Source organism: Erinaceus europaeus, chromosome 21 (assembly GCF_950295315.1).
Source record: "Erinaceus europaeus chromosome 21, mEriEur2.1, whole genome shotgun sequence".
In the NCBI taxonomy this organism is placed as follows: domain Eukaryota; kingdom Metazoa; phylum Chordata; class Mammalia; order Eulipotyphla; family Erinaceidae; genus Erinaceus; species Erinaceus europaeus.
Window position 1 is genome coordinate 40,961,157 of NC_080182.1, and position 144,179 is coordinate 41,105,335.

The following is a 144,179-nucleotide window of genomic DNA, read 5'->3' on the forward strand; positions in this document are numbered from 1 at the left end:
TGAGGTAAAGAAATTTATAAATTTTAATAGCTAAGTAGTGTGTATGGATTCCACTGTTTATGTATATCACAACTTTCTTAAACACTCATCTGTTGTTGGACCTGATAACTAACAATTTGTTCCTTCATATTGTGAGGTCAGCATCTATGGATTCAACTAACTGACATTTAGGCTGGTATGGGTTGTGAGTGTGGAGTTGATAGATAGGAAAACATTAACAGGGGCTGGGTTGTGACACACCTGGTTGAGCACACATATCACCATGTTCAAGGACCCTGGTTTAAACCTCTAGTTCCCACCTGCAAGGGGAAAGCTTCAGAAGTGGAGAAGCAGGGCTTTAGGTGTCTCTCCATCTCTTTACCTCTCTGCCTCCCCCTTCCCTGTCAATTTCTGTCTGTCTCTATCCAATGCATAAAGATTAGAAAAAGAAAAGAAAGAAAAAACATTGGCATGTAAATGTATCTGTGCAGTTCAAACCCATGTTGCACAATTATCAATTGTATACTGTAGAGTGTATGTATGTATGTATGTATGAAACAATTCACTATTAATTAATGTTATAGAGAAACTTTACTCTGGTGACTGTAGAAGGTTATATTTCACTGGGGAGAGATGTGAGGTGAATACCATAGTCAGAACAGAAATTGATGAAGGTTGAAATGATTTAGTAGCAGTGAGTAGGAGAGAGGAAATGGATTTTGTACAGAGGTAGAATTGGCAGGGTTCGGTTGAGCAAACTGCAGAAAGAAGAGAAATAAAAGAGCATTTTGAATTTCCTGTCTTGGATGTTTAGGTAAATAGCACATTGCTGACACTTGCAGGACTGTCCCTAACGCTTTGTTATGTATGACATTGTGGAAGACTTTGGATGTACATTTCAGTGTCAGTTTGAATTACTAAAAGTGTTCCTCATCATATAATTATCAACACATATTTCACACATATTCACACGATTTCAAGGAGACATTTAAACAAGCACCAGCATATTCATCTAGAAAGGGAAAGTTTAAAACAAGGATGGTAAAATGGAATATGTAAATGATAAAAAACAAACCTTTCATGGGCCAATGAGGACGGTGTGTATGAGCTAATTAGTATAATTACTCAACCCTCGACACCTGTGCCATGAACTAATTAGCATGATTACTCAACCTGCTTCACCTGAGGTCCAGGCAGGCGCATAAAGAAATTCATCTAGTATATTTAGTTTTGAACCAGGTGAACTCCAGTGCCTTATACCAAGTAGAGGATAATAAACAAAATACATGTTGACTAATGCCCAGAGTCTATATTCTATTTGTGTAACACAAAATCATGATTTTTAAGTTGTTGGTCTTCAAACATTTTAATCAAGATGATTATAGAAAATTAGTTGCTATACAACAATGTCATGAAAGTATCTATTACCTTAATTGCAAAAATTTTACTATATATATATTAATTATTTCAGTTTCCACAGAAGCCAATGGAATGATTATTAGTGGTTACCCCCATTTTAAAATGAGGAATTTGGGACACAGAGTGAATAAGCATTTTCTCCAGGGGTCAAATATCTAGAAGTCAGGGGAATGGATATCAGAATCTATGCTTTAAAACATTCCTCTATGACCTCTCATATTTTTTCCCATTCGTGTCTCCTCTCTTTTGATAGCATGTATTGATATGAATGAAAGAGGGGTTTGAATGATATAATAAAATCTTGGCAGTGAGCTCTTGACTATGAACTTTGTGTTAGGGACCCAAATTTCTCCATATCAGTAGAATGCTTGGTGAGTCCCTAGTGTCTGTTAAAGGAATCTGCTAGGAAGTACCACTCAGTGGTCCGGGAAATGGCACAGTGAATAAAGCACTGGATTCTCAAACATAGGTCACAAATTCAATCCCTGGCAGCATATGCACCAGAGTGATGCCCGGTTCTCTCTCGCTCTCTTCCTATCTTTCTCATTAATAAATAAAAAAAAAATCAAAAAAGGAAGTACCCCTCAGAAGTTTGCTAGCCTGGGTTCTCATTTGCTGATAGTATTGGCTAGATAGTCTGGACTAATTCTGATTCTGGAAATTGCCTCAAACTGTTGATAAACAACAAAAATAAAGAGTAGATGGAATGGATAAGATCATGGAAACTACAAGGTCAAAATTAAAGTAAACGATGAACCCAGAAAAGTAAAGTAATAGGACATGGGAACTTCTGTCATCTTGAGATTATATGCAGATTATAGGAAAGTGATCTACTTTTTAATCTTTGATGGGCTTATTGGATGAGAAATATAGAAATTAAACCCATAGATCTCACAGTGAGAGAAAACAAAAAGAGCTTATCCCATGTTAATGGAAACTGAAATCAAACATTCTCAGAGTAGGTCAATCCCTTACTACTGCAGCTTACATTAATATAGTCTGTCTGCATCTCAAAACCTACAAACTAGCCCCAATATATGATGTTTGCTAACTGACTACATTCATAAAATTTGCCATAATTGTTGACTTGCAAAGCAACTTCTTGTGACATATTTCAGGAAGGAACAAAATTATTCTTTTTAAAATTTTTAAAATTTATTTAAAAAGGGAGACATTAACAAAACCATAGGATAAGAGGGGTACAACTCCACATAGTTCCCAACACCAGAGCTCCGTATCCCATCCCCTCCCCTGATAGCTTTCCTATTCTTTATCCCTCTGGGAGCATGGGCCCAAGAAGGTTCAAGGTCTGGCTTCTGTAATTGCTTCCCCACTGAACATGGGTGTTGACAGGTGGATCCACACTCCCAGCCTGTCTCTCTCTTTCCCTAGTGGGGCAGGGCTCTGGGGAAGCAGAGCTCCAGGACACATTGGTGGGGTTGTCCATCCAGGGAAGTCCGGTCAGCATCCTGCTAGCATCTGGAACCTGGTGGCTGCAAAGAGAGTTAACATATAAAGTCAAACACATTGTTGACTAATCATGGACCTAAAGGCTGGAATAGTGCAGATGAAGAGTTGGGGGTCCTCTATTCTGTAGATAGCTAGTAGGCATATTTTAGTTATATTCCAAAGGGCCTGTGGCTATACTAGTTTGTTTTTCCCCTGAGCCTGAAATCTGATATGCAGGTGGATCCAAGTTACTGTCTGGGGAGATGATGTCATGGCTGGAAAAGGACCAGAAAGCTGGATCAGGGAAGAGAGTAGCTCCCTAATATGGGAAAGGTGTATAAATGTTGTTGACTATAAACCCCATCGATTTGATGTGGTCTGGGGCCCATACTCAGCTTAGAAGCCTGTGTGACCTCTGCATCCCTGTAGATCTGAGCTCACATTCTGTGGTCATGAGTAGGAACATTCCAAGCTGCCTTAGTATCAACCCATCTTCCTCAGGTGTAGCATAGAGTATATTGTCCAGCCTTCCTTCGGAGGATGGAACATTCTTTACCGTTGTTGATCCAAGTTGAGGGCAAGTTCCTCTGGATGGCCCACAAAGGGGTCTGTTTTGTTCCTGATAGAGATGACCAGTAACAATGGAGAGAGGGATTCATTTAAGGTCTAGTCCCATCATGTCTGTTTGGGAATCTCAGGACTCCCCGATTAGGGCCCCAGCTGATGGGGTGGCTTGATAGAGACTAAAGAGTCATCATTTTTAAAAAAAATTTCTTTTCTTTTATTTATTTATTTTCCCTTTTGTTGCCCTTGTTGTTTTTATTGTTGTTATAATTATTATTGATGTTGTTGTAGGATAGGACAGAGAGAAATGCAGAGAGATGGGGAAGACGGGAAGAGAAAGACAGACACCTGCAGACCTGCTTCACCACCTGTGAAGCAACTCCCCTGCAGGTGGGGAGCCCAGGGCTGGAACCCAGATTCTTATGCTGGTCCCTGTGCTTTGTGCCACGTGTGCTTAACCCGCTGCGCTACTGCCCAACTCCCAAGAGTCATCATTAAAGTATGCCAGTCTCTTGCCCTTACTCAGCTTTTGCAGTCCTTGCTTTGCTAAGGTTAGCTGTGGAACAAAATTATTCTTATTGAAGATCTGAAGTATGAGAAGAAACATATACAAAAATATAAGGGGCTTGTGGAGATATCTAGGTTTAGAGTGCTTATGCAAGAATGCTTCCAAATACACACACACACACACACACACACACACACACACACACTCTCTCTCTCTCTCTCTCTCTCACACACACACACACACACACACACACACACACACTCACACACACACACACACACTCACACACACACACATACACACACACACTCACACACACATACACACACATACACACATACACACACACACTCACACACACACATACACACACACTCACACTATCATAGCTTATAAGAGAACTTGAGAGAAGTATAGTGTTGTTGGATCATATGTTGTGTTGGAGCAAGTGGGACTTAATTGATTTACCTTACATTGTGATAAAATATGGAGGCATGCTGTACAAGCTGTTTACAATTTTCAAACTGACAGAGAAGAAAAAATAGGATAAAAGCACTTAAATAGTTGGAAAGGAAAGGAAAGCACAGCCAGAGAAAAGACGGTCAGCAGACCACACAAAGTTTCTAAGTTTAGGGCAGTATATGCCAGTAATTAACCTTAAAACAAAGTTTGCAGGGAAAGTTTGATTTTATGAATTGAAAAGTTAGGGATAGGTAATTAAAAGACTCATGTAAAAATATAAGGATTCATGCATTTCTAAAAGCTAGAGTAAGATACTGTGCAGTAACCTGGTAGGTGGCCCCTTGAATAAGGCTTTGGACTCTCAAGTGTGAGGCTCTGAGTCTGCTTCGAGGCATTGCATATGCCAAAGATGTGCTCCGGCTCCATCCACCCACTTCCTTCTCTCAATAAATAAATACACCAATCAAGTTTTAAAAGTAAGTGTCTGAGAAAAAGAAACTGTGAAAACACTAAACAAATAATGTTGTAGTAGAGATACTTTGCTTTATAAAAACTGTTACTAGCAAACAAAATAGTCCTCTAAGGCAATTCTTTCCCCTAGTGATAGTTACTTGCGAGGACCTCAGTAATTGAGAATGTTTCATCCTTAGAACATTTTCAGACATTTTTGTTATTTTAATGTCTGTTGAGCAAACTCAGTCCAGTAGTGTTTTGAGTATATGTTTACTCTATGCAAAAGGCTAGTGTCTTGAGTGCATTTCCCATTTTTAATAAAATACGGTTACACAGAGACCTCGTTGGCTGAAAGGTGTCTCTTTGCCAAACTGTGTTCCAAATAGTCCCAGTATAGGCGATAGAATAAAAATTAATTTTTTATTTGGTAAAATCTCATCATTTAATTGAGGTATTAATGGTTTGTGGTTTGGCTGTTGACACATTGGTCCAGCTTCCCACTTTCCCGCTTTCCCGCCTTCCCACCTTAGGCCTCTGCAGAAGTGTCACCTCCAGCTTGGCTCGTTTTCCCTCTCCTGCACCTGGATCACAATGTCCTCTCCATCCTCTCCTTTCCCCTCATTCCTCAGAGTCCTTTGCTTTGGATATACCACACCCACCCAGTCTTTTTAGAAACACATTTCACGATCAATTAAATTTTGAAAACTATCATATATCACTATGATTTTAGATATTTGTTATAATTCCATTAACTTCTTGAAGTGTTCTGAACAGTTCTGTAGTAAAACAACATTTTTGTTTTTGTTTGGACCTTCTCTTTGTAAATTTTTGTATTAAAAACTCCCTTATCATTGCTTAACTTTAATATCTCACAAAATTAGTATTCTATACCTTACTGTTTGAAAATGGTATTGAAGTACTTTGGAGTGACTTTCGAACACATAAAAATGCATGTAAAGCTATCATTGACCAATTAGCCTATTAGTGTCTCAATTATAATGCTGTTCTTCTTCCCCTGAAAAATTTAAAAGTCTTTACCTTTATCCACAGACCTTAAAATTCTTTTCAAAGTACTTTTTTCTTTCTGTTTTTGAAAGCAACATATCAAAATATCATACAATATTATATCAGATAAAATCACTTAGTGCTAAAGTATATTTTCAAGTGCTAAAATGTATGGACTCTTGTGGAATATCCATTCTACGATATCTTACTCTGTTGAAATCAGAGGCACAGTTGAAAGGTTCCATATTAGCACTGACTAGTGGAGCAATATTGATAATTTCACCAGGCATTCTGGTATAGTAATAATATAACCAAATGATTTCAAAAATCACCAACTATCTTAGGAAGAAATAGGAACAAAACCTTCTGAATATGTACCTTTATATAACGTCACGGTGAACATTTTAAGTTTGGGGAAAGGAATGGAGTGTTGGTTCTCATTTCACATCCTGTACAGAGTTCTACACGGAAGACAGGGACGTGTGTGTTTTCCTTTTTGCTCAGATTGAAACTGGTCTGTTGTTTGGAAGGCTGGATTCTACTTGATGTTCAACTGATGTCAGCTGTGACTGTGGTCATTTCTTTAACCAAAATTTTAAGATTTGGTGGTTTCTGTAGGTTCCCATCTGATGAAGTTTACCCTGGCCAGGGAACTTGATCATAAACACCAATGCTTATCATACTATGATGTATACATCACTCAAACATAAAATTGTTTAGTTATTCCAAAACTGACTTTTTTTTTTTTTCCCCTTCCAGGTTTATTTGTAGTGCTTGGTGCCAGCACTACAAATCCCCAGCTTCTGATGGGATGGCTACTTTTTTTATTGGATAGAACAGAGAAAAATTGAGAGGGGTGAGGGAAGATAGGGAGAGAGAAAGATAAACACCTACAGACCTGTTTCCTACGGGTGATAATCAGAGTGTGAACCCGGATCCTTGCACACAGTGATATATGCACTTAACCAAGTACACCAATGCTGGGCCCCCCAAGACTTAAGTTTTTCAGGTTGTTAAAGCAGCATGATTTTGGTTGCTTTTACAGATATTTTATTTCACTTTTGTCTGCTTGGTTGGTTAATTTCTGTATTCCTTACCACTACAGTTTATATTCGCTTTTTTAAGTTATTGAACGTACTGTCACTTGACAATAATGTCTGTGCATGAGGGTGCAATTACAGAATGTGGGCTACCATACCACACCCAAAATGCCAGTACCCCTCCGTCATGGCTCATCTGGGTCCCTCCACTTTGCCCTTGGCAACCTCGATTCTGTGATCAGAATTCAAGATTTTTGTTTTTGTTTGACTTTGTCTATTTACTTGCTTTTTTTCCTTACCTGTCGTGTCTGAATGATATAATTTTGGTGTTTGTCTTTATTCTTCTGATTTATTTCATTTAGCACATCCAGCTGCAGTTTCACCCAAATTGTAGCAAGAGGAAGATTCCATCTTCACTTAAAAATGGATAGTATATAGAACACATCTTCTTATCCACTCTTCAATCAACTAGGAGGATCCTATGTTGGCTCTTTTTGTCAATGCTTGGAGAAATCTCCATACTGTTTCCTATAGAAAATGAACCAGTTTATATGCCCACCAAGAGTATATAAGTTTTCCTCTATTTCCTCATTCTTGTTAATATTTGTTTCTGGTATTTTTGATGTAGTCCACTCTTACAGGTATGAACTAACATTTTTTAAATTTTAATTTAATATAAAAGACAATTAGATTCTTTGTCATTCCTTCCAGTTTTTAAATATTTCGGTTCCAGTTTTTAGGAGGATGACTGCTTCCTTATCTGAGAAGTCTAATGAAAGCACCAAATACACAAGAACATTGAATGCCTTTCTAACTCCTCACAGATTTCCTCTAACAGAATGAATCATATTTGCTCCATTAGGAGACCGTGATCTCACCAAGAGCAGGGGCTATACCACACTTATCTCTAACTTCTCAGTGCATCATCATGAATCCACTTCAACATTTTAAATTGACTCAAATCTGGGAAGATCTAAGCAGAAGTCTAACATAGTTATCCCTCTTTTAATTTTGGCATTAAACATGGAACACTAATTGAGACCAATGAAGATTAAAGGTTAAGCATTGATTCATTGGTTTGGGATTTTCTGTACTCTGCCCACTTAGACTAACACATACACCGTGACTAAATGGATGTGCTTCAGAGCACCAGGAAAGGCTGGCTAATTATTTTTGTGTTAAAAGAGAATGAAGAAATATAGGCACATTATAAACACTTACTTGATGAGTACCAATAATCAGAGTGTCTACTTGTATATTCTGATGTATGCATTCAAATATAGTGCAGCCCTAGCGACATCCTGCAGCTAAAGCCTAGTGGATCCTGAAGTGGTTCCACACTTAATCTTTCGCACATGTTCAGCTCTGTCATGAGAGTATCAAAAGTATCCTTTCAGATTTCATTTTATATTCTAATGACATTTTAAGAGAGGAATTCTGCAGTAGTTAGTAGTGTTTTGCACCTCTTAATCATTTTTTCACAGGGGAATTGCTCCCTAGGTTTAAACTGCACTATAGCTGTAACTTGGGCCATTCTTGTCATTTTTTTTTTTTTTTTTTTTTTGGTCGCAGTGCTGTTATTTCACGCATTTGGAGGCAACAAGTCAGTCAAGTTTAGAGTGTCTAGGCTGCCCCTAGTTATAAGTATACAGGACACTTTTTTTTTTCTTTTTAAAGGAGTTGTTTATTTATTGGGTTTAAAGAGACATGAAGATGGAACAGGAAGATAGAGAAAAAAGGGGATTTTGTGACATGACTTGAATGCTCATGAAGCTTCTCCACTGAAGATGAGATCTACGGTTTGAATCCAGCTCCCTGCTCACATCGACATGTGAGCTCAATTGAGTTCACCACCACCTGGTCCTTAGTGCAATGTTCTTTAATTAGTAGTTTCCTGTAATTTGTTTCTGAATACTGATAGAAGTCTAAATGGTGTGTAGTACTGAGATGAGGTCTGGTTTCTTAGTAATAAGACATATTGTGTATTTCTTGTCTTATGTGCAAAACGTATTTTATAAGTTAAAACAACTACATGTTACACACACACTTTTAGTAAAGACTCTTGTTTGGTAGTTAATCAACTTATGGTAAGAATGGCAATTTTTCCCACTACAATTCGTTGCTAGCTTGTTAGAAGAATGTCTTTGGTCACCCTCAAGGGATGATAACTTTAGTATTGTTAACAATAATGGCTTGAAAGGCAGAAGAAAACAATTTGCAGGTAAGCAAACCCTTCTCCCATGGTAAGAGGGGCTAATATTCCCAGAATTTGTACTAAGGGAGATGAAGAGGGTAAATGTTTAGCAATATAAGCTAGTTTAGACCTTGTTTTGAAGGTGCTGAGTTCTGACTAGAGATAACAGATCGGGTGAGATGTCAGGGAGTCGTGAACCTCATTATTGCTTATTCCTTTTTTAAATTTATCTATTTATTTAAAAAAGGAGACATTAACAAAACCGTAGGATAGGAGGGCTACAACTCCAATTACTGCCACCAGATCTCTATATCCCATCCCCTCCCCTGATAACTTTCCTATTCTTTATCCCTCTGGGAGCATGGACCCAGAGTCATTATGCGATGCAGAAGGTGGAAGGTCTGGCTTCTGTAATTGCTTCCCCACTGAACATGTGTTGACAGGTGGATCCGTACTCCCAGCCTGTCTCTCTCTTTCCCTAGTGGGGCAGGGCTCTGGGGAATCAAGCTCCAGGACACATTGGTGGGGTCCTCAGTCCAGGGCAGTCTGGTCAGCATCATGCTGGCATCCAGAACCTGGAGGCTGAAAAAAGCGTTAACATACAAAGCCAAACAAATTGTTGACCAATCATGGATCTAAAGGCTGGAATAGTGCAGATGAAGTGTCGGGGGGGGGGGGTGGGTGGAGGACGGACTCATGCAGAGTATTATGTACTTTTGCTTTCAGGTATATATTTTGCCCTAATTTATGGATACGTGTGAACATATGTTCTATCTCAGGGGACCTGGCCTATCTCTAGGTTTTGGGACTTCATTAGGAAGTGAACCGCCTGAAATGGAATTAGAGAATCCTATGAAAGGAGATAACTTACTAGTATATTCACCCTTTCTATGCCAAAGTGGAGGACATAGTTGTTGTTTTTTTTCATAAGGAAATTTAGAAACTGTTGGTATCAGATTCTTCTGGGCAAGAATTACTGATGAGTTGGAAATTATTTATTTATTTATTTTAATATTTATGTATTTATTTCCTTTTTGTTGCTCTTGTTTTTATCGTTGTAGTTATTATTGCTGTTGATGTTGTTGTTGTTGGGTAGGACAGAGAGAAATAGAGAGAGGAGGGGAAGACAGAGACGGAGGGGGAGAGAAAGAGAGGGAGGGGGAGAGAAATTCCCCTGCAGGTAGGGAGCCCGGGGCTGAAGCCGGGTCCTTGTGCTTTGTGCTACATGCGCTTAACCCGTTGTGCTACCGTCTGAGTCCCAGAAATTATTTATTTAAAGTAGTGTATTTTGAACATAAATATTTAGATTGTTTCTTTGTGGCTATTTTCATTTGGTGAAATAACACACTCCTTTCAAAAATGCTCTATACTCCTCTCTGCTGACTCTTTACTAAACTGAAAAAGTTTTGGAAAAAGAAAATCAGTGTTAGTGTTAATGCTGTGCTGACACCACCCCAGTACCAGGCAGACGTGAGCTGGCGACCTTGATCTAAAGGGCATTCGTTTCCCACATGTCACACCTGTGGATGGGTTTTCTACTTGCTGCCACACAGGTTTGGGACATTAAGTATAGAACTAGTCCAGATAACTTATCCTCTCACTGTGTCTTGCAGGAAAGAGATAATTCATGTCACATACTCTTCTGTGTTTCCATAGAAATTGATCTTTGATGGTTATTTCCTTCTGAATGCTGTTAAATCCACTTCAAGTTCAGTTTTTACCATATCATCTGCTTCAAATCCACAAAGCTTTATCCTAGCTTATGGTGGATTTCTGTTAGTAACTGTAACAACACAGAGACTGCCAACTTGCCCCCTTTATCAGTGTTGAATCACAGAGTTCTCTCAGCATCTGGAATTTTCTCAATCTGTTTTCTGAAATCAGCGGTTCAGTGTCAGCACATTCCTGCAGATTCTGCCTCCTATGTGAACACTGACTTGACCCATTACTCTCGGGTGTCAGGCAGTGGTTCACTCTCACTGCAGGTTTCTTCCATGTCTCTCACTGTTGCTTTTCTATCACTCTCTGACCATCGTGCCTGAAAACCCCTGGCTTTGGAAACCTTATCATGAAGCTATAAAACATCCATTGCTCCTCTTCATTGCTCTGTTCAGTTTCCTGGACTCCTCCTCCCTATTTTCCCATTTTACAATACCTGTGTTGTTAATTTTAAAAAAAATTTAATTTTATTTATAAGATAGAAATACTGGCAGGGCCATAGGATGAGAGGGGTACAGTTCCACACAGTTTCCACCCCCAGAACTCTGTATCCCATCCCCTCCCTTGAAAGCTTCCCTATTCTTTATCCCTCTGGGAGTATGGACCCAGGGTCATTGTGGGATGCAGAAGGTGGAAGGTCTGGCTTCTGTAATTGCTTCCCCGCTGAACATGGGCGTTGGCAAGTAGATCTTTTACTCCCAGCCTGTCTCTCTCTTTCCCTAGTGGGGCAGGGGCCTGGGGAGGTAGGGCTCCAGGACACATGGTGGGGTCATCTGCCCAGGGAAGTCAGGTTGGCATCATGGTGGCATCTGAATCTGGTGGCTGAAAAAGACTTAACATATAAAGCAGAACAAATTGTTGACTAATCATGAACCTAAAGGCAAGAATATTGCAGATGAAGATTTGGGGTCTCCATTTGGAAAAAGCTAGTAGGTCTATTTTAGGAATAGACTTTACTAGTTTTTGTCTGAGCCTAATATCTAATATGCAGGTGGACCCCAGTTATTGTCTAGGGAGATGGTGTCATAGTTGAAAAAAGGACTATAAATCTGGATCAGAGAAGAGAGTAGCTCCCAAATATGTGATAGGTGTATAAATATTATTAACTGTAACCCCATTGATTTGATGTGGGGCCTAAATTCAGCACAGGAGCCTGTGTGGCCTCTGCATCCCTGTAGGTCTGAGCTCACATTCTGTGGTCACGGCTAGGAACATTCCAGGCTGCAGTGATTTCAGGACCCATCTTCCTCGGGTAGTAGGTGGAGTGTGTTGTCCAACCTCCCGTCAGAGAATGGAACATTCCCTACCATTGTTGATCCACTGAGGGCAAGGTATTACTTAACTTTAGTACAGCTGATTTTGCTATAACCATTAGATAATCCTCCCCAAGCCTTGACTTGTTAATTCCCAAACTCTTCTCCTGTGCCCTTTTTCACTCATACTCGTGAGCATTTCTTGGATTTGTATTTCTGACAACTACTAGTTTTCTTCACTCATAGATCATAGCATTGAAACTTCCTTCAGTAGGTAGGGGCCAGGGTTGAACCTAGGTTGCACACATAGCAAAGCAACACATTATCTAAGAGACCTATTGCCTTCTTTTTTCTTTCTTTCTTTTTTTTTTTTGTAGAACACTGCTTAGCTGTGGTTGATGGTGGTGCTAGGGATTGAACCTGAGACTTTTGATGCTTTAGGCTTGGAAGTAATTTTGCATAACCATTATTTATCTATCCAGCCTGCAGATTTATTTATTATTTATTTCAATGTAAAACAATCAGCTTAACTCTATTGGAACTGACAATACCCACAGAGAAATGCTGGCACTCAGATGTTTATGTGAATAGCATATAGTACCAGGCTGTTTGGATGATGATGGCTTTATAATATAGTTTGATATCTGGGAGTGTGATGCCTCCATTTCTGTTTTCCTCAAGATTGTTTGGCAATTCTAGGTGTTTTCTGCTTCCAGATAAATGATTGTAACTTTTGTTCTATTCTCTTGAAGAAGCTTGGTGGAACTTTGATGGGGATCACATTAAATATTTATGTAGCCCTGGGAAGAATGATCATTGCCCAGGTACCGGAGTCTTCTAGTTCATTACAAAAATTGTGTTGGGAAATAATAAGTTATCAGTTTCTTGCGGGGGTATGTGGGAGAAGAGGAAAAAGGAAGCTCTCTGACACAATGGCGATTTCCGTTTTTCTCAAAGGTAAGTGGTGGTGGAGCTTGTTGCCAAACCAGCTACAGTAACCCACAGATGGAAGAGGTTCTCTAGATGAGGAGAAAGCAGTTGTGTATTTTTAATGTCCCACTGGAATACTCTGGGTTTTGAGGAAATGGAAACTTTAATTACTCACAGAACTCCCTTTTTTCAGCAAGTCTGATGTCAGATTGTTCTAAAACTCTCACCTCACCTGACAACTTCACTGCAATATCTATCACTTGAGAAATGTGAGAACAAAAATGGTGCCCTCTGTGTGGCAGTATTACAGTCAGGCGAATCACTTCATGTGTTTTATACTCCCCTTTGTTCTCATACACATAGTATATTAAAATTTCATTACCTAAGTGAAAGAAAGAGCCTGCCTTTAGCACAAATGAGAATTTTAGATTATAAATGTCCGTGTTTATTGCAAGGCATAATACATGTAAAGCTTTTGCAAGGTTGGTAAATGTATCCTGCGATAAATTTTGTAAATCATCTTTACTTCTTCACTTGAATCCAAAGTAAATGCTACATACAGAGCAAAGGAGAAAGGGGATCATGTCTTGTGGTGTGGTGTATTCCTTGAAGGCATACGGATTGTTTGAACTGTGTCAGTCTGTATGTATGTATGGATACATCACTTAGGGGATGCATTTTTTAAAAGGAGAGTTCCCTCTCTGAGTCAGGATGATGGGTTTGGTATGGAAGAGAAAACCCTTGTCTGCAGGTCTCCTAGCATCCAGAGTAACCAGAATTTTTAGCTTCAGAAGCTGCTTTTGAAGCAGTTTTAGGCACCAGATATCTCTTGGTGAGTCATTTTAAGGAATCATACCTACATTTAAGTGACTGGACAGTCACACTTTAGCAGTCTTTAGTTGAAACAAGTATCTGAGTTAACTTGAAGTCATTTATCAAGAATTTGACCTTGTTTTTCAACTTCTGCCTGAGAGTGAGGCGTATTGCACCAAAGTAAAGGACTCTGGGGTGGGTGGGTGTGGAGAATACAGGTCCAGGAAGGATTCAGAGGACCTAGTGGGGGTTGTATTGTTATATGGGAAACTGGGGAATGTTATGCATGTACAAACTATTGTATTTACTGTTGAATGTAAAACACTAATTCCCCAATTAAAAAAAAAGAATTTAAAATACTCTGATAAGAAATGGTTTTAAACTTGCAAGGTGCTTAATCAACTTCTGTAAACAAAATACAGAACCTGAAATTTGGGAGAAAATTATTTGGAATGAAGTGAAATCCAGTTTAAAAGTAACTTGAATTTACAACGTCAATGCCTGATTTTTGTCTGACTGGAATAATAATCTATGTTTAGCCATCCCAAGCTTTCTGTACCATAGTCTTTATCTCTAAATGGGAATATTCTCTTATTTCAGATAGCTAGAGTAACGATAACATAATTCAGCAAGTATAAAATTATCTTTGCATTAATAAAGCATTATGTACCTCCAGGAGGATTATGTAGTTTCATACTAGGATTTGAAATTTTGAATACAATTCTTCTATAAATTTGATTTGACTTTACCTGCCTTGAAATGGTACAAATATAACTGATTTTCAGCAAAGTTGAAATTATTTTATGGAAATTTTGTATTCATTTCTTTTTGTGTGTGTGTCTGCAGGTGCAATGACCTGAAATCTATCATAACTGTAATAGAATTTTTATTTGTTTCTAATATAGTTATACATGTTGTTCTAATTTTGATTGAAATATAAAATGAAGAAATGACACACACACACACACACACACCACAGACACACACACACCACAGACAACGCAGACAAGCATTGAAATAGCCTCCCAGTTCTATTAGTGTATACTTTCCTGTGTACGCAAATCATGCAGTTTTTATTTTCAGAAAATATTTTTGGGACTTTTAAGGAATTTACTGTCTACCTCAAACACTTTGCCAAGTCATGAACTATTTTTCTTTTATGTATTTTATGGCTGCTCACACTGTGTTAGATGACTGTACCATACTTTATTTTACCTATTCCCCATTGTCACATCTTTAGTTGGTTTCCAGTTTCATTATTATGATAAATAGTGTTGCAGTGAACACTTTTACAGCAGGTTGTTTGCCAGGAACTTGGCATGTTTCTGCATGTATTCAGATCATCATTTTCATATCTCAGGGAAATTTTATGACTTGCATAGGATTTAGATAGCATTTACTGTTTTGTTCACTTTGATTAAGTTCTTCTTAGTTATTATAACATACCATCCCTATCCCCCTAGAAATTATCGTTCTCTCAGAATGACATCTGTCTCTTTTTAATATATTAATTCTTTATTGTATTCATGCATATTTGCAGATCAGTGTGAATAGTGGTAATAGCAGACATTGCTACATAGTTTTTCCCCTTTAGCAATTATATCATTTGAAAATGTCAAGTGCTAGCTCGAGATTTATAATTTATTGTTTTAAAGGGGGGTAGCCATAGTTTGTTTTTGGAATAACTTTCCTAGTATGAAATATATGATGGAACTTACCAGATGCCTCTTTGAGCGCTATTGGGATCATTATATAGCTTTTGTCTCTGGATGTAATGATTCTTTTTATTTCTGGAGCTCACACCTTGCCCATGCCTGATCTCACAGCTCCTGGGTTGCCATTCTCCTTCAGGTAGAGGGGGACAGGGAGAGAAGCTATAGCTTTCCTTCATGCCACTTTTCTCCAAGGTAATGCCAGCGCTCAAGACTGCGCAACGCACGCAAATCACATGCCCTGTCATCATGTGAGCTGCCTCTCTGGCTGTGACTATGACTAGCTGTTACGAGGGCTTAGCAGAGGGCTGATGCACACTCATGACCATGCTCAAGGGTCCAGGTTTGAATCCCTGCCCCTCACTTGTTGTGGATACTCTTCAGGATGGAGAAGCAGGTTTGTAAATGTCTTACCTTTTCCTCTCCCTCTCTCTGTATTCCCCTCCCCTCTTAGTTTCTCTCCATCTATCAAATCTATCTATCTATATTGTATATATGAAAGAGAAGAAAGGTCTCCAGGAGCAGTGAATCCTTAGTGCTGAACCACCTCCCAGGCACTGGCATTTTCCTTTTTAACCTTGATAAGAGAAAACTGCCTTTTGGGAAGGAGAACAACATAGCTTAATTCACTTCATTTCCAGGGATTTTTTTTTTTTCTCAGAATGTGGCCTCCATAGACAGAAAATTGTGTAAGTAGGTCAGTTTTCAGGAAAATTGGCCAGTATACCTAGGAAGCCAGAATAAATCCGCTATAACACGCCTATGTCCCACCAAGTTAATATCTAGTTCCGACATTAAAATAAAGTCTTATTGTTATTGGGAAAAACAGACCCATGGTCCCATAATGACTGGCATAAAACTTACAAATTTCACCTTCCCCACAAAGGTCAAGTATATAAGGAAACATTGTTCTAAATGTGTCTCGTTTTCAAAAGATTTAAATATCATCCTAGCAGAGGAAACCCTATAGCTTCCTCCACTTAGTCTTTTTTCTTTCCTTTCACTACTGAGGAGTTAATAATCGCACACTAACACGTGCCCACAACAGAACTCCTGCCTCAACTTAGTTCTTTTTTCAACGTCATGCAACTTATTGAAACTGTCTTCCGGGTTGGGGGGCCAAGGGGCTGGGGAGCCGGGGCTCCAGAGACAGTCGATGAATTTCCCTGACTATGAGGTGCTCTATGGTCTTTTTCTTTTTCTTTTTCTTTTTCTTTTTCTTTCTTTCTTGGAATAGATAGTAAAGGCACAGATGTGAGCATGTGTGGGTGGGAAAAAAATCCTTGGTTATTACTTAAAATCATCTCATCATCATAGGGACAGGCAAGACCAAATTGTTATTCATGGGACGGTAGCGTAGAGATCCTGAACCAATGTGCTGAGAGGGAGATGATATTCTTTCCATTTTCTCTTTTCCTCAAGCCCCACCCACTAACGGGTGAATAATCAGGCTCATTTCCATTTAATGATGTGCTGCCTGGGAATAGATATGCATTTGAGGCGTGTCTAAAAGAGAAACTTGACACTTTGCTTCCAGAAAAATAATGCCTGAGGCCTTAACAAACAGAAACCAACAGTCGTGCCAAATTCAGTCTGGAACTTAAAAATCCTACTCTAGACCACACTCGCCCTGCTTTTAACCCACCTCGTTTGGTGATTTTAAATTCCTTGACCTATTTGATGGAAATTTTCCTAGGTGGAAAATTTCAGTTGCTTAGAAAATATGTGTTGGTTCAAAACACGGAATTCATGGGGTGCAATCTCAAATCAGACTCCAGACAGAAAGTGAAGAGAGGTCAAATAAAGAGACACGGCTTCAGATTGATAGGTGGCAGTTTTCAGTAAGTGAGAACTCTGCTATTTCCTGGGTCCAGTGTATCTCTATGTACGGTCTCTTCCAAACAGCGTGAAAGAGATGAGTGTGAATCCTGTCTGTCCTCGACTACGTAAGCCTAAGCACTTATTCCCATTTACGGGGTGCTAGGGGAATTAAGCCAGGACCTCATGCATGTAGGGCGCCACTGAGCGATGAATCTTGGGTCTAGGTGTTTGTTTGTCTGGAGATACAGGCAAAGGAAGCAAATGCACCAATCTCAAGAGCTCTGTTTACTTCTGTTGACTGTAGCACGATTTTTAGTTGCCTAATCATGGAAGCAACACAGATGTCCAACAGCATAGGAGTGAAGAAGGAAGTTGGAATATGTAAAACAAAGGTAAACCACCCAGCTATTCAAAATGATGAAGCTGTCGCTTTCCTCATCTCGGATGGAGCTGAAAGTGATCGTGCTAAGTGACACACACCAAAAAGAAAGGGGTGGATACCAGATGGTCTCATACACTGGCAAAACTTAAGAAACAAGGGCAGTGAGAAAAACACACAAATTCAGACCCTGACTGGATTTCTCGTTTGTTTTGTTTTGATGGAGTTGGGTTCTTGCATATAAGCAATTTCACAGCTCCCAGTCTGATTTCTTTTCATGAAAAGGAAGAGAAAAGGAAACAGAACTATAGCGCTGCAGCATACCTGGTGCCTGTAAGGGTACTTTCTGGGGCATTTTCTGTGAATCAGCACACACAGACATATGCCAGGTCATTGCTGGGGCCCCATGATAGCATGGATACTCTGCTCCCAGTAAGATTTCTTATTTCTCCCCTCCCCCCATCTCCGTCTGATAAAGGGTGAAAGGCAGAGACAAAGAGGCAGAAATGCAGACAGAGATCTGGTCCCATGCAGGAGCTCCTGTGTGGTGGCCAGGGAATTGAACCCAGGTCCTTTGTGAATCCCCTAGTGTGTGTGTGTGTGTGTGTGTGTGTGTGTGTGTGTGTGTGTGTGTGTGTGTGTGTGTGAAGGATCTGACCTTAAAAGGTTCCTTGTAGAGTTATAGTTTTCAGGAAGTGACTGTTGAATGTCCTGTCTACTGACTCCTGCACCCAGCTATAGCCAGTTTATTTCATGAATGCTGACTAAGAAGATGATCTGTATCCTACTCTTTTCTCCTTTTCTTCTACTCCTGACCTTTAGACAAGTGATCACTTTCTTATTCATAAGTGTGCATTACTCTCCTTTTATATGCCTAGCAATGTGTAAGTTATCATTGGGTCACAAAAAGGAATGTGACAGGGGCCGGGTGGTGGCACACCTGGTTGAATGCACATGTCACAGCGCACACGGACCAGGTTTGAGCCCCCGGCCCCCACCTGCAGGGGGAAAGCTTTGCCAGTGGTGAAGCAGGGCTGCAGGTGTCTCTCTGTCTCTCTCCCTCTCTATCACTGGATTTCATGTATTGCACAAAAGCAGAAGACTCTGGGGAAGAAGAGAAGGGAGAAGACTTGGAGAGCACTGGGTTCTGTTGCATGATGGTGGAAAGGGACCAGAGTGGGGAGTGAGAGTGTTGTGCAGACACTTACCACAGGGGGATGAGAAATGTGCCTCCTGTATCAGCACCGTTGTGCTGTGAACCATGAACCTCTCAACAAACTGATAAAGGGGAAAAAATGGCTCATTCTCCTAGAATTATTTCCGAATTGAAAGGAGAGTGCAAAATATTAAAGCGGGCGTCTGTGTAGATGCTGCCTATATTTATGTGTGTGAGTCCTGTAAGGTCTGTGTCTGCATGTGCACTGTTTGCATGCACAGAGAATATGAGCAGTGTACACAGACACGTTTAGGATACGACTGCTTGCAGGCATCCTTCAGAGGTGACACCTCTTTAGCTACAGTAGAAGTAACAGGCTCAAAGGGCTCAGATCAGGTCACATCTTTTACCCCAAATTCCAGCCTTACATGTACAGCTGATTTTAGTTCATTTCATTTCATTTCCTTTTTTTACATTCGATGAGCGCAAATATGTGGAATGTGGTGCATTTGGCAAGGGTTTCTTACTGTCCTGTAAGCTATCAACTTTTTAGGAATGCAAGCCTAGCATTCAATAAGAAGATATTTTTTGGATGAATTAACTTGGACAGTTCAGATAAGTGACATTTCTCTATTAGTCAGAGGTCATTTTGAGGACTGTAATGAATACCTAAAATGACTCCAGTGGAAGCAAGAGAGAAGTCACTCTTCCTCACACACACGTGTAAGTAGTCCAGGGCTGTATTTGCGGCCACATGCACGCACGTGTAAGTAGTCTAGGGCTCTTCCTCACACGCATGGGTAAGTAGTCCAGGGCTGTATTTGCGGCCACATGCACGCACGTGTAAGTAGTCTAGGGCTCTTCCTCACACGCACGGGTAAGTAGTCCAGGGCTGTATTTGCGGCCACATGCACGCACGTGTAAGTAGTCTAGGGCTCTTCCTCACACGCACGGGTAAGTAGTCCAGGGCTGTATTTGCGGCCACATGCACGCACGTGTAAGTAGTCTAGGGCTCTTCCTCACACACACGGGTAAGTAGTCCAGGGCTGTATTTGCGGTCACATGGCGGCCGGCTCTGAGGTGCTTTTTATTCTCTCACCGTGCATATGTATTTGCACCTACTTAATTTACTAAATCACCAAAAACCCCGCCAGCAAGAAGGAGGAAAGGGGAACTAAGAGCTTGCCTGTTCACTTTAAGACCACATCTTAGAAGCTCAACAAATCACCTCCACCCACCTCCTCTCGGTCACTATTTGTCTTGGAGCTGCAGCTGATGGAAAACCCAGCTCAGAAATGTAGGCATCAGTCAGGCAGCCGTATATGCCTCCGATGCTGAGACCCAGTCAGTAGGCTGTGCCTGCCAAGCCTCTCACACACGGTGCAAATGGCATGTCTGCTCCAATGTGAATGTACTACATGTTACAATTTCATTACAGAACCTGGCACATCCAATTTTGGAGTGTTCAAGAGAAAAGACCCTCAACTCATTCTCTGTTTTGTTTCGAGTTGAAAGGAGTAGTTTCTGATGTTCTCTGGACTATCAACATTGTTTGTGGTTATTACAGGAACTAACATCGGTTTAGAATTTCCATGGGGTTTCGCCAAGAGAACAGATCCTTCCATGATGGACTAACCCTCACCCTTCGCATTCAGGGCTGGAATCCAAATGGGATAGATCACTGTTTTCTTTTTATTTTAAGTAAGTGTTCCAGACTGTTTGTTGAGTCATTGTCCAATAGAAGTTGTGCCAGTTAGCTGAGGTCTGTTGAAGGCAAGGTTACACAGTTTTGGCTGAAAACAGAAATCAGGAATTTCTTTTGTATCCATCCTCTTTCATTTTAGTAACTCTCCTAACATATGGAAGATTAAAAAAAAAATAAAATTAGTAGCTTAATTTTGCAGCAAAAGAAGAAGCAGCAAAAGATAGTGCAGATTGCTAGACAGTTAAAGACAGATTTTGAACTGCAGGCTTGAGCACCTGAACTGAATTGCATTCCTTTCTCTCCGTATCATATTTATTTAAATGCCAGAAGATTAAGGGAGACATCTGGATTGTGTCATGTTCATGCCATGACTGTCCTGATTTGGAGCTATTTTGTGGTCACTCCGTGTAACGGGGAACAGAATTGAATTTCCCTTGTAGCTGCTCTGAACTTTAACCATTGCAACAAGTTTTCTCAGCAGGTGGCAACAACAGATGAACCTTACCTAGACCACACATAACTCTCTGTAGATGATGGCTTTATTCCTGGAGGTAAAAAAAAAAAAAAAAAGGATGTTGATCTCTAATGTGGGCTGACAGGAGTAGTAACTTCCCCCCAGTCTGCATAATTTAGTAAGTGTCACATCCTTACTGGTAATATGCACACTAAACCACAGTCCCTGAAGGATAAACATGGAATTGCAGACTCGATTTCTATAGTTCAGATGTTCCAAATAAATATTATCTTTCTCTCAAGCCTTCACTTTGTAACTGAAAGGAAAATTAATTTTAATACCCTTCACTTTATAGTTTAGTCTTATAGTTTTAGTCTTATATCTTAGGGGTTCAGTCTTCCTTAGGTAAAATTCCTTTGGTATCCAATCTTCTCCTCTGTTACTCTTCTTCCTCCTCATATGCTTCCTCCAGGCCGCTCTTTCTCTTCTATTTTTTAAAGGTTTTAAAAATATATTTGTTTATTTATTCCCTTTTGGTGCCCTTGTTGTAGTTATTATTGTTGTCATTGATGTCATCATTGTTGGATAGGACAGAGAGAAATGGAGAGAGGAGGGGAAGACAGAGGGGAGAGAAAGACAGACACTGGCAGACCAGCTTCACCGCCTGTGAAGTGACTCCCCTGCAGGTGGGGAGCCGGGGACTCGAACCGGGATCCTTACGCCGGTCCCTGCACTTTGCTCCACGTGCGTTTAAGCCGTTGCGCTACCGCCCGACTCCCCTCTTCTTCCACTTCTTCCCATCTTCCTCTTCCTTTTCCCTCTTCTTCCTCATCTTCTTAATTCTCTTTTCCTCAGTCTCCTCTCTTTCTCCACCCTCTGTTTTGGAAACTTTATTATAACAATTTTACAGAATACAAAATTCTAAGGTTTGGGGGTAGATGGCATAATGGTTATTCAAAGAGACTCTTCTACCTGAGGCTCCAAAATCTCAGGTTCAATTCCCTACAACACCACAAGCCACAGATGACCAGGGCTTTGGTTAAAAAAAAAAGAAAAAAATTATGGGGGGCCAGAAGGTAGCACAGCAGGTTAAGCGCACATGGCAAAGCACAAGGACTGTCCTAAGGATCTGGGTTTGAGCCCCCGGCTCCCCACCTGCAGGGGTAGGGGCCACTTCCCCTCTCTGTTTTTCCATCCTCTCTTGATTTCTCTCTTTCCTAGCCAACAACAATGACAATAATAACAACAACAACAGTGATAAACAACAAGGGCAGCAAAAGGGGAAACAGAGCCTCCAGGAGCAGTGGATTCGTGGTGCAGGCACCAAGCCCCAGCTGTAACCCTGGAGGCAAAATAAACAACAACAAAAAATTACAAGGTTCTAGTGATAGTATTATACCCATTCTCTCTCTTACTTTCTTTCCTTTCATCACTGGCATTTTTATGGTCCAAGCCAACTTTGCAGATAGAAACACAGAGATGGAGAGAAAGATAACACATTTCAGCTTCCTTCAGTGCAGTGGAAGCCAGTCCTTGTCCGAACTTGGGCCTTGTCCGTGACTATGTGCGAGCGCTGTCTGATTGAGTTCTCTCGCCAGCTAGCTTGTCTTCTTAAGATGGTGTCTGGAGGGAGTCGGGCGGTAGCGCAGCGGGTTAAGCGCAGGTGGCGCAAAGCACAAGGACCGGCATAAGGATCCCGGTTCGAGCCCCGGCTCCCCACCTGCAGGGGAGTCGCTTCACAGGCGGTGAAGCAGGTCTGCAGGTGTCTGTCTTTCTCTCCCCCTCTCTGTCTTCCCCTCCTCTCTCCATTTCTCTCTGTCCTATCCAACAACGACAACAACAATAAAAAACAACAAGGGCAACAAAAGGGAATAAATAAATTAAAAAAAAAAAGATGGCGTCTGGAAGGATGAAGACATTCATGCTTGGAGTGAAGACCGATCCTTGGCCTTCCTGCTAGATCTTCCCTGGGCACTGACTAGCATCTGTAGCCTCTTGACCCCCGAGATTGTCCTGGGCTGCCGTAGGTTTCGAGGTCTGAGTTCTCCTCTGTGACTCTCCCGGAGTCATTGGACTAGTCATATTGCTTCATTATTCCATGGACAGGTGCAAGTAACCAGGTCCAGGAAGACAGGAAGGGCTCGCTCGAGACAGCTCTCCCACAAGTGTTTCTCTGACTGGCCGCTTTGTATGTCTGCGCTCATCAGAGAACAAGGGACCTTGCCTTCCCTTTGCTGTGGGCACTGTGACTTCAGAAGAGAGTAAGCGTCTTCTGTAAAGGTTTGGAGAATACCATGACTTGAATTATTGGTCTAGTGAAGGGGAGGCAAACATTTGGTAAATCCCTCAGTGCTTAATTTTATTTGAACCATTCTCTAGCATTCTTTCTGTAACAACATCTAATAGCAATACACCATACATTTTGACAGAAGTAGCAGCACCAGAGAAACAAAAGAATTGCATGTCAGTGTTACACATTTATATCTCTGCTTCTCATAATTACTGTTTGCAATGGGATTCTTGCTTGATTTCAGTGCCTGCTTCATCCAGCTAACACACAGATCCTAGTTTCTTTGTTTTCTTTAGATCTACATGATAAATGAGTTATACCCAGCTGCCATTATAGCTATGGAAAGTTAAAATATATACATTTGGTTCAGTCTTTTTGCAACCATCTCCCTATGCCGCCTCCTTAGTCACCCGCCTTGCGGAAAAGGGAAGGTGACATTTTGTTGTTGTTTTCATCTGACTAGTTGTGGGTACAGAGAGAATATCCAGAGGCCCTTTGTTCTGTATACGTTTTAGGGAGACTCAGTAGGGCAAACGCTAGAAGAAGAAGGGAGACTCAGTGAAATGAAACACATTACAAACCAGTGACAAAAACCAGATAAATCTTTGTGAAAGAATGATGTACCTGTATGTAATCAACTTTTACAAATTGACCTCAGTACGTCAGTCTTGAGCTGTAATGTAGCCTACAGGAAGCAGGGCATGTACTCAATGATTTTGGAAAAATCTGTATTTCCTGCTTGGAAATAGTGATAATTTGTTACAGCCTCTCCTGAAGTTAAGAAAGTCCTAGTTTCTTTCATCCTGCTTAAAACACTAGTGTGCATGATAACTAAAGTAGAGGAATGTCAAACTTTTTTTTTTTAATTTTATAGCACACCCTCTAGCATGATACAAAAAATAAAATAAAGTGACTTCTGGAGTATATGTTAAGAATTGCTGATTTTGGTACTAATGCCCTCAAGATACTATTTTGCAAAAAGAGACCTCATTTTTATACTTGCAAATAACCATTGTATAATAGTATTACCCCTTAGCAGCAGAGAACGTGGGACCATGCAGACAGATCTATGTATAAATATATAGAAACATGCAGCTATGTATATACATGTGTATAAGCACACCCCAGAAATCATGCCACTTGCCCTATGGATTAACTATTTACTCAGCTATTTTGTCTATTATGACATTATACCAGTCTAATTCCACAAGCAGCACTTGAAGAAGTCGTTTATATTTTCTTTTGCAACAGTGAATGCTGCTACATTCTCCGAACCTTTCTAGTCTGACTTTGTAGTCTGACTCTTAACACATGAAGAAAATAACATACCTTGCAGGGCTGCTGGACTACTGTTAGTTCTCACGTAGGGATTCTTAACAGCTTGTTTGAAAGGTCAGTGAAAGAAGAAACCTTTCATTATTTTTCCATAGTACAAACAACTTCTGTAGTTTTGTCATGTTAATAAAACCAAACTGGAAAAGATCCTTAGGGAATCTAAGAAGATTGACTGTTTTCAAAAAAGCATCATTTTGTTTTGTTTTGTTTGTTTTTGCTGTCCAATATTGCTCACTATTCTGTTTCCTTTCCTTTAGTGGTCCATCAGCAAGCAGTGTTTGGTGTTTCTTTATTTTGCCAACCCTTACGCTGATTCATAGCTGTGGAGATGGGGTGAATTTTGAGGCAGGGACCCTTCTGAGGCTCCACCAGATGTGCGCGTTTAGCCCTTAGCAAAGCTGTATCGGACCTCCATCAGCATATGTCTTCTTGTCTGACACCAGATGACAGCTTGTAGCACAACTTGGATCCCAGTCATTTTCACTAAAAGCGGCAAATAATGGGTATTAAGCTCTTAATTAGACAGGGGACATTCCAGATTGGAAGCGATTCAACTACAACTTTGACAGAGCCAGTGTTTAGTTTGCCTCTCCAAAGGAAAAACACTATTAAGCGATCTTTCCATGGCTTGTTCCGAAAAGCTATTTAAATCCATAAAAAGATCTTTCAAGTACCAAATGTATAAGTGGATAGCCTCTAAGAATTAATGCTTTTGCCTGAAGAGAATGTACTGAATGAACACCACAGAATTTCCCTTTGTGTTAAAGATAGACGAATCACGTTTGGTTAAAATGGAAGTCTTGGTATAATAAAAGTGAAATTTCTTAAAGGAAAAAAAAAATCCAGTTCTGTACTAGCTTCAGTCAGTGTGCCACCTTGGACAGATCACATCTCTATATAGTAGTCTTTTCACATTTATGTTCAATGGTAGGGGAAAATAAAAAAACTTGTAATATTTTGGGATTTCAAGATAAGAAGACCTCACTCATCTTTTTGGAAGCTTCTGTGTTTTTTTCTCATTGTGCTACGTGTTGCCACAGCTCTTGCATGCAGAGCTCCATGATTTATGACAGATGCCAAATTAATGAAAAGAAAATCCACAGGGAATAAAGGCAACAGGTAAGCTCTGGGCTCAGAAACTTTGTCAAACATAGTTCAATCAAGTTAATCCTTTTCTAGGTAGCTGAAAATATTCTTCTCATTTATGGTACAAGTTTATCTGAACCTCTCCACAGACTCTTGCCCAAAGGAAAACGTGGTTCTAGTTCTAATTACTTCTTAGCAGCTGTGATGTTTCTAGGATCTTAACGCTGCTGAGTTAAACACCGACTGTTCAGGGCTGACTTTTCTCCTACAGCCAAAGCGTACAAAGCAAGTTGCCTTTGATCTCTTTCTAAAAGACTACACCTCTTTGTACGCTTGCTCCTTACTTTACAGATCTCACTCATTTTATTTCTAATAGCTGTGACATTTCTCTTCACTTGAATAATAAATTCACTGTGTCTCAAAACTCCCAACCTAATATTTTCCTGGGCTTTTGGATATATAGTGGCTCTTCAGAAGTATTTGATGATGAATGAAAATTCTTCGTGGTTTGCAAAGGTCTAAGAATAACGCAACTGAAAGTTTTTTTTAAAACAGCAGTAAATACAGTGGCGTAGTAAAGCCAGGGTAGTTTAGGAAAGACGTTTCAGATATAGGAGATTTATAAACTTTGCAAACAAAAACATAGATATTTCTCTATTATTGCTAATAAGGTCAGATTAGATCTGTTATCCTATTAAAGATTTCTATTAAGTGACACATGTTTACTAAATAGCTACATAAAGAGTCTCACACCTATTGTCATGTGTAATCTTTTAGGTTTAAGAAATTATTAGCATCATCATTATTTGATTGGAAATCCATTGGGGTTTCCCCCGCGCAGGTCGCTAGAAGAAGGGGATGCATTGGATCGACCTTCTCGTGGTGCATCCCGTGAGTACCCATTCATTGGGGAAACTGACGATCCTTCCTATCCGACTGAATCCACATGGATCCCAGTCACTTTCAAAGCCAGCAACAAGCAGACATCAGGCTCAACCTGACGCTGTTGACTGGCTACGGAAGAAGGGCAAACGCTAGAAGAAGAGGAAGATCATTATTTGACAACAGGGTCATCACTAGGGCTCAGGGCCTACAGTGCCACCTCTCCCAGTGGCCATCTTATTCTTTTTCTTTCTGTTTTGATATAGAGCAAGGCTCAGAGAGGGAAAGGGAGGCACAGAGAATACGAGACCCTGCGGCACTGCTCCTCTCCTTTTGAAGCTCTCTGCACGCAGAAAGCAGGGTCCTAAAGCCAGGTCTTCACGAGCAGTACCACGTGTGCCCTGCCAGCTGGCTACCCACCCAGCCCATCATTTGTAACCATGAGGAAGTGCATCTCTTACTTGACAGCAATCGCTCCAGCTCTTTCATCTGTTTGATTTGGCCTGAAACATCATCTATTTTAATAGCAGTAGTAACGCCTTACAGTGAGAATTCAGTCCTCCTCCTGGTTGGTGTCACCTTCGTTCTCATGCCATGGCCTTTCTGTTTTTGCATTTTCCCAGTGTCATAACTTTGACAAGATCAATATTGGGAGTGCTTGTCTTTGCATGGTGTAGGCACTTTTTTTTTTTTTTTTTTTTTTTTTTTTTTTTTAAAGCTGAGTCCCGGAGTATTATGAATGTTGTTTTCCTTTGCTTCACAAGGTTCAACATTGACTCCATTTTTCCTCTATTGGCTTTGAATTTCCATACTTGTCATTAATTCATCTTGAACTCTCCAAGCTGTCTAGAGAGCAAGACTCGAATGCTGCAGGAATTTGACTGAGCTCATTTTCTGGGAAATGTTTTCTAAAGTCCTTCGATCTACACTGATATTAATAGCTGTCCTTTGACTGGTAACCAACCACCTCTCATCTGGAAGATTTACTTTGTTTCTCTGTGGAAACTTTCTTTTCTGAGTTCTCCCTAGTCTATCTTGTTTCCCTTCTCTTTATTTCTCATCGAGCACAAAGACTTTCCAAGAAAAGAGCGAGAGGAGTCGTGGGTGACACACCCAGAAGAGCACAGCCGCTGTGCTGCAAAGACCCAAGTTCAAATCCAGGGTACCCACCTGCAGGGTTTTTTTTCACAAGTGGCAAGGGGGTGCCGCAGATACCTCTCTTTCTCTCTTACTTGCTTTTCCTTTCCCATTTCTCTCCATATTTATGAGCTAAAAAAAAAGACACTTGGAACAGTGGAATAGAGCCCCAGTGTTAAGTCCGATGGGGGGACTAAAAAGTGAACGGAAGGGAACATTTTGAAGAACTTGAAAGTTGAAATATTTATTTATATTTATTGACATTTTACACTTTTCTTGACTGTAGAATTTCTAATGGAAACATATATACTCAATAATTAGAAGACATGTGTCCTTTGCAAATTCCAAAATTATCTTGATCTCTGTTTGCTTTTGCTCTTATTTTTATTTTTGATTTCTTTCCACTGAGTATTTAATTTTTTATTGCTCCCAGGGTTATCACTGGGTCTTTATGCCCATGTTAAAAATCTAGTGTACTCCAGAAGCCTCTCTGTTTATTATTCTTTTCTTTTTTTGATAATGACATAAATTAAGAGGAAGTAGAGTGGGAGTGAGAAGGAGACTGTGGAGATTCTCCCCTCTAGGCTGGGAAAGGGAGCGTGTGCCTTCTTTTCTCGTTCTTTCTTCCCTTCTTTCTTCCTCTCTATTTCTTTCTTTTTTAATGTTATTTACTCATTTTCCCTTTTGTTGCCCTTGTTTTTTTTTTTAATTGTTGTAGTTATTATTGTTGTTATTGATGTCGCCATTGTTGGATAGGACAGAGAGAAATGGAGAGAGGAGGGGAAGACAGAGAGGAGGAGAGAAAGACAGACACCTGCAGACCTGCTTCACCGCCTGTGAAGCGACTCCCCTGCAGGTGGGGAGCCGGGGGCTCGAACCGGGATCCTTACGCCGGTCCCTGCGCTTTGCGCCACATGCGCTTAACTCACTGCGCCACCGCCCGACTCCGTCTCTCTTTTTCTTTTTGCCACCAAGGCTGTCACTGGGCTCATTTGCACAGCGCTATATGAATCCACCACCGCTCCCATTGGCCATATTTCTTCCTTGTTTAATCCCCCCCTTTTTTAGGACAGAGAGAAATTTGAGAGGGTAGGGAGATAAAAAGGGGGAGAGAAAGGCACTGCAGACCAGTTTTACCACTTGTGAAGCGTCCCCTGCAGGTGGGGAGCCTGTGCTCACACTTGGGTCCTTGAGTTTGGTCACATGTACACTCACCTGGTGCCACCAGCAGCCTTTTTTGCTTAGTTTTTATTGTTTTATTTTTCTTTAACTCTGAGTGATTGGCTGTTTACTCATTTTGTTGTTTTTCTGTGTTCCATCTCGATGTTTTTTGTTTAACCAACTTGAAAGTGTTATATTTACATCTGCCATACTGTCTTTGAAATTTCTTTAACATTTTAATACCCCGAGCTTTTTTTCACTAACATTTCTCATAAGTATGTGTTCTTATCTCTATTTTTTGGTTAAGTTATCTTTCTCTCTCTGCTCAGACTCACACAATTTTGTTATTTTGAGACTTGCTTGTTTGTGTCCTTCATTTAACCTTTTTTTTTCAAGTGTGAGAAGACTGGGCACTCATCAGGCGACGGGCACTAGGTCTGAGCCTTGAAGTGAACGGAAGTGCCAAGTCAAGATTTCCCCCCCAAAGTCTTGCATTCTGTGTTTTCCTTTATAGTTGAGACTCTGATCATAAAGTGTTTTTTTTAAAATATTTATTTATTTTCCCTTTTGTTGCCCTTGTTGTTTTATTGTTGTAGTTATTGCTGTTGTTACTGATGTCATCATTGCTGGACAGGACAGAGAGAAATGGAGAGAGGAGGGGAAGACAGAGAGGGGGAGAGAAAGACAGACACCTGCAGACCTGCTTCACCGCCTGTGAAGCGACTCCCCTGCAGGTGGGGAGGGGGTGGGGGGGGGGGTGGGGGTGGGCGGCTCGAACCAGGATCCTTACGCCGGTCCTTGTGCTCAACGCCACGTGTGCTTAACCCGCTGCGCTACCGCTAGACTCCCAAAGTGGTTTTTGTACATTTGCAGTGTTTGCAGCTCTGGGGAGCAGGGCCAGGCCAACTGTGAGCCGTTGGTGGTTCCTTGTGGTGAGTATCTGAGCAGTGTCTTCAGATCTTTGTCCTGCTTGCTCTTTATGTGTCAAAGATGAAACTCCCATCTCCGGTCCAGGGTATCATGAAGGCCCAGGCTTCAACATTCTGAGACTGAAATGAGGGAGACTGCTGTAATCGTCGACTCCCGTGAAAGCTTAGTCATCTAATGCTTAGTGTATGGTGTGAAACCGTCACCCTCCTCCTCAAGGTGTGACGTGTCTCCTAGACCAGATGCTCCCTGACTTCCTCTTCACTAGAGACCAACCTTGTTATTTCTGACAGTGTAGAGACTAGTTAGGGTTCAGTTACTGGGACAGAGGGAGAGATAATGGGAAACAAATGATCTCTAAAAGTGTGTATGACCAATCTTTATTTTAGTAACCAAAAACTACCACAGCTTCCAGAGGTCTATGTCACCACCACTTTCTGAATGTTTGGAAGATCCTTCAGTACAGATGGGTCTCACACACAGTTTCCCAGCTGAGTGGATAAAGCTGGGAAGTATATATTACTCTGTTTCTCATATTTTTGTTCAAGGATACTTTGTGACTCAAGAACATGATTTCAGAATGCTTGGTGGTATTCACCTGTCACAGTTTTCCTTACTGGCTAAAAATATGATGTACAAATCATCATTTGCCATATAGTTGCTTTTTTGTAATTTTTTAAAAATTCACATTTTTTGCAATGTGCCTTTTTCTTACTTTTATATCTTATATTTGCTTCATTCTTCAAACAATTTTATTAGATGGTTTATGATTCACAGCACAGCTGTTGACACATGGGGACAGTTTTTCATCTCCCTGTTGATAGGTATCTGCAAAACATTCTCACCCTAACTTAGCCCTCCCTGTATCCCCTCCCCCCCTTTTTTTTATCAGAGAATTGCCCTTATGGTGGTGTGGGGTACTGTACCTGGGACTTTGGAGCCTCAGTCACGAGAGTCTTTTTGCATAACCATTATGTTATCTACCTTCGCCTCTTAACCACCCCCCCCCTTTTTTTATCATTACCGCTAACATATCTTATTAAGCTGAAGCAAACCAGTTGCTTAAGAAAACATTTATAACAGAAAGTAACAATATTTACTTCTAACTTCTCTAATGAACTTTTAGATAGGCTTTGATTCATCTGAGATTTATAGCAGGATAGATGGGAACATGAATAACATTCTTCTAATGCCATTTATGGAATAGACTTCTTTCCCCACTGATTTGTAGTGGTACTTTAGTCCAAGTTCCCACAGAAATGCCAACTTTCATTTTTTCCACTGTGCTATCCCCTGGACCCCAACTTCCCTCCCCCCCCCCAGGGTTATTGCTGGGGCTCAGTGCCTGCACCATGAATCCACTGCTCCTGGAGGCCTCCCCCCCCCCATTTGTTGCCCTTGTTGTTGTAGCCCTGTTGTGGTTATTATTGTTGTTGATGATGTAATCATTGTTGGATAGGACAGAGAGAAATGGAGAGAGGAGGGGAAGACAGAGGGGGAGAGAGAGACACCTGCAGACATGCTTCACCATTTGTGAAGCGACTCCCCTGCAGGTGGGGAACGGGGTGCTCGAACTGGGATCCTTCCGCTGGTCCTTGTGCTTTGCGCCAAGTGCACTCAACTCGGTACACTACTGCCCGACCCCCGACTTTCATTTTTTAATGATTATTATCACACTGTCAGGGCCTCATGCATGCACGCACGACTCCATTCATCTTTTAATTTCATAGACATCTATGCATATATTTGTATATACATATGCATACATATGAAGTCAGAATTATTTTGTAGAATCTGATTCTTTGGTAAATATATACATGTACACATGCATATTTTCAAAAGAAACAGAAATAGAAGGTGAAGAACTTTTCCTAGAGCACTAGGACTTCACTCAGAGGTGTGATATTCCATGGGATGCCATGGCTCTAAGGCTGAGTGCATGGCAGGGCACACAACCGAATGAGTGAACTGTATCTCCTGGCCTCGACTTTCTCCTTATATGAACATTTTTTTCTTGTTTTATTGATCTGTTTGCTTATTTATCAACTAAAGTCATCCTATTGTGAAACTTCATTTAGAACTTCCCAGTATCTATTAGTACGATGGTTTTATACATTTTAATATATTAGTAAATATTATATATTAGTAGATATTCAGATTCAAACTATTTATAGTTTGGCACACTTCACTTTTCTGTTATTATTCATTGTTCTTATTTATGATTTATTTTAGATTTTTGCATCCATGTTTAGAAATGACATTGAACTGTAAATTTCCCTTATTGGAATGCTCTTGTCCAGCTAGTGTTTCTGTCATAGTTGAATATGGCATCTTTACGATTTTATGGGACAGTTTATTTACTGAGGAGTGTTTTTTTAATGAGTTCTCTAGGATAGTTTATTGAAAATGTTTCACAAAATATATTAATTTATATATAAATATTGGAAACCATGCCTTTGGAGAAATATCAACATTAATACATTGAATACTTTTCTTTTTTAATTTATTTTTTATTTAAGAAAGGATAAATTAACAAAACCATAGGGTAGGAGGGGTACAACTCCACACAATTCCCACCACCCAATCTCCATATCCCACCCCCTCCCCCGATAGCTGTCCCATTCTCTATCCTTCTGGGAGCATGGATCCAGGGTCATTGTGGGTTGCAGAAGGTGGAAGGTCTGGCTTCTGTAATTGCTTCCCCGCTGAACATGGGTGTTGACTGGTCAGTCCATACTCCCAGTCTGCCTCTCTCTTTCCCTAGTAGGGTGGGTCTCTGGGGAAGCAGAGCTCCAGGGCACATTGGTGGGGTCTTCAGTCCAGGGAAGCCTGGCCGGCATCCTGATGGCATCTGGAACCTGGTGGCGTTTCCAGTAGATGTGGAATTATTCCTAAAATAATTTAACTGATGAGAGGCTCAAAGTAAACCTTGTCACAGAAAAACAAACAACAAAAGGTCATTCTCTGAAGCTCTAACCTGTGAGCTGTAACTAGGAACTCATAACTGCTCTTGCCTGTGAAGGGGGAAGACGCTGAATTTTCATGATTCATGGGCTTAAGTTCAAAGTTGATACCTATTGTTACTGACTATGAATGATCTTAACTAATAAAATTCTGATCAGTAGTCTATATAAGAGAATGTTTATATGCTACTTTTTCCTTTTGTAGCCATTTGTAATCTCTAGTTACTATGCGACCACTTAGACTCATACGTAGGTTTCTCAAGACAGCTCATTTCATTTTGAAGTCGGCTCCTCATGTGTTTTATCTTCATATCTTTTCAGGACAGACTATGTTTTCCCAATGTGTCTGTACATCTTTTCACCCTTTGACGTTCTACATTGTCCTTACTCATTTAGTTATTCAGCATGTTTACTTTAGTCAAGACATATTCACATACAGGTACCTTAAACTGAAACATGTAAGACACTATGTACTATCCATAAATTTATCTGAGAATTATATCTGAGTATGTATCATACTTGATGTGTATTTTATTACCATGATCACGCGCTTATTTATTATTTATTTTTTTATCAGAGCACTGCTCAGCTCTGGCTTATGGTGTTGCGGGGGATTGAACCCGGGACTCTGGAGCCTCAGGCATGAGTCTCTTTCATAGCCATTATGCTATCTAGCCCCACCCACTACTTATTCTTTATTATATAATTTAAATTTATGTGCTACAGAGGAGGACCTAGTGGGGGTTGAATTGTTTTGTGGAAAACTGGGAAATGTTATACATGTACAAACTATTGTGCTTTATTGTCAACTGTAAGCCATAAATCCCCCAATAAAGAAATTTTTAAAAATTATGTAATAATTAGATTTTTCCATTTAAATTTGAGTCAATTTTACCAATAGTTTTTGGAGTCCACTTCTATATTGTGTAAGTCATCAAAATCATTTACAAAGTTCATAGTATTTGTTTTTAAAGTCTCAACTGCTGCTTTCCCTTCATGATACTTAATTTTTACTTATTTTTTATTCGACAGGACATTTAGAGTGACATTTAGAAGGGAAGGGGAGACAGAGCAGGAGAGAAAGATACCTGACGTTCTGCTTCACCTCTCATGAAACTGCCCCCTGCAGAGGGGACCAAGGGCTTCAACTTGGACTCTTTGCACTTGGTAACGTGTGCTCTCAACTGGGTGAGCCAGCACCCGGCCACTCATGGTATATACATTTATACCATGTCTGCTTTGCAGATCAAATGATAGATTATGAAATATTAAACAGTTAGGTAAGCCTTAAATTATTTTTATATTCCCAATTGTATTAGTTTAGTTCTATATATATATATATATATATATATAATCCCTTATTTATTTTCTTTTGCTTTTAAAAAAAATCTCGATTTTAAGCATTAGCTCATTTTAGTTAAAGGTATGACAAGTCAATGTTTTTGCTTTATTCTACACCATTTTGTACTTGGTTCTTCTAGTGTTTATTTCTAAATCGTTTAAGATTCATAGTGTCTTGTTTTCTCCTTTGACATAAGAGTCTTTGGAAGTGAGATGTTTCAGACACTAAGACGTTGTGGGTATAGGTGTCGGACCTCTTTTTATCAAGCATCTGATTTTAGAGGAGGCTCATGTTTACATGGAAGTTGCAGAGAGGGCCGGGCAGCGGCTTGCCCAGTTGAGCACAAGAGCCTGTGGTTCCCAGCTGCAAGGGGAAATGAGTGCAGATGTCTCTTTTCTCGCTCCCTGCCCCTTTGAGTTTCTCTCTACCCCATCAAATAAAAAATGACCACCAGGAGAGGTGGATCCATCATACAGACACCCAGCCCCAGTGATAACCCTGGTGGCAGTAAAAATAGTAACAATAAAGTCATGAAGATCATCCTGAGGCTGACAGTGTACTCCCATTCTGCTTTCACTCCCTAAACCTCTTCCATTAGTATAACATACTCATCACAGGTAAAAAAAAAAAAAAAAAAAAAAAAAGCAGTGAAAATAGTTACTAACTGAAGGCCATGCTTCATTCTAGCCAGAGAGCTGGCCGAGTCTTCCCACATCTAGATTCTCTCTCCAAATGGACTTGCCTAGAGGTATCTGCTCCAGGCTGACCTGGTTTGATGGGAGTGATTTCTTTTCCTGAGGTATGCCACTTCCTCCCACTGTGCGTTCCTGCGCCACATTGGGCATGGAATTATCTGGATGCTCCTTTACCTTTTTTTTCTTAATTTTTTTTAATCTTTATTTGTTGATTGGATAGAGACAGTCAGAAATCTAGAGGGAAGGGAGGGATAGAGAGGTTAAGAGACAGAGAGACACCTGCAGCACTGCTTCACCACTTGTGAAGCTTTCCCCCTGCAGGTGGGGACTGGGGGCTCAAACCCAGGTCCTTGCATGTTGTAACATGTGCATTCAACCAGGTGCACCACCACCTGTCCCCCTAATTTTTTTTTAAACAGTTGCCATAGGCTGTGACTTCCTTCAAAAGTAGATGTTTTTCTTTTCTATTTTCTATCTTCGAGAGTTCCCTGACTTACTGTGGGTCCCCTCTGCTTTTCAGCATAGTCAGTTAGGTGTGTGACAGTTCATTTTGCATGTGTGCTATCTGTCATTGTTAGTGATTTGAATTAGGAATGAGGAAATAAAACTATATTCCAATTTTACTTTCTTGAAACTACACACACTTTAAATATGTGTTTGCTACAATGCACCAGTATTTAAGAGTTCATTTGAAGGTTTTTCCATAGAAATGAGAAATGACATTACTAGGTTTCTAGATCACCTCTTAGAAATGCCACAATATTGCTGAGTGCAAGCTATAAGTACAATTTATATGAACCATTATAACTTTGCTTTTCTTAGAAATATATTTTCCACATTATGTGGTAATAGTTAGAATCATTTTTATTGTTTCACTTTCCTCATTTCTGTTATATTCCCATGTGACTACACATTATAATTTGCTTTCTTTTCCCCAAAATAAAACTTTTATAAAGGGCCCAAATGCTCCAGATTTCAGATGTCACAAGCCAGTAAAAATTCCAAAATAGTGCCAAGTAATCATTACAATTCCAAATAAGCGCAATTGTAGCAGACTGTCTAGCACCAGAGTTATTTTTATAAAGGAAGGACAATGTAGCACCAAATGTAGGACGGAAGAATCGAATTTTCTCCCAAAGGGCGTGATAGCCCAGCGTTGAGAAGAGGCTGCTGGGAATGGTCTTCATTTGGGAGCCCACCATTTCCTTTTGCATATTCTTTCTCTTTGGCTCCAACCTGGCTTTCCTGGAGCCAATAGTGGTATTTTATTCTGTTTCTTCTGAAACTGCCTTTCCATAAACATGTGATAGATCTCATTCAGATTTGTGCTTGAGGGATAGGAGGTGTTTTTGTAACTCTAGCTTGAACTCTACAGAGATGAGAAATACCATAATTAGGTTATGTGCCATGATAGTTCTGTATTCCTGGGCTTGTCTTCTTGATGGAGACAAGATGGTTATTGTGGTCTTTCAAGATATTATTCTTCCTTGTCACTTCTAAACGAGGTAGAAGTTTTCTCTTTCAGGTGGTTCAGGAGCACAGAGAGAGAGCAAAAACACAATCTGTCTTTTAATAAGGTTTGGCCAGTGTCAAGAGTAAATACAATATTTGAGATTAGTCTGTGTGGTCCTCCTTGTTATCAGATGGACAAAAGAAAGGCAATCAGATTCTGTTTTAAATCCAAAAAAATGAGCATAGCTGTGCTTTAAAGCTCCTAATTATTTAGTCTAGGATACATAAGTTCATCAAAATAAGGTAACAAACAAAACTGGACTTCGATGGTTTTTTGGAATGGGGAATTGAAGTGTTTTTTTTTTTTTTTAATTAGGAGGAATACTGATTTACAGTAAGTACAGTTGTTTAGGCATGTGTAAAATTTCTCAATTTTCTGTAGAACACTCTCATCCGTAGCCTTGGTCCTCCTCCACCATCAACACCAGGACCTGAAAGCCACCCCCACCTCCCAAGTCCTTTACTTGGGTTCAATACACCAAACCCTGTCCGAGTTCTACTTTGTGTTACCCTCTTCTGTTCTTATTTCTCAACTTCTGTCCATGAATATAATCATCCCATATTCATCCTTCTCTGTCTGGCTTATATCACTTGACATTATTCCTTCTAGTTCCTTCCAAGATGAGGTGAAGAAGGTGAATCTGTCATTCTTAATAGCTGAGAAGTATTCCATTGGAAATACATATATCACCGTTTTCTCAGCCACACACCTGTTGTTGGACAGCTAGGTTGCTTCTGGGTTTTGGCTACTACCTATGTATACACAGATCATTTAGGATGAGTGTGCTTGTTTCCACAGGACGTATCCCCAGGAAAGGAAATGCTATTATTGGACACTTAGGTTGCTTCCATGTTTGCGTGGTTACAAACTGTGCCGTACAAACACTGGTAAGCACAGATCTCTTTGGTGGAGTGTGCTTGTTTCCATAGGATACATCCCTAGGAGAGGAAATGCTGAGTTATAGGGTTGGTCCATATCTAGCCCTTTACGGGTTCTCCAGACCGCTCTTCACAGGGCTTGGATCGATGTGCATTCTTACCAGCAGTGAAGGAGTGTTCCTTTAGTTCCACGACTCTAACATTTGTTGTTACTATTCATTTTGATGTATGGCATCCTTCAGGTCCAGTCTTCTGGGGCAGGGAAGGGAGAAACCAATGGGTCAATTTTCATCCAGGTGCAAAATTAGTGAAATTACTATTATTTGACTCCTTCGTAGGAAGGATAGATGTCATTTTTTTTTCATGAAGAATTTTTGTTCACAGTATAGGTGCGCACACGTTAGATTGAGAACTGCAGAAACCTAGATAGGCACACAGGGGTTTGTGGTGCTTTGGATTACTGAGCCTCTCCCCAGAGAATTTAACAATGTGTCTGTTTTTCATTTCAAATATTGTATTTCTCTCACCCTTCCCAAAATAAATATGGTAAAGGAATGTTACTCAAAATATTCAAAGAGCTATTACACTTAACAGTAAGAAAACAACTTGAATGAGGCAATGTTCTTTCACTGGTAGCATGCAAAAGAATATAAATTCTAATATGCATACTAAAATATATCCCATAGCCTTTGTTATCAGAGATTTGAAAATGGAAACAAGACTAACAAGGTAGTGCTTCTGGACAATATGCCTGCTTTGTCATATGCTAGACCCAGGCTCAAGTTAAAAACCCACTGGAGAAAGCTTCAGTATTTTGAAATCCTTCCCTTTGTCTTTCTGTCTCTTTCTGTTTAAAAAAAAAAAAAAAGTTGGCCAGGAGGATGAAGCCCCAGCAATGATAAAAAAAAAAAAAAGAAGATGAAAAACTTAGATACCACTACACTGTAACTAGCCTGGTCCACATTCAGAACACTAATGCTGAAGCCTGGTGAGAATGATGTCAGCAGCAGGATTTAGCTGTTGTTTTGTTGCTCGAACCCTAGATTTGTCTGACTTAAATTCACTGCTGATAAGACAGTAAAATCCCATAACTGTGTTAGAAGATAGTTTCGCAGTTTCTTGAAAAACTAAACCCTCTTACTACATGATGCAACAATTGTATTCCATAGTATTTGCAGGAAGGAGCTGAAAGGTTAAGACCATACAAAAATATATGCACAGGTGTTTACAGCATTTTTATTCACAACTGTCGAGACTTGAAAGTAGCCAAGATACTCTTCAGTGGGTGCTCAACCACTTGTGCCACGACCTGATCCCCCACCACACACATTTGATTTATTTAAAAAATATTTTTATTTATTTATTGTTGGTATAGACCAAGAGAAATTTAGAGGGGAGAGGGGAATATAGGGAGGGGAAGAGATGGACAGACCCCTGCAGCCCTGCTCCAACACTTATGAAACTTTCCCCCTGCAGGTGGGGGCCAGAGGTTTGAACCTGGGTCCTTGTGCATTATCTTCTTCTTCTAGCATTTGCCCTTCTTCCGTAGCCAGTCAACAGCGTCAGGTTGAGCCTGATGTCTGCTTGTTGCTGGCTTTGAAAGTGACTGGGATCCATGTGGATTCAGTCGGCTAGGAAGGATCATCAGTTTCCCCAATAAATGGGTACTCACGGGATGCACCGTTATGATGTGTGCACTTAACCAGGTGTGCCACTGCCTGGGCCACACATTTTATTTTTAAGAAGGTTTTTGAGTCTTTAACATGAAAGTAGTATTCAACAGTAATTAAGTAGATGAGACAAGCTAAATTATAGTTGATATATTTGATTTTTTAAAATCGATTTAATTATGATTGAAAAGTCCCTTGGATAAGAGGGATACAATTCCACACAATTCCCACCACCAGAACTCCCTATCCTATCCCCATCCAGACACCAAGCCAGAATCTTCAAAAGACCTTGGGAGGCAGGAGGGGACCCTGGGGAATTAATTACCTGGTTTCTAATTAAAGATGGGACCTGATTTAAAAAAAAAAAAGAAAAGAAAAAGCATTAAGATATAAAGCAGAACAAATTGTTTAATCATCAGGAACCTAAAGATAAGAACAGAGCAGATGAGATTGGGGTCTTTGTGTTACAAGAAGCTTAGAAGTCTGTTTTAGGTGTATTCTAAGGGGCCCATGACTTTACTGATTCTTGCCTGGGCCTAACAGCTAAAAAGCAGGTGGGATATTGTCTGGGGAGATGGGGTCAGAGTTGAAAATAGGACTAGACAGCTGGATCAGGGCAGAAAGTAGCTCCCAGACATGGGGGAAGAATATAGGTATCATGCACTGTACATACTATAGAAATGATCCCTGAAAGTATAGTCTTGTATCATGAACTATACATACTATAGAAATGATCCCTGAAAGTATAGTCTTGTATCATGAACTGTACATACTATAGAAATGATCCCTGAAAGTATAGTCTTGTATCATGAACTGTATATACTATAGAAATGATCCCTGAAAGTATAGTCTTGTATCATGAACTGTACATACTATAGAAATGATCCCTGAAAGTATAGTCTTGTATCATGAACTGTACATACTATAGAAATGATCCCTGAAAGTATAGTCTTGTATCATGAACTGTACATACTATAGAAATGATCCCTGAAAGTATAGTCTTGTATCATGAACTGTACATACTATAGAAATGATCCCTGAGGGAGTTAGGAAGATGGCGGCCTGAGAAGTCGCTGACAGCGAGTGCTCTGATCGCATCATCAGCAACGGTAGGATTTTCTGCCTTTAGCAGGCCAGTCAATAAGGGGCGGCACCAAAGAAGTGATTACAGTTTAATTTGGGTTAAGAATTAGAGTAAAGGTGACACGGACTAGTGGGGCTCCAGAATTCCCCAGCGGCGCTGAGCAAGGTGAGTGCGCCGGGCATTGTCCTCCGCCCGCCCAAGAAGGCGGCTCCTCCGCCGGTTGCAGAGCGCGGCAGGCAGAGGACCCGGAGAGAGCACTTTAGCTCGGGGGCTTCCTCTTGGGAGAATCCAGGGTCCACCGCGATCCTGTGGGTGGATCCAAAGACTTCTTGAGTATAGCTCTCATTGGATCAAAGGACTTGGAGCTAGTTTTCATTTTTGAGAAATCCTCTTAAAAAGTCTGGAGGGGGGGGTTTCCCGGAAGATGGCGGACGGAGAAGCGGCTAGCCTTTGAGCTCCGGACACATCTCCTGTAAACAATAGGAGTTTCTGCCATTAGCAGGCCAGCCAATAAGGGGCCATAGCGGTCATACCAAGGAGGTGTCTATAACTTAATGTGGGTTAAGAATTAGAATAGGGGAAAAAAATTCTTTTTTCTTCCTTTTAATTTTCAAGCATACATCCTTCCTGCCGCCCCCCCCCCCCATAAGCAGTGCCTGGGACCAGCTACTAGCAGGATACCCCATACCACCAAACAGGGTTTTTTTTTTTTTTTTTTTTAATTCACTGATACACATTTGGGAAGTTCCTCGCACTGCTCTTTAATTACAACCCTTCTTCTTATCTTCTCCCTTTTCTCTCTCTTATCTCTCTCTATCTCTATTTTTTTTTTATCTTGTCATACACTTCTTTCTTCTTTGCCTTTCTGAATTTGTGAATTACTTTGGGGAAGAAATCTGACCCAGAGTGGACTCTCTATGTGTGTCTCTCTGCTCTAGTTCCCTTTACACTCTTGTTACCCCTAGAATATACACTGGATAGTAGATTTCCATAACTGTCTATTCTTGCTATCCTCTCTTTCTTTTCTCTTTCTTCACTGGGATTTGGTTACTATTTTTCACGGACTGGAGAAATTGTTTGGCTAACTGGTAACGATTAAACTCCTTCAATACTTACTTCAGTTGCTACTGTAATTCCGGAGGTTGGTGAGTGCAATTGTCATAAAGGTATTTAGTACAGTGTTACTTGTGCTCAAAACACAACAACTGAGGAACAACAGAGCATAAAAAAAAAGAGAGAAACACATAAATAAAAAAAATGGGTATATTAAAAACAAATAAAACTGCTACCCCAATGAATGAAGACAAGAGCCCAGAAGAAACCACAAATCAGTCAGAAGTAACCATAGATAAGAAAAGTATGCAAGCAATAATAAACTTATTAATCACAGAAATGAAAACAACATTGGAGGAAAGGAATGGCAGTATTAATGAAACAACAGTTGAGACCCCCAAGGAAAATACTGATTATCTTGAGACAATTAGAGAACTGAAAGCTGAAATAGCTGTAATGAAGAAAGAAGCTGAGGCAAGGGAAAGCAGACTAACAGAAGCAGAGAACAGAATTAGTCAGACAGAGGATGAGTTAGAGAAAACTAAGAAAGAGGTGAAAGAGCTTAAAAAGAGATTGAGAGACACTGAAAACAACAACAGAGACATATGGGATGATCTCAAAAGAAGTAACATTCGTATAATTGGCCTGCCAGAGGAAGAAAGAGAGGAAGGGGAAGCAAACATTCTAGAGGAAATAATACAAGAAAACTTCCCAGACCTGAATAACAGAAAGGATATCAAGGTGCAAGAGGCCCAGAGAGTACCAAACAGAATCAACCCAGACCTGAAAACACCAAGACACATCATAGTCACAATGAGAAGAAGTAAGGATAAAGAAAGGATCCTAAAGGCTGCAAGAGAGAAACAAAAAGTCACATACAGGGGAAAACCCATAAGACTTTCTGCAGATTTCTCAACTCAAACTCTAAAAGCCAGAAGGGAGTGGCAAGATATCTATCAAGCCCTGAATGAAAAAGGGTTTCATCCAAGGATAATATATCCTGCTAGACTTTCATTCAAGCTAGATGGAGGGATCAAAACCTTCTTAGACAAACAACAGTTAAAGGAGGCAACTATCACCAAGCCGGCCCTGAAAGAGGTACTAAAAGACCTCTTATAAACAAGAACATCACTATAATACTTGTAATATGTCAGAGTAAACAAATTGTTTTTTAGAACAATGGCACTACAATACATTAAATCCATAATATCAATAAATGTCAATGGCTTAAACTCACCCATCAAAAGGCACAGGGTGGGGGGATGGATCAGAAAACATAACCCAACCATTTGCTGCTTGCAAGAATCCCATCTGTCACAACAAGATAAACACAGACTTAAAGTGAAAGGATGGAAAACTATCATACAGGCTAACGGTCCACAAAAAAGGGCAGGAACAGCCATTCTCATCTCAGACACGATAGATTTTAAATTAAATAAAGTAATAAAAGATAGGCAAGGACATTACATAATGATTAGAGGATCAATCAACCAAGAAGACTTAACAATTATTAACATCTATGCACCCAACGAGGGACCATCTAAATACATTAAGCATCTACTGAAAGAATTTCAAAAATACATCAATAGTAATACAATAATAGTGGGAGACTTCAATACCCCACTCTCACACTTAGACAGATCAACAAAGCAGAGAACCAATAAAGATACAAGAGAATTGAATGAAGAGATTGACAGACTAGACCTCTTGGACATTTTCAGACTCCTCCACCCCAAAAAACTGGAATACACCTTCTTTTCAAATCCACATAACACATACTCAAGGATAGACCACATGTTAGGCCACAAAGACAGCATCAATAAATTCAAGAGCATTGAAATCATCCCAAGTATCTTCTCAGACCACAGTGGAGTAAAACTAACTTTTAACAACAAACGGAAAATTATTAAAAGACATAGAATTTGGAAACTAAACAACATACTCCTTAAGAACCACTGGGTCAGAGACTCACTCAAACAGGAAATTCAAATGTTCCTGGAAACTAATGAAAATGAAGACACAACCTATCAAAATATTTGGGACACAGCGAGAGCAGTACTGAGAGGGAAACTTATAGCCATACAATCACATATTAAACACCAAGAAGAAGCCCAAATGAACGACCTTACTACACACCTCAAGGACTTAGAGGAAGAGGAACAAAGGAACCCTAAAGCAACCAGAAGGACAGAAATCACTAAAGTTAGAGCAGAAATAAACAACATCGAAAATAAAAGAACCATACAAAAGATCAATGAAGCCAAATGTTGGTTCTTTGAAAGATTAAACAAAATTGACAAACCCCTAGCCAGACTCACCAAACAAAAAAGAGAGAAGACTCAAATTAGTAGAATTGTAAACGATGCAGGAGATATCACAACTGACACCACAGAAATCCAGAGAATTCTGCGAAACTTCTATAAAGAACTATATGCCACCAAGCTAGAGAATCTGGAAGAAATGGAACAATTCCTAGAAACCTATGCACTTCCAAAACTGAACCAAGAAGAACTACAAAATCTAAATGCACCAATCATAGACAAAGAAATTGAAGCCGTTATTAAGAATCTCCCCAACAACAAAAGTCCTGGACCAGATGGCTTCACAAACGAATTCTACAAAACTTTCAGGAAACAGTTAATACCCATACTTGTTAAGCTATTCCATAAGATTGAAGAAACAGGAATACTCCCTTCCACCTTTTATGAAGCCAACATCACCCTGATACCAAAAGCTGATAGGGACAGAACAAAAAAGGAAAACTACAGACCAATATCTCTGATGAACATAGATGCCAAAATATTAAACAAGATCTTGGCCAACCGGATACAGCAACACATCAAAAAGATTGTTCATCATGACCAAGTGGGATTCATCCCAGGAATGCAAGGCTGGTTCAATATCCGTAAATCAATCAATGTCATTCATCACATCAATAAAAGCAAAGCCAAAAACCACATGATTATCTCAACAGATGCAGAGAAAGCCTTTGACAAAATCCAACACCCATTCATGCTCAAAACTCTACAAAAAATGGGAATAGATGGGAAATTCCTCAAGATAGTGGAGTCTATATATAGCAAACCTACAGCCAACATCATACTCAATGGACAGAAGCTGAAAGGATTCCCCCTCAGATCGGGGACTAGACAGGGCTGTCCACTGTCTCCATTACTCTTCAACATAGTATTGGAAGTTCTTGCCATAGCAATCAGGCAAGAGAAAGAAATCAAAGGGATACAGATTGGAAGGGAAGAAGTCAAGCTCTCACTATTTGCAGATGATATGATAGTATACATAGAAAGACCTAAAGAATCCAGTAGAAAATTACTGGAAGTTGTTAGGCAATATAGCAAGGTATCAGGCTACAAAATCAATGTACAAAAATCAGTGGCATTTCTTTATGCAAACACTAAATCTGAAGAAGAAGACATCCAGAAATCACTCCCATTTACTGTTTCAGCAAAATCAATAAAATACCTAGGAATAAAGTTGACCAAAGAAGTGAAAGACTTGTATACTGAAAACTATGAGTCGCTACTCAAGGAGATAGAAACTGATACCAAGAAATGGAAAGATATCCCATGCTCATGGATTGGAAGAATAAATATCATCAAAATGAATATTCTCCCCAGAGCCATATACAAATTTAATGCAATACCCATCAAAGTTCCACCAGGCTACTTTAAGCGAATAGAACAAACACTACAATCATTTATCTGGAACCTGAAAACACCTAGAATTGCCAAAACCATCTTAAGGAAAAGAAACAGAAATGGAGGCATCACACTCCCAGACCTTAAACTATATTATAAAGCCATCATCATCAAAACAGCATGGTACTGGAACAAAAATAGGCACACAGACCAGTGGAACAGAATTGAAAGCCCGGAAGTAAATCCCAACACCTATGGGCATCTAATCTTTGATAAGGGGGCCCAAAGTATTAAATGGAAAAAGGAGGCTCTCTTCAATAAATGGTGCTGGGAAAACTGGGTTGAAACATGCAGAAGAATGAAATTGAACCACTTTATCTCACCAGAAACAAAAATCAACTCCAACTGGATCAAAGACCTAGATGTCAGACCAGAAACAATCAAATACTTAGAGGAAAACATTGGTAAAACACTTTCCCACCTACACCTCAAGGACATCTTTGATGAATCAAACCCAATTGCAAGGAAGACCAAAGCAGAAACAAACCAATGGGACTACATCAAATTGAAAAGCTTCTGCACATCCAAAGAAACTATTAAACAAACAGAGAGATCCCTCACAGAATGGGAGAAGATCTTCACATGCCAGACATCAGACAAGAAACTAATCACCAAAATATATAAAGAGCTCAGCAAACTTAGCCGCAAAAAAGCAAATGACCCCATCCAAAAATGGGCAGAGGAAATGAACAAAACATTCACCACAGAGGAGATCCAAAAGGCTAACAAACATATGAAAAACTGCTCTAGGTCACTGATTATCAGAGAAATGCAAATTAAGACAACACTAAGATACCACCTCACTCCTGTAAGAATGGCATACATCAAAAAGGACAGCAGCAACAAATGCTGGAGAGGATGTGGGGACAGAGGAACCCTTTTACATTGCTGGTGGGAATGTAAATTGGTACAGCCTCTGTGGAGAGCAGTCTGGAAAACTCTCAGAAGGCTAGACATGGACCTTCCATATGACCCAATAATTCCTCTCCTGGGGTTATACCCCAAGGACTCCATAACACCCAACCAAAAAGAGGTGTGCACTCCTATGTTCATAGCAGCACAATTCATAATAGCTAAAACCTGGAAGCAACCCAGGTGCCCAACACCAGATGAGTGGCTGAGAAAGCTGTGGTATGTATACACAATGGAATACTATGCAGCTATCAAGAACTATGAACCCACCTTCTCTGACCCATCTTGGACAGAGCTAGAAGGAATTATGTTAAGTGAACTAAGTCAGAAAGATAAAGATGAGTATGGGATGATCCCACTCATCAACAGAAGCTGACTTAGAAGATCTGAAAGGGAAACTAAAAGCAGGACCTGATCAAATTGTAAGTAGGGCACCAAAGTAAAAACCCAGTGGTGAGGGGTAGACATGTAGCTTCCTGGGCCAGTGGGGGGTGGGAGTGGGCGGGAGGGATGGGTCACAGTCCTTTGGTGGTGGGAATGGTGTTTATGTACACTCCTAGCAAAATGTAGACATATAAATCAGTAGTTAATTAATATGAGAGGGGGAAATCAGTTGTATATCTCAAAGTTTCTCAAAACACAAACTGAATCTTTTTAATATATAGGCTATGTATTTGATATACGGACTCTCTCAAAAGCCTAGACCAAGTAGATTAGAAGCTTCCAATAGTACAGCTGTATACAAGATACTGGGTACTGTACAGCAAACCATAACAAAGGGACTTTTCAAAGTTAACCCAATTAACAAATAATGTGATGATAATATTAACTATTGATTGTCTTTTTGAACCCTAAGACAGCAGGAACCTCACATCTTCACTATAGAGCCCCTACTTCCCCCAGTCCTGGAACCCTTGGATAGGGCCCACTTTCCCGTATACATCTCCCAATCCAAACCAAATAATATTGCATCCGCCGATCACTACCTAACCAAAGCAACGATTGCCATCTCAACATGCTTCAGACTGTATCCAGAGACTTCATGAGACAACATGCCTCAGACTGTATCCAGAGACTGTATCCAGAGACAACATGCCTCAGACTGTATCCAGAGACTTCACGTGTGGAATGACAACCCTTCAGCTTCATTACTCGGGTGAGACCTTTCCTTTAATAGTACACTCTAATTTCATCTCAGGTAGTTCACTTTCTAACAAAGTCCCATAACCTAGATATACACCAGTTTCTGTGAGAGAGAGCTTATGTGCACACGTATCCATAAACTACTGCAAAATATGTACCTGAAAGCAGGATTACACTAGAGTTTGCAGTGAGTACCTCCCTAACACTTCCTCTCCACTATTCCAAGCTTGGGATCCATGATTGCTCAACAAATTGTTTGGCTTCATATGTTAACTCTCTTTTCAATCACCAGGTTCCAGATGCCACCAGGATGCTGGCTAGGCTTCCCTGGATTGAAGACCCCACCAATGTGTCCTGGAGCTCAGCTTCCCCAGAGACACACCCTACTAGGGAAAGAGAGAGGCAGACTGGGGGTATGGACCGACCAGTCAACGCCCATGTTCAGCGGGGAAGCAACTACAGAAGCCAGACCTTCTACCTTCTGCAACCCTCAACGACCCTGGGTCCATGCTCCCAGAGGGATAGAGAATGGGAAAGCTACCATGGGAGGGAGTGGGTTATGGGGAGTGGGTGGTGGGAATTGTGTGGAGTTGTACCCCTCCTACCTTATGCTTTTGTTCACTAATCCTTTCTTAAATAAAAAATTAAAAAAAAAATTGATTAAAAGCAAAAAAAAAAAAAAAAAGAAATGATCCCTGAAAGTATAGTCTTGTATCATGAACTGTAAACCCCATCAATCTGATCTGGGTCCTATATTCGGCACAGGAGCTTGTGTGACCTCTGTGTCCCTGTAGGTCTGACCTAGAATTTCATGGTCATAGGTAGGAACATTCTAGGCTGCACTCATTTCAGGACCCGTCTTCCTTGAGTGGCAGAGTATGTTGACCCAGCCTCCCTTCGGAGAGTGGGGTGTCCTTACCATTGATCCACATTGAGCGCAAGGTCCTGTAGGGGCCCACATGAGGGTCCATGATGTTTCTTTTAAAAAAAAAATTTTTTTTTAATATTTTATTTTATTTTATTTTATTTATTTATTCCCTATTGTTGCCCTTGTTGTTTTTTATTGTTGTAGTTATTATTGTTGTTGTTGTCGTTGTTGGATAGGACAGAGAGAAACGGAGAGAGGAGGGGAAGACAGAGAGGAGGAGAGAAAGATAGACACCTGCAGACCTGCTTCACCGCCTGTGAAGCGACTCCCCTGCAGGTGGGGAGCCGGGTTTCGAACCGGGATCCTTATGCCGGTCCTTGTGCTTTGCGCCACCTGCGCTTAACCCGCTGCGCTACAGCCCGACTCCCAATGATGTTGTTTCTTATGGAGATGACCAGCAATGGTGGAGAGACAGATCTGTTAGAGGTCTAGGCCCATGAGTCTAGTGGGAATCTCAGGACTCCCTGACTAGGGCCCTGGATGTTTGGGTAATGACCAAGAGAGCCATCATGGAAATATGTTGGTCTCTTGCCCTCATCCAGCTTTTGTCGTCCTTACTATATCTGACAAGGTTAGCCTTGCAGTGATTGGGGGAAGTGAAATAGGAAGTAGGTGAGTAGAGTATCTAGATCTAAAAGACCCACTTATGGGTCTTTTCTAGGCCTTTCTTTTTTACTAGCTGCACCTAATGAATCACTGCAAACTACTGTGTACTTTCACTTTAAGGTGTATATTTTCCCTCTGATTTATGGATACATGTGCACATGTGCTCTTTATCATGGGCCCTGATCTGTATCTATGTTGTGTGGCTTTGTTAGGAAGTGCACCACCCATAGTGGAATTAAGGATTCCTGTGAGCTAGGTGTGGAATATTGACATTTCACACCAGGTGTCTCTAGACATTGTCTGAAGTGAAACATGCTGAGGTGGTACTGGCTGCATTGATTTGGTTGAGATCAGTAGAGATATTTGATGTTAAATTTGGATTTTTGAAGCATGACCCGCATCACTGAATACAAAAGCTAAGTAACAAAAGCTGACTAAACAATGACTTATATCATTAAATATACACTTTTTTTTTTTTTTTTATAAATAATGGATTATTTAGAACCCAAGAAGGAAAAGAGAAAACAGTGTGTTTGTATCAGGGTTGGATGTTCACAGGGAAGAAATGTTAGAATTTTATGATTCTTCGTAAAGATGATAACTTATGAAAACAGCTGTCCTCACCAAGTTTTGAGAAAGTAAAATAAAATTTTACAATTAAAATAGCAAAGTAAACTCTGGTTTCTATCCTTAAGATTCTCATTTTAGCTTTTCTTAAGAGCAAAGCTATTTAGGGTACTGAAGAAGCATACAAATGATTCTACCAGTTACACAGGATCATGGTTAAGGTGACATGCTTCACAGACTAGAATAGCTAATTATGTCGAATTATAGCTTTTAAAATGCCAAATGAAACCTCACTGCAGACTAAGTCCTGTTCAGGCCTCAGCTGGATTTCTCATAGAAAGCCCAGTCTCTAAATGAGATTGGATCTTTTAACTAAGGGAGTAAGAAAGTAGATTTGTGCTCTGCAAAATGATGTGAATTAATGTCAGATATACAGCACCGCCTTTTATAGACTTCCAAGCCCCATCTCTAATTGTAAACACTTGCGGGGTTGGCAAGAAATCACTGCAGATTTATTGTGATGACTTTTTTTATATTCCTGCCCCCCAGGAATCCAGATTTTATAAAACAATTACCTAAGACTGAGTATTTATAGTAGTTTATAGGCAATATGTTAGTTACTACTGTGAATCAAAACACTCCAAAACTTAATGCCTTGAAACAGCGATTATTTATTTAATGTCTCAAACTCTGTTGCCCTAGGTTGGGCTTGACTGCGATCCACAGACCTTGGTTTGACATCCACAGTCTCTTGGTTGGAAGCTGGCTGGTCCAGGAGGACCATGGCTAGGGGACTCAGGTCTGACCAGTGTCCTCCAACAGGCTGCCAGAGCTGTGTGTGATGCCAGTGGAAAGATTCCAAGAGAGATTGTGAAATGCATAGGGTCTCCAGAGCCCTGGACTTGGAACTGACATATGGTCCATGCAGCTGCTTCTATTGGCCAAAAGGAGTTTCAGAACCAGTCCAATCCAGGCAGTGTGGGAGGAAGGAAAAAAAAGACTCATTCTTGATGGAAGGAGATACAAAGTAATATTTCAAAGGTTGGGCAGACTGGGGTAGGAGGGAGTAGGGAGAATGTTCTTCTCTAAGAATAAAACTGCCCAATATTGCAAAAAAAAAAAAGTCTTTGTATGTGGTCTTTATTTTCTTTTCATAGATTGTCATCTTGCCCAGCAAAAAGAGACACACCTCTTCTTTTCAGTTTCTCCCCCAATTATAATTTTTTTTTTAGAAATTGCTTCAAGTACTTCCTTTTATTTCTCAGTGAATCTTTCTACTGTCATCATCAACATAAGCCCTACACTTTTCTATCGCCATCATTTTCAAGTTGCACAAACACCCGCTCAACTCTGAGGAGATTTCGCCTGACATCCCTAAGTAGGCTTACATTAATTTTTAGTCTCCCGCTGAATTTCATACAGGAGCCTCCACGTTGCCATTGAAGAATATTAACATTTGCAGTGGCAGCACAATCTGCTGAGGTGTGGATCGTTGCTGTGACACGCCACATCTTTCCCTGGTTCTTTTTTTAGCAAGAGCCAAGCAGAGGGATTTGGCAGGGCAATTCAAGCTGCCACTCAGAGCAACTCCAGTGAGGGAAGGCTAGCTTGGACCATATTGCATTCTAACTGGCAGCAAACCCTTCAGTCAAGGTCTTTGTCCAGAAAGGCAGTGCTCGCTGGACCCGCACCTTCATGGACGTCTGCCCTGTTTGTCGGAGATAACTGCCCAGCCGTGGAACAGCAGCGACTTTCAATTTTCTTGAATGCTTCTAAAAACGCTTCTCTTTAATCTGTTCTTCTGCCCCAAATTAGATTTTTTTTTCCCTTTGTGGTTGACAATAACGTAGCCCACTTAAGGCAGCCAGGATTCTGATGGAGGTATAGTGGGATAAGTTTGTTCAGAAGCTTTTAATTTTTTTTTAATTGAAGCTTTTGTGCCCTTTATGGAAAAGGCAGAAGTGCTACAGGGAGAGTTTCTCTCTGCAGCTATTTTGCCCCCCTTCAGCCTGGCTTATTTTTATCGCGTCCCATCGCCATTATTACCCATTATATTTATATCTGTGTTTAGCAGGCAGACTTCCTTGGTGTCTATAAAGGTGTAATGAGCAATTTGGGTTAATGATGTTCTGCAGCTGCTCAAAACAGTTGGTACTAACGTCATCCTTGATGCCTTCCAAAAGAAATCGAACGAGGCCACAGATGTAGACCAAACTGGCTTTGCCACTTGAACGGAAGGAGGAAGAACATGGACCATGGACGGGGGTGGGATGTGTGAGGAATGAGAATGAGAGTTCAAGCAACTCTCGTTTACCAACTGGATGAAGACTAGCAGTAGAGCCTGGTTCATGAGAGAATTGTTGTTACTGGGAGGAAGAAGCCAAGGTTCACAATGTGGCAAGGTACCTGTGTTTCCATTTTGATGAAAGGGTATTGCTTTAACAGAATTGAGAAAATTACTTCTTGCACAGTTGTGCAATTTATAGATAAACTTTGAGAACACATAAAAATCAATGCTTTCCCATCTTCCTTTAGGGGAGTTAAGATGCTGGTGCAGATTAAAAACCATTGGATTGGAAACAGCTTAAGTGGGTTCAGTGTTATGACTCACCAGTGTTTTATCTGTATGACCTTGAGAAGTCAGACTTCTCTGGGACTCAGTTCCCTTTGCAGTGAAACTGGTTATACTTGCCTAATACAGATAATATGCAACATTTATCTGTATGGGTACTTACCTAATATATCTTACTTAATCTACTATCTGATAATATTTAACAGGATTCCTCAGGAACAGTGGGAAGAAGTACAGAATGGACAAACAGTATGTTGGACACACAGATAGGAAATAGGAAATATTTTGGATTTCTTTTCCCCGAACAATATGATTTTTTTTCCTGTAGATCAGAAAGCTGGAGTGTAGATTGTTCTGGTGTGAGGTCTCTTGTGAAGCTACTATGTTTCACCTAAGTTACCATTATTCCAACAATTCTGTGGCTAAGATCATCTACTTTGCTGCATGATACACTAAAAAATATTAAGTCATTAAAATGTCCTTAACTTTTTTCCTATTTCCCTTTCAAAATAGCATTACTTTCTATCTATCTATAATTTCATTATATATGCAAGCACCTATGTGTTTATGCATGCATGTTTACCTGTGTGTTTTTACACACATGGAGAAGCATGTGTGTGTATATATATATATATATATATATATATATATATATGCAGTTTAACAGTTAATTGTATTAGATAATTTCTCTCAGAGATGCCTTATATATGCACATGCAAGTCATATAGATCTACACAGCCTAGAACCAGTTTCTTATTAGTGACTACTTGGGTTGGGTTTTATTTCTGTTTGTTTGTTTTGTGTCATTGCCAGGGCTTCACTATTCTAGGCTGACTTTCAGAAAGACACAAAAAGAGCAAAGGGAAATTACCACAACACCGATACTTCCTTGAAATTGTGGGGCCAGGTGTGAGCCTAGGTCACATGCATGGCAAAGCGGGCACACTATTCAGATGAGCTATCTTGCCAGCTTTCTGTCTTTTCCTGTGTTGAACTTAGGTGCAATTAATACTCAAATGTTCTTACTGTAACATAATTAAGCTCTCTATTCTTAAATTTCTAGCAGTGTAGATGTTAGAGTAAGAGCTAGGTGTAATTCAGATGTCATTAGAGATTACCCATCTTTTTTTTTTTTATTGTTCACAGTAATTATGCTTTATTAAGTTTGTGGAAACACTGATTTAGTGACTATTTAACATTACAAGTAATTAAATAGGAGAAATATAGAATCAAGGTTCTCTGAGTTTCCAGTCACAATATTTCCATCAGTCAACAAGTGGTTATATAACTATGAATAGGAGATGAGTTCTCTTGTAGAAACAAAGAACCAAAGCGAAATGCAGAGTGAAACTTGGGTGTGGCGGGGTTGGACACAGCAAGGCTGAAAACCAGGCTGGGTGAGATGAGGAGAAGAAAGTCGCGGCAGCCGGGTGGTGGCGCACCTGGTTGAGGGCACATGCTACAGTGCAGGAGGGCCCGGGTCCTCCCCACCAGCAGGGGGAAAGCTTTATGAGTGACGAAGCAGGTTTGCCGGTGTCTCTCTGTCTCTCTCCTCTCTATCTCCCCTCTTCCTCTCAATTTCTGGCTGTCTCTATCCAATAAATAAATAAAGATAATAGAAAAACTTAAAAGAAAAAAAAAAAAACAGAAAGAAAGCCAAGTGGACTTTGGAGACCCAGTGCACAATGATGGTGGAAGACCTAAGTGGGAGTGGTATGTAGACAACTGTTAGGGAAAAAATGAGAATTTAGGCCTGGGTGGCAGTAAGTGTCTTAAAAATCACAATTTCCCTAATTAAGCACTAAAGACATCTTGATCTATCTAGCTAATTCATTCATATCGAGCACACAGCCAATAGCATTATAGCCTATGCCTGAGTGAAGTTTATCTCAATACAAGTATTTTTTTTTTTATTTAAGAAAGGAGACATTAACAAAACCGTAGGATAAGAGGGGTACAGTTCCACACAATTCCCATAACCCATCTCCATATCCCACCCCCTCCCCTGATAGCTTTCCCATTCTCTAGCCCTCTGAGAGCATGGACCCAGGGTCATTGTGGGTTGCAGAAGGTAGAAGGTCTGGCTTCTGTAATTGCTTCCCCGCTGAACATGGGCATTGACTGGTCGGTCCATACTCCCAGTCTGCCTCTCTCTTTCCCTAGTAGGGTGTGTCTCTGGGGAAGCGGAGCTCCAGGACACATTGGTGGGGTTGTCTGTCCAGGGAAGTCTGGTCAGCATCTTGCTGGCATCCGGAACCTGGTGGCTGAAAAGACAGTTAACATACCATCTTCTTTTTAAAAAACATTTAATTGAGTTATTTATTGGCAGAACGAAATCGAGAGGGAAGAGGGAGTTAGAAAGAGAGACATCTTGAACCTAGGTCCTTGCACATCGTGTTCTACCAAATGTGCAACAGCCTGGCCCCTGCAATTATCCATTTTCCTTTCAAAATAATCACATCAGCAAGGAAGTTATTCAAGCCATTTTTAATAGCCCCATACACTTTTAATTCTAATAAACTATGGTCTGCCTAAAGCATGTGGAGATGCATCAGAGCAGATGTTGATGATAATTTAGAGAATTCGTAAGAAATTTCCATGCAAATAAATTGACAAGGAAAACAACCCAGGGAACGGGAAGATAGGAACATGAAAATTGAAAATATATAAGATCTTTCGAAAATTACTGTGATTTTTGAAATGTGAAAACTAGCTTTAATAAGAGATAGTAAGGCTTTTTTTTTTTTTCCTCCAGGGTTATTGCTGGGGCTCAGTACTTGTACTACAAATCCACTGCTCCTGGAAGCCATTTTTTTTTTCCATTTTGTTGTCGTTGTTGGATAGGACAGAGAGAAATGGAGAGAGGAGGGGAAGACAGAGAGGGGGAGAGAAAGACAGACACCTGCAGACCTGCTTCACCGCTTGTGAAGTGACTCCCCTGCAGGTGGGGAGCCGGGGGCTCGAACCCGGATCCTTGTGCAGGTCCTTGAGCTTTGCGTTTTGCACCATGTGTGCTTAAGAACCTGCTGCATTACTTCCTGGCTCACAAGATAGTAAGGCTTTAATGACTTGTAGTAAACATTTGGCAAACATGCCCAGAAGCAAAAGTTTCCAGAAGTTTATGCTTTTTAAGTTAAGCTGAGACACCAGTGGTAACCAAGACCCTCCCCCCTCCCCCCATCCTGCCGGCTCAGCCAGTTCCGTTATTTCTCTTATGGCCAAAGGGAGAGTGTGTGGCTTTGTTTCCTCTTTCAGCGAGCTGGCCCCTGTGATGCTGAGGCTCCAGCATCATCAGCTTTTGGTATTAGTATTGATGGGGTGTCTTCATATCATGCCATTAGCAAACGGGTGAAGGAAGAAGAACATAGCCAAGTTCATCTACTTTTTTTTGTCTTCAGCAACTTAACAATTTGTGCCAAAATGTGTCAGTATAATTTGTGGTCTAGTTTCTGGAATCAAGAATTTGGGGTGGGGATGGGGTTATTTAACTGAATCCTTTGTTACAGAGTCTGCCTCAAGGGTGCGATTAGGTCCGAGTCTCATCTAAAGGTTCACGTAGGAAATGATCTTTATCCAAAATTACATACAGTTGGCAGGATTCATTTCCTTGCGGATTTTTGAACTGAACATTTTGAACATTCTTTGCCATATAGGCCTCTTCCAACAGAAAATTTGCTTTATAAAAATTTGAAAGAGACAGACTTCTAAAAAAGTGAGATAACCATTTTTCTTTGACACAGAAAAATACTATTGGTTCTCTAGGGTAAAAGTTAATCTCAGTGTTTTACTCACCACACCAGATGTTTAGGGGTGATGCCATTTCACAAATATAAAAGTAAGTCTAGTCCTCATTTCATTTTTATTAAAAATAACGATCTTAATTTTACAAACAAATGTGAATTGTCAAAAGTTGTGTTTCATGAGATCTGATTAGTCATTTCATCCTCCTGGGTTCTCGTTTCTTTTTCTTTCTTTTTTAAAAATTTATTGAAATTTATTTTTTTAATTTATTTTTGCCACCAGGGTTATCGCTGGGGCTCGATGCCTGAATGCTACAAATCCACTGCTCCTGAAGGCCATTTTCCCCATTTTGTTGCCCTTGTTGTTGTTGTTATTGTTGCCATTGTTGTTGTTGTTGGACAGGACAGAGAGAAATTGAGAGAGGAGGGGAAGACAGAGAGAGGGAGAGAAAGACAGACACCTGTAGACCTGCTTCACCACTTGTGAGGTGACCCCCTGCAGGTGGGGAGCCAGGGGCTCGAACCGGGATCCTAACGCCTACCCTTTGCGCCATGTACGCTTAACCTGCTGTGCTACCGCCTGCCCCCCATTTCTTAATTGTATAAATAGTATACAAGTTCCTTCCAGTTTTTGAATTCTGATACCATGAGTAAAATAGAAAACCTAATATTTTAATTAGACATATTTGTAGTTTTTCAGCATAGCATTTAACAAATAGTTTGATGTATTTTTTTTCCTGTATATTACTCTCTATAAAATATTTAGTACCTGAAAATAATAATCTCCTGGGCAGACAACCTCACCAGTGTGTCCTGGAACCCCACCTCTCCAGAGCCAGGCCCCACTAGGGAAAGACAGAAACAGATTGAGAGTATGGATCGACCTGCCAATGCCCATGTCCAATGGAGAAGCAGTTACAGAAGCCAGACCTCCCACCTTCTTCATCCCATAATGATCCTGAGTCTATACTCCCAGAGAGATAAGGAATAGAAAACTTACAATGGAGCGGAGGGGATGCGGAACTCTGATGGTTGGAATTATGTGGAATTGTACCCCTCACATCCAATGAATTTGTCGATCGTTATTAAATCAATGAAAAAAATAATAATCATTTTATTCTTCAGGTCAATAATTTAGACATGATTGCACTGGAATAATTTTTCTCTAATATATGATATTTCAGGACAGTCCATGTGACTTTTGCTTCTCTGAAAAGGGTGACTAGGTCCCTGCAAGCAACATTTTCTCAGAGTAACTCAAGAGAAGAGTTCTAAGACAACATGTTGTAAATCTTGTGGTCCTGGAAACCATATGGTGTCACTGTTCCCACAGGTGATTATGTAAACCAGAAAAACATACACAGTGTTTGAGGGAAAGGGTATAGACCACATCCTTCAGGGGTAAGAATGTAAATAATTAGAAACCGTTCGTTAATTGTCAGATTCAGGCTACTTGTCTTTTTTTTTTCTTTCATTTTAGAATGCATTGGAGTATTGTGGGTTGAGGTGTGAAGGGAAAACAGTGGATTACAACACATAATAACGCTTCAGAGAAGGAGTCTAATTCTTAGTAGCAAAAATGGAAACTTTCTCAGTAGTTAAAAATATTTGGCCGTGTACGGAAACTGTGAGGATATGGTTGAGCTTGGTGGAACCTCTCATTGAAAGCTGGCTGCCTGAGGAGCTCGGTCTTCCTGTCAGCCTCTCTCTACCAGAGAGTGAGCATGGGAAAGAACGGCCTTCAGGCTCAGCATCACCTGTCAGACTCTCTGCCTCACAGGGACTCTGCATTCCCAATACAACAGCTTACTTCCTTGTCTTTAAACCAAATGGTCTGCTCATTCAAAAGCTACCTGAAGTTATCATACCTGACCCATCTTCTCTCCACCCTCAGGACACCTCTCTGTCTGCTAGCCATGGATAACCCTTCTTCCTCATTCCCAAAATGCTCTTCTGCTCACACAGATGCTACCAGAGGCCCCTTTCTCACTTCTTTGTTCTTGCCCTTCTGAATAAGATAACCAAACCTCACCCTCCTGACACAAGGACCCCTACACCCAAGCACGTCAAAGCCCAGCTTCCTCATTCCTTACATCACTCACCTGAGAGTTTTCCCACCCCCTTACCTCTCTCTGCCTGTTTCTGCTTTAACCATATATGGCATAAACAAGCTACCTCCTTCTGCAACCCCTTAAAAGCCTGGCCTCTCTGATCAATAAACGGATCATTTCTACCAGCTTGGTCTCCGGGTCATCTCTTGTCGTGGACACAGAGTGAGTCCCGTAAGACTCAGCCCCTGTTGCCTCGGGTGATATTCTCCTAGACCCCCACGTCTGGTGCACAACAGGGTAGGCAGGCCAGGAGTCTGCGCCCGAGAAGAGGCCTCCCCACAAGATGAACAACATGGCTGGGCTGGGATAGACAGCATAATGGTTATACAAAGAGACACTCATGCCTGAGGCTCTAAAATCCCAGGTTCAATCCCCTGCACCACAATAAGTCAGAGCTGAGCAGTGCTCTGGTGTTTCTCTCTGTGCCTTTCTCTCTCGGCATCTCTCTCAAAAATAAAATAAATAAAATACTTTAAAAAATATATTTGGCTAGTGAGGCTGGGCAGTGGTACACTTGTTTGAGTGCACACATCGAGATACTTACTCAAGGCCAGGGTTCCAGCCCTGGCTCCCCACCTGTAGCGGGAAAGTTTCACGAGCGGTGAAGCAGGTCTGCAGATGTCTTTCTCTTTCCTTCTTTATCTCCCCCTTCTCTCTCAATTTCTGTCCTAATAAACAAAATAGAAAAAAAAATAAATAAAAGGAAAATGGCCTTGGGAGTGGTGGATTCGTAGTGCTGGCACCAAATCCCAGTGATAATGCTGGTGACAGTACAAAACAAAGAGGGCTAATCAGAGGCTCTAATCTTCTCACTGATGTGTCACCATCGCCATCTTCAAAGATCATCGAACTAGATGACTATTAAAATAAGGTTGGCACATATTATCTTGAGCACTTTATTTATGCTACCCATCTGGCCACTGACAGGACATTAGGTTTTCACTCCTAACATGCATGATGCTTTTATGTGCAACATACCATTTATTTTCACAGTAAAATTACAAAGACACAAAATATTAAGTATATTTTAAAATTAGGAAACTCAACTTTAGAAAGTGTGTCTGCCGGCTAAGGGGTGTCATGCAGCTGGGGCGCGATTATCGAAGGGTTGTCTCAGTGTTTTCTTCAGTTAAGTTGCCTTGTTTCCAAGAAACAATAAAATTCAAAGTCGCTTACAGTTGGGGGCCCCGGGCAGGGTAGGCGCATATGGCGCCAAGCGCATGGACTTGCATAAGGATGCGGGTTTGAGCCCCGGGCTCTCCACCTGCAAGTAGGTCACTTTACAAGTGGTGAAGCAGGTCTGCAGGTGTCTGCCTGTCTTCCCCTCCTCTCTCAATTTCTCTCTTTCCTGTCCAACAACAAGGACAACAAAATGGAACAAACGGCCTCCAGGAGCAGTGGACTCGTAGTGCTGGCACCGGGCCCAGCAATAACCCTGGAGGCAAAAAAAAAAAAGTACGATCATTGTTGTCAGGTATACTGACTTTTCCAGAGGTGAGGCAGTTTCAGGGTTGGTTAATTCAGTGATCCAATAGCTTCTAAAGTACATGGATTTAAAAAAATATACTATTTTATTATTCTTATTAATACTTTTGTTATTACCTTAACTAAGTCACGAATTCAACCCAAATGCATAGTACAGTCTCATAATCAGGCATGTCAGCTCCCCCAGGCTGCTGTTACCCTAGTTTTCTCGTTGTTTCTTCAAGAAAACCATTCTCAAGGGCATTATCCCCAGACCCTGTGCTAGAGGGGCCCTCATTAAATTAATCACTTCCAGGAATATTTCTTGGAAATAAAACTGGGGGTTTTTATATCATGAAACATGCTAGTATAAGCTGTTGAAATTCTTTGCAAGACACCATACTGCATTTCTTATGAAATTCACTATAAGACATGTTTAATTTATTTTTTACTAATAAAATGGAAGTACTGACAAGCCCATAGGATAAGAGGGGTGCATTTCCACAAAATTCTCACCCCCAGAACTCTGTATCCACTCCCCTCACTTGGAAGCTCTCCTATTCTTTATCCCTCTGGGAGTATGGACCCAAGATCATTATGGGGTGCAGATGGTGGAAGGTCTGGCTTCTGTAATTGCTTCCCTGCTGAACATGGGTGTTGGCAGGTGGATCCATGCTCCCAGCCTGCCTCTCTCTTTCCCTAGTGGGGACCAAGATGTGTTTATTAATAAAAGTAATGCTAACTAATTTAACAAATAATCCCCTAAATATAATGTCTTAACATAAAAATGTAATTTTTATTAACATAGGCTAATAAGAGTATTTCTGGTTTATGGCAGATTGTTTTCTTTCTTTCTTTTATTTTAGTTGTGATTTAATAATGACTGACATTTTGTATTTTTATATACCTTAGCATATCTGACTTCTGTTCACTTGCCTTTGATGAGAACTGGTCACAAGGTTCTAAATACAAGAGCGAGAAAATGATATCTGGGCAGGGGATATAGGATACTGGTTATGCAAAGGTACTTTTTATTAAGAGCGATGCATTTATTATTATCTTTTAACGGTCACTCGGGTTACCACAAATCCACTGCTCCTAATGGCTAGCTTTTCCCCACATTTTTTATTTTTCCTTCTTTCATTTTTTTCATTAAATAGGACAGAGAAATGGAGAGGGAGCAGAGGTAGAAACACACACACACCACACAGGGAGAGAGAGAGACTTGCAGACTTGATTCACCATTTGTGAAGGTTGTCCCCTGTGGGTGGGGAGCAGCGTCTGGAATCAGGGTCCCTGTACATAGTAACATATGAACTTAACCGGGTACACCACTTCCACTTCCCGTCCCCTATGCAAAAGACTTTCTTTCCAGAGGCTCCAAGGTTCAAGGATTAGTTCCCTTCACCACCATCAACCACAACTAAGCAGTGCTTTGGTAGAAAGAAAGATAGAAAGAGCAAAAGAAGGAGAGAAAGAAGGAAGGCCCTTGACTGGGACAGACATTTCACAATGACAACTCAATAGTGTGAAAGGAGAAACAGGAAGTTTGAGGGTAACTATCTATCTCTGTTGCATAGATAAAGTATGAGGTGTAAATGTTGCCTTGGGTCTTCATAAGCATAACAATTAGTTCATTCTTTCTATTAGCAAGAAAAGCACATAACACATATGTTAGGAGCTTGAAGACCTCTAGGGTTCAACAAGAGACATATTGAACTTAGTTGGGACAGTGGGCAAAATAGAACATGTCAGTACAACCTCATGCATGTTTTAGAGGAAGCACCAGTAAAGGGCCGCTGAAGACATGTTGAAAAGTGACTGTAAAAGCAGAGTGTATTCTCTCATGGCCCCCAGAAAGGCTTCCGAGAGAACTTTCAGAGAATGAGTAGGTGTGAAAGAGATAATAAGGAGGACTAGGGAAGGCTTTCTTTCCTAGAAAAAAAGAGCATTACACAGTAGAGAGAATTAGGATGAATACTCATCGTATGTTGAACTTCTAGACTTAAATTAGGAAGAATTGTCAGATGTCTTATTATAGCAGATTTTCATAAAAGTGTAACAAAGTAGCAATAAGGCTTTAAAAAGGAAGAAAGCATGGTCAGAGGAAGTAGATTTTTATTTTGGATAAGAGCTTTCACTTAATTTTTCAAGAAGATCCAAATTGAAAGAAAAAAAAATCTTGACACTTTTTCCTGAACAGAAATGCCTCAGGAGACTTGAGGAAGGTTATGCTCAATTCCTACATGGGGAATTTGTTGTTATTATTGTGTTTCATAAAATAAACATGGAAAGTTCTCACCTCCATAAACATCTAGGTATAAAATATGGATATACAAAGAAATTACATGGAAAATGAAGGAATACGTGTTACCACTTTTATTCCCTTTTCTTCCAATCCCCAGGAAAGAATCCCGTACTAGGTAGGCTGAGACATAGTCCTCATGGTTAGGCGTCCTTGAGTTGTATTGATATTTAAGATACTGTAGTGATAGAATAAGGGCATCCCATCCAGAGGTGTAGAAAGCAATATTTTGAAACCCAAGGTAAATATACAGATTGTATACTTTACTCTTGAAGGTTATATTGATCTTTATTCACATTTATTTCCTTGAAAATAGTAGAACAGTTATAAAATAATTAGTATCTGTCATAAACTTCAAGAAAAATGGAAAGAAATATACTTTAGGAGAATGACATCATTATACCACAGTCTCAGAAAGTATATACGTGGGATACCGTCTCACAATTTGACTGTAAGGACAGCTGAAAGAAAAAGTCTTTTTTTTTTTTTTTTCACTTCTGGTCATATGGGTCAGCCATTCTGAACTCATTCTTGTCATGTGTCTTTCACTGCTTGTAACTTCTTTCTGTGTGTGTTTATGTGTGTGTGTGTGTGTGTGTGTGTGAGAGAGAGAGAGAGAGAGAGAGAGAGAGGACACAAGGAAAACTGTATTCAAAGACCTAAGTCTTGAATAAGAGAATAGTTTGATATCATGAAATTTTACTTTTGAAGAATCAAGTCAGTACACGTGTGAAAGCCACGGTACCCTATGCTTTGGACAGATGAAATAGTTCTAGTGAGTCTCTGCTCACAGATGCAAAAAGCATGTGGCTGTGTGAACACAGATGAGTCCAGGTGATTACTTCTAGGCACCTCTAGGGGCATCTCTAAATGTTGACTAGCCATGTCCTAGTTTCAATCTCAGTTTGTGTTTGTGTGTTGGAATATGAATCTTGATCTCAGAATCTCACCTCCCATCTCCATAGAGAACGTTGGTAGATGTTGTTTCCACTTCAGCTTCTGGCTTGAACTGTTAGAGAACATGCCAAGGATATTTCCTGGCTAAACGAGGCCTCGGGACCTGTACTTGGCTTAGAACAAGAATGATGCTATTTCCTGCAGCTTACTTAAAATTACTGAGAATGTCTTTTTATGTTAATATCTTGGCTGCTTGCTTGTGACTTTGTCCAAGGAATTAGATTTCTATTTTCGTTCAGTTTGTGACCTATATTCTCTAGAGTCAAGATCCTCTTTGTTTTTGACAAATGGCTGAAACAGCCTTTTGGAAGCAGAGTTTTCCTGTCCCTCAACTTGGGTGTTTCCTGTGCCTGAGTGTGTGACTGGCTGGAGTTCGTAGTAATACAGCACCACATCTGTGATGTCTCTGTTGCACTTCCACTCTCTTTATGTGGGTGGCCACTTGAGACTGGGCTTTGTATTTTGGCCTCATTCTTTCTAGAACCTGTTTTTGTTAGAGACCAAAGAGGAAACCAACAACAACACCCTACAATATGTACAAGTATGGACATTAGTTAGAAATAAAGTGATTGAGTATATTTATGACCATTAACTAGAGTTCATATTCTTCCCCATGTAATTGAGTTCAAATACATTATTCAGTAAAGATTTGCATAATCTCTATGTCCTGATGTCATTGTAGAGCTTTTCATTTTATTTTATTTTTTTCATTTCAGGCATTCTAGTTTTGTTTGTTTGTTTTTTGCCTCCAGAGTTATTGCTGGGGCTGGAGCCTGCACTACAAATCCACTGCTCCTGGAGGCCACTTTTTCCTTTGTAGTTTATCATTGCTGTCATTATTGTTATTGCTGTCATTGCTGTTGGATAGGACAGAGAGAAATTGAGCGAAGAGGGGAAGATGGAAAAGGGGAGAGAAAGATAGACACTTGCAGACCTGCTTCACTGCTTGCGAGGCGACTCCCACTGCAGGTGGTGAGTTAGGGCTCGAACTGGGATTCTTACCTGGCCCTTGTGCTTCGTGCCATGTGCACTTAACCTGGCCCCCTAGAGATTTTTAAAATGGAAGAAGCCATAAGATCCCACTTTTTGATAATTTAATTGTTTATTGTAATGTGACAAATACCTAGAGACAATATAATGTGCTTCATGCTCTAAGAGACTGTAGTCAAGGTCTTGCCTAAGACATTAGCCTTAAACTTGAGGAATACAATTTGGTGGAGAGATATATAGTGGTACCTGGAACATAAGAAATGCTGTATTTTGCACACAACTTCAACATTTAGAATCTTGGTGTCGTGTGTCTAGGTTTTAGTTCTGGTTAGATGTATTGATGAAGTAGAGCCCTAGATGACACCTGTGTGATTGACACGTAGTATCACCATATGTGACATGTCTGGTGTTTAGCAATGAGTAATGAAAACCTGAGGAATACCGGCTTAGACAAGCAGATATTCATTGGACAATTAACAAACTACTAGACTGTAATGATTCATGGACTGGTAGGGAGATTTGATTATGCCACCAAGGACTCAATCTCATGTCATCTTTCTACTTTGCCCATTCTAACCATGTTAGCTTTAAGCTTCAGACTTTCTGCCTCATGGTTGACAGATAGCTACTACCTATCACTAGACATCCAAGAATATGTGTACTCCTTACTAAAATAGGTAAAATGGGAGAAAATGTTTGCATCTGCATTTTTTATAGTTATTGTGAAAAATATGTCAAAAAACTTCTTCTTCCCCATAGAATTTTTCTTATTCATTGTTGATCACGTCTAGATTACATGCTACTCTTTTTTAATATTTATTTTTTTTATTTATTTATTTATTTTTGTTGCCCTTGTTTTTTTATTGTTGTAGTTATTATTGTTGTTGTCGTTGTTGGATAGGACAGAGAGAAATGGAGAGAGGAGGGGAAGACAGAGAGGAGGAGAGAAAGATAGACACCTGCAGACCTGCTTCACTGCTTGTGAAGTGACTCCCCTGCAGGTGGGGAGCCGGGGTTTGAACCGGGATCCTTATGCCGGTCCTTGTGCTTTGCGCCACCTACGCTTAACCCGCTGCGCTACAGCCCGACTCCCTACATGCTACTCTTTAAGGACAATGGGATTTCTAGGATGGCTAGCAGTAATCATAATTTCCATTTTGGAGCTAAGCATTTTAAATGGAATTCAGGATTGCTAGCTATAAAGCAGTTGCTAGGAAAACACAAAAAATAGATGCTGTAAGGAAATCATCAGGGGCTGTTTGAAGGGCTGATTTGGATGAGGTTCATTGTAAATACATCCTCTTCATTGTTTATATAAGCGACTTCTCTCATGGAATTGTTTCTCACAGTAAATATTTTACAAGACAGCTTTGAAACTGAGATTATATTCTTGGCAGAGATTCAATCTGCAAGAGACATTTCAAGCTAGGCCATTTTTCTTCTTTACCAGTAACATGAACGATTTATTAGGGTACTCACAGCCCTAAGCATAGTGAAGGCTGGAGAGTTACTAGTAATGAGATTACTTGCCTTTTATTCACATTTTAATCAAGATTTAGTCAGCTGAATTTGTTCAATTTCATCTGTATAACCACATTCAAGTAGTAATTAAGTTACTAGTGAGGAAGGTATGTGTATGTAGAAAATTTTTCTTTTTTTTTTTTTACCACTGTTTATCTGATAATACCAAGTATGAAATGTCCCATATATTTTAAGTATGGTTTTGTTTTGCAAGTATTATCATAAAGATACATGGTAGTTAGAAAAATACTGAATTTGTTGTGAAACTATTTAAGTTCACTTGTTAACTCTTATTTGGATAAATTTGTTGACCATAATCCGGTTTCATTTTCTCAACCATTTTGTGGGAATTATGATATAGTAACATGTTTGCATTTCAGGTTTGATGTAAAATTGTAAGTTAATGAATGTGATTCTCAGATAATTTTGACTCCCGCCTCCCAATTTTATTGTTGTTTCACTGTGGAAGCTGTAAGAGCACTTCTGATCTGAACCCACACAAACTGACGTGACTGCCGTGCATAAGTGAAGGATAAGGAATTTAATTTAAGCTTGAAAGAGTGAAAATAAGGCCAGTACAGAGACTTACACAGACAAAGACAAGAGACAAATCCTAGCTAGGAGATTCCAGGCCGGCATGCCAATATGGCCCTGTAGCTCTGAGATGTTGAGGCTTGAAAATTGTCATCCTTTAAAGGGTCCCAGAGAGGAGGTCTCTGAAAAAGGTTACAAGAATAGATTTGATATTTTAACGTAAGGCAAACATTTTGCAACTAACATATGGTGCCGGAGAGCAAGCAAGGATTTACAGAAGTGGAATGCAGGTTAATAGGTAATTCTTTAAGAATAAGTAATTCTTAAAGGTGGAGGGAGTGGGCGGTAGCACAGCGGGTTAAGCGCACGTGGCTCAAAGCGCAGGAACCGGAGTAAGGATCCCGGTTTGAGCCCCTGGCTTCCCACCTGCAGGGGAGTCACTTCACAGGCGGTGAAGCAGGTCTGCAGGTGTCTGTCTTTCTCTCCCCCACTGTCTTCCCCTTCTCTCTATCCATTTCTCTCTGTCCTATCCAACAATGACAACTACAACAATAAAACAACAAGGACAACAAAAAGGGAATAAATTAAATAAATAAATATTAAAAAAAAAGTACAAAGGTGGTGGGGTAAGGGGAACTTCAGTATCTCTTCTACAAACATTCTAGTTGACCATATACTCATTCCTGCCTTTGATTCGGGCAATAGGGGAAATTCCTTTATTATTTAGACTTCATAAAGGTTTACTTCTACCTATTATGTGGGTAGAATCAACTTGGACTTATTCCTTCACAAAACATCATTCCTAACTTCATGGATTTGAATCCAATTCTGGTTTTGTGTGTGCAGCGCCAAGGCCACACATGTGGTACTCTTTAAGAGGTAACAATTTATGGAGAAACTTCATATCCCCCTCCTCAATTTCTTTCATTAGATTTGCAGAACTCAGTAATTTTTAACCTGAGTACCACTGAAATTCTAGTGCAGGTAATATTTTATGGGAAGTTATCCTATACATGTTAGGGTGTTTGTCAGTATCTGTTGGCACTACCTACTAGTGACAAGCTACAACTTCTCTTTCCCACCATAGTTCTGAGGAACTAAACAGTCTCCAGATATTGGCAAATGTTCCCATGAGGGGGCAGAGAGGACTAAATACTCTCCAACTTAAAAGCGCCGATAGAACTCTACGATCTGTAGCTTCCTTTAAAGATTAAGAAGACTTGTATTTCTTTACTGTTTTTTTTTTGCCTCCAGGGTTATAGCTGTGGCTTGGTGCCTATGCTATCAATCTATTGCTGTTGGCGGCCATTTTTATCCGTTTTTATTGGATAGGACAGAGAGAAATTGAGAGGGGAGGGGAAGATAGAAAATGGGAGAGAAAGACACCTGCAGGCCTGCATCACTGCTTGTGAAGTGACCTCTCTGCAGGTGGGGAGTCAGGGTTTGAACTGGGATCCTTGCATGAGTCCTTGTGTGTGCTTAAATTAACCCAGTGCACCACCGCCGGGCCCCCGAATTGTATTTCTTCAACGCTACAGCATTAATGGAGAATGTGTGCTATGCTTGAATAGAATCTGGTTAAAATATAGTGAATGAAACTTAAAAAATATTTCATAGGTTAAGACACTGTAATTATAAACACTGTTCTTTGGAAATACAGTGTAATCAGTTTTAAAGTAACTAATCAAAAGTTTCAGTCACTTATATTCTATCCATTTAAGTGAAGCATTTTCTTTAAAGGAGTATATACTTTGGTAATCTTCATATAGAGACCTTTTCTTACATTGGAAAAAGGAAATTCTCTTCATGTCTACTTCACTAACATGACAGATGATATTAAACCCTGATCACTTGAGTTTGTACTGCAGATGAGATTATGATAGAAAGACATTTAAGGGACCAGGTGGTGGCGTACCTGGTTGAGCGCACATGCTACAGTGCACAAGGACCCGGGTTCAAGCCCCTGATCCCCACCTGCAGGGGGAAAGCTTCAATAGTGGTGAAGCAGGGCTGCAGGCATCTCTCTGTCTCTCTCCATCTCTATCTTCCCTTCCCCTCAATTTCTCTCCATCTCTATCCAACAAAAAATAAAGTTAAAAAAGATCATAAAAAAAGAAAGACATTTAAGTGACATACACAGTTGATCTCAAAAGGTTTGAAAATTAAAATTACTGTAGGCTTAATAAGAAAATGCACTTGTAAATATAGATGTCCTGAAAAAAAAGAACTATAAAATATTGAGAGAAAAATTAAACTATCTTAATTTCATAGTTGTATTGTTTTTTGTAAAGTAAGAAAAAAAGAAAAGAAGAAATACCTCAATAAAAAAATAGAAGAACTAAATAGTTTTCTAAAGAGATAAATATTGCCCACAGACTTATGAACAAACACTCTGCTTCACTTCTCATTAGAGAAATGCAAATTCAGACCACACCTGAAATTCTATCTCACACCTGTGAGAATGCCCTCCCTCAACAAAACAAAATGGCGGGCATTGGGAGAGACTGGAGTAAAAGAACCCTGCTGCACTGTTGGTGCGAATGCAAACTGATGCAGCTTTTCTTGAATTTATAGAGTCCTCAAACTAACAAACATGGAATTACCTTGTGATCCAGCCATATCTCTCTTAGACATTTATCCAAGGGGCACTTGAACACTAATTAAAAGGGACATATGCACTCCTATGTCCACAGTATCATTATTTACAATAGCCAATGTATGGCGGAAGCCCAAACGCCCATTGAAAGGTGACAGGCTATAGAAATTTGAGAATGGGGGTCAGGTGGTAGTGCAGTGGGTTAAGCGCAGGTGGCGCAAAGCACAAGGACCAGCATAAGGATCCTGGTTCGAGCCCCCGGCTCCCCACCTGCAGGCGAGTCCTTTCACAGGTAGTGAAGCAGGTCTGCAGGTGTCTCTCTTTCTCTCCTCCTCTTTGTCCTCCCCTCCTCTCTCCATTTCTCTGTGTCCTATCCAACAATGATGACATCAACAATAACAGTAATAACCACAACAAGGCTACAACAACAAGGGCAACAAAAAGGAGGAAAAAAAGGTCTCAATGAGCAGTGGATTCATGGTGCAGGCACTGAGCCACAGCAATAACCCTGGAGGCAAAAAAGAAAGAAAGAAAGAAAGAAAGAAAGAAAGAAAGAAAGAAACCTGAGAGACATATCGCATGGAATTCTACTCTGTAATCAAGAAAGATGACATTATGTCCTTTGGGACTAAATGGATGAAACTGAAGTTGATTATATTTAGCAAAATAGAGATGAAAGTCATCTCTCATATGGTTTCTCATATATGTGGTAGCTAGTGAATACACATGAGCTTGCAAAATAAAATAAAAAGAGAGATAAGAAAGCAGATTCTAAGACTCTGTGAGGACTGCGGCAGTTAGGTCTTATCTTTGGGAGATGGCAGGATGGGGACACAGAATTTTGGTGGTGAGTTTATTGTTATAGGAAAATTTTGTGGACCACTATTAATCATAGATAAATTAACTGGTTAAGTTATCTACATCTAGACACCTATATAACATTATAAGCAAGATTGCATCAATATAAGTTTTCAGTCTGGGACTAGATCTGGTATATTATTTTGAAGGACTAGTATTTTATTCACACACAAGGTCCTATGCTTAAAGCTCTCTAAAGTCTCTATGTGTGTGAGCAGACATCTAAGCAGATTGAAAGATCTTAGAGGGAGTCGGGCGGGTTAAGCACAGGTGGCTCAAAGCTCAAGGATCGACCTAAGGATCCCAGTTTGAGCCCCCGGCTCCCCACCTGCAGGGGAGTCGCTTCAGCAGGTCTGCAGGTGTCTGTCTTTCTCTCCCCCTCTCTGTCTTCCCCTCCTCTCTCCATTTCCATCTGTCCTATCCAACATCGATGACATCAATAACAACAACAATAAAACAAGGTCAACAAAAGGGAATAAATAAATAAATAAAAAGAGATCCTAGCATATTCATTTCTATAGTTGGTTATCTCTATCAGGAAGTTGTAATTTCCTTTCCCAAGTTTCCAGGAACTGGAGCCCATCAGAGAACACTGGTTTGTTTTAGGGGAATTACTTAAGTTTCTCTAAATTTGAACTCTTTGATTTCCTCTAGTGAAAATAATTTTTTATCATATATTATTGGTTGTCAGGAAGTGTGAGTTTGAGTGAAAACAGACTGCAAGGGTGAATAGGGAGTCATTGGACTTTGAGAGCAAGTGTGTGGCTTATAAGTTTTATTAATAAGATTAGCAAGAGGTTAGTTAAATTATTGCAGTTGTTTAGATAAGAAATAATGGTGGGGAAATATGTGTGCAAAAATTGAAATTATTAAAGAGATATTTTGTAGTTAAAACCAAGAGGACCTAATTAATTGTGCTCTGTGAGAATTCAAAAAATCAAAAGGATTGTGGATTTTTATTTGACTGAAAAACTATATATGTGAATTGATGTAAGTCGCCGTGTTGAAGGAAAACAATTAAAAAATAATAAAATTAAAATTTGAGTTCTAGGCTTTCCTGCCTACAAGGTATGAAAAGTGTATAGTTGGATAAGTGTCTGGATCTGAGAGAAGTGCTGTATATTAACTGGATGCTTGCTCTAATTTAACTTTCTTGTAACTCCTTTTTTTTGTGAGTAAGAGCATCCAGTGATGGGAGGTTGGCTCTTTAATTCAACCATCTTTTGCCTTTCTGTTCACACCCACAGCCTCCAAAGGAGAATTCCTTCTCTGATTGGCGTTGGTGCTCCTACTGCACTGATGACAGCAATATGTTTGCCTTCATGGTAAACGGGGTGTCAGCCTGGTGAGTGTGGATCAGAAGACACCTTCATAGTTCAGTCGCAAAGCTGGAAAAAAAAGAATAATGGGAAAGGCCGTAGTGCTGCAGCCTATGTTTAGAATCCAATCATTTCATTTTAATTAGTTGCACATTATTGGTAACACTGAAACATAACTTTGCTTGATTAAAAAAGATACCATGACCTTGCACAGCTGTATGGAGTAAATAAAAAATATGGATGATCCACTTACTGCATTCTAACAGAATCCTTCATCTCTCTCTTTCTTGAATCTTTGTACCTCTATATCACCCCTCAGTTGTCATACAGTCATACAAATGAAAACAACTTTACTTAAAGGATCATATAAGGATCTGTCAGTGTTGCACAATCTGGTGAGTGAAAGTGGCCACAGAGTCGTCGTGGTATATTAACTGGAAGGGTGCATAAAGACGGCCTGGCTTTTACCACTTGGTGTTTTTTCTTTCTAAGATCTCATGTTGTGGGAGGTGGAATTTCATGTTGACCTGTCAATCCTAAAATTCCAATTCGAATATCTAATAACAGAATTCAAAATACTAGTTCATTTTGGTAATCAGGAAGTAAAAGCACAGAATATAGTTTGTAAACAGTTTACATTCCAAGATTTATTTTGCATAGTATATTTTATGAGAATTTCAGAATTTAGAAGAGAAGATATCCAGCGTCTTCTTCTGCATAGTATCATATCTGAATATTCCCTTTAGTGAGTTTTTGGTTCCTTAGGCTTGGAAGATTATGACAGTAAGAGTAATTTTCACATTCTCTTTTATAAAATGTAAAGGAAAAGAGAACAATCAGTCCACTGTCAGAACACATAATCATATGGTTCAGGTTAGAAAAACAAAAGGAGCTTGACATTCAAGCAATTGGAAAGTATCTCAGAACTCAGTTAGTTGAGCATTTGCATTTTTCAAACAGCAAGTTTTTATGTGTTTTAAACAAGTGACACAATCTTACTACTATTGTGATATATGCTATTTATAGCCCTTGCTCCTTTTTATGAAACAGAATATAATTTATTTGGGTATAATGCTTTCAAAATTTGAAAGAAACAGCATGAATAGAAATAAAGCTTGACTGAATCTGAAACCACAGTTTATAAATTGTCTCAGAGCTGAAATAACTCCGTTTTTCCTCAACTATGTTTGCTTGTGAATAACTAAATGCTTTGTTATGGGAATGGACGGTTCAATTCTAGGTAACACTTTGCAACTTTCTTGTGATGGAAATAAGAAAAGTAAATTCTATGAGTCTGTGTCCCATAGACCTATAAGGGAGTTCTGCATAATACCTAACCTAGGAATTCTCACAGTTTGTTAATGTGCAGTTATCAAAGATGGGTTTTACTGTAGTGCTAGAAACTGAAAAAGGGTGACATTAGAACTCAGGGCCTGCACTACACCACCTGCTCCTGGAAGCTGTTTTTTCCCATTTGTTGCCCTTGTTGTTTCTTTATCACTGTTGTCATTGCTGTCGTTGTTGGATAGGACAGAGAGAAATGGAGAGAGGAGGGAAAGACAGAGGGGGGGAGAGAAAGACAGACACCTGCAGACCTGCTTCACTGCCTGTGAAGTGACCCCCCTGCAGGTGGGGAGCCAGGGGTTCGAACCAGGAGCCTCAGCCAGTCTCTAGGCTTTGCTCCATGTGCGCTTAACCTGCTGCGCCACTTCCTGGCCCCCAAAATCCCATTTCTTTAATTAACCACAGTGCTTAAATGCCTCAGGTTCAACATCAGGAAGTATTAGGTTTGAAATCTCTGTCTTGCACATGCTAATTAACTTATGGTGTTGTGGACAGTATTCAGCCTTTTGAGCTGTAGTTTTCTGATCTTTAAAACAACTCATTGTGTAAGATTGATGCAATAAAGTAGTACCTAAAGTAGTGCAACTCAGGCATCCAAGTTCGACATCCTCGAGGAAACACTCACGAAAGACATGTCTCTGATATCTGATTACTGTAAAAAATGGCGACTAATCCCTAGCACTGCAAAAACGGTATCGTCTGTTTTCCATCTACACCATGCCTCGGCCACGGGTGAGCTTAATGTGCAGCTTGATGATACGAGAATCCGGCACGAAGCCCAGCCAGTCTATCTTGGCATTACTCTCGATCGCACTCTGTCATTTCACGAACATCTCATAAAAAACTGCAGCAAAGGTGGGCGCGAGGAATCAAATCATTGCAAGACTGGCCAGCTCCTCATGGGGCGCGAGCGCTTCCACACTACGATCATCATCTCTGGCATTATGCTATTCCACTGCAGAATACTGTGCCCCAGTATGGTTCCGTAGCCCCCATGTCCACTTGGTCGATTCCAAATTATATTCCTCCATGAGGATAATTTCTGGAACCATCCGTTCCACCCCGGTTCCATGGCTGCCAGTTCTTAGCAACATCACCCCGCCAGATATTCGTCGGGATGCGGCATCATCTAAGTTCATTTCCCACGTCTACGCTCGACCGGACCTGCCAATATACGCGGAGATCTTCGCCCACCCTGTCCAACGCTTGACGTCTCGTCACCCAATCTGGTCCCCTACGCCTACACTGAACTTCTCTGTTCCAGACTCTTGGAAACAGAGTTGGCAGTCAGCTGAGGTCAAGAACAAACACCTCATCACAGACCCCTGCAAGCGTCAACCCGGCTTTGACCTAGCACGTTATGATTGGGCCCTCCTCAGTCGCTATCGAACAGGCCATGGCCGGTGCGCCGCTATGTTCCATCGCTGGGGAGCCAGAGACGACCCGAACTGCCCCTGTGGCTACAGACAGACTATGACCCACATAGTCAATGACTGCCACCTCTCCAGATTCAAAGGAGGTCTCGAAACTTGACATCAGGCTCAACCTGACGCTGTTGACTGGCTATGGAAGAAGGGCAAACGCTAGAAGAAGAAGTACCTAGGATATTGTAAGCACCTAAGGAATATTTACTTGTAATTATGATTCTGATTTTAATCACAATTATTTGTCTCTCACTCCCCCAACCTTGTTTTAATTTATTACTATCCAGGTGAAATCATTATGCAGAATTTATATTCAGGAGAAAATTTATGTTCTGTTAAGCTAAAAATATTTTTATTTGGTAAGTTTCACATGTTACATTTTATAAATTTAAGTTGTATATTCTGTTACTTTTATATGCTTGTATTTTAATTTTTTGCTGTCATTGAAGAAATTTTAAATCATATTGCATCATTATAATAAAATATTTTGCTTCCTTTACATAATACAGTAAATCTCTGTGACTTTTTACTATGCGTTATGAGATTATATCCTTAAATTCCATCTATACTTTTTATCCTTCATTGATTTATTACTGGTTTATGATATTGTAAAGATTTAGGTGTATGGTTTCATACTTAAATTTTTGTATTGTTATATGGGAAACTGGGGAATGTTATGTATGTATAAACTATTGTATTTACTGTTGAATGTAAAACATTAATTCCCCAATAAAGAAATAAAAAAAGGAAAAAAACAGAAAAAAAATTTGTATAAGGCTCAGTCACAGTGGTGTTATACCAAAGAGATCCCTCCCTGTTTTTCTGTTTTTGTTTTTGCCACCATTGTTAGGGGTAGAGACCAATGTCCCTTTGTCAACGTCACAGGTGTTGCCAGTGTGACCAGTTCAAATGCACTTTGAAATTAAGTTCATGAGATCATTGGGTAAAAAGAACTCACGGGACATTTAATCAAAATACTTATGTAAAGCTGAAAAATTGGAGCTGAAGCTCTGTAAGTACCTAAGTACTTCAGACTAAGATAGCAGCACCCTGGGTATGGGTAGTGCCTTGCTAGAACATTGAACTTGAGAACATGAGGGCCTAAGTTTGACCCTTGCAATCTCAGGTGCTAGGAGTGATCTTCCGGTTCTCTCTCTAATATACTTTTTAAATCATTAGAACATTTGCCACCCCCCACAGGCCCTCTGATTTCTAAGACCAGTTTCTTCAGAGTCAACCAGTTTCTAGTTCAATTGTTGCTACATGCTGATTCAGGAGTTTTGAGATGACTTATAGTAATTTAGCAGGAAAAAAAATCTGTGGTTGACCTGCTTCACTAAGTCAAGTGGAATATGATGTTATTTAGATGAGAACTGCTGGTTTGTTGGAAAGTTATAACTTTTTTTTTTACTTTTTTTTTTTTTTTTTTTTTACCAAAGTGCTGCTCAGCTCTGGCTCTTGGTGGTACAGGGGATTGAACATGGGATTTCGGAGCCTCAGGCATGAGAGTCTCTTTGCATAACCATTGTGCAAATATATATAAAAAAATATACCCCTGCCCAAGACACATTTTTGCATAGAAAAAAAGTCATCTCTTTTCTAATAACCTGATAGCTCTAGTACTCACTTGCCCAATTTACAGAAATATAATAATTCTTTTTGAGGACTCTCCTTCATCCTGGAATTTTGAAAAACTCCATGTAAAGGGGCGTCTTGCCAACTGATTTATCTAAATAGGCTTAGAGAAAAGCCAAAATTCATTAGCAGAACCTTCTCTTCCTTCTCTCCACTAAACAGAGCCTGCATATCCAGTAGACTGTGATACACGTCATCTGTTGAACCCCTGAGGGGGAACCAAGCAAGGCCATGTATCTTCAGCACAGTTCTTAATATTCTTCTCTTTTGCTTCCAGGACTAAATAGAGGAGATGGTGGACTTCAGCTGTGTGGCTCCACAGGTAGGGAAAAGAAAATTGTAGTTCTGCATGGAAGACAAAGGGACTAGCCATTTATGCTTCGGTTTACAGTTAGGGTGGTTGTCTCCGAGTGTCTGCATGATTGCTTCTTTGGGGTAGGACCAATGGCAAAGAACTGCCTTCTTCTATAAACGAAAGTGAATTTCTGGCGCTTCTTAGAGTCCAGGGAAATTTAATGGCAGTGAATCAGACATACAGATAGATGTTCTATTGTTCTATTTTTGAATGATTAATTAGAAAAACAAAATGTGAAATCTGCATCAAGAGATTCACATTATATAGCTATAAAATGAAACTTTGTAACTTATAAACATGAGTTTATTCCTTTTTCCTCTCAAGTCTTTGGTTTTCTACTTACTAATCTTTAGCTGTATAAGAGTCTTGCCAGTAAAATTACAATGTAACCTTTTTAAGAGCTAATTTTATAGCTATATAATCTTATTTCTAATCAAACATACATGTGTGTTTACGTATGTATCCATGTATAAATATGTATATGCATATTTTATAAACACACTCGTAGTATTTAGATTTAGTAATGTCTTTGTGGATTTAAATTTGAGTTTTTATAATGCTTGTATATTTCCCATATTTATAAAAATATAAATGCAAAACAAGTCACTGGGTCTCCCAGTTACCCAGTTGCTTCTCTGATACACTCCCTGGTTTATTATAATAGCAGAGTCTCATCTGTGCAGCCTGTTTGGATCATAAAGCAATTCCTGTTTGTTTTAATTTTTGTTAGGTATTTTATCTTATTTATTTACTTGTTTATTTTTTAGAGAGATGCAGAAAGAGAAAGCCACAGAGAGAAACACCAGAGCACTACTCAGCTCTGGCTTACGGTGGTGTGGGGGATTGAACCTGGGACTGTGGAGCCTCGGACATGAGAGTCTCTTTGCATAACCACTATGCTATCTACCTCTGCCCTGTAAAACAATTCCTGTTTCCATTGTTTGCCCTACAAAGAGAACACAGTGGATAATTGTAGTTTGCACTTAGTTACATTTTATTCTCTTGTTAGACAAGATTGAGTACTGCCTTATTCTCAATAATGTACCTAGAAAAAAACATCTGAGAGGGTTGTTCCCAGTAAGAAGCTGAATAAGTAAAGAGCTGGTGCTCTTGCTATTGTCTGGAGTTGGGGGTGAGGTTGAGGCACTGGTTTAAAGTATCTCTGAGTGGATAGACTTTAACCATGATCATTGCCCACAGATCTTTCCTGACAAAAAGTGTCCTGGTAAAGATCTGACAAATATTTGCTCAGGGTCAGTTTGAAGCTCAGAAAATCTCAAAGGAATGTGACCCTCTAAAAGGAAACACTTTTTTCATCTCTGGAGAAGCAAATTTTCTTTGAAACCAGGGCAAAATTCCCTGGTAGTAACACTAGTTTTGGGTATAAGACTTTGATTTCAGTCTTTTTGATTCTCTTCAATTCATCTGTGAATGATCAGAAAGGTTTGTGTGTGTGTGTGTGTTTCATTGATTCAAAATATTTGTATTATACACACTAGAAATATCAGGAGTACCTTAATATCGAAAATATCTGCTAAATGGAGAGCAGAACTTAATAATGCTTTAGAACCTATGTAGGTTCTGAGTAAATGCAATTTTGTAGTCATATTGAAAAAAACTGCAGAGAAAGTTGATGAAAATTTTATTTTCCAAGATTTGGGTTGAAAGTCCAGCTGTAGCATCAGTCATCACACTTAATGTGCTTCCTTAAAGACATGTTTTTGGTCCAGATTCCAGTTCCATTGGAGTAAGGATGAGGAAGATGTTTCAACATTTTATCAGAATTCTGTGCTAACTGATAGGGTCCTATTGTGTCATTACTCATGTGATATTCCAGTTCTTATCCTGTTGTGCCCATAGTTTCTCCAGGAATGATCTTTTGTGAGATTAGACTTTTTAATTCTTAAGTTTCCTTTTAAAAAGTATTTTTATTTATTTATTATTGGATAAAGACAGAAAGAAAATGAGAGGGGCAGGGGGAGGAAGAGAGAGGGAGAGAGAGAGATTGAGAAAGAGAGAGACCTGCAGCCCTGCTTCACCACTCATGAAGCTTTCCTCTTATAGGTGGGGAGTCCTTGAGCATTGTAATGTGGGCGCTTAAGCAGGTGTGCCACCACCTGGCCCCTTCAGCTTTCATCTTTTTTTTTTTGTTTGTTTCCAGGCTTATTCCTGAGACTTGGTGCCTCCACTATGAATCCACTGCGCCTGTTGTTGGATAGGACAGAGAAATTGAAAGAGGAGGGGAAGAGAGAGAGGGGGAGAGAGAGACAGACATCTGCAGACCTGCTTCACCGCTTCTGAAGTGACTCCCACCCAGGTGGGGAGCTGGGGCTTGAACCGGGATCCTTACACTGGTCCTGGTGCTTCCTACTATGTGTGCTTAACCCGCTGCACTACCAGCTGGCCCCCAAGTTTTCTTCTTAATTATTAATATTAATCTTATATTCTATTTATGCATTCTTTCTCTTTACCTCTACATCCAACTTCCCCTAAACCCTGATTTTACCCTAAAATATTAAGCCTCTTATTTTAAACTGGAGTTTTTCTGCCATGTCTTCCTTGGGGAAGCCTGTACCTTCACCCACCTATATCCTCTGTTTCACTTTAGTATTCTTCTTCTCCATTTAACTTTTTTTTAAGTTTTTTAAAAAATATTTATTTTATTTATTTATTCCCTTTTGTTGCCCTTTTTATTGTTGTAGTTATTATTGTTGTTGTCGTTGTTGAATAGGACAGAGAGAAATGGAGAGAGGAGGGGAAGACAGAGAGGAGGAAAGAAAGATAGACACCTGCAGACCTGCTTCACCGCCTGTGAAGCGACTCCCCTGCAGGTGGGGAGCCGGGGTTCGAACCGGAATCCTTATGCTGGTCCTTGTGCTTTGCGCCACCTGCGCTTAACCCACTGCGCTACAGCCCGACTCCCTCCATTTAACTTTTTTTACTTAGTCACTTTTGCTGGGGCTCAGAGCCAGCACTACACTCCTGGTGGCCAGGACCCCCCCCCCCCCACTTTATTTTTCTTAACTTGACAGGGCTGAGAGAGATCAAGATGAAGTGGGAGATTGAATGTGAGAGAGCTAGACAGACACCTGCAGACTTGTTTCACCACTTGTGAACTTCGAAGCTTCCTGCAGGGGTTCGAACCTGAATTCTTGAGCTGGGTGACATACGTGGTTAACTGAGAGTACCATTGTGTGGCCTCTGATTTTGCTTTCTCTGCTGTTGGACTCTAGTCCCTAGAGATATTCTGAAGCAGGTACCATGTAGCATTATTCAAATGTTTTCATATATGGGCTTTATGGTTTCCAGTTTAAAGCCCATGCCTTTGGTCTGTTTGAAGTTGACTTCAGTGCATGGTGAGATGAGGTAGACCTATTTTACTATACTGCATGTAACACCACAAAGATGCCAGTGCCATTTATTGAAAAATCTCTTCTTTTCTCATTTTTTTTTGTTCTGTGATCCTCTCATACAATAACTGTCCATATATGAGAGCTGATTCTTGTGCTATCGCATTCCTTGATCTCTCTGTTTGTTTTTGTTCCATTGCCACAGTTTTGATTATAATAGTTCTATAGTATATCATCATTATGACTCCTGACTTTAAACTATTTAATATCCTTAATTTATTTTGAAAATTGTATATGCAATTGAACTATTAGAAAACTTTAAATAAGTGCAGAATGCCCTAGGTATGAGAATTACTTTCACATCTACAGATTTTATATATACGTATATAGAGAAAATTATTTCTGATAAAAATTAGCATTCAAATTGCAATGTTCTAAAACTATAAAAACATAACCATATTTTAGAGACTTGGTACAAAAGAGATAATACACTATATGTCAATGATAACTTTGAATAGACTATTTCAGATTGATTTAATCATATCTTGGCTATGTGGGGCTAAACTAAATTAATTTTGTCTTTTCTTTTAACTCTTTTTTGTTGTTGTTAATTTTTTAAAATTTTTATTTATTTATTTTTATTTATTTATTTTATATTTATTTATCTTCCCTTTTGTTGACCTTGTTTTTTATTTTTTTTAAGAAAGGATTAATTAACAAAACCATAGGGTAGGAGGGGTACAACTCCACACAATGCCCACCACCCAATCTCCATATCCCACCCCCTCCCCTGATAGCTTTCCCATTCTCTCTCTCTGGGAGTATGGACCCAGGGTCATTGTGGGTTGTAGAAGGTGGAAGGTCTGGCTTCTGTAATTGCTTCCCCGCTGAACATGGGCGTTGACTGGTCAGTCCATACTCCCAGTCTGCCTCTCTCTTTCCCTAGTAGGGTGGGTCTCTGGGGAAGCTGAGCTCCAGGACACATTGGTGGGGTCTTCAGTCTAGGGAAGCCTGGCCGGCATCCTGATGACATCTGGAACCTGGTGACTGAAAAGAAAGTTAACATACAAAGCCAAACAAATTGTTGAGCAATCATGGACCCAAAGCTTGGAAAAGTGGAGAGGAAGTGTTAGGGGGATACTCACTGCATACTCTAGTGTACTTCTGCTTTCAGGTATATATTTTGCAGTAGTTTATGGATACTTGTGAACGTATGCACTCTCTCACAGAAACTGGTGTATATCTAGGTTTTGGGACTTTGTTAGAAAGCGAACCACCTGAGATGGAATTAGAGTATACTATGAAAGGAAAGGTCTCACCCAAGTAATAAAGCTGAAGGGTTGTCATTCCACACATGAAGTCTCTGGGACACAGTCTGAAGTGAAGCATGCTGAGGTGGCAATCATTGTATTGATTAGGTTGTGATTGGCAGATGCAATATTATTTGATATGAATTGGGAGACGCATACGGCAAAGTGGGCCCTATCCAAGGGTTCCAGGACTGGGGGAAGTAGAGGCTCTATAGTGGAGATCTGAGGTTCCTGCTGTCTTAGGGTTCAAAAAGACAATCGATAGTTAATGATAGTTAATATCATCACATTATTTGGTAATTGGGTTAGCTTTGAAAAGTCCTTTTGTTAGGGTTTGCTGAACAGTACCCAGTATCTTGTATATAGCTATGCTATTGGTTGCTTCTGATCTACTTGGTCTAGGCTTTTGAGAGAGTCTGAATATCAATTACACAGCCTATATATTGAAAAGATTCAGTTTGTGTTTTGAGAAACTTCGAGACATAAATTAATTTTCCCCCTCTCATATTAATTAACTAGTGATTTATATGACTACATTTTACTAGGAGTGTACATAAACACCATTCCCACCACCAAAAGACTGTGACCCATCCCTACCACCCACTCCCACCCTCCAGTGGCCCAGGAAGCTGCATGTCTACCCCTCACCACAGGGTTTTTACTTTGGTGCCCTACTTATAATTTGGTCAGGTCCTGCTTTTAGTTTCCCTTTTAGATCTTCTTAGTCAACTTCTGTTGATGAGTGGGATCATCCCATACTCATCTTTATCTTTCTGACTTAGCTCACTTAACATAATTCCTTCTAGCTCTGTCCAAGATGGGTCAGAGAAGGTGGGTTCATTGTTCTTGATAGCTGCATAGTATTCCATTGTGTATATATACCACAGCCTTCTCAGCCACTCATCTGGTGTTGGGCACCTGGGTTGCTTCCAGGTTTTAGCTATTATGAATTGTGCTGCTATGAACATAGGAGTACACACCTCTTTGTGGTTGGGTGTTATGGAGTCCTTGAGGTATAACCCCAGGAGAGGAATTACTGGATCATATGGAAGGTCTATGTCTAGCCTTGTGAGAGTTTTCCAGACTGCTCTCCACAGAGGCTGTACCAATTTACATGCCCACCAGCAATGTAAAAGGTTACTTTGTCCCTACAACCTCTCCAGCATTTGTTGCTGCTGTCCTTTTTGATGTATGCCATTCTTACAGGAGTGAGGTGGTATCTTAGTGTTGTCTTAATTTGCATTTCTCTGACAATCAGTGACCTAGAGCAGTTTTTCATATGTTTGTTAGCCTTTTGGATCTCCTCTGTAGTGAATGTTTTGTTCATATCCTCTGGCCATTTTTGGATGGGGTCATTTGCTTTTTTGGTGCTAAGTTTGCTGAGCTCTTTATATATTTTGGTGATTAGTTTCTTGTCTGATGTATGGCATGTGAAGATCTTCTCCCATTCTGTGAGGGGACTTTTTGTTTGTTTGATAGTTTCTTTGGATGTGCAGAAGCTTTTCAATTTGATGTAGTCCCATTGGTTTGTTTCTGCTTTAGTCTTCCTTACAATTGGGTTTGATTCATCAAAGATGTCCTTGAGGTGTAGGTGGGAAAGTGTTTTACCAATGTTTTCCTCTAAGTATTTGATTGTTTCTGGTCTGACATCCAGGTCTTGGACCCATTTGGAGTTGATTTTTGTTTCTGGTGAGATAAAGTGGTTCAATTTCATTCTTTTGCATGTTATAACCCAGTTTTCCCAGCACCATTTATTTAAGAGAGCTTCCTTCTTCCATTTAATCCTTTGGGCCCCCTTATCAAAGATTAGATGTCCATGGGTGTGGGGATTTATTTCTGGGCTTTCAATTCTGTTCCACTGGTCTGTGTGCCTATTTTTGTTCCAGTATTATGCTGTTTTGATGATGATGGCTTTATAATATAGTTTGAGATCTGGGAGTGTGATGCCTCCATTTCTGTTTCTTTTCCTCAAGATGGTTTTGGCAATTCTAGGTGTTTTCTGGTTCTAGATAAATGATTGTAGTTTTTGTTCTATTCTCTTAATGAAGCTTGGTGGAACTTTGATGGGTATTGCATTAAATTTGTATATGGCTCTGGGGAGAATATTCATTTTGATGATATTTATTCTTCCAATCCATGAGCATGGGTTATCTTTCCATTTCTTGGTATCAGTTTCTATTTCCTTGAGTAGTGACTCATAGTTTTCAGTATACAAGTCTTTCACTCCTTTGGTCAACTTTATTCCTAGGCATTTGATTGATTTTGCTGGAACAGTAAAGGGGAGTGATTTCAGAAATAAGATGTATTCTTCTTCAGATTTAGTGTTTGCATAAAGAAATGCCACTGATTTTTGTACATTGATTTTGTAGCCTGATACCTTGCTATATTGTCTAATAAATTCCAGTAGTTTTCTGCTGTATTCTTTAGGTTTTTCTATGTATACTATCATATCATCTGCAAATAGTGAGAGCTTGACTTCTTCCCTTCCAATCTGTATTCCTTTGATTCCTTTCTCTTGCCTGATTGCTATGGCAAGAACTTCCAATACTATGTTGAAGAGTAACGGTGACCATAGACAGCCCTGTCTAGTCCCCAATCTGAGGGGGAATGCTTTCAGCTTCTGTCCATTGAGTATGATGTTGGCTGTAGGTTTACTATATATAGACCCCATTATCTTGAGGAATTTCCCATCTATTCCCATTTTTTGTAGAGTTTTGAGCATGAATGGGTGTTGGATTTTGTCAAAGGCTTTCTCTGCATCTATTGAGATAATCATGTGGTGTTTGGTTTTGCTTTTATTGATGTGGTGAATGACATTGATTGACTTACAGATTTTGAACCAGCCTTGCATTCCTGGGATGAATCCCACTTGGTCATGATGAACAATCTTTTTGATGTGTTGCTGTATCCAGTTGGCCAAGATCTTGTTTAATATTTTGGCATCTATGTTCATCAGAGATATTGGTCTGTAGTTTTCCTTTTTTGTTCTGTCCCTATCAGCTTTTGGTATCAGGGTGATGTTGGCTTCATAGATGGTGGAAGGGAGTATTCCTGTTTCTTCAATCTTATGGAAAAGCTTAAGAAGTATGGGTACTAACTGTTTCCTGAAAGTTTTGTAGAATTCGATTGTGACTAACTGTTTCCTGAAAGTTTTGTAGAATTCGATTGTGAAGCCATCTGGTCCAGGACTTTTGTTGTTGGGGAGATTCTTAATAACGGTTTCAATTTCTTTGTCTGTGATTGGTGCATTTAGATTTTGTAGTTCTTCTTGGTTCAGTTTTGGAAGGGCATATGCTTCTAGGAATTGTTCCATTTCTTCCAGATTCTCTAGCTTGGTGGCGTATAGTTCTTTATAGAAGTTTCGCAGGATTCTCTGGATTTCTGTGGTGTCAGTTGTGATATCTCCTCCATCGTTTACAATTCTATTAACTTGAGTCTTCTCACTTTTTTGTTTGGTGAGTCTGGCTAGGTGTTTGTCAATTTTGTTTAATCTTTCAAAGAACCAACATTTGGCTTCATTGATCTTTTGTATGGTTCTTTTATTTTTGATGTTGTTTATTTCTGCTCTAATTTTAGTGGTTTCTGTCCTTCTGGTTGCTTTAGGGTTCCTTTGTTCCTCTTCCTCTAAGTCCTTGAGGTGAGCAGTAAGGTTGTTCATTTGAGCTTCTTCTTGGTGTTTAATATGTGATTGTATGGCTATAAGTTTCCCTCTCCGTACTGCTTTAGCTGTTTCCCAAATATTTTCTTAGGTTGTGTCTTCATTTTCATTTGTTTCCAGAATCATTTGAATTTCCTGCTTGAGTGAATCTCTGACCCAGTGGTTCTTAAGGAGTATGTTGTTTAGTTTCCAAATTCTGTGGCTTTTAATAATTGTCTGTTTGTTGTTAAATGTTAGTTTTACTCCACTGTGGTCTGAGAAGATACTTGGGATGATTTCGATGTTCTTGAATTTATTGATGCTGTCTTTGTGGCCTAACATGTGGTCTATCCTAGAGTATGTGTTATGTGGATTTGAAAAGAAGGTGTATTCCAGTTTTTTGGGTTGAAGGACTCTGAAAATGTCCAAGAGGTCTAGTCTGTCAATCTCTTCATTCAATTCTCTTGTATCTTTGTTGGTTCTCTGCTTTGTTGATCTGTCTAAGTGTGAGAGTGGGGTATTGAAGTTTCCCACTATTATTGTATTACTATTGATGTATTTTTGAAATTCTTTCAGTAAGTGCTTGACGTTTTTAGATGGTCCCTCATTGGGTGCATAGATGTTAATGATTGTTAAGTCTTCTTGGCTGATTGATCCTTTAATCATTATGTAATGTCCTTGCCTATCTTTTATTACTTTATTTAATTTAAAATCTTTTGTGTCTGAGATGAGAATGGTTGTTCCTAGCAATGAAAGATACCCTAAGAGTTAATTCTGATCAACCTAAAGGGGGGGACGATATATGCCTTTATATAATATTAATAATAAAATAGAGCAGAGTAAAAAAAAAAAAACCCTGTCCCAGATTACCTCAAACCTCGTGATGAGAGGCAGCTGATTGTTAAGAATGAGAAAAAAAAAATGTATAAAATTGAAAAAAAAAAAAACCTCAGGACTAGAGAAGGATAGCTGAAATGGACAGTTATGCAGATCTCCTATCCACTGTATATTCTAGGTTTAGCTAAAGCAGGAAGGGAAGTTGAGCAGAGATACTTGCAGTGAGAGTTCACTCTTAGTCTAAATTCTTCCCCAAAATAATTCCAAATGTATATCAGTGAATTCAGTGAAAGCACACTGGTGGTGTGGGGGATGGGGCCTGTGGCTTTGGAAGCTATAGGATTAAGGAAGAAAGGATGACAAGAATGAGAAAAAGAAAAAAAAAGAGAGAGAGAGAGAAAAAAGAAAAAGATAAGAAAAAGAACAGTAATAAAAGAACAGTGAAAGGAAAGAGTTATTTATTTATTTTTAATTATTTAATTAGCTATGCGGGATGGGGTGGAGGGGTTGCCTACTTAGAAAGAAAAAAGGCCAGAGGTTTCAGAAGGGAATAGTCTTAGAATGAATGATACTCCCTGGTGGGACAGGAATCTTGGTAAAGAAAGAAGCTCAGCAGGGGAGCCTGCTAGGAGCTGGTCCCCAGGGACTGGTTATGGGGGGGGAAGGGGGAGGAGATGCGCTTGGGATTAATAATTTAAAAGAAAAAAATTTTCAGGGAGTCGGGCTGTAGTGCAGCAGGCTAAGTGCAGGTGGCGCAAAGCACAAGGACCGGCATAAGGATCCCGGTTCGAACCCCGGCTCCCCACCTGCAGGGGAGTAGCTTCACAGGCAGTGAAGCAGGTCTGCAGGTGTCTTTATCTCCTCCTCTCTGTGTTCCCCTCCCTCTCCATTTCTCTCTGTCCTATCCAACAACAACAACAACAATAATAACTACAACAATAAAACAACAAAGGCAATAAAAGGGAATAAATAAATAAAATAAAATAAAAATTTCCACTCTATTATTTAACCCAAATTAAGTTATGTTCACCTCCTTGGTGTCACCGCTAGGACCCCTTATTGACTGGCCTACTAAAGGCAGAAAATCCTACCGTTTCCAGAAGATGTGGTCAGAGCTCAAGCCACTAGCAGCTTCTCAGTCCGCCATCTTCCGGGAACCCCCTCTTTTAATGCAGCTACTAAACTTAACATTGCATATGTGGCTTTCACTGTGTTTCTTTAGGACATGGTTGTTCTGGAAACACAAAAATGGCCAACTTTTCTGCCTTTTTAAAAAATTTATAAAATGGAAATATTGACGAGTCCATAGGATAAGAGGAGCACATTTCCACATGATTCTCACCCCCAGAACTCCGTATCCCCTCCCCTCCCCTGATAGCTTTCCTATTCTTTATCCCTCTGGGAGTATGGACCCAGGGTCATTGTGGGATGCAGAAGGTGGAAGGTCTGGCTTCTGTAATTGCTTCCCCACTGAACATGGGTGTTGGCAGGTAGATCCATTCTCCCAGCTTCTCTTTCCTTAATGGGGTGGGGCTCAGGGAGGCAGGATTCAAGGACATATGGTGGGATCCTGTGCTCAGGGAAGTCCGGTTGGCATAATGGTAGCATCTGGAACGTGGTGGCTGAAAAAGAGTTAAGATGGAAAGCAAAACAAATTGCTGACTAATCATGAACCTAAAGGCAAGAATATTGCAGATGAAGATTTGGGGTCTCTGTTTTGGAAAAAGCTAGTAGGTCTATTTTAGGTTTATTCCAAGGGGCCCATGACTTTACTAGTTTTTGCCTGAGCCTGACAGCTAACATGCAGATGGACCCAAGGTATTGTCTGGGGAGATGGTGTCAGATTTGAAAGCTGAATCAGAGAAGAGAGTGCCTCCCAGATATGGGGAAAGTATATAAATATTGTTGACTGTAACCCCCATTGATTTGATCAGCACAGGAGCCTGTGTGACCTCTGCATCCCTGTAGGTCTGAGCTCACATTCTGTGGTCATGGCTAGGAACATTCCAGGCTGCACTAATTTCAAGACCCATCTTCCTAAGGGTAGTAAGTAGAGTGTGTTGCCCAGCCTCCCTTCAGAGAATGGAACATTCCCTACCATTATTGATGCACATTGAGGACAAGGTCCTGTAGGGGCCCACAAAGTGGTCCATTATGTTGTTCCTGGTGGAGATGACCAGTGACAGTGGTGAGAGGGATCTATTAGAGGTCTAGGCCCATAATATCTGTGTGGGAATCCCAGAACTTCCTGACTAGGGACCCAGATGATAGGATGGAAAAATAGCCAAGTTTTAAGCTTGAGCCTAGACAGGAGTTGCAAAGTAGTTACTCATAAGAAAACAATAGCATCTTAACTACTGGTATCTAAGTACAATGATGGGAACTAAGAGAAAAATGAAGAATCTGACTGTGGTGATAAGAAGATGCATTGCAAATATATAGTGAGGTAAGGGTTAGTTAAAATGGAAGGAGTTCTCAGTGAGAAGCAGAGCTCACAGGTCTCTCTGCAGCTTCTGTACCCTTGAGGAGGACTACCCATGGGAGGACACCTCAGCTCCGGATTGTAGTAAGCACTGTGACCATCCGGAGTGAACGGAGACTTTGAATTTTGAAACAAATGGGTTTCCTGGTAATTATATGAATTTTGTGAACTAGGAACAAAATCAGGAATTAGGAGAAATAATTCTCTCTTTTTTTTGTTTTAAATCAATGTAAGGACTTGAAGGGTCTGAATCAGAAATAACTAGTGGAAGATTGATTTGACCACTTCCTGATGGTATGTTGTACTATTTGTAATAATTCTAGGCAAAAAGCCATTTGAATTAGATTTTATAAGTTTCTGCCTAAGGAAAAACCCTTTGCTCTCAAGATAACATATAAAACTTTCAATTTTAATTTTAAGACTTTTCCTTCTTATCTGTATTCCCTGCTAGGAGATTCTGTACTTGTTGGAAAACCTAAGGACAATTACATGTAGAGAATCGTTTCATATTGTAATGGGAATGCTTACCTGTTTCTATGGGGCAAAAACAGAAGACTCAAGTTTTGTTTTGTTTTTTCTATTGCCAACAGGGTTATTTCTGGGGGCTTGGTGCCTGCTTAGTGAGCCCTCTGCTCCCAGTAGCTTTTTTCTTCCTTCTTTTCTTCTTTCCTTCCTTCCTCCCTTCCTTCTTCACTTTTTCTTTCTTTCTCTTTTTCTCCCTCTCTTTCCTCCTTTCCATTTCTATTTTGTAAGATGGAGTAATATAGAGAGTAGTGGGAGAGGCAGAGAGTGAGAGAGAAAGAGAGACACCTGCAACTCTGCTTCACTGCTCGTGAAGCTTCACCTATGCATATTGGGAATGTGGGCTTGAACCCAGGTACTAGGTACTAGGTCTTGGTAATAGGGCACTCTGACTGAGGCAATACTGACCAACACTTTTCTTCTTTCTTTTTGTAAAAAAATCTGTTGACGAACTAAGACTGACTTCCAGAATTATAAGATGACAGGAGTGTAATTATTCTGCATTGCTCCCACCAGAGTTTTGTATCCCCATTCCCTCCACTGGAAGTTCCTGAAGGTCACACATATTTATTTGTTGACTATTATTCTTTAATTATATGTCTGTGTTTATGTATTTTTTCCTTATGGTCTTGCCTTCTCTTCCTTTCTAAATCACACCTACACTTATTGTTACTTTTCCCTCTTCTCTCTCCGGGTCCTGATGGAGTTGGAGTTCAGAGCCCCTGGTCATCTTCCCCTAACCTTTCTCCCCCTCTGGATTCATGGCTCAAACTTCTTTTTGGGGTGCACAAGGTGGAAGTTTTGGCTTCTGTAAAAATACTGTACATACAAATATATTTTTAGAGATCCTTACACACTTTCTTATTAATTATTTAATAATGAGATTCAGAAGACTATGATATGAGGGGTATAATATCATACAAGTCAATTCCCACCACTAGAGCTCCATATCTCCCTGCCCCCACTAGGAGTTTCCCTATTCTTTATCCCTCTGGGAGCATGGGCCAAAGATCTTTATGGGATGCAGAAGGTGGAAGGTCTGACTTCTGTAATTGCTTCTCCACTGGACATGGACTTTGGCAGGTCAATCCATACCCCCAGCCTGTCTTTCTCTTTCCCTAGTGGGGCAGGGCTCTGGAGAGGTGGGGATCCAGGACACACTGGTGAGGTTGAAGTGAAGAGAAGTCAGGTTGGTGTCATGGTAGCATCTGCAACTTGGTGGCTGAAAAGCATTAAGATATAATGCAGAACAATTTTTAATAATCAAAGAACCCAAAGGCAGATGAGATTTGGGGGTCTTCATATTAGAAGATGCTAGAAAGTCTGTCTTAGCTATATTCCAAGGGGCCCATGACTTTACTAATTTTTGCCTGAGCCCAACAGCTAATACGCAGGTGTGATAAGAGTATTGTTTAGGAACATGCTGTCAGAGTTTAGAAGATGACTAGAAAGCTGTGTTGGTGTGCTTCTAGTTCTGCTTCTGGGATCCCTTTTGTTACATTGCTTGATGTTGTGGTCTATTTACATGGTCATCCTTTACATTGGTTTGGTCTCACTCCCCCTGCCTCCGGGAGATTGTGGTTTAGTCTTTGCCTTTTCACGCTTCTCCCTTCTCCCTGTCCCCTATCCTAGATACTTCCTTGGTTCCTGACTCTGCTGCCAGAGGAGAAAGATGCAGGACATATTTGGGTTGTGATTAGATTAGATTAGTTTTTTTTTTTTTGATTTTTTTTCCTTTATTGAGAAACTTAAGTCTTAGTTACATCAAATAAAACCAATTCCAGAGGTGGGGGGAATTAAAACCCACAATAGAAAAAAGTTAACACTATCTGGGTTATATATAGATTCTCTGGGTTCAGAGAATATATCTCTTTAATTGAAAAATCCTAGGCGTTTCATAATTAACCTTTTGATACAAAATGACAAAATTTGTAACTGTGGTTCTTGCTGAAGAAGTCCATAGGACAAGCAGAAAGTCTTCAAACATTGAGTTGAATTCCACAAGGGGTTATTTGGCTTTTGAATTATGTTCTCTTTCGCTTGTGAATAAAGAAAAACTACTTCTCCACTCAGCCGTGTGTCCCTGGTCATCTATCTCCCGCCACAAAGCTAGCCCGGCCTAATGGCGCCCTGAACACTGATGACAAATCTGGGTCTCTCTAGAGGCTCCCAAATATGAGAAAGGTATATGAATTCTGTTTACTGTAAACCCCATCGATCTGACCTAGGGCAAGGTCTGTTCATATTTAGCACAGGAGCCAGTCTGAGCTCGAATTCCATGGTCACAGCTGGGAACATTCTAGGCTGCACTCATTTAAGACCAATGTCAGAATATGATCATCTCACAAATCTGAAACATTAAATACTTAGGATAAAGAAAAGCTATATACTTAGATCTATGGTCTAGATAGTTAAAGAACTCGAAGTATTAAATGCATCCCCTCCCTGACATGTTCAATTAATAGTAATTCATGAAATTGTAAATTTATGGGGTTATAATATCACCCTTTTTCTACCACCAAAAGTCTGTGTCATCCTCCATCCCACTAGGTAACCACCATAATTTTCCATAGTCTTGGATATGGGTTGTCCTTTTGTTTGTTTGCTTTCAAGTTCAATTTTCTAAATTCCACATATGAATGAAACCATACGGTAGTTGTCCATTTACTTCTTATTTACCTCACTAAGCACAATATGCCCCAATGCCACCCAATTTATCCCCAAGTAAACAATATAATATTTTTATGCTGAGTAATACTCCATTGAGCATATGTTTCAACACTTATCCTCTCCTGTTCTGTTGAAGACTGTCATTCTCACAGGTATGAAGTGGTATCAATGTGGTTTTGATTTGTATTTCTCTGGTGATGAGTGAGTTGGAGAATTTCTGCCTATGTCTGTGGGTCATACACATCTCTGCATCTCTTCTTTAGAGAACTGTCTGTTCATATCTTCTGCCCACTTTTAAAAATTAGGTTCTTTTTCTTTTTGTTGAGCTGTATAGTTTTTTTTTTTTTTTGTAGATGTTTGATATCAACCTCATAGCTAAAGTATGGTATGCAAATATATTCTCCCAGTTGCTAGGTTTCCTCTTTATCCTTATTGAGTTTTCTTTTGATGCTTTTTAATTTGATATAGAACCATTTGTTCAATCTTGTCCTTCTTTCCCTTGTTCATGGAGTGAAGTCTCCAAATACTTCTTAGTGTTATGTTAATGACATGAAGTGTATCACCAATATGTTCTTCTATGTATTTTATACTTTCAGGTCTAGTATCCAGATATTTGACCCATTTTGAGTTAATTTTGGTGTATGGTGTTAATTGGTGGTCTAGTTTTATTTTTCTACATGTGGATGTCCATTTTTTCCCCTTCTAAGATAGTAATAAACTTTCAGTGAGTATATCTAATGTGTGGAGTCTGAAAATAACTTTTCTTATTATTAAAAACATCACTTTAGAGCATCTAAAGCATCTAAAGCATCTAGAGCATCTAAAGCATCTAAAGCCCTAAGCATCTTGATTTTCAATGTCTTTGTATAAAATGTGGAGACTACTAGTTTATGTGCCATGAGGTTTACTGGGGATTAATGAGATCATGTGGGCAGACTGCTTAACAAGATGCTTGGCATATAGTAAGAGCTCATAAAATGTGAAATATTTAGTAATTATCTGTTAAACACACGGTGGGGTGATTTACACTTATCTCCTTTAATCTCCACAACCATTTGGTGAGGTGATTCTTTTTCTCTTTTTCTGTGCATGAAAAAGCAGAGCTTCAGAGAGAGAGAGAGACAAATATTCTCAAGGTGGTTACATTTGAAAGCACGATAATTCAGCAGAACTGATTAAGTACACAGACTGAATTCTCCTGCCCTACAGTGAGAAGAGTTACAGGCTCTCTGCCTCCGGGTCGCATTTGTAAAAACATGGAGAATAATCGTCTCTATCTGAAAATACTGTTGAAAGATTACATCATGGGGCTGGTGTGGGGGCACACCAAAGAAAAGACAGACAGTATGCGTCAGGGCACTGCTTTGGGGTCCCAGTCCTCATGTGCAGGGAGGAGACTCACGAGAAGAGGGGTAGTTCAGCGGTACGTCTCCTCTATGACTCTATCCCCCACTCTCTCCCTTCTTTCCCAGACTATCAAAAGGAAAGAAAAAAAATAGCATGAGGGAAGGAGTTGTCATGCATGTACCTAGCCACAGGAAAAGCCCTGGCGGGGACAGAAAGCAAAGAAATGAAATCAGCAGCCAGGAAAATATCGTAACTGGTAGAGTGCAGGACTTGCATGCCGGAAACTTCTGGCTCAATATTCTTCGGTGCATGTTTCCGGCTTATTTCTGTCTTGTGAAATTCTCTTTACATCTATCTCATATGAAATAAATAAATAAGTAAGGACACCAAATCTGTAAAATGTAAATTAGCCAAAATTGTGAAGCCTTAAAATAGTCTATAGAACATACTTTTACATTTAAAATGTTACATAAGGAGACTATACTTCATTTTTACCTTTGAGTTGAAAATAACATTGTACAAGTTTGTGCAAGATATATCCTGTAGTACTAGATAATAATTTAAGTGCTTTGGAGGGGAAAATATCCCTTTATCACTCTGAAATAGGTCAAAATTGTTTAAAACTACCTTCACACACTCTTATTTTGTAATGACCCGAGTGATCAATAATAACTCTGTCATCTGGTCCTCCAGCACTGAGAGACCATTGTAAGTCTGGGGCCATGCCTATTTCAGGCTTCTCTTGCAAAATGCCAGCCAGTGCTGAGACTGGAATGCTTCCTCTATGTGACTGGCATCTGACACATTTCTGCTGCCAAACAGACTCTTCTCCTTTGGCTGGGCATTTGGGTTCCGCACCGGTTTTCCTTTCACTTTGGAGATGTGCTGTCAATCAAGGCTGTATTGCTGGGTGAGATAAGTGAAATGAGAACATATTTTTGGAGCCAATTCACAGAACATTAGGATCGTACCTTGGTAGGGAGACTTAGCAGTGATCCCAGGCTTTTCTTTGCTCTCTGTTAAGTCTATGTGGAATATTTACAGGTTTTTCCTTTTAAATTATGATCTTTTTGAAGGTCAAAGCCTTCTCTATATATTCAGCCAGAACTTTCATAGAGAAAGTACTGGGATGATATTGTGTGTGTGTGTGTGTGTGTGTGTGTGTGTGTGTGTACACACACACACACACACACACACATACTATATTCTGTACTTATTTTGAGAAAATTCTTCAAAGACTAGGGGCTCTTTAATACAAAATGCTTACGTGTCTTGGAACCTCACTTCTCCAGAGCCCTGTCCCATTAGGGAAAGGTAGAAGTAGGCTGGGGGTATGAATAGACCTGCCAATGTCCAGTGGAGAAGCAATTACAGAAGCCAGAACTCCCTCCTTCTTCTCCCCCAAAATAATTTTGATCCATATCCCCAGTGGGGGAGAAATGATAGGGGGAAGATGACCAGAGGGCTCTGAATTCCACCAGCAACTGGAGAGAGAGGATGAAAAAGAGAGGGGCATTTGGGTGTAATAATAGCTGTACATGTGACTTGGAAAGAAAGAGAAGATGGGACCTTTAAAAAGGGGCAAATCTAGACAGATAGTTGTAGAAATAATAGTGAACTCATATCTGCAACCTTGGGAGAATGGCTGTAGCTCTGAATGGATGGAGTGGGGACCCAGAGCTCTGGTGGTGGGAACAGTGCTGAGCTGTACCCCTGTTATCTTGTAATTTTATAACTAAATATTAAATCATACACACAGACACACACACACATTTCTCAGACTTCTAATACTTTTTAATGAACTTCAAAAGATTCAGTATTAAGTAACCCAAACATATCAAGAGGGTCTTACTATTTTTCTTTGCAAGAAAATTTGCCTGGTTATTATTATTATTATTACTGTTATTTTTAACTGGAGCACTGCTCAGTTCTGACTTATGGAAGTGCTGGGGATTGAACTTGTGACCTTTGATGCTTCAAGCATGAAAATTGTCTTGCATAACCACTGAGCTATCTCCCCAGTTCTGCCTGCTATCTTTTGTTATATTTTTATAAATGAAATTTTATTGGAGCATACATGATTATTCCTTGAGGAATTACGTATGCTCTTTTTTTTAATCCGGTGATAGAACTGAGTATCCATAGAGTCCCTAAGGATTCTGTGAACAAAAACATTTACTATTTGGCCTTTCACTTCCACTCACTTCTCTGGGGGCATCATGTAGGCAAAAAGGCATGGCGATTTTTCATACAGTGTACTTACAAAATCACAGTCCGCCTGGATTTGCTAAGCCCTTGGTAGAGTGGACGCAGAGTACAGCTTCGTGTCAGACGTGCTAGCTGTGAGCACAAGGAACCAGCACTAGGGTGTGTCAAAGTCAGCTTGCACAAGCGTAAAGCGGATACTAATACTGACTTCATGCGATTGTTGTCACAGTCAAATAGTGTAATGCATGACCAGGACTAGCAACTATGAGACCTTCCCAAAATACTCACTACCGCCTCTTCATTAGTACTTCATATCCACAGTGTACCAACAACTTACTGTTACAATGTAGCAAAATACCACCTCCACTCAACACCAGAATGAGCGAGTTCTCTGAGAAAACTACATTTAAATTGTTTCAAACATTCATTTTATGAAGGACTTTAGTTTATCTGAGTTGGCCATGGGGGGTAAGAATGATGTTTTAGAAGTGATATTGTAGACTTCTAAGTTAAACCTAAATATTTGAAAAATAAACTGTTTTGGATCCATTTCAAGTTTCTAAAAAACAAAAAAGCTCAAGAATTTAACATAGCTTTATATTGTTTTTTCATGTTTCTCAGTGCTGGAAATTTATCTTCCATATCATTGACCCCTCTATCTCTTGAAATCATTAAAAAAAAAAGGACCAAATGCCAGGAAAGCATTTGTATGCATGTTTCAAATCAGTGAAAAATGAGAGTCTTATAGGCAAATGATGCCCTTGGGCCACTGCAGGAATGGTGGACATGAGTACCATCCATCATCAAACTCTGAATGTGCAATTATGGGATATTCTACTTATACTCAGCTTAGAAATAGTACTAGTAAAAGGAGAATAAAAAATCCCTTGCTTCAGTTCATAATCTATTTTTCCTCTAGATATATAGTATAGTCTACTTTTTACCTCCATAAAATCAAAAGCATCTGGTTCAGAAATAAAATTTACATAGGAGCATCATAAGACAGATGGGAACTTCTGAAATAAACTTGTTTTCTAGGGTTGACTGTAAACCTCATTCACTTGTGCAAATGTGTACAAGAAGCCTGACTTTTCTGGCCTGCCAGAACCTTTTTGTTTAGTGGGTATAAGATGGCCCGTACTTTTATCACCAAAATATTAGTGACTATATGAGAAATACATGTCTAAATAATGGTTATTTATTATACCCTCAGTCAGTTTAATACCTCTCAAGAGCTCCTGTTATTTTGGATTTGGGGATGTGATTTTCTTACTGGAATATAGGAACGTAACACGATAATACACACTGGTATTCAGGGGGCAACTGAGAACTCAGGACATACATTAACTGTCTTCAAGCTCTGACTTGACTTAGAATTTTAGTTAGAGTCATGAGCAGTACAATTCAGAAAAGTTTTCTTTTAAAAAGACTTAATTATTTTATATGAGAGGGAGAGAGAGAGAGAGAGAGAGAGAGAGACAGAGACATCAGAGCACCACTCAGCTTTGGCACACTTAGTTCTAGGGATCAAAAAAACGTAAGGCCTTTGTGACTGTGTCCTGAGCTCTGCATATTGGGCCGTGTATCGCTCCGGTCTGAGGCATGTTCAAATGCAGATAGTCTTCATTGTAAAGAGCCTGGAAGGTGGATGGAACGTCTGAAAAGATCCTATTTAAGTTCCTGTGAAATCAAACTGTTGTTTTCACTTATGGGCAAACTTTGTTGTTGAACTCCCATCAGGGAACTGCAATATTTTTCTTAAATGTAATTTTCACTAGTGATTTAATAATGGTTTGCAAGATCATATGATTATAGGAGTACAGCTGTCCATCACACCTGCCACCAAAGTTCTGTTGTCGCCCCTCCCCCCCATCGGCACCATAACCACCACAGTTCCCACAGTCTTAGAGATAGTTTGGCTGCTGCTTATGTCTTGTGAGTTCACATGCTTCAGTTGTCCATATCCACAGATGTGGGGGAACCATATAGTAGTTGTCTTTCACCTCTTTGCTTCACCAAGCACAGTCACCTCCCGTTAGGAGGCTGCCATATCTTGTGCTCTGGAAGTAGGAATATGAGACTGGGTGCTTGAAGATGACAGTTGGGATCCCAGACCCACTGACCCTGTTTTCAGACTGAGCAAGTCACTTCCCCTTTTCCACTCTCAGTTTCTGCACCACTTAAGCGAGATTCGCATATATATATAGTGGCTTAAGGCTACGTGAAGTCATATAAAAAGTGTTACCTGAAGAAAGGGCTGGGATTTGGGGAACAATAAATATCATCCAAACATGCATTGTTGCAATGAGCTGCTGAATGTAATGAAATGTGGTCCGGAGTCAGGCGGTAGTGCAAGGACCGGCAGAAGGATCCCAGTTCAAGCCCCCGGCTCCTCACCTGCAGGGGAGTCGCTTCACAGGCGATGAAGCAAATCTGCAGGTGTCTGTCTTTCTCTCCCCCTGTCTGTCTTCCCCTCCTCTCTCCATCTTTCTCTGTTCTATCCAATGATGACATCAACAATTTTACAACAATAAAACAACAAGGGCAACAAAAGGGAATAAATAAGTAAAAAAAAAAAAAAAGGTGGTATAAAGCTAAACCTAAGGGTATTTTCTTTCTCTGAGCACTCTATTCCGTGTTTTAAATGTATGCTTTCACAGTACTTGACTGTGTTATTTATCTTTAAAATGTTTATTTATTATTTATTTATTGTATAGAAGCAGAGATAAATTGATAAGAGGTAAATAGAAAAGGAGAGAGGTAAAGAGAAACATCTACAGCACTGCTTCAGTGATCATGAAGTCACTCCCCTGCAGGTGAGGACCGGGTCCTTGCACATTTTGACATGTCTGTTATACCTGGGGTGCCACTGATTGGCTCTATCTTTGTGTATGGAGGGGGGGAGAAGGAGAGAGGGAGAGAGAGACCCAGCTAGCCCAGTGCCCTAGTGCAGTGCACACCCCCCACCTTAATCTTGCTTTCTGCTTTCAGTTTTTGTTTGTTTCTACTATGAGTATGGATAAAATCAAATACTACTTTGATGTCCCCATGTATAAAGAGAAGTAATTCAGACTCACCTCAGATTGTATAAGGATTGTGAGGGCATAAGGCAGATGAGACTATCCTTTGAGGGAATTTAAAGGTAGAACTACCTGCACTGTAATTCCCCTCTTTTTTCTTCATCCTTCTCTCCTTATCTCTTGCATATTTTTTCCCTAACTTGAAGAATTCTATAGCCTAAATTCTGTTATAGTGGATTTGGTTTGTATTCTTGCTAACTAGTTTCTTATTAACATGTCTTAAAAAATCTTATTCAAAGTGGTGTATTTCCCAGTCACTTCAGAGAATTTCCTCTGATTAGTTCTTTCATGAGGATAAAGGATAAGGAGATTATAGGGACAGTACTAGACAATTCAATGCAAAGTCTTCATAGTGCTAAAAAATAGATTATATTTCCTCTGGTTGGAAGCTCAAAGTATTTGAAGCTTGCAATGTACTTGTTTGCAAGGTCATTAGTTTTTCATTTAAATACTTTTAAAAATGCATGCCTTGAATTTTAGCAATATCCCAGCATTTTCAAGTTGTTAATACATAGTCTATCTGTATTCCTTCTTTACATTACAACTTGAGTTTCAATTTGTAAACAGTGCATACTAATTTATTACACATTCAACTGGTACATAAACATTTTAGATATCTGTATCAAGCACACTTGTCCACTGAAGATAACTAGAAATAGCTTACACACACACACACACACACACACACACCACACACACATACTCACACACACTCACATACACACACACACCACACACACACCACACACACACCACACACACACACACACTCACACACACCACACACACAAACACACCACTTTGAATATTCTCCAGACTAATATGTATTGAATACTTTAAAAATAGAGTGCAGAAGTAATTTCAGTACTAGTGATTAGTGAAATTACACTATTTTCAACTACACATTTGTGAAAGATAACAGAAATGTCATCATGACCACTAGTAGCTAAGTCTTTGCAGTAAGACTTAAACACAGCTTATTAAAGAAGGTGTGGGAGATGAAATAGGCTCCTGTGTGTGTAGAAAGCATGAGTCTGGCCACAACCACCTTCCACAGGCCCGGATAACCTACACGCAAGGGCCAGGTGCTAGTCCATGGTGGCAGAATAAGAAGACTAGGGTGCAGTGGAGGCTGGTTTCTCCGATCAGGTAATGTCTGAGCAGATATTTTATAAATGGAAAACACAAGCACTTCAACATCTGAGGCAAAGATCTTCTTGTTAGACAGAAAGATTAGCAACTGCTACAGCTCTGAGGCGGTGGCATACTTTCTGAAATTATTTCAGCAGCAGAATAGAAATAGTGAGGTCAGAGCAAATGGAGTGGAGGGAAATGGCAGTCCTGACAAGATCAGAGAGATCCTAAGAGCCATGCAGACCAGAGTAGGGATGTAAGGACTTGAGAATCTAGTCTGAACCAGAGTGGAAGACTTTGAAGTAAACAAATACTGGGCCTGGCTTGTGTTTCAAAGGGGTTAATCTGATGCCCAAAGGGGTAGGCTTGTTGGTAGTAGGTTAAAGACAAGTGAGAAGTGACTAGCAGGCTGTGATGGTAGTCCAGAGACAGGAAGTAAGAGGTGAGGTAGCAGGCTGTGATGGTAGACCAGAGACAGGAAGTAAGAGGTGAGCTAGCAGGCCATGATGGTAGTCTAGAGACAGGAATTGAGAGGTGAGCTAGCAGGCTGTGATGGTAGACCAGAGACAGGAAGTGAGAGGTGAGGTAGCAGACTGTGATGGTAGTCCAGAGACAGGAAGTGAGAGGTGAGGTAGCAGGCTGTGATGGTAGTCCAGAGACAGGAATTGAGAGGTGAGGTAGCAGGCTGTGATGGTAGACCAGAGACAGCAAGTGAGAAGTGAGGTAGCAGGCTGTGATGGTAGTCCAGAGACAGGAAGTGAGAGGTGAGGTAGCAGGCCGTGACGGTAGTCCAGTCCATAGGATGCCGCTCTCGGCCCGGAGATAAAAGTGATGCAGTATATCTGACATCTGAATTGATTGTGAAAAATGAAGTCAAGACGACTCAACTCACATTTTCTTTTCTTTTTACTCACTGTGAGAAGAAAGTGAGGGGAGGGAGAGGTCAAAGATCTGTTATGATTTAAGGACTGATAGACTATTGTTAGGAGTTGCTGATTAGAAAAATGTGAATGGCTGTGGTAGACAGGTCTCTGAAGGAGGATATTTTTGAGCTTGGAAGATGTGAAGACTGAGAAGACTCTAAGATGCAGAGCTGTTGGGTATCTGAGAAGGGGTGTGGTGAGGGAAGTCGGAGAAGAAAGAGGGAAGCAAACTTAAATCTCTGGAAGAGCCTAAGTCATCTCTAACTTATTGCTAGGGTCTAACTCATTTCTGACTTATTGCTAGGGTCTAACTCATTTCTCACTTATTGTTAGGGTCTAACTCATCTCTAACTTATTGATAGGGTCTAACTTATCTCTAACTTATTGCTAGGGTCTAACTCATCTCTAACTGATTGCTAGGGTCTTGACATTCCAGTGGGGGCTGAACAATTTCCAGGAGTATAAACAAGGTGAGACTGACATATACCAGAACCAAGATCTGTTTCTATTCCTTGAATCTAGTTTCTTTTCTTTTTTAAAAATATTTATTTACTTTTTGTTGCCCTTTTTTTATTGTTGTAGTTATTACTGTTGTTGATGGATAGGACAGAGAGAAATGGAGAGAGGAGGGGAAGACAGAGAGAGAGAAAGACACCTGCAGACCTGCTTCACCGCCTGTGAAGTGACTCCCCTGCAGGTGGGGATCAAGGGGGCTCGAACTGGGGTCCTTATGCTAGTCCTTGTGCTTTGTGCCACATGCACTTAACCCGCTGCGCTGCTGCCCGACTCCCAAATCTAGTTTCTTATGTGAATTAGCAAAGTCACCCCATGACTTTGGGCTCCCTTTCTGCCTGCAATACAGATAGATGTCTCTGGGAGATGTGAATTGTGGTTTATTAATATTAATATTTGCAAAAGTGCTTTCAGGTCCTTTGTTGAAAGGTGTTATAGGGAAGCAGAGGGTTATTATTAAGGATGACATTTGCTCATTGTGATTAAAAATGACAAAATGAAATTTCAAGTGGTGAAGTCCATACTACAACTTAACGTATAAAGGTGTCTTTGCACATCAACATGCAGCCAAATGAGATCCATCTGTATTATAGAGATTTTTCTGGTTTGCTTTTGAATGAGGATGGGATTTCAAGTGGGGAATTGAATGTAAGCAGACATCATCAGAGGCCAAAAATATACCGTTTCATCTAATTGCATCCGTTTGCACAATGCTTTTTTCCCCTTTAATTTATCACGGGCTGCAAATGCAGCCGAGAGCACTGTGCACTGAGGCCACATCCATACGGCTGCATTTGCCAGCACACACAGAATTTTATTGGACTATAAAATAAATGTATTTCAGCTGAAGCAATTAGAACAGTACCTTCTAAGGCCATGATGCAAATTAGCACATGCCCATGGGCTCTTCCCTGGAAGAAGCAGCATTATGCAGAGCAGAAATGGGATAAGATTGAGGGACAGTGGTGCATTCTTACTCTTATTTCTGGCACTTTCTCAGAACACACTGCTTGGGGCCCCTTGCCCAATCCCCTAGCCTAGCTACATTGGTCTGAGAATTTTACTGACTGATGTTAGATTTAAGTGAAATCTCTAGTTTCTTTAACACAAAGATTGAGAGGGGGGAAAAACAACTATAGACATAATTTTTTTTTTTTTTTTTTTTGCTGATGTTGAGTCTCTTTGAACCTTTTAAAGTACATTTCCCAGTATATTTTGGCCCATAGCTCGCTGTAAGCAGAAAAAGGTCTTGTAGTACAGCGTTACTTTGGAAACCTCCACTACCGCTAGGGTTGACACTCAATCCCCAAGTAACCTTTAAAAGGTTTCTTCACTGTTTTTTTTCTGTTTGTTTGTTTATGTACTTCAGTCATATAATAGTGACTTTAGAATGTATCCTTCCTCACTCAGTTTGGAAGCACTAATTCTAGGTGTGTCCGAAGAGTAGCTTTAGTTAGAAATAGGAGTATCATGTTGAGAGAGAGAAACCATGAAGAGAAGAAATACCAAATCATCTCACTTGAAGGTAGAAACTAAAAACCGAGGACAGGAGGGAAACCATGTTAGACTTAGACTAAGGATGGTATGTTGCAGAAAGACCAAAGACAGTGGGGAACGAGGGAGAGGGACGGTGTGGGGGGCTCTGGGCTCCTGGTGTATACTGGCAGCAAAGGACTGATAAGTGCAGAGACCTGTGGAGACACCTGTGGAGAAATGAGAGGTTGTACCTATGCATCAGCCTCTATACTGTAAACCCTTAATCCTCCAAGAAGGTGGAATTTCTTTTTCAAAACTGAAGCCCTATAAAAGAGCAAGACAGAGAGTGAGAACGTATCTACTTCATTCTGGGAGCATCTGGAACCTGGTGGCTGAAAAAGAGTTAAGATGGAAAGCAGAGGAAATTGCTGACTAGTCATGAGCCCAAAGACAAGAGTATTGCAGGTGAAGATTTGGGGTCTCCGTTTTGCAAAAAGCTAGGAGGTCTATTTTAGGTCTATCCCAAAAGGCCCATGACTTTACTAGTTTTTGCCTGAGTCTGATAGCTAACATGCGGGTGGGCTAAAGGGATTGTCTGCGGAGATGTTGTCAGAGTTGGAAAAGGACTAGAAAGCTGGATCAGGGAAGAGAGTAGCTCCCAAATATGGGGAAAGTGTATAAATATTGTTGACTGTAAACCCCATCGATTTGATCTGGGCCCATATTCAGCACAGGAGCCTGTGTGGCCTCTGCATCCCTGTAGGTCTGGGCTCACATTCTGTGGTCACAGCCAGGAACATTCCAGGCTGCACTAATTTCAGGACCTGTCTTCCTTGGATGGTAGATTATATTGTCCAACTTCCCTTCGGAGAATGGAAGTCTCTACCATTGTTGGTACACATTGAGGGCAAGGTCCTGTAGGGGTCCACAGAGGGGTCCATTATGCTGTTCCAAATGGCCATGGCATGGAGAGAGGGATCTGTTAGAGGTCTAGGCCCATCATGTCTGTGTGGGAATCCCAGGACTCCCTGACTAGGGCCCCAGATGACGGGGTGACCTGGTAGTGACCAAAGAGTCATCATTAAAGTGTGCCAGTCTCTTGTCCTTATCCAGCTTTTGTAGTCCTTACTTTGTCTGACAAGGTTAGCTTTGGAGAGATTGAGGGAAATGAAATAGGAAGTAAGTGAGGAGGGTATCTAGGTCTAAGTAGAAACTGTTTCATTAGGTACTTTATGGTGTCTTTTTAGGTCTTTCTACTTGCTTCATTTATTGACTCACTGAAAATTGTGTGATATTGCTTTCAGGTGTTTATTTTCCCCTACTTTATGGATACATGTACATATACCCTATCTCATGGGCCCTGGTCTATATCTAGATTTGGGGGCTTTGTTAGGAAGTGTACTACCTGAAATGGAATTAAGAAGTCTAGGAAAGGTCTCACCAGAGTAATGAAGCTGGAGGGTTGACGTTCCATGACTGATGTCTCTGGACACAATCTGAAGTGAAGCATGGCGGGGTGGTACTGGTTGCATTGAATAGGTTGGGATCACCAGATGCGGGATCAACTGGTATGAGTTGGGAGAAGCATGCAGGAAAGGGAGCCTCATCCTAGAGGTTCCAGGACTGGGAGAAATACAGGTTTTGTAGAGAATGGGGAAGTTTCTGCTGCCTAAGGGTTTAAGAAGATAGTGGATAGTTATTGCTATAACCACATTCTTTGGCAGTTGGGTTAACTTTGAAAATCCCATTGTTAAGATTTGCTGTATCATTCAAGACCTCACCATAATTTATGTCCTTTAATATTATTTACATGTAGCTGTATCTTATAAAGTGGTGCCAACATCTGCTTCTGTTCTCCATGGTCTAAGCTTTTAGGAGAGTCAATATTTCAAAGCACAATCATTATTAGAGATGTATTAACAATTTGAGCCCAGTGTTAAGATTCAATCTGATTACCAATTTGAAGTTTTACATGCTTAGATTGAAGGCATATATATTCAGCTATGGTCTATGCATCAACAGGTTTGAGACATTGAATCCTATTTCCCCTCTAACAGGAGTGTATATTAACACCACCCCCACCACCAAAGGTCTGTGTCCCTCCCCACTACCCCCTACAGTGAAGTTGAACGTCTATCCTCATCCTTCCCCCAGAGATTTTTTTATTGTTGTGCATACTCCAAACTCAGTCAGATTCTGCTTTGAATTTTCCTTTCTGTTTTTCTTTCTCAACTTCTGTTTATGAGTGAGATCATTCCATACTCATCTTTGTCTTTCTAACTTATCTCACTTAATTCCTTCTAGTGCTATGCAAGATGGGTCAGAGAAGGTGGGTTCATTGTTCTTAATAGGTGCGTAGTATTCCATTGTATAAATATACCACAGCTTTCTCAACCACTCATCTGTTATTGGGCACCTGGGTTGCTTCCAGGTTTTAGCTATTACAGATTGTGCTGCTATGAACATAGGTGTACACATATCTTTTTGGTTGGGTGTTATGGAGACCTTGGGATAAATCCCTAGAAGAGAAATTACTGGGTCATATGGAAGGTCTATTTCTAGCCATGTGACGGTTCTGCAGACTGCTCTCCACAGAGGCTGGACCAATTGACATTCCCATCAGCAGTGTAGGAGGTTTCCTTTGTCCCCACAACCTCTCCAGCTTTTGTTGCTGCTGTCATTTTTGATGTATGCCATTCTCACAGGGGTGAGGTGGTATCTCACTGTTGTCTAAAGAAGTGTTTTTGAAAGACATTGTTGCTGAATTGCTAATACTCAGTCCCCCAGGGCATCAGCATGACCTGCTGTCTTGTTACCATTCTACAGATGGTCAGGAAGACTTGAAGGGCCATTCAAAGAACACAGACACCTACGTGCTCAGGAACTGTTGAATTTATGTCTGAGAGTGCAAGAATAGACTATGGGGAGGGATCTGACTCTATCTTCAATGAATAGGGGAAACTGTTAGCTTGGTGGAGAATCCAGGAGAGACATTATTGTGTTGTAATTGTGTGTATTTAGATTAAGCAGAGTGTGTTTGGATCCAGAAATTTCTGAAGACCTCAGGGACAGTGCATGAAAGAAAGAATCTATGTAGCTTTGACGTACTAAGAAGAAGACTTCAGAGAGAAGGCAGACATTTGATAATAAAGACCACTAAGTGATGAGAATTAAAGAGCTAGGGGGAAAAGCCCAGTTTATAAAATCTCTTTAATGGACCACTTCTGGATATCCCGCTGCTACGTTTCCCTAACGTAAGATGAGGGATGCCCCAGTAGCATTGCCTGGGTCAAGGAAAATGCTCAGAAGTGCTCAGAAATGTCACATACCTATTGACGCTTTGCACGCAGATGCAAAGTAAATAACCCTCATTGAATTTTAAGGGGATAGCGAGAGGTCTCAGTAAAGCTGGATTTTGTCACATTCCATTTGTTTTTCTAATTTGACACAAATATTTCACGTGTGAAATGGGGTTGAAGTCAGCGCTACTCAGCTAAATCAAACATTTACTCAGTGCACTTGAGGTACAAAGTCCTGGGAGATAGATTGCTGAGTAAAGTAGCTTCATTTTTCAAGGGTGCTATTTCTAACATTTAAAAAATATAGCTAGTTTCTGGCAAATGAAATCGTTACTCAGGATTAAAAAATAGATTCTGTGGCTTTCTTCACTGTCTCAATGTTTCTGTAGAACAGATGACTTGAGTGCTTTACTTCCATTGTATGTGATCCCTCTGTGTAGACGTCATTTCCACAGTCTCACTTGCTCCTAATTTTTTTCCAGCTTTATACTGTAGCCTTCTCTTGATCTGTTCTGTTCCTACAAATTGTGCTTCCAAACTCCACTGAGTTTGCTCAGTGTACTTAATATTGTGGGTGATGGCTGTTGGATAAGAGAGAGATCAGATGCTTATAACATTTCATAGAAAATAAGCTTTCTGTGGCTCAGAAGTTGGCACAGTGGATAGGGTATTGGATTCTCAACCATGGGGTCCTGAGTTCGATCCTCGGGAGCACATGTACCAGAGTGATGTCTGGTTCTTTCCTCCTATCATGAATAAATAAATAAATAAATAAATTCTTTAAAAAAAAAACAAGCTTCCCTCATTCAACTACAGTGAATAATGTTCTTGAAAATAAAGACTGACTGATATATGTATTTAGGACTGGCAGAGTAATTTGGGAGACTCAAAGCAAAAAAAAAAAAAAAAGAGAGAGAGAGAGAGAAAGAAAAGCATGTTCTGATTTTCACAAAGCAAGAACAAAAACTTGCCTTTTCTCCCAACTCACTCCTGACCTATCGTGAGCTGATGCTTATTAGTTGGCTTAACTACACCTAAATACAACTCCTTTGGGCTTCTCATGAGAAAACAGTCTCCCTTCTCTTATCAGTTCTCATGTGCATTTTGGAACAGATGTTTGGAATGATTAAATACTGCACAAATCAGACCTGGGATAGAAAACTGATAGGATATTCTGTTATTTTTTTTAACTCAGGCTTAACATGTATGAAGCCCGATAGACTCTAGATTAAACTACTATAAAAATATTATTTACTACATTCTTCCATTTTTTCCCCTACAGGATGTAGTTATTTGTTACCATCTCTGCATTATTTTATTTACTTATTTATTTTTCTGTTAGGGTGTGGAAGATGAAGTGTAGGGGGAGGACTTCTGATTACAGCATCAGCTTTCTCCTTAAGTAATCTGTAGTTTGTTATGTAAGTGACTATGAGGAGAGCTATCCAATGATAATACCATCTTACTTTCTCCAGGTTACTGTGATCATATATATATATATATATATTTAACCACCAAAGTTATTGTTGGAACTCAATGCCTACCCTAGAAATCACTGCCTCTGGTGGCCATCTTTTCCTTTTTTTTTTTTCCTTTCTATTTTTCACTTGACAGTACAAAGAGAAATTCAGAGGGGTGGGGAGATAAAGAGGGATAAAGGTAGACACCTGCAGACCTGCTTTTCTGCTCATGAAGTGTACCCCCTGTAGAAGGAGAGTAGGGCCTCAAACCTGGGTCCTTGCGTTGGTCCTAAGTGTGCTTAAGTGGTCGCACCAGCGCCTGGCCCCACCTATGTGTCTTGGGAACAACAGATATTTGTTTCTCACAGTTTGGTGAAAGTGATTGCTCAGTCCCCTTCCCAGTAACACCTTTAAGGAGACTGGGGACTCTTAAGAAGCACAGCACTCGGTAAATTATCATATGTGCAGCTGCTCTTCATTTGTGCTTGCTGGTTAAACTGAGACCTGTCAATCAACCCTGACTTTTCAGTGAAAATATCAGATTCATACGTGAAGATAGGGGTGAAGATGCATGAGCTATGCTTAGTCAAAGGTCTTCAAAACTGGAAAACAACACTGTTCAGTTCAAAGTGTCTTTATTCTGGCTGACATTTAGATAAAAATTTGGGACACACTCAGAGGAACTGAAGTGTTGAAAAACAAGAGAAACAAGGGTATTTGATGTCAGGTGTCTTAAAGGGAAGGCTTGTATCAAATTAAGCTTCCTAAAGATGATCATAATCATATATTATTTGCCCTATTTTTCTGGAACAGGATTTTGTTACTCACCTTCCATGAGAGGGTCTGTGTTTTTTTCCCCTTGATCTGTGATTTTTTTTTCCCCCCTTGAGTGCTTTGACCAGTAAACTATTGCTATGAGATTTCCAACGTTTCTTCTATAAAGCTGGGTAATTTTGTCTGGGTGTCCTGAAATGTTTACTCATAGCTGAGTTTTGTTAGGAAGTCCCTCATGGGGACCAGCCGCTTCCCCGTGATAACTCCAGCCTCCACAGGTCATCCACAGGCCATGCACAGGTGTCCAGTCAGCTGTCTACTTGAGCCCGATCTTCAAATCATTCTAGTCAGGTAACAGACATAGTCATAAGAAATCTGTAGAGTACTTCCACACCATTATGACCAACATTAAGTCTTTGTTGCTGTTGTTGTTGTTGTTGTTGTTGTTGTTATTGTTGTTGTTGTTGTTTTGTCTCTTTTGGTCTCCACAGTTAAAACATCAGACATTATGGAACAGAGATAAACCATGTCTACTGGATCCTGTCCAAGTTCCTGATACATAGACTGTTTAGCATAGGAAAGCATTGTTGTATGTGTGGCGTGGCTTTTTATAATGCAGTATTAAATAGCTTAGACAAGCATGGTTTTCCATCTTTTGAGGGGTGGTGTGCTGTGACGACAAGGGTGCGTATTTGGAACTACACAGCTCTGGTTTGAATCTCAACTCCCTCATTTAGCTGTGAGTACTCAGACAAATTGCTCTGAGCAATTTTGGGGTCGTTTTCCTCATCTCTAATGTGTGGATGGTCAGAACACTATTCGAATCACAGGCAAAACAGAATGAGATAAAAATACATGAGGCATTTGCAAGATAGAATCTGAATGTGCCATAGGTATCATTATTAGCACTTAAAAGGAGGAATGATTCTGCTTTCTGTGGGCCTGGCTGTGAGAGCTGTCCTGGAGCAGACAGCAGGGAGCACAGCAGTTCTGAGGCGCCTTATTCTAGCCTTTTTTTCCTTGTAAGACTTTGATCACTAGCTCTTAATTTATGTAAATAACAATACATAATCACGATGACTAACCTCAAATAATGAATGCTTTGGCATTTATGCAAAGCTTTTGCAAATGTAACTCTCTTTGCATTGGGGGAAGCCATGCAAGGCAGGTGATTCAGTCAAAGCACTGTGGAGGTCTTGTACAGAAGTGCATGAAGGTAAATGCTTCAGCACTTGGGCCATGCTATTAAGCTTCCTGAATTGATACCAGTCATAAACAGTGGGCTACAAGGAAGTTCATCTTCCTGTTCCTCACTTTTATAATCTCTAGATTGATAATTACTGTTTTGAGAGGCTTTATTTTGAGAATTACATGAGTTCATGCCTATTTTTACAGTGGTGACTTGAGTAGTTCAAGGTATTTAATAAGGTGACATCATTAGAGATTCTGGCCTGGGAATTGATAGAGAGAGAGAGAGAGAGAGCCAGAGAAAGCCAGAGAGAGCCAGAGAGATAGCCAGAGAGAGAGAGAGAGAGAGAGACTTGTAGCACTGCTGCACTGTTTGTGAAATCCTCATACCACCACAAGCGGATGTTAGGGCTTGAGCCATCATGCATGGTAGCGTGTGTGTTTGACCAGAGTGCCAACCTGGTACCAGACTTGGGCTTCAGAAATTTTTTAAATTTGTTTGTGGAGATAGTTTTCCGCGTATGTAGAATTTCAATTCTTCCAAACCGTCTTTTGATTCAGACAGAGACTGATGAGAGAGAGAGAGAGAGAGAGAGAGAGAGATGGAGATAGAGATGGCAGAGACAGAAATACAACAGCACAGCACTGAGCCCTCCCCGAGGACTTCAAGTTGATTTTAGGAATTCTATGTAAAAAAAAAAAGTTATTTCTTGAAGCAAATTTTTATTCGTCTTCTATCTCTGATATTATTGTTTACATCTCCATCTACCTTTAAAGCATTCCTAGTCACTTTTTCCTTAAAATTAGCTGTATTGCACATAAAACATACTAATAAAATAATTTTTAAATTTTTACTTCTTTATTATTGATAGAGTCAGAGAACTTGAGAGGGAGGAGAGAGACAGAGACACCTGCCAGCCCTGCTTTACCACTCATGAAACTTTCCCCCTGCAGGTGGGGAGAAGGGGCTTGAACCTGCGTCCTTGTGTGCAAGAATGTATGTGCTTTAACCAGGTGTGCAAGCGCCCGGCCTCTCATATTCCCTGTATTGTAGGATTTTCTGAAAGCATATGTCTTCTCTGTGCTTGTGCTTCCATATTTGTGAACTGCTATCTTACCTGCCCCTGGAGAGGTGTGCCAGTCTTAGCTGAAGGTGACTTATCTCAGACCTTGTTTCTGCCCTAGGAGAGGGGAGGGGAAAAATGACTCTTTAATTAACTCAGTGCTAAAGTAGATTAGCTGTTTTCTTCTGGTAAGATGGATGATGCTATCGACATTATTAAGTCACTAGGTCTGGATTTCTCTCTGTGCAAATCCCATGAACTAAGTGCTATTAAGACACTTGCCAACCCATCTCATTGACGTATTTCAGCATTTTGGCTAAAACCTGAAATGATACTAGTCCTGGTTAAATAGTTAGCTTTGTTATCTGTTTGCTTTCCTTGCTTCCCAGTGGCTTGACTTACTTATTATCATATAACAGTAGACTCTCCTTCTTAATGGGTTATGATATGCTTGATGCCATAATTTGTCTAGTTACTATACATAGAGCAGGTTAATAACAGACTTCCCTCAAACAGCCTCATGTAGGACACTTTCTAAGGATTTTTGTTTTGTGTATGTATGAAATATATATATATATATATATATATATATTTAATTTCTTTATTGGGGAGTTAATGTTTTACATTCGACAGTAAATACAATAGTTTGTACATGCATAACATTTCTCAGTTTTCCATATAACAATACGACCCCCACTAGGTCCTCTGAAGGACCTGGATTCTCCCCCCCACCCACCCCAGAGTCTTTTACTTTGGTGCAATACACCAATTCCAGTTCAGGTTCTACTTGTGTTTTCTCTTCTGATCTTGTTTATCAGCTTCTGCCTGAGAGTGAGATCACCCCATATTCATCCTTCTGTTTCTGACTTATTACACTTAACATGAATTTTTCAAGGTCCATCCAAGATCGGCTGAAAACGGTGAAGTCACCATTTTTTACAGCTGAGTAGTATTCCATTGTGTATATATACCACAACTTGCTCAGCCACTCATCTGTTGTTGGACATCTGGGTTGCTTCCAGGCTTTGGCTATTACAAATTGTGCTGCCAAGAACATATGTGTACACAGATCTTTTTGGATGGGTGTATTGGGTTCCTTAGGATCTATCCCCAGGAGAGAAATTGTAGGATCATAGGGTAGGTCCATTTCCAGCCTTGTATGAAGTATATTTTAAGCACTTTTGAAACCTTCCTCCTGCTCATGACTAAGGAAAAAATATTTTAGATAATGTTCTAGGATGTGTGGAATATGAAGGCTGGGAGGACAGGGATGGCTCCACCGCAGAAGAAGCTGGGCAAGTATTTCTCACAGTCAAAGAACTTATCTTGCAAGTATAAACAGACAGCCTAGTAAATCGTATCTGTCCACACATATCTGTGTATATCTACATTCACAGCAGCACAATGTGTAATAGCCAATACCTAGAATCAGCCCAGGTGTCCAGCAACAGATGAGGGGCTGAGGAAGTCATGGTCTACATACACAGTGGAATACTACTCAGCTATTAAAAATGGTGACTTCACCTCATCTTGGATGGAGTTTGAAGGAATCATGTGAAATGAGATGAGCCAGAAAGAGAAAGAATATGAGATAATTCCACTCATAGACAGAAGTTGAGAAATAAGAACAGAAGGGAAAACATACAACAGAATTTGGACGGCATTTGGTGTATTGCACCAAAGTAAAGGAATCTGGGGTGCCGGGGGGGTTTAGATCCTGGAATATGATGGTGGAGGAGGACCTAGGTGGGGAGTTAGTGTTATGTGGAAAAATGAGAAATTTTATTCATGGACAAGCTACTGTATTTTACTGCCGACTATAAACCATTAATCCCCTCAATGCAGGGAAAGAAAAACTTATGGAAAGGGGAGAACTTTTTTTAAAAAATATTTATTTATTCCCTTTTGTTGCCCTTGTTGTTTTATTGTTGTAGTTATTATTGTTCTTGTTGGATAGGACAGAGAAAAATGGAGAGAGGAGGGGACCACAGAGAGGGGGAGAGACAGACAGACACCTGCAGACCTGCTTCACCACCTGTGAAGCGACTCCCCTTGCAGGTAGGGAGCCGGGGGCTCAAACTGGGATCCTTACTCAGGTCCTTGCGCTTTTCGCCACTTGCGCTTAACCCGCTGAGCTCCCTTCCGACTCCCGAGGGGAGAACTTTTTATCTATGCAAGACGTATGGAGGGAGATTAAGGTAAACTTCTCATTTAATGTAATGACAGTATCTGTGGTAGACTACTGTTTACTTAATTAATTTTTGCCTCCAGGGTTATTGCTGGGGCTCAGAGCCTATACTATGAATCCACTGCTCCTATGGCCATTTTGGAGTTTTTCTTTATAAGACACAGAGAGACTGAGAGAGGAGGGGAGTCAGAGAGAGAAAGACACCTACAGCCCTGCTTCACTACTTATGAAATGACCCAGCTGTAAGCAGGGAGCTGGGGACTAGCACCAGGATCCTTTCAAGGGTCCTTCATTTTCACTATATGCGATTAATCTAGTGTGCCACTGCCCAGCCCCCCGTTTACTTATTTTTAACAGCATTCTCTTGCCTGTGACCCAGGGTCATGCTCTGCATTTACCATCAAAAAAACAAATAAACAAAAAACAGCTCACCTGAAAATTGAGACTTAATGCTTTTATTATTTACGGCACATACAGATTTGATCATTCTACTTTTGGAGATACTTTAGTAAGAGGAAAGTATTTTCCTTTCAATATTATACAGTATATATAGTATATGCAATACATTAATGTATATTTGGATACATTATACAATGTATATTCATTTACCACTTAAGGTAAATTTGTCCCTGGGTGGCTCTGTAGAACTTTGGAGCAAATTTTGGCTTCAGTTTTTTTTCTTTTTTTAAATTTCCTTGAATCCACTGTGTTGGTATGCTTCTAAAAACCCCTTCTGTTTCACTGGTTTAATTCCTCCCTGCTTAACACTGTAGTCTATTTACATAACCACTGTTAACTAAGCACCACCCTCCCTCCAGGGCATGGGTTTGATCCCCACTAGTTCATGATGTCTTTTTGCTCCGCCCCCTCTCGTAGTCACCCTCATCTCCACAGTCTTTTTTCACTCCGCCCTCTCTACGTCACACCCTGTTTCCACCCAACTTGGCGAGTATATATACAAGCTGCTTTTCTGAGTAAACACACTTGGAATTGCTTTCGGGCTCCGAGAGTTCCAGAGTGTATCTCCTGCGACGCTAGCCCGGGCACGAGTTCCTGATCCCTCTCCCACGCAGCAGCCTAGGTTGGCTCCAGTTGAGTTCTCTCCAACCCAGAGAGCACGTGCTCGGGAATAAGCACCCTCAGGCTCCCCCGGCACCGCTGTATTCATTTAAGATGGCCACTGTGACAGTGAGCACTTTGCTATCACTTGTTTGACTTAAATAAGCTGGGGTGAGACCTCTGAGTAATTGCAACTGGGATGTCCCCCTCTTGACTTCTAAAAGGAATTAGAAGTTGATTATTTGCAGCATAGTGTTATTTCATTCATTAAAGAAATGTGCTTCTGTTAATATCATCTAGTACAGGATTGACTTATTATTAGAAAAAGACAGGGAAGAGAGAATTAGGAGCAAGTGAAAAATGGGAATGTAGAGAATTGCTCACTGGCTTGCTAAATTTAAATGGCTAGGAGGAAAATTAATGGGAATCAGAATGCTTTCATTGTGTGTCCATTACTTAAAGAAATGATGAACTGTGCAAACAAAGAGAAGAGGCTTATGTATATTTTATCTGCCATTTATATACAAATTGGGTTCTGATTAAAATACGTTTTGGTGGGAGAATTTATCTGTGAAAAAACTTGAAAAGGATAATGCTTTATTGTTCCATAGCATCTGTGCTACAACTTCAGTTCTTTATGGTGTTCAGTCCTGCATACACGCTGCAGAATTGCTCACGCCTCCTTCCTTATGTAGCTCCCATCCCGACAGGGAAGCTGTAGCTGAGGTTTTGCTCACCCCTTTCATCTAGTGTGTGTGTGTGTGTGTGTGTGTGTGTGTGTGTGTGTCTCTAGTCTTTTAAACATTTTCTCTTTTCCACTCTCAGCAATGTTTCCTCTTGTCTAAAGTGTTTCAATTTCTAAAGTTATAAAGCTTTCTGATATACCTTCTATTGCCACTTAAAATATGAACTTATTAACGAGAATCAGAGCATCACTGCAGTGCGTTCAGTGCCAGGAATTGAACTTGGGGCCCTATGCGTGCGTGTCTGGGGCTCTGCCACTACCTGACATGGCCGCTGCTCCACTGTGGGAAGGAATCCTGGGGGAGCTGTTTGTTGCTAGATGTTAGAGGGTGGAAGACTTGAAGGACCGATTACACCAGTGCACAGATATTCACCTTGTGTGATGACTATAGATGGGCTGCGAATTCAAAGAAGTCAACCGTCAGTGAGACGCTCTTGATGTTTCTCTAAGGAGTGACAGTGGTGGTTAGAGGTCTAGATACTTTTGCTACAGGAGATTTGGGATTTCACAGACAGGTATGCTGGGTATGTAATCCCACCTGCTTATCTGAGTGTGCTCTATTCATCAGCTGTATGGACATGTTAGAAACGCAGAATCCTGGGGAAGCCAGCTAGCTCAGCGGGGAAGATTCCTGCTTTGCAGGTTCAAGCCTGGCTCCTGAGCTTAGTGCCATAATGAATAAATCAGTAAGATAGGAAGTTAGGAAAACTCACTTTTCTTTTCTTTTTTTTCTTTTTTTTTTTTTTTACCAGAGCACTGTTCAGCTCTGGCTTATGGTGGAGTGGGGATTGAACCTGGAACCTGACTGAGCCTCAGGCAGGAGAGTCTGTTTGCATAGCCATTATGCTATCTACCCCCACCCAAAAACTCACTTTTCAAGTGAATCAATATGATATAGAAAACATCTAGCATAGTTTTTACTGAATATCTATAGTCAGTATACTTAACTATTGGGAAGCTTCCATGCTGTGATGTCTCTCCATCTGTCTCCATCTACGAAATTTGGCATATTGAAACCCCTCAAAAAGTGAAGTAAAAAGAAAGGAAGGAAGGAACAAAGAAAGAAAACACAGAGTGTCAGTTCGGTCCCATACCTACTAGCTCAGAATGTGTATTTCAACAAGATTATATATTCATCAAAGTTTGAGAACCCTCATCAAAAGAATGCATGCTTTAAACATGTTCTCTAGCCATAGTAGTTAAGTATACTGACTATAGATATTCAGTAAACACTATGCTAGATGTTTTCTATATCATATTGATTCATTTGAAAAGTGAGTTTTCCTAACTTCCTATCTTACTGATTTATTCATTATGGCACGAATGCTCAGAGAATTGAGGTTATTTGTTCAAAGTGACTCTGTACAGAGAGACATTTATTCATGAAATTACAGCGAGGCAGGATTTTCTCCACATTGACTTTTGATTATGCCTTCTGAGATGATCACTTTCTCTACAGACTCACTCAAACTGGACTCTCCATGAATTTTATAAATACCAATACTAGTTTATCTCCTTATAATGAAAAAAGCAATTGGCTTCCTGGACCTGACCACCAGATCGGCACATTTGGACAGATTCCATTTATTGGCTATGCTGGCCGGGAGGCAAGATCAGACCAGGGGGCTTTTTATTAGCTTGAGTTAGAGTGATGATGCAAACTAATTGGTGGTCCTAATATCTTATATGCCTAATAATAATAATAATAATAATAATAATTCAATTTAGCTTTCTTTTTCAGGGCTATGTTTATGCTTAGGAATTTGACCTTGACTTATGGCACTGCACCTCCCCAGTAGGACTGGAGATTCAAAACACAATCCCACCCTATAACAAATCTTTTTTTTCTTGCTTGGTGCCTGCACTATTAATCCGCTGCTCCTGGAGGCCATTTTTCCCATTTTTTGCCCTTGTTGTTACCCCTGTTGTTGTTATTACTATTGTTTACATTGCTGTTGCTGTTGGATAGGACAGAGAGAAATCTAGAGAGGAGGGGAGATGGAGAGGGGGAGAGAAAGTTAGACACCTACAGACCTGCTTCACTGCTCATGAAGTGAACCCACTGCTGGTGGGGAGCCGGGGACTTGAACCGGGATCCTTACGCCGGTCCTTGAACTTTGCACCATGTCTATAATAAATCTTACTTTCAGTTAGTTTTTAGCATTTTGATGTCATGTTAACACTACCATTCTGCTTTAGTCAAATATTGTTTTTTCTTCAAACTGTTTATTCATTATCACAGCCACTGTGAGCTAATTTTACTGATCTCATTCACATAGGACATGCACTGATGTTTTGTGGGTTTCTACTATCTCCATGTTTGTAGTAAGTAATGATTTTCAGTTAATTGCTTTCTTGGTTGATTTATCATATAACAGTTAGTATTCAGAGATATATGTGCTAATATGTAAACTATATATAGTATGCAAATTTCTTACTTATGTTATTAATTGCAAAATAAAAAACAATGACTACTGCTTATCTTTATGTCTTTTATGCTGTCTAGAATAGAGAAGTTATCAGCTATTATGTCCTGAAGAATGCTTTCTTCCCCTCCCTCTCTTTCTTCCTCTGGTAAGCCAATAATGTGTATATTATTTCTTTTGAAGTCATCCCATAGGTCTCTGTTGTTGTTTTCAGTATCTCTTAATCTCTTTTTGAGATCTCTTACTTCTTTTTTAGTTCTCTCTAATTTGTCCTTGATCTTGCTAATTGTGTCTTCAGCCTCATTTGTTCTATTCTCTCTCCCCTCTACTGTTTTCTGGAGTTCATCTATTTTATTACCCTGTTCTGATACTGTTTTAGCTTTTTCAGCTAGTTGTGTTCTTAGCTTAGCTATTTCAACTTTCAGCTCTCTAATCACCTTGAGATAATTAGTGTTTTCTTCCAGAGTCCCATTTGTTGATTCTGCATTTCTGAGGACAATTCTTTCAGATTCTTTACTCATTCCTGTGATTATTTCTTTAACTAGTGTTTTGATGTTGACCTCATTATTTTGTGCTTCAACCTTTGGGGGGCTTTTAGCTAGACTCTTGTCCTGGTTCATTTCTTCAATATTTCTTCTTGTTGGTTTAACCATTTTATATAGTATGTTATGAGGTCCCTTTCAGTACTTTTCAAATTACTGATCACTCTTGCCTGGAGTGACTTGTGTCTAAGGTACTTAAAGGGTTCACAGTTGTGGAAATTGACAGTTGTTTCAATATTATATTCATCTCTGAGTTGGAGCACAGTGGCTGTTAAAAGCCTCTTTTATTCTTTTTCTTCCCTGTAGGCTACGGGAGCCTGAGGGCTTTTAAACTATAAGTATATTTCTCACTCCTGACTAATAGATAAAGCAGAGTGGCGTAGAGATAATCTAGTGGTTATGCAAAGAGACTCTCTTGCCCCAATGATCCAAAGCTCTGGGCTTAACTCAGCTTCTCTGCCAAACAGGGCAGCACTGGTGGGCCCTGTGAGTTTCTAAACAAGTCCCGTTCATAGTCTGTAGGTTTTGAGGCAATTATTCACCTTGTTCTCATCAGGAGAACTATGTGGAAAGGCTCCCATTATACAGCCCCACTGCTAGACCACCGAGTTGTAGCTCTTCTCCTGAGCTTCCTGGTCAGTTCTCTGTTTCCACATGTCAGTAAAGGGCCTCCTCCCTGCCACTGCTCCAGCCTTTGAAGACAGTAGCAATGGAGACTCACAGTTGCATTTGGTGAGTCTTAGTCTTAGTCCTCTCTTCCCTTCAGCCTTCTTTTTGTTGGGGAAACAGACTGGAGGTGGTGTCTTAACTGGTAAACTGCGGGACTGTTACCAGCTTAATCTCTCCTTAGGCTCCTCTCTGTCCATGAGCCACACGTGTTTGCACTCACTGGTGGTGTGGCGGGCTCCTGAAGTTGTCCTGGTCCTGCCTTGTCGCAGTCCCAGGTGATCTCCTTTGGTATTCCTAGTTGACCCATAGAAGAGAGGAGAGAAAGACAGTTGCTGCTGCTCTGTAGCCCTGCATCTGGAAGTCAACTACTGCTTATCAAATCATTATCTTCTATCAGAATTAATGCTTTCCATAAATACTGCTGTAACATACAGTAATATATTAACACTTCCTCATAACATACATGTCACATAGCTATTAACATATCCATTTTCCATAGGTATAAACCAAATTGAGCTAAGACTGAGTAACTTACTCTGGAACACAAAAGTACTGAATGAGGAATATATATCTTGATATCTGTGATAAAAGCAAACATTTTTTTTCTAATTATCTTTTATTCCACAGAGCACCTTATCTAATGAATTCTGCTAAAAAGAATTTGCTATAGTTAGGATTCTATTAATAATATACAGTCTTAATCATGAGGCTGTGACTTAAAGAAATACAGGAAATAAACTGTGACAGTTTACAGGTTTGGTGCACATAAGAACCATTACGCCAATCAAATGGTATCTGGATCAAGAGTTTCAAGAGAACAGTCGGTTCTCCCACTTTAGTTGTCTCAGTCAAACTATCATACGGCTGAAATTATTCCTGCACATTATGTAAAGTAGCTGCTCCCGGTTAGTCTCCTTTATATTCAACCTATCTGTTCTTTTCAGTTTTATGGGTCTGTTAACAAATAAAATCAAGTATTTATTATATAGTAATACTTTTTCTTAATAAAGAGAAAGATTACATTTAAATTTAATTACTTGTGTAGAAGAGTTGCACCAACAATTTGGAATCTTTTTATAAAGAATAAGATATTTTAAATATTAACTTATTAGACAAATACTTGTTCTTAAATACTGTCAATGTGGGAGTCGGGCGGTAGTGCAGTGGGTTGAGCGCAGGTGGCGCAAAGCACAAGGACCGGCATAGGGATCCCGGTTCGAGCCCTCAGCTCCCCATCTACAGGGGAGTCGCTTCACAGGCGGTGAAGCAGGTCTGCAGGTGTCTTGTCTTTCTCTCCTCCCTCTGTCTTCCCTTCCTCTCTTCATTTCTCTCTGTCCTATCCAACAACGACGACATCAAATAACAACAACAATAATAACTACAATAATGAAACATCAAGAGCAACAAAAGGGAATAAATAAAATAAATATTTAAAAAAAATACTGTCAATGTACCTGGAACAATTTTAGGCACTTCAAGTATGAGTTATACAAGACATACAAAAATTGCGGGCCTCACAGAGAGCAAATTCCGGCAAAATACCATAGCAATTCAAATTAAATAAATTAAATGAAGAAAATTATTTGTAAGCTAATAACAATTAGCTATGCAGAAAACATGAGAAGAGGCCAGGCAGTGCCATACCTACTTAAGCACACACACACTACACTGTGCAAGGACCCAGTTAAAGTCCCTGGTCCCCACCTGCAGGGAGAAAGTCTCACGAGTGGTGAGCTAGAGCTGCACGTCTTCCTCCCTCTCTCTTTCTCTCTGTGTGTATGTGTGTGTCCTCACACTCTCTAAATTTTCTCTGTCTCTATCCAATAATTAAAAAAAGATTATAAAAATGAGAAGAATGAGAAAATAAAAGTCTGCTGGAAGTTGCAAGACCGAGTATTGTGTACAGTAGGATTCACTTTGGGAAAGACAGTATTGAGTAAAGAACAGAAGAGTAATTAATGGTTTGAGTCAGTAATGAAGGGGTGTTACAATGAGCAACATCTCAACAAGGACTTTAAATGGAAGCAACAAGTTTGAGTTAAGATGGAAATGTATGTAGATAGAACTTCAGAAACAAGGACAAAAAGGGGAAAGAAAAAGTGAAGCTAGTACTGAGTTTTATATGTCACACCAGAGCAAAGGTCTCTGGGAAAGGAAAAGAAGTGAGAGGGAGGTTGCTGGGTCCCTGGACATGCCAGGAAAGATCCCATGTTTAGGGTGAGAGTATTCTGCAGAGTTTGATCATGGGGAGATGAGAGACTGTACCCATATGCCAACACCCAGACTGTAATCATTAGGTCCTCAGTAAGTGACTTTAAACAGATAGAAAATTAAAGGAGAAATAATATGAGAGAACCTAGAAGACAAATCATATATACCCAGGCAGCTTCTTAGAGTACTGACCTATAGCTTTCTGTGAATAAAGAATGATTAGTGATTTTGATCAGAAAAATAGTATTTTGACTACTATTTACAAAGATTACTTTGGGTAATATTTTGAAAATAAACTTTGTAGAGTATTATCACCTATGTTTAGATATTTTGGGATACTCTACTGGACTTGCTAATTATTATTATTATTATTTTTTTAAATTTCTTTATTGGAGGATTGATGTTTTACATTCAACAGTAAATACGGTAATTTGTACATGCATAACATTTCTCAGTTTTCCACATAACATACTGAAATATGAAAGTAATCTCTTAAAAAGCAAAAAAAAAAAACTGGAATGAGATAATAGTGATGTGTCAAATATTGGGTTGTTGGAAAAGTCATGACTTACTTCTGCATAGGAAAACAGAAAAACCCCACATGCAGGTGGGTCTCTTCACAAGCGTAAAGCAAGTCTGCAGATGTCTGTCTTTTTCTCTCCCTCTCTATTTTATTTTCCCTTCCCCTCTACATTTCTATCTGTACTATCAAACAAAAAAAGAAGAAGAAAGAAAAGAAAAAAATATAAAGACATGTTGTGACTTCTCTGACAGTCCAATAAAAGACAGTGAAAATGGGGAGAAGCATTCAATTATAGATGTATTTGAGATCACAGTAAGCTTTTGCTAATGGACTAGGTGTGAGGAATAAGACAGGGAAAATCAGTCTGGTTCCAAGGTTTTGGACCTGAGCAAGTTCAGTAGTGGAGTTACCACCGGCTGAGCTGAAGAAGATGTGAGTATGGGGTTGTTGTAGAGGAAAGGAAAGGGTGAAGAGACGGTGTCTGTGAGGCACCGTGGATGGTGCACTGGACTTCTAGTGACCAAACGGTGAAGAGTTCAGTTTTGGTATGTTGACTTCAAAATACTGAATTCATGTTTGGGCTTCAGTAAGAAGTCCTGTGACAAGTCTGAAATCTGAGATAAAATATGAGCTGGACTTACAAATGATGTCTTATCACTAAAATATTAAACTCCTGAAAACAGATGAGACAGATCATCCAGGAAATAAAGGTAGACAGAAAATTAAGAAGGGAGGGCTGTGTGGTGAGACACCTGGTTAAGTGCACATTATACGAAGCGGCAAGGACCTAGGCAAGGATCCAGGTTCAAGCCCCTGGCTTCCCAGCTGCAGGGAGGGGAAGCTTTACAAGTGGTAATGCAGGTCTGCAGATGTCCATATTTCTCCCTCTGTATTCCCTCTCCCCTCTCAATTTCTTTCTGTCCTATCTAATAAAATGGAAAAAATGACTGCCATGAGCTGTGGATTCATAGTGCTGTCAGCAAGCCCCAAGGACAACCCTGGAGGGAGGGAGGGAGGGAGGGAGCGAGGGAGGGAAGGAGAGAGAGAGAGAGAGAGAGAATGAATGAATTAAGAAGAATAAGCAAACTTAACTTTAAAGATATCCAACATTTGAAAAATCAAGAAAAGGAATCGCCAGCATAACCTAAAAAGGAGGCGAAAATGATCAGTGAGGTAAAAGGATGAGACGGGGTGGAGGGGGAGGGAAGGCGCCTAAGCAGCAGTTTCTCCCAGTGAGTGTGGCCTCTGCTGAAAACTGGGTCAGGGGCACGGGAAAGAAGGCATCCTCTAAGCTGAACTACCTTGCAGGCTCAAGAAAATATCTTTAAGGTAGCCAATGAAAAAGACCCAGGCAGGGAGTCGGGCGGTAGCGCAGCGGGTTAAGCGCACGTTGTGCCAAGTGCAAGGACCTGCGTAAGGATCCTGGTTCAGCCCCCGGCTCCCCACCTGCAGGGGAGTCGCTTCACAGGCGCTGAAGCAGGTCTGCAGGTGTCTGTCTTTCTCTCCCCCTGCACTCTTGATTTCTCTCTGTCCTATCCAACGACAGCAACAACAACAATAATAATAAGCCCAATGATGGAAAAACAAGGGCAACAAAAGGGAAAAAGAAAAAAAGACCCAGGCAATATTTATGCAAGAATGTTCTTAGCGCCCTTCATTCCTTAGCCAAAACCCTGAAACAGCCCAAATGCCCACAAATCCAAAGGATAAACAGAAACATTATAGTATTAACCCTCAGATATCTCTATGAAATAAAAGAAATCAGAAAAACAAAGTCCAACAAAATAAATTATATTGATTCATACCCGTTTTGTGAATAATAAGAAAGAATCAAAAAGTAAACTATCCTAACTGGAGGTAGAAAATGGCTACCTCAAGCTACCCTGCCGTTTTATATGACCCCTATTCATATTAAGTGTGATGTACAAGGAAAGTCATTTCGTTAAATTAATTGGGAAAATGACAGTAAATTACTTCTTAACGTTAAAGTCAGGCTGGGAAGATAACTCAGAATCAGTGCACTGGTCTTACATGTGTGAAGTCCCGTATGGCCCTAGACTTAACCCTGGCACTAGCAGACAGCAGAGATAAGCAGTTGTGTGGCTTCTCTCCCATTATTTCTCTTCCTGGTAGAAGAAGTAAAATATTTAAAAAACACTAAGGAAAACCAATGTTTTAAAAATAAAACAAAAGTTATTGTAGAGAAACAAAAGCAGAACTTGTGTGAATATTAGTTTAGTAAGGTATTAAAATTGATTGTCAAATCCTATCTGGAAAAAAAAAACTATAAATTTCCTTTCCTGGATGATCTAATTCTTGTCGTTTTGAAAACTGAAGCCTGGTATACATACACAAGTATTAGAGGTCTCTGTAAGGCCTTTTCTCTCCAGTTAAAATATCAGATCATGATACATATTAGCCTAAAATCAGCATTAATAAGGGTAAACCTTAATAGGAATTTATCTATGTGTCTAGTGAAAGTCCCCCAAATAGAACATGCTACTCAAAGTTTGTCCTCTGATTAATGGGTACAAGGAGAAACTGCTACTCCAGCAAATTGACTCTTTCACAAGTGAAATGTATCACGTTAGCTTCACTTTTATATGGCCTTGCTCTGTTTTAATTGAAAAATTCTGCAGGTCTCTGGACTGGAGACAGAGGCACTGATTCATGATTTTCAAAATTCATGCAGTTGCACCATGTCTGAGGCCACCCCCATAGTGCACCAGCCTCCACTGGGCTCCTTTCATTTGCCATATCTAATCTCATCTTGGCCTTAAAGAAACAAGTGCATAATTTTTACAGTCAACACTTTCTGTGAGTAAAGCCACTGCTGTAGCAGTGTGGATTTGGCTTGCTGCGGGTGAAGACACTATTTTTTTTTTCTTCTAGATAAGTAGAACAAAATGAAAACTAGAGACACCTGGCGATTGTAATAACGGGAAGACTAATATAGGTTAAGAGGGCAGACTCATGTCTAAAAACGTCAAAAAAGGAAATAAAGGTAATTTAATTTATATAAAGGTGACTATAAGGATTCTATTTTCAAACTGGTGAAAATTAAAAGAATACCCAACTCTTTGTGTCTCTTAAAATGGGATCCTAATCTTTGAATAACTGTGTTTGATCATGTCTTATTTATTTATTCATTTATTTATTTTTATTGCCACCAGAGTTATCACTGTGGCTCGGTAGTGGCACTAGAAATTCACCACTCCCAGTGGCCAATTTGTTCTATTTATTTCTTTGCTTATTTTACTTGATAAGAGGGAGAAATTGAGGAAGGGAGGGAAGATAAAGAGGGAGAAAGAGAGAAACCTGAACTGCAGTTGGTGAGCAGGCTCCGTCCTTAGCCACTGAGCGTGTGATGCACGTGCTCACGTCACTGACAAGTTAGAAATGCAAGTGCTGCAAATTGTATTACACTTCAAATATTTCTTGTAGGGAGTCGGGCGGTAGCGCAGCGGGTTAAGCGCATGTGGTGCAAAGCACAAGGACCAGCGTAAGGATCCCGGTTTGAGCCCTCAGCTCCCCACCTGCAGGGGAGTCGCTTCACAGGCGGTGAAGCAGGTCTGCAGGTGTCTGTCTTTCTCTCCCCCTCTCTGTCTTCCCCTCCTCTGTCCATTTCTCTCTGTCCTATCCAACAACAACGACATCAATAACAACAACAATAATAATTACAACAACAATAATAACTACAACAACAATAAAAAGACAAGGGCAACAAAAGGGAAAATAAATAAATAAATAAAAATAAAAAATATATATTTCTTGTAACACAGCAAGATTATTTTACAATTTACTATCAAAGTATACATACAATTCCACAGAATGTGTATTTAACTAGTTGCACTCCTTATGTATTCTGCGTTTAGGAGGATTTTCATTGAAGTTAGTTTTATCCCACATTCATCAGTTTTACTTTTTTAAAAAAAAAATATATTATCTATTCATTTTGGATAGAGATAGACCTTGAGAGGGCTGGGGCAGGGATAGAGAGGGAGAGAGAAAGAGTGGCTCTTGCAGCACTCACTGCTTCATCGCTGTGATCTGGGACTTGAACCCGGGCTCTTGAGCCTTGTAACATGTACACTTTACCGCTGGGCCACTGCCAGGGCCTCAGTGCTACTTTTATTTCAAGTGGAACTGAGTGAGAGAGTATTGGTCCTCTTTATTTTCCAGTTAACCATCTCAGTTTCAATGCCTCTTCTGGTGGTAGCCAAGCAATCTTCCACTAAAGAAAAAGTGAAGCATGCCTTAGATTGTTACTATATGGAAACAACAGCTTTTCACAAGGGTTAATTTGGAGCAGGAATATTTGCATATTTGAAAACTTGAAATGTTTTTATCACCGTAACAATTCTGTGATATTCGAAATTGACCCCATGAAGTAAAAGACTTGTAGAATCAAAGAAACTTGCTAGCAGGACAAAGCTCTAAATGGCCAGAAAGCATTGAAACTAGATGTGTCTCATCTAAAAGTTATGTTCAGGGTGGGAGTAGACAGAATAATGGTTATGCAGAGAGACTTTCATGCCTGTGGCTACAAGGTCCCAAGTTCGGTTGCCTGCACGACCGTAAGTCAGAGCTGAGCAGTGCTCTGGTAAAAAAAATAAAATAAATAAAAGGGTCATGTTTATAAGTACTGTAGCATGAAAAAAACATTGTAACAGTAGTGTAGCATCTGTCATAGCTGCAGGGAAAGAGTCTCCAACTCCCTTGCAGGGGGTATTAATCGATTCTTATTTTATTCAGTAGGTTATAATTCATTTCTAAAATACTTTATTCAGTTTTGTTGAGAGAGAGAGAGGGAGAGACACCAGGGCACTGCTCAACTCTGACTCTAGGTGGTGCTAGAGATTGAACCTGGGACCTCAGAGCCTCAGGAATGAAATTCTTTTTGCATACATAAATGGGAAACATTATGCTGTCTCCCCACCCTACAATTCATTTCTATCATAGTTTAACTGTCAAAGATGGTTTTGAATGGGCAGCAACATTGGAGAAAACATACTGCCATTTTCCCTTGTGTTTCCCCTTTCCAAAAGCTTGCTTGTTGACTCCACTTACAACTGTCTCTTCTCCCATTTTCTTTTACTAAAATCTCAGGAGCCTCTCAGAAGGTAGTGGAGATCATGCTGTGTTTAATCCGCCATGGTTAGGCAAATGTTAGGAACCATGTAAATAATACATTTTGACCAGCATGTCAGGGGAATTAAAAGCATATGTATATACTAGTCATTCCCAGTTAATAAAAACAGTATGTGCTGAATTTGCTATATATTATTTTTGAATAGATGATGAGGTATTTTTTCAATATACATGTGTGCACACACATGTATTTTTTTTCTGAAATTTCTAGACTCTATCATTTTGAATTATTTCTTATCTTAAGCAGAGAAAGCATTGCCTTATTTTGAACTGTGTAAAGAGCATATAGAGGAGACTCACCTGTGCTTATCTTGCTAATGAAAAAATTAATCCAAATTCCATTCGAGACTCTGGGACTGGTTAGCAATTCAGATCTGCTTTTTCAAAAACTAGTAGTGACTCTTTGATGTGCCTGAAATTAAACAAGTGTAGCTCCTGGATGATGTCACCAGTTTATTGCCAAAATTTAGTATTTGAATAATGCAATGTAAAAAAAAAATCCCAGAAATAGCACAAAAGGAAAATAAAACAGCCAGAGAAGTTCAATAACAAACAAACATGATTACTCAGAATCCTTCTCTGTATACCTTTGTCTGTTACATTTTTAACCTGAAATATTTGTCATTCTTACCTTCATGCTAACAATCACTAGCACAGTATATAAGTTATTGAGGAATAGTTGGCATTGTAATTTAGAAAGTACTATTTTATGATTTGGAAGAGGACTGTAATGAACTAGAGTGATTACTAAAGATTAAATTGTGGTATTTTAGTGCTAATAGAGAATCTCTTCTCATGAAACTTAGTTGGCAAAATGCTGAGCTGCAGAAAAATGTATTGACTTTATGATGAATGGTTAAAGTCTCCCAAAGGTTCAGTAAGCCAAGATATTCCCCATGGAGAACTTGTTCTGACAGCTCTTATGCAGGAAAAATTCATTCTGAAATCAGTGCCCTTCACCAACAGAAGCCAACTCTTTTTTCCTGTCAAGTTATCAATGACAACGTTTCTTCCCAGTAATGTGTGGTACAGTTTGCTTTTTCATAAGGTGTCCTTGTGGGGGATGCTTTCAAAATAAAATTTCACCTGATTTCTGTAAGGAAACATTTGAAAAGTTTTGGTTCTGCCTCCACAATGGATCTTAGCCTCCTCTGCTTTCTGCTTCTAATCATTTGGAAAACATCCTCAAGATATCTGGAAGACCATGATTTTTCTTCATAGTGGAGTCAAATTATAAGGATGTTGGTTTGAACATGAAGAAATAGAGCAATTATGCAAATTAAATAGATATAAGACAAAATAAAATAAAACAAGTAGGTGGGAGATCCAAAATGGTAGCTACATGGAAGCTCGAGATTTTTCTCTGTAACACAGTGGTAGTGAGTACCTCAGCCATGCAGATTCCAGGAACTACTAAACACAGAAGGCCCAGAAGCAGAAGAGGAGGAAGGAAGGAAGGAAGGAAGGAAGGAAGGAAGGAAGGAAGGAAGGAAGGAAAGAAAAGAAAAGAAAAAAAAAGAAAGAGGAAGGAAAACAAAAAAGAAAAGAAAAGTGAAAGCCTATTTAAAAAACCAACACAGAAGGAAGATCCAAAACGGAGACTACCTAGCCGTTCCAGTATTTTTCAAAACTATGGCAACGGAAGTAACAACTAAGCAAGTCACACAAACTAACAATTTATAGAAACAGTGCTTGGGAAACAGGAAAAAAACAAAAATATGGGTAGAGGAAGATGAGCACAGGGAGTCCAGTGGAGGAGATAGTCAGCCAGCTGAAGACAAGTATCGCACAAGCAAGCACCCACCCACCTTCACAGGGAACCAGTCACATGACGACAACTCTGTCCTCAAGCCCTGACTTACCTCACATTGGTCTGTGGGGTCTATGTCCTGCATTTTCCTGAGAATGTTGGGTGACCTCTGCCACCCCAGCCTCAGCACAGCCCCAGTTCCCAGTGCCTGAAATCTTTCCTATGCTTGCCTGTCTCCCTCAGGCCCACACACTCCCCCAGCCTGGGACTGGCCTGCTGAGTGACCTCTGCTGCCCCAGCTGCCATGCAGCCCGTGCTCGGTGCCCAGACCCAGTCTCCCGTCATTCACCAGCCCTCACTTTCCCCCGTGCTTGGGACTGTCCCACTGGGTGACCTCTGCTAACTCAGCTGCTGTGTAGTCCCTATACCTCACACCAGGACTGCATTGTGCTCACAGTACTCCCTGCTAGTCCTAGAGTTGTTCTATTGGGACCCCTCTGTGACTGCTTTGGGTCAAGCACCCTTCTGTGCGTCCCACCCAGCTGTCTCTGGGCACCAGCTCATCACTGGGACCTCTATACAAGCAGACATACACCAGCACTAGGCAGAATGGTGAGGCAGAGGAAATCCAGCCTGCCAACAAACCGAGACAAAAGTCCGGGAGAAACTGGAGACAGTCAAAATGAAATAGACTGAGAAAGACCCCATGATTGTTACTGAAGTGGGAAAACTCAGGGAAGAAAACTCCAGTGGAAATGGAAAAACAACAGATGAGATTCTGAGAAAGAATAGCAGCCAAAGCTAAGAAGATATTAAAGAATTAAGTGACACAATAGATGGAACAATAGCTGTAATAGCTGAAGTAAACATCACTGTGGTTGAATAAAACAATACAATTACCAAGCTAAATGCAAAGATACCAAAAAGCTACAACAGCTGAACAGAATACCGTAGCTGAACTAATGAATACACTCAAGAGACTTAAAATTAGAACAATTCACACTGAGAAAAGAATCAAGTGTGAAGATGAAACAGTTGAAACGGAGTGGCAGAACGGCACACCTGTTGAAGCGCACTTTCTTCTTCTAGTGTTTGCCCTTCTTCCGTAGCCAGTCAACAGTGTCAGGTTGAGCCTGATGTCAAGTTTCGAGACCTCCTTTGAATCTGGAGAGGTGGCAGTCGTTGACTATGTGGGTCATAGTCTGTCTGGAGCCGCAGGGGCAGTTCGGGTCGTCTCTGGCTCCCCAGCGATGGAACATAGCGGCGCACCGGCCATGGCCTGTTCCATAGCGATTGAGGAGGGCCCAATCATAACGTGCTAGGTCAAAGCCGGGTTGGCGCTTGCAGGGCTCTGTGATGAGGTGTTTGTTCTTTACCTCAGCTGACTGCCAACTCTGTTTCCAAGAGTCTGGAACAGAGAAGTTCAGTGTAGGCGTAGGGGACCAGATTGGGTGACGAGACGTCAAGCGTTGGACAGGGTGGGCGAAGATATCCGCGTAGATTGGCAGGTCCGGTCGAGCGTAGATGTGGGAGATGAACTTAGATGATGCCGCATCCCGACGAATATCTGGCGGGGCGATGTTGCTAAGAACTGGCAGCCATGGAACCGGGGTGGAACGGATGGTTCCAGAAATGATCCTCATGGAGGAATATAATTTGGAATCGACCAAGTGGACATGGGGGATATGGAGCCATACTGGGGCACAGTATTCTGCAGTGGAATAGCATAATGCCAGAGATGATGATCGCAGTGTGGAAGCGCTCGCGCCCCATGAGGAGCTGGCCAGTCTTGCAATGATGTGATTCCTCGCGCCCACCTTTGCTGCAGTTTTTATGAGATGTTTGTGAAATGACAGGGTGCGATCGAGAGTAACGCCAAGATAGACTGGCTGGGCTTCATGCCGGATTCTCGTATCGCCAAGCTGCACATTAAGCTCACGTGAGGCAGAGGCATGGTGTAGATGGAAAACAGATGATACCGTTTTAGCAGTGCTAGGAATTAGTCGCCATTTTTTACAGTAATCAGATATCCTAGCGTACTTATTACAGGTCACAAGATCTTGAGCTCAAGCCCCTTGTCCTCACCTGTGGGGTGAAGGGGGCTTCAAGAGTGGTGAAGCCGGGGTTCAAGTGTCTCTCTGTCTATTTCCCTCTCTATCTCTCCCTCCCATCTCAATTTCTTTCTGTCTCTATTCAATAATAAAGAAAATAAAAAAGAAAAGAGTAACATATCTAGAAACGTGGGTAGAAGATAAGACAATGAAAGCAACACCAAGGACATGCGTAATGAAAGGAACAACATTCAAATCATTAATTGATCAGAGGAGGAGGAGAAGAAAGAATAAGGAGGAGGAGAAGAAAAATGAGATGAAGAAGAGGAGGGGGAGGAGGAGGAGGCAACGCTGGGTGGTGCACCAGGTTAAGTGTTCACCTTACAATGTACAAGGACCTGGGTTCGAACCCCAGTTCCCAACTGCAGGGGAAAAGCTTTGTGAATGGTGAAGCAGTGTTACAGGTGTATTTCTATCTCTAGCCCTCTCTGTCTCCCCCTTCTTTCGTGATCTATGGCTGTCTCTATCCAATAAATAAGTAAAGATAATACAAAATTAAAAAGAAGAAATATTTGAAGAAATAGCAGAGGACTTCTCCCAAATGAAATGTGTGGGGTGGGGTGGGGTGGAGGGATATAAAAATACATGAAGATTGGAGAATATCAAAAAGAATTGATACAGAGATTCATATACCAAGACACCACATGATTAAAGTCCAAAGATAAAGGAAGGATACTGCAAGCAGCAAGAGAAAAAACACAGTAACACAGAGACGTAAACCATAAGATCATCTGCAGATTTTTCAGAAGAGATTCAGAAACCCAGGTGGGGATGGCAAGATGTCTTCAGCTTGCTAACTGAAGAGGACTTCCAGTGAAGAATACTCTATCCCTATAGACTTTCACTCAGAGTGAAAAGATGGATAAAGACATTTTCGGAAAAAAGAGCAGTTAAGAGAGCCAATCAAGACAGAGCCTACAAGGTGAGAGAGAGAGGAAGGGCTGTGTGGGGCAGGGTGGAAGGAAGGGGAAGTGTGTGGGTGGGGGAGGAAAGAGGCTGACAGACAGACAGACAGAGGCAGGGGGCAGAGTGGAGGACCTGAAAATAGGGGAGATTGGTGTTGAGACAAGGGTGGAGAGAGACACCAACACAGAGAGACAGAGATGGGGGGAGACACCAACACAGAGAGACAGGGATGGGGAGAGACACCAACACAGAGAGACAGAGATGGGGAGAGACACCAACACAGAGAGAGAGATGGGGAGAGACACCAACACAAAAATAAAAAAAAAAAGAAAAAAGAGAGCCAATCAAGACCAAAGTAGCCATCCGGGAAGGCCCAAAGGACTCCTCTAAGAACACGCACACACACACAAGACCAACACAAAACAGTAGCTTTGAAATCCCTCAGATATTTTCAATAAATGTCAATGATCTGAACTCATCAGTCAAAAGACACATACCACAAAGCCCACAAAGCAAAAAAAAAAAAAAAAAAAAAAAAAAAAAAGGAAACAACCTGAATGTTCATCTTAAGGATTTAGAAAAAAAAAGCAAAAGACAAACCATGCAGAAAGGAGTGAAATTAATTCTACCTAGAATTGCACACAGATTGAATGCAATCCCCATAAAAGCTATATACAATTTCTTTAAAGAATAGAACACAGGTTGGGGCTGGGTAGTGGTTCACCTGGTTGAGAGAGCACATGTTACAGTGCACAAGGACCCAGGTACGAGCCCCCAGTCCCCACCTGCAGAGGGAGAGCTTTGCAAATGGTGAAGCAGGGCTGCAGGTGTCTCTCTTTCTCTCTCCCTCTCCCTCTTCTGTCTCAATTTCTGGCTGTCTTTATCCAATAAATAAATAAGAATAATTTAAATAATAATAATAATGTTTTAAAAAAGGATAGAACAAATATTAGGGTTCCAGGCAGTGACACACCTGGTTAAACTCTGCCTGCGGGGCTGCGGGGGGAGGTGCACTTCACCAGAGATGCGCTCTCTCTCTCTCTCTCTCTCTCTTTGTCTCTCTCTCCCCACCTCTCCCTCTCTCATATTTAGGGGAAATTATTTGCATGATTCTTTTCCATGTAAAGTTTAGATTTAGAATAGAATATCTTAAGGAAAAAAAAAAGCACCCAGCTAAGGAGATGTACAGTAATGAGTGGCTAAGAGAGTTGTGGTATATATGTACAATGGAAATACTACTTACCCATAAAAAATGATGAAACATAAGGGAAAACACTAAGCAGAACTTGGACTGGAGTTGGTGTATTGCACCAAAGTGAAAGACTCTGGGGTGGGGGGGAGGGCTCAGGTCCTGGAACATGACGGCAGAGGGAGATCTAGTGGGGGTTGAATTGTTAGGTAGAAAACAGAGAGATGTTACACATGGAAAAACTGCTGTATTTTACTGTCAGCTGTAAATCATTACTCCCCCAATGAAGAAATTAAAAAAAGAAAGAGTGATGAAGTTACATTCTTCACCTCATCTTGTCTGGAGCTTGAAGCCGTCGTGTGAAGTGACATAAGCCAAGAAGGGTAGGATGAAAGTGGATCCTGTCATTTGCAGGCAGATCTTAAGAAACACAGATAGAAAGAAGAAACACAAAGTAAAGCTTGTATTGGGTTTGGTGTATTGTACCAAAGCAGAGGACTCCGGGAAAGGGGGCAAGGGAAGGGGCTGGCTGGAGCTTTGAGGTCCTGGTGCATAACGGTGGAAACAACCTAAATTGGGAGCATGAGTGTTTTGCAATCACCTACCCTGGGGAGATGAGAGACTTTACTCATGTGTCAACAGCCGCACTGTAAACCATGAACATCCCAACACAGTGATTTCTAAACAGATGCTTTTCACAAAGAGTAACTGATGGTATGCATACAGATATTAAAATCAGTACATTAAATGTCTTACCTGATTCATAAACAGGGTGTTAGGTAGATGTTATATTCAAAAGAGCAACCAAGCAACAGCCACAGCTATTTGATGACGAATATTGAAACCAATGAGCAATGGAGGCAAGATGACTTTTATCATGGCGAGCAGGGTTTTGTAGTGGAAGTCTGCACTTCCATATCAGAGAAAATTCCAGTGCATATCTATAGACAAATATTGTGTATTGCTGTCAGTTATGTATAATTTACAGAGTTAAAAAATAACTATTCCTAGAATTGGACAGAAAGATATGCTGTAGACAGCTTTCTATGAAGCAGACATTTTTCCCAGTACTATAGTGTGAAATGACTTCCAGAGCTTCTTGACTTTAACTGCTACTTCACAAGTCCTGAAATAACCAGGAACCAACTATGTCTGTCGGTGGCTTAGAATTTTGTATAGTGGGATTCCTGTAAATGCAGGTGCATAGAGAAATCCTCATGGCTGGGAAGAGAGAGCATAGATTGAAATCACAGGTGTCAGAGGTGAGCTTTATCTTTGACAATGCTCCTGAGATCTGTCAGTATTTATTTATTTCTGCTTCTCAGGTATCCTCAGGATCTCATGTAACATTTTAAGGTGGATACTTGAGTTTGTTTGTGGACAACTCAAAGGAGAGTTTGTATCACTGACATTTTCTAGGTGACCTTTTAAATACTTTTTAAAAAATTTGTAAGTGGAAATGTATATATACTGAAAGTAAGGGAAGTAAAGAGAGATCACATTAATTTTACTGATAAGACTGTCCAGTCTTGCACATGACGATGGGTATTAGAATCATCACATGGTATAAAGTTACTAGCAGAAAACAGACCTGTAATTCCTACACACAGCAAGTAGCAGCAAATGCACAAAGGCATAATAAAGTAATAATATAATGAATATAACAAAATGATAATAAAATCTGTATTTACTCGAATGTTACTTCTTCCTCCACAATAGCACAGGGCTCTTTCATCTTCTCTTCAGTCTTCATTCCTTTTGCCACTGTTTCAATCTGAGCTGTGTTTAGTTTTATTTTCTTGTTTTATCAGACATATAGTAGATGCCAGTTTTTGATTTTTTTTTGACACAATGGTTATCACTGGGGCTCCGTGCCAGCACTACAAATCCACCGCTCCTGGTAGTAGATTTCTCTCCCTCCCTCCTTTCCTTCCTTCCTTCCTTCCTTCCTTCCTTCCTTCCTTCCTTCCTTCCTTCCTTCCTTCCTTTCTTTCTTTCTTTGACAGGACTGAGAGAAATTGAGAGGGGGATAGGAGACAGAAAGACACCTGAAGATCTGCTTCACGGCTCATGAAGTGTCCTCCCTGTTGGTGGGGGGCAGGGGCTTGAACCCCGGTCATTGCTCATGGTGACACGTGTGCTTAACCAGGTATGCCACCACCTGCACTCCCCTCCGAAAATAAAAATTGAAAAAAGGTATGATTAATTCATAGCAAATATTGCCTTATTGGTTTTAGTGCCCTTTATTTTATTTTTAATTGTGGAAACATTACATTATAACATTACTTAAGAGTCATGTGCGGAGTCTTAAAAATCAACATGTCCATACTACATGAAATGTGTCTTTCTTTCTGAAGGAAGCTTGGAAAGAGAGGCATCAGCAGGATTTGAACCACAGCTGGGCTGACTCAGAGCACAGGCGGCACCCACAGCACTGTGCTGTGCCCAGACTACTGGTCACTTTTATAGCCCATGAAATACACTTGAGCATAGGACTTTTGCAACACTGGCAAGGAGCCCTTGAAGGGTTTTGATTTAGTATTTGTAAAATTCAGCTTTCTGCAGTTTTGCTATTTGACTAGAAAACTGAAAATGCCCAGGCAAGAATTTGTTCATACTTGATGCAGTTTCTGGTCAGATTGTGGCCTTCCTTGTACGTCTAACTGCTTCTCATTTTGTGTAGATTATGGGTTCATAAAGAGAAACATTTAATAACTGAAGACTCCGTGAGTCCAGAATACTGGCTGGCATCGTCTTAGATGTGCCATGAATCGCCAACCTGCTCTGTGCCTGAGGCGCTTTCAGAAACTCTTCAATCACTCCTTGGGAGCAAGGTGTGCTGTTTAATATTCCTTTGTAATCTGTGGTCCTCTCTGCAGGAGAGCAGCCCTGTGAAGATCAGTGAAAAGCAGAGCCCTTCAGGCTGCCTTTTGCTTCCTTTATCTAGTTAGGTCACTTACTAGCTGTGATTAGGAAGGTATGCTGTGCAATTATAGCCGTCCCTACAGAACCCACTATTAATATTAATTAAGACAGTAGAATTCTGATGGAAACTTGTAGATACTTAGCAGAACAACAACTCTTCCCTTGCCATAGCAGTGGTTTCAAAAGGGCACAACTTCTTTTGGATTTAAAGAGAAAAGAAAAAGCACTTTTAGTTATATGAATATAGGTAATTCTCCAAATCACCCTAACAAAAAGATACAAGATTGTATGAGGATTTGTAATACCTTAATCAACAAAAGAGAAGCCTATGTCTGAAGGTAATTTTTGTTCATTGGTTTTCATTAAAAAAAATTTTTTTTTGGTGGGTTGGGGGAGTAGTAAAAACCTTAGAGACTTTTCAGCATGTTTTTAACCACCAGCAAGGGACAGACGGACTCTGTGATTTGAGGTAATCAAGTTACATTTTGAATGAGAATCGTAATCCACTACAAAATTCTAGGCAGTAGGTGTTAGTTGTACATAAGGAGTGCATCTTAATCACATCTCTAAAAGGAAAGCAGGCAGTCCTGCATTCTCCTTTACAGTTTTTATGGGCTGACCTCAGACCTGGGGTGCTGATAAGCCAGTCATTGCTGAGAAGGAAGGGTAGCACCCCCTGTCAGAGTGTGATTAAAGATACCTGACTGTCAGAACACCAGAGGAAGCCAAAATCCTTGTGTTTGACTTGATCTTCCACGTCTGGACGGTTTAGAGAAGCTGTACTGATTCTTCGTGATAGGAATTTAATTTTACCGAAGCAAGAAGTCTTCTACTGTGAACCTGTGAATTCAGGGGCTGTGAGTGATTCATGTCGCTCTTGCTGATAATCTTAAAATGTTTGGAGTTGAATCAAAGATCATTTATAGCAGGAGGTAACCAAAGAAAAAAATGTCAAGTAAGGGGAAACACAACATTTAGAGTTCTGGTACATGATGGTAGAAAAAAAATTCTAGGAGGGCAAGATAGAATTTTTCAGACATTTATAAAGACAAGAGAAATATTTGCCACTTGTCAACAACTGTCCTGTAAATCATTAAACTCTTTGCAAAATAAAAAGTGCTTAATAAGTTTACAAAATAAACAAGAATTTATGTGAAAAAAAGGAAAATATTGAAAGTGTGTTCAAATGGCAAAATATGTATAATGTCTCTGCCTTATTCTTCAAACCTTTTGATCTTGGAAATCACTGAAACATTAAAATAATGTCTATATGCATGTGTCATTTAGATATCTGGTAATAAAAACCCCAGTATTGTTAGTTCTTTTTCATTCCTTCCCTTTTTCTTCCCTAACTCCTGTTTGTTAGGGGGATGTTTATGGCATATCTTGTTAAGTTTGACTATAAACAGTTTTATAGTGAAGGAGGGTCTCCCCCCCCCCTTTTTTTTTTTTTTTTGGTTCATAGAGTATCAGATAGCTGGGAATTTTCTGTGGGTTTAGAGCTGAGGAGGCAAGGTGGTGAACTCAAGTCAGCACCGGTCACTCACTAGTTCCCCCTCCTTTCTCACTTCATTCGTCTAACACTTTGCTGGAGTGTGTAAAGGCACAGAAAAGTGCTGGCACTCATAGTGACTCTGCTGAGGGGTGACATCACAGATACCGAGAGTGCTTTTATAGAAGAGATTTCTAGAGCTGGGCTGTCCTGTACCTTGTGTTACCATGCTCACGGGCATGGGTTCAAGCCCCTAGACCCACCTGCAGGGGAGAAGCTTCAGTAGTGGTGAGGCACTGCTGCAGTTGTCTCTCTCCCTCTTTCCTTCCCTATATCTCCTTTCTCAATTTCTCTGTCTTTATCAAAAAGGAAAATGATGGCTTCCTGGAGTGATGGATTTATCGTTCTAGCACCAAGCCTCAGCAATGAATAATGACACCACTGTGGTACTAATTCAAACTGATAGGGACATTATACACTAGAAAGGACAGAAGCAGCGAGTGCTGGTGTGGGTGTGGAGGAAAAGGAACCCTTCCACACTGTTGCTGCAGATGAGAATTGGCCCACCCCCTGTGGAAAACAATATGGAGACTTCTCAAAACATTCGAAGTGGACTTGCCCTCTGACTAGCAATGTCTCTTCTGGGGATATTTCCACAGAAGGAGCCACTAGCCCAGCCAGATCTCGTCTGGGGATATTTCCAAAGGAAGCAAAGATATCCATCTGAAAAGATCTATGTATACCTATGTTCATCGTAGCAACAATTTGTAATAGCCCAAACTTGGAAACAATGCAGATGTTCAACAATAGATACATGACTAAGAAAGTGATATATATAGAAATACTACTTGGCTGATATGTCTGAATGTTGAGGAGAGTGATGGCTTGCTAAGACCAAGCAGAGTTTCAGGCAGCCACTCTCCGTGTGCATGGGAGAAGATGTTTTCATTTCCTTGAGAATGGAACATTCTGTATGAATCTGTTAATTAGCTCCTTTATGTCTTCATTTGAGGTCACTATTTCCTTGTTGAGATTATGTCCTGGATTTTCTAATTGATTTGGGGAGGCTTGTGATGGCACCCGCAGTTCTATGACCCTGCCTCGTCAGTGAAACTGTTTAATGTTCTCCGTTTTCCCAGAGAAAAATATTCATTAGAATTTTCTTTTTTTTAAAGATTTTATTTTTTTATTGATGATAAAGTTAGGAAAAAAAAAAATATATATATATATATATATACATAGATAGAGAGATAGAGAGAGAGAGAGAGAGAGAGAAGAGGAACTAGACATCACTCTGGTACATGTGCTGCAAGGGATCAAACTCAAGACCTCATGCTTGAGAGTGTAATGCTTTATCCATTGTGCCACCTCCCAGACCACTAGAATTTTCTAGATAGAAAAAGAAAAGCTAGTCAGATAGTTTAAGGGGAAAAGATAAAAATCATTCATCCCTTGTGTACAAATGCTTCATGCTTAATTTGAGCAGCTTTCCATATTACAATCTAGTTATTTTTCGCCCAAATGTAAATGTATAATGAGTTCCTGATGTGTTTAGCCATAGTGATAAAATGCAGTATGTTCAGAATATTATTGCCTTCTGTTATAATCATATATAGTAAACAAAATAAAAACCCCAAACAAACTCTTGCATCTGAAAACATAAAGACTCCTGATGTCACTTCCATCTTCACCAGGTAACTCTCCCAACTCTGCGTCAGCTGAGACTTGCTGCCACAGTCCCTCCTTTTATGAGCTTCAGGGCTGCTTTACTGGTGCAGCACCTGGCAAAATACTTCTTTTTTACAAGTAATCTAGATCCGTCAAGCTGTCTGGTTCTGCCACATCAGTCACTACTTTGTAGTTTACTTGGTGACAGTGACTGCCAATAAAATAATGCTGTAAAATAGTCCACTGTGAGGAGGCTAATTCAGTGTAGGTTAATAAAGCTGCCATGACTCACCTGGCCACGTAGTGTGCCTTCCAGGCTGGGCATCTTTTAGGTGGGCGTGCAAAATCACATTGAAGCTAGCTGAGATTTATGTTATGTGTAGGGGCTTACTTTATTTACACATTTACCTTCTTTCAGAACTACGTTTGAAATAAAGTGTATAAGTTTCTCACTAGGATGATGGTGTATAACCAAGGCTGAATTCTGAACAGGCTCGTGAACTCAGGTAATAAAACAGAGGCAAAGAGGCAAAAACGACAGCCCTGGGGCATGTTTTATTATACCCGCTCTCTGAATGTATGCTAAGCAGAAGTGATACCCGAATCCTTGTATAGAGGGTATTTAAACAGGCGTTTTGAGAACCCTGCTCATGAGTATTTTAATGACTGCAGTTCAAGCCAAAAGCAATAAACCTCTCAGAAAAAGGCTGTTAATTGAAAGGAGCAGAGATTCAGAAGGATTAATATTACTGTGAGACCCTGCTTGCTTTCTCTCCCTTTTAATTTAGCCTTCTGTTTTAATTTACAAACAGTTATTCAAATTGCAGCTATAGAAGGCAGAAGAGGGAGCGGTAAACAGAATACATGGGCAGCACTGTGAAGCAAATTAAAATGCCAGGGCACAGACTTAGTAACTCTGCTGTCCTGTTGTGCGTTTCATCTGCAAAGTGGGTATTTTGGAATATCTTATGTTTAATGTGATGACCCAGTATATAATTGATGGCCAGGGTTCTGTAAAGCATACATAAAATAAAGTTAGGTAAAAAAATACATATATAATAACAGATACATATATATATATATAATAAAGGAATATATAGATATATACATAAAGATGCATAATAAAATATGTAATATATATATATGTAAATTGTAAGATTGAAGGTCTTTATCTTGGCCATCTTTGGGCTTAAATATATTCTGATCACTTTTGTTATTTCAGCTAATTGAGTTTCAACAAACTTAATGAACAAATAGTGCAATGCTTGAGGCCCTCCTAATTCTCTCAGTTCTCCAATATTTTATATATCCTAGCTACTAATCTAGCTCAGTGGCACAGTTACAATGTCAAGAGAGGGTTTGAGCAGATGTGCATGTGTGTAGCTTATGCTGTGACAGCACGAGGAGCTGAAAGTACATCCTATATGAGCCGGCAAATGAGCACGCAGTACAGCGCACTACGCCTGTGGCTACTCCCGCAGGTCTTCGCGGGAGCTGCGCGGGTACCCAGACTTGGGCTACTAGAATCAGACCTTTCATTTATATGTTCATAAGAAAGTTCACCATTCGCATAGGCACCATTAAAAAAGAAATGCGCCTTGAGAGTTGAGAAGTGGCACACTGGGTAGGGCAAACGCGTTACAATGAGCAAGAACCCAAGTTCAGACCTCTGGCTTCCTCACACAGTGGGAAGCTCCATGAGCAGTAAAGCAGGGATGCAAGTCTCTCTTTCTCTCTCTCCCCCTCTACCTCTGTCATTCTTCTCAACTTCTTTCAATCTCTATCCAAAATAAATTGAATATTTCTTTAATTTCTATTATCCTTATTTATTTACTGGATACAAATAGTCATAAATTGAGAGGGAAGGGGGAATAGAGAAGATAGACAGAGAGACACCTGCAGTACTGCTTCACCACTTGCAAAGCTTTCCCCCCTGCAGGTGGGAACTGGAGACTCAAACCCCAGTCCTTGCAAATTGTAAACATGTGTACTTAACCAGGCGCACCACCACCTGGTCCCTTAAAAAAAGTATATATATATATGCATATATATTTATTATTTATTTTTAAATTTTTTAATGTTTATGTATATTTCCTTTTGTTGCCCCTGTTGTTTTTTTATTGTTGTTATTGATGCCGTCGTTGTTGGATAGGACAGAGAGAAATGGAGAGAGGAGGAAAAGACAGAGAAGGGGAGAGAAAGACAGACACCTGCAGACCTGCTTCACCGCCTGTGGAGCGACTCCCCTGCAGGTGGGGATCCAGGGGCTCGAACCGGGATCCTCACGCTGGTCCTTGTGCTTTGCACCATGTGCGCTTAATCTGCTGCACTACCACCTGGCTCCCAAAAAATATTTTTAAGAAGAGCTCTGCCTTAATGGGTGTCTTCCTATAGTCTGCACAGTGTCATTCTCTGGAGCTGAGGAACTGGGAATGCAGATGAGGTGCAAGCATCTCCTTCAGTGCAGAGGCCCTTTGATGTGGGGTCTTTTACTGCAAGGACCACGTGGGAGATGCCAGTGCCTCTCTTGGGCTCTATTCCATCTGAGAAGTCCCCATGCATATGTGCATCTTTTTATTGTATTGGGGTGTTAATATTTACAGTATAGTCTTTGGCTGCATTTTCTTTTTATTTATTTATCTATTTATTTATAAAACGGAAACAGTGACAAAACCATAGGATAAGAGGGGTACAACTCCACATAATTCCCACCACCAGGTCTCCATATCCCATCCCCTCCCCTGATAGCTTTCCTATTCTTTATCCCTCTGGGATCAAGGACCCAAGGTCATTGTGGGTTGCAGAAGGTGGAAGGTCTGGCTTCTGTAATTGCTTCCCCGCTGAACATGGACGTTGACAGGTGGATTCATACTCCCATTGGCTATATTTTCACAGGCATAACTTCTCTTCTCCCCATGACTGGTGGCTAGGAGACACAACAGAATCCCAATGTGCTCTACTTCTGTCCCTTCCTTTTCTTGCGTAGAGTCCTTTCCACAGATGAATGACTAAGAAATTTGTGGTGCATATACACAGTTGAGTAGTCTGCAGCTGTTCAAAATGATGAGGTCACCCCCTTTGCAATATAGTGGTCAGAACAGAAGGTATATGTACCTCTTATTCTTAACTCCTTCTGAACTGTTTCATCTAAAGAAACTGACAGTCTTATTGTTGGCCAAGTGCAAAGGTCCTGTTCACCTCTCCCTTCACAGAGATGAATGTCTGCTCTCCTTAGCATACACCACATCAGGCACTGCTCTCCTCAGCATACACCACGCCAGGCACTGCTCTCCTCAGCATACACCACGTCAGGCACTGCTCTCCTCAGCATACACCACGTCAGGCACTGCTCTCCTCAGCATACACCACGTCAGGCACTGCTCTCCTCAGCATACACCACGTCAGGCACTGCTCTCCTCAGCATACACCACGTCAGGCACTGCTCTCCTCAGCATACACCACGTCAGGCACTGCTCTCCTCAGCATACACCACGTCAGGCACTGCTCTCCTCAGCATACACCACGTCAGGCACTGCTCCAAGCGTTGTGTGATGACCCACTGATATCCACTGAAACAACTACTCTGTTAATGGAAAAACATACTTTGAACTTATTCGAATGAAAAAAAATCACCTAAGTTATACCTCCTGATCACTCTGCTACACAAGATTCTTTTTCATTTCTTCTTTCTTTTTTTACTGTTTTTATTGCTATTTTCAAATTACTTCCTGAGTATTCTATCTCTGCTTAAGGTCTTATTCTAAAATCATCCTTTCATCTCTCTCTCTCTCTCTTTTATTAACTTCATAATGATTGACAAGACCATAGGATAAGAGAGGTACATTTCCCCACATTTCCCACCACCAGGGTTCTGCATCCCATCCCTTCCATTGGAAGCTTTCTTATTCTTTTCTCTCTGGGAGCATGGATCCAGCATCATTATGGGATGCAGAAGGTTCAGGGTGTGGCTTCTGTAATTGCTTCTTTGCTGGACATGGATGTTGGCAGGTCGATCCATACTCCCAGCCTGTCTCTCTCCCAGATGGGACTGGGCTCTGGTCTGGAAAGGTGAGGTTCCAGGACACTTTGGTGAGGTTGTCTGCCCAGGCAAGTCAGTTGGCATCATGGTAACATCTGCCCTTTCACATTTCTTTAGAGATCTTGATAGGTATATCTCTTGCTGTGCACATGTGCCTCCTAAGCTAGCACTTGGTATGTTAATAAATCTATAAAATTTAAAGCAAACAAATTAAATGTTAACAATGTCCATATATGGACTTAAATGTAGTCTATAATTATATTTCATGAGTTGCAACATGCAGCCTTTACAAGAAGATTATTAATTTAAAAAATATTATTTATTTATTTTATTATCTTCTTTGGTAGAGTCAGAAAATTTAAGAGGGATAAGGGGTTTAGATATGGAAGCAGGGCTCCAGGACACATTAATGGGGTTGTCTGCCCAGGGAAGTCCAGTTGGTATCATGTTAGCATCTGGAACCTGGTGGCTGACAAAAGAGTTAACATATAAAGCCAAACAAATTGTTGACCAATCATGAACCTAAAGGCTGGAATACAGCAGATGAAGATTTGGGGGGGGGTCTCCATTTTATAGATAGTTAATAGTCCTATTTTAGTCATATTCCAAAGGGCCCATGACTATACTAGTTTTTTTTTTTTTTCCTGAGCCTGACATCTCATATACAGGTGGATCTAAGTTATGGTCTGGCTAGATGATGTCATGGTTGGAAAAAGGACCAGAAAGCTGGCTCAAGGAAGAGAGTAGCTTCCAAATATGGGAAAGGTGTATAAATATTGTTGACTATAAACCCCATCAATTTGATGTGATCTGGGGCCCATATTCAGCTTAGGAGCCTGTGTGACCTCTGCATCCCTCTAGATCTGACCTCACATTCTGTGGTCGTGAGTAGGAACGTTCCAAGCTGCCCCAATTTCAGGACTCATCTTCCTCAGGTGTAGCACAGAGCATGTTGTCCAGCCTCCCTTCAGAGGATGGGACATTCTCTACCGTTGTTGATCCAAGTTGAGGGCAAGGTCCTATGGGGGCCCACAAAGGGGTCTGTTTTGTTCTTCCTGATAGAGATGACTAGTAACAATGGAGAGAGGGGTTTATTTGAGGTCTAGGCCCAACAAGTCTGTTTGGGAATCTCAGGTATTAATTTCTTTTTCTCCTATACCATTTCACTCTTGACCGGCATAGTCTGCCACATTGCCTTATATAAAAAACTTAATTTATGGGAGCTTTTCTTCACATATTTTTGAATTGTAATTCATATAAAATATATTGTGAAATGATCACCACATTACATCTAGTTAACTTCCATTCCCATGCATAATCGCAAAACATTTTTTCTTTTGATGAAAGTCATTTATAATCTACTCTCTTAACAATCTTCATTTGTTTTTAATTACAAATACCCATTCATTTGTGTATTGTCTCAAACAATTCTGAAATCTCCCCTGCTGTCTGCATCCTTAGATCTTTACCAAAGTTCAGATCATCTTCATCTGTCTTCTGGATGGTCTTAATACTCTTACTTTTTCTCTTCAAATTTCTCCTTTGGAAACTAGCCTTCATATTCACAGATTTATGTAGAATGGTCAACTTCATGTTCTAATTCATGTTCTTCTAATTTTCAGCAGGTTTCTGAAGTTATTCATGCCAAATTTCTCATGTCAAATTACACTTATGATTGTAGTCTTTTGTCTCACTTAACTTTCTTTTAAAACACTTCCTTCAGTTTTTTCAAACTTCTCCTAGATACGATGTACTTTTATTTCCTTTTTATTTGATTGAACTATACTTCATCCTTGAATTCTTTTTTCTTTGCTTTGCTTTATCATCCAATATTTCCTTGGACTTAACTTAGTTAACATTCTCTATTCCCATTTGCCTTTCATCTGTCACTGCAATGTCTTATTATTTCATCTTTGTCTATTGTTTTTATCACAGAGAATGAGTGATTTAAGGGTACCGGATCTCTTTTTAAACTACATCTTTAGGGGTCAGTACATAATAGTGCTCAGTAACTTTTAAAGAAATAAACCTATAGTATGGAAGTTATACTATGTACCTCAAAGGCTCGTAGTGAACTCGAGGGAAGCAATATCTATTTTAGTGCTGGTGTTGGTTTTTATCATGCAGTAGAAATTCAGTACATGCTTTAGACTCCATTTGTAGGAGTGGCTGAGACGTCAAGTCTGGTGTACAGGTGAACTCATGCTTACTATCCATATTTCTGGCCAGCCCTGGGGATATTTTGACTGCTAGTCTCCAGACTAACTATGGGAATAATTTTGGAAAACATTCTCATGAAGATATTACAGGATGCCTGTCTTGTGACAGGAAAAATAAATCATATCTAAGGTCCTCTCTGTGATTACTATGGAGATCAGGGTAGCATAAAACTAGTCAGTGGGGAGAAAGTTTGAAAACTCAAGAAAGTAGGAGCACTTGTTTATTTGAGTTATATTTATGAAATTACTGTCTCCTGTCATTTTTTCTTCTAAGAAGCTACTGTCTTAAACCACATCATTTACCAGCCATACAACTTTGTCCAGGCCTTTAACCTCCATGAATTTTAGTTTCTAGTATTTGTTTATATAAATGGGATGATTGTTCCCAGCTTATCTACTCTATATTTATTGAAAAAATATGTATGGGATAGACCTTTTCAACTACAAATACAATGAACAGCTAAGGGGATACTATTACGTATTTATATCAAGAAAGTTCTTTCCACTTTAAAAGTGATGTCAGTCACTAAGCCACGAACTGTCTTTCATGAATTTGGTAAGCTGGTTTATAGAACATGATAATAAATGGTAATAACAGAACATTGTCTCAGTAGGTAAAATTGACCCTCCAAAAATATCTTTTGTAGAGTCAGGTGTCCATTTTTATCCAAATGCTTCACAGCATTTTGCAAACAAATTATGTATGACACATAACAAATATCATTCTGTCCCCCATCACTCCAATCTCACCACTTTCTAAAGAAACACTTGTTAAAAACTGCAGACTACCGTCGATCAGAAAATAAAAAAAAGAAAGAAAGGAGAGAAAGAAAATTTTTACCTCCTTGAAAATGATGGTAGCAGGGAGCTAGCAACCAGCTGATTTCATATAATGTCATGCATCTTAGTTTTCTGAAAGAGTTTGGTTATTTCTCTCAGAACTGTGATAAGATTGAAAAGTAAGGGTCACAGTCAACAGAAAAGAGCTGAGGAACAGCTTGGACATTTATCAGCAGTATGACTACAAAGGACCTAGAGTTATGAGCCACTGAGCCTCAGGTAAGAAGAAGCTCAGAGGTGAACACTGTCACTGTTGCTCTGATCAACCATGAACAGAATTAGAGACATTTACTTGTTTCGGGTTTATTTATGAAATCCTCTCTGTTAATAAGTTGTCCCAATTTTCTGTTATTTTTTAAGATAAAAGCTTCCCCAAGAAAAGTCTTTTTAAAAATTTTCTGTGTGAGGAAAAAACAGAAGATGAGTTGAAAAGATGAGTAATTCAGCTAGTAGTTTGTCCAAGTAATTCTCTGTCTTTCAATTCACTCGTCTTTGATTTCTAGCATCTCTTTTCTGGTGATACTTAACACTGGCCCCAGAGGAAGAAATTACGGAGTAGTAAGTCTCAAACTTGCCCTTGTTAATAAATAGATGTTGGTTTAGTTAGACATACTCTAAGCATTTCTTTTTTTTTTTTAAATATTTATTTTATTTATTTATTCCCTTTTGTTGCCCTTGTTTTATTGTTGTAGTTATTATTGTTGTTGTCGTTGTTGGATAGGACAGAGAGAAATGGAGAGAGGAGGGGAAGACAGAGAGGAGGAGAGAAAGACACCTGCAGACCTGCTTCACCGCCTGTGAAGCGACTTCCCTGCAGGTGGGGAGCCGGGGTTCGAACCGGGATCCTTACTCCGGTCCTTGTGCTTTGCACCACCTGCGCTTAACCCGCTGCGCTACAGCCCGACTCCCTACTCTAAGCATTTCTAATGTCAAAGGTCCAGGATGGAGTCCCAGATATATATTTATAATAGCTTCATAAGTGATACTGATATTTATGGTTGTGGTGTCCTACTTGAAGAGACTCTTGTTTAGAGTCTACTGAGAAAATCACAGTTTATTTTCTTGGGGAAAGATCAATTTCAAGGTAAGTGCTCAGAACAAGACTTATTTCATTTCATTTTATTTCTAGTAACAATTTCATCATATAGAGGTAAGGGACAATAGAAACTCATTAGGTAACTGGAATCTTAATAATGAAGAATCTTACGTAACCAGAAAGTAGCTGACGGGTTGTAGCAGTAAATAAATACAGCTCTTCAGTTCAAGCTTTATGGGGATATGTATTCTTATACCTAACGATTTTACCTCAATGTTGGAATGTTTTTGGTTGGAGACTCTAGTCAGGGATCCCAGAGATATTTTCATCTTAAATTTGCTAGTACTCAGACCATGTCATAATAGATGTGATTATTTCCAACGGGTTAAGCAATTCAGTCACAACACTTTTAGTTTAGAAAAAATCCAATGTCTATATTCTTTATTATGATTCTACACGTTGAACAAAAAAGAGGCTTCAGTTATACAGTTAGACATTTTGAGGGAAAATCTTTATTCCCACAAAGTTTTTCTAAATACTATAATTTAAAAATGATAAGAAGGTGGCTGTTCTAGTAAAACACCTGAT